The 110,150-nt window shown below is 39.2% G+C and overlaps 1 protein-coding gene and 1 non-coding gene across 2 annotated transcripts; both read right to left on the bottom strand.

Moving 5' to 3' along the window:
- Window positions 1-31,487: 31,487 nt before the first annotated feature.
- Window positions 31,488-100,303, bottom strand: LOC138437828 (alpha-1-macroglobulin-like). Its single transcript, XM_070292368.1, has 37 exons — window positions 99,964-100,303; window positions 86,335-86,507; window positions 83,732-83,912; window positions 82,186-82,339; window positions 81,986-82,038; window positions 80,831-80,851; window positions 80,203-80,371; window positions 77,080-77,164; window positions 74,150-74,273; window positions 70,415-70,529; window positions 68,048-68,157; window positions 67,189-67,350; window positions 66,466-66,693; window positions 62,429-62,492; window positions 57,510-57,652; window positions 56,813-56,962; window positions 53,794-53,958; window positions 52,115-52,211; window positions 50,179-50,371; window positions 49,554-49,782; window positions 48,622-48,748; window positions 48,301-48,422; window positions 47,662-47,713; window positions 42,486-42,569; window positions 41,773-41,949; window positions 41,394-41,481; window positions 40,438-40,594; window positions 39,981-40,055; window positions 39,063-39,240; window positions 37,767-37,990; window positions 36,128-36,346; window positions 35,827-35,957; window positions 35,139-35,229; window positions 33,863-33,931; window positions 33,138-33,240; window positions 32,297-32,338; window positions 31,488-31,668 (listed from the first exon to the last, which is right to left on the bottom strand). The coding sequence occupies exons 2-37, from the start codon at window positions 86,415-86,417 to the stop codon at window positions 31,664-31,666; spliced, it is 4,470 nt and encodes a 1,489-aa protein (XP_070148469.1). The 5' UTR covers window positions 86,418-86,507; window positions 99,964-100,303; the 3' UTR covers window positions 31,488-31,663.
- LOC138438426 (U6 spliceosomal RNA) lies at window positions 94,512-94,615 on the bottom strand. Its single transcript, XR_011256362.1, has one exon. It is a non-coding gene; the product is annotated as a U6 spliceosomal RNA (small nuclear RNA).
- Window positions 100,304-110,150: the final 9,847 nt, after the last annotated feature.

Raw genomic sequence — 110,150 nt, 5'->3', positions numbered from 1 at the left:
ATTCATTCATCCAATTGATTGATTGTTTTATAAGTTTTATTGAGCCCAGTTGGTCTAGGATCATACAAAATCATGGAGATGGAATGATCAAATATGTAGAAACAGATTGCACATTCTTAGGGTATGAAATCAGGCAAATAAACAAGCAATAAAAATACAGTAGCCAGATATTATTATTGGAGAAGTTCAGGTGCTCTGGGAGCACAGGATTGGGGCACACAATTTAAACTTGGGTCTTGGAAAGGAAATCAAAGGGAAAGAAAAAAGCAAATTAAGCATCGACCCACACTTGTGGGTGGTTAGCCAGGGGAAAGAGGAGATGCAAAGTGCATTTGAAACACGTAAGGAATGACATAAACAAAGACACAGGAGGCAATAACCATCATGACACATTCATGATAAACATCATGACAGTAAAATGAAAAATTTTTGGAATGGAGAAAATGCTTGTCCACTTAGAAAAGTAGTGAAGTGAGCTCGCTTCAGATAAAAAAAGAAACCTGCTGGTAGTACTAGGGTACTTGGGGAGTAATCAGTGAAATGAATTTCCTAAATTTATTACTTGGAAAGATCACACTCACTGAAATTTGGGAGAGTGATGGGAAGGAGGCAATCCAGAAAGCAGGGTGGGTGTTGGCACAATTATATGGGTGAGAAATGATGGTATTTGAGCTAGGGTTGGGGCTTCCCAAGTGGCTAGTGGTAAAGAACCACCTGTCAAGGCTGGAGACATAAGAGATGTGGATGTGATCCCTGGACTGGGAAGATCCCTGGAGAAGGGTATGACAACCCACTCCAGTATTCTTGCCTGGAGAATCCCCATGGACCAAGGAGCCGGGTGGGCTACAGTCCATGGGGGTCACAAAAAGTTGGACACAATTGAAGTGACTTATGCATGTATGCATGTGTTTATAATGATATTGGATAGAGGTTGACAGATTTATATCATATCTAAGAGGTAAAATTACAGTACACAGTGAACACATGAATGTGATGGGTAAAGGAAAATGTGCCTTCCAATTTTCCTGGCTATTCACTGAATGACTTGTGTTGCTTTTAAGTGATTGAGTGAAACACAGGACATAGGTTGAGAACAGAACGAGAACAGAGGGGTGAGAGTTGGGAAGATAAAGAGTCTAATTTTAGAAAGTGTTGTGCTTTAAGTAATAACATTTGTAGGAAGTTTTACATGAGCTTTTGAACTGTGGTGTTGGAGAAGACTCTTGGGAGTCCCTTGAACAGCAAGGAGATCCAACTAATCCATTCTAAAGGAAATCAGTCCTGAATATTCATTGGAATGACTGATGCTGAAGCTGAAACTCCAATACTTTGGTCGCCTGATGCGAAGAACTGACTCATTTGAAAAGACCCTGATGCTGGGAAAGATTGAAGGCGGGAGGAGAAGGGGATGACAAAGGATGAGATGGTTTGATGGCATCACTGACTTAATGGACATGAGTTTGAGTAAACTCTGGGAGTTGGTGATGGACAGGGAGGCTTGGTGTGCTGCAGTCCATGGGGTTGTAAAGTGTCAGACGTGACTGAGTGGCTGAACTGAACTGAACTGAACTGAATGGTTTAGCGGTTTTCCCTACTTTCTTCAATTTCAGTCTGAATTTGGCAATAAGGAGTTCATGATCTGAGCCAGTCAGCTCCTGGTCTTGTTTTTGTTGACTGTTTAGAGCTTCTCCATCTTTGGCTGCAAAGAATATAATCTATCTGATTTCGGTGTTGACCGTCTGGTCATGTCCATGTGTAGTCTTCTCTTGTGTTGCTGGAAGATGGTGTTTGCTATGACCAATGCATTTCCTTGGCAAAACTCTATTAGTCTTTGCCTTGTTTCATCCCATATTCCAGCTGTGTTCCCTCCCTGCTATTTACCTAGGGCCAAAGACAACTCTTTCTTTTTTGGGGGTGTTAGTTCTAAAAGGTCTTGTGGGTCTTCATAGAACCATTCAACTTCAGCTTCTTCAGCGTTACTGGTTGGGGCATAGACTTGGATTACTGTGATATTGAATGGTTTGCCTTGGAAACGAACAGAGATCATTCTGTCAGTTTTGAGATTTCATCCAAGTACTGCATTTTGGACTCTTTTGTTGTCCATGATGGCTACTCCATTTCTTCTGAGGGATTCCTGCCCACAGTAGTAGATGTAATGGTCATCCGAGTGAAATTCACCCATTCCAGTCCATTTTAGTTCGCTGATTCCTAGAATGTTGACATTCACTCTTGCCATCTCTTGTTTGACCAATTCCAATTTGCCTTGATTCATGGACCTGACATTCTAGGTTCCTATGCAATATTGCTCTTTACAGCATCGGACCTTGCTTCTATCACCAGTCACATCCACAGCTGGGTATTGTTTTTGGTTTGGCTCCACCCCTTCATTCTTTCTGGAGTTATTTCTCCACTGATCTCCAGTAGCATATTGGGCACCTACTGACCTGGGGAGTTCCTCTTTCAGTATCCTATCAGTTTGCCTTTTCCTACTGTCCATGGGGTTCTCAAGGCAAGAATACTGAAGTGGTTTGCCATTCCCTTCTCCAGTGGACCACATTCTGTCAGACCTCTCCACCATGACTTACCCATCTTGGGTTGCCCTGCGGGCATGGCTTAGTTTCATTCTTTCTCCTTAACCATCTTCAAACTATGGGTAGCTGTTTGATCTAGTCTGGCCAGTGACATTTAAATGGAAAACTTTTGGGCAGGACTTGTAGAAAACTTTTGGTTTCTTAACATAAAGAAAACGTTTCAGGAGACACAGCAATGAAATGTTTTTATTTATTCTTTCTGCATGGAAATTGAAGGTAATACTTAAAGTTTCAATGGCCATCTTGAGTTGACAAAGCAACGAACAGGATGATCAAGGTCTGTATGCTAAGCAGGTACAAACGATAGAAAGGGCTTTGGTCTCTGTCAGTATTATTGGGTAATTGTGTCAAAGTTGGAATGTCAACCTATGGACTTCTTCCCTATTTGTTCAGCAATTGCTAGTTGCTTTTCTGTTATTTATTGCCAGAGGAATCCCTAGCTGATTCACAGACAGATGCAAAATGCATTTTAAATATATAGAGAATATTAGAACTTAAAGTAACATTGCAACAGTGGGGAGAGTGTGAAAAATGTAGATTTTAAGTGTATTGGACATGACAATTACTAGTTTAATATTGATGAATGTACTAAGAGAAAAATTACAGTACTCCTTTTTTACCTTGTTTGATGCACTATTGATATAAAAGACACAATTATTTAATATATTGCTTAAAGGAAAAGCTCTTCCAATTAAATTATTATGATATGAAACAATGTGTATGTTGCAATCACTGAATGCCAGAAATAGCTAATATTTGTAGGTACTATATGTTAGGCATTGTGTTAAGCACTTCATTTCATTTATTTTGTTCAAAAATGCATAAACTAGTTATGGACTTTTCCATTTTGGAGATGATAAATAGAGAATGACTCTAGGTTTCTCACTGGGGCTCTTGTGGGTGATCTTGCTAATAAGAGACAGGAAATTGTCAGGTAGAATCTTAGGTATGTTGGCTTTGAGGCTTTCTTGTGAAATTCAGGGAACCTGGGGATAAATTTCAGAAGTGAAGGAAAAAAAAAGAGATTGATTAATTGGCTCCTTCATCCATTCAGTTAATATTTAAGCTTACTATGAACCAGGCTCTGTATTAAGTACTGGGGATATTGTGAAGCAAAGCAGTCAAGTGGAGAAGATGGATATTATTTAGTCAGTCCACATATATTCTAATGCATATTTTATACCAGACACTGTCCTGTGGTTAACAAAAACCATATGTTTCTGCTATTGAGGAGTTTACATTCCTTTGCATCAAAATTAAGAAGGTGACTGGTGAAACGCATGTGACCATGCCAGCAGATCCACTTTCAATTCACGACTGCAGCCTTAGGTGCAAACACAGCCTCTATGCACTGCTGCTGCATTGCTCAAGTGATTTTATTTTCTCACTCTCCCAGGTCATCATTTCTATAAACAATGCCCTTTCTTTTCTGTCTACTGATGACATTGCTTCTTACTTCACTGAAAGAATAGAAATGATCACAAGCAAAATTCTGATCATCTGTCTCCAATTTTGAAATTGTCAGCTTGTCTGCATCTGCACCCATGGACTCTGTATTCTCTTGTGTTGCACTGGATAAACTTGTGTGCATCTAAATGCAAACCACCATTAATTTTTTTTTTTTAGTGTAACTTACTCTTTTCGCATACTCAAAAACTTTTATACTAAATTGACTCTCTGTGCCTTAATCACTCAGTCATGTCCAACTCTTTGCAACCCCATGGACTGTGGCCTGCTAGGCTCTTCTCTCTGTGGGATTCTCCAGGTGAGAATACTGGATTGGGTTGCCATGCCCTCCTCCAGGGGATCTTCCCAACCCAGGGATAGGACCCAGGTCTCCCACATTGTAGGCGGATTCTTTACTGTCTGAGCTACCAGGGAAGCCCTTAGCTCTCTCTACTACACCATAAAAATCTCTCCTCTCAACCTCATTATTCTCATCAGCATATAAATATATATTTCACCTATGAAAAAAACAAAATCTTTGACTATACATATCCATCTATCAATCCCCCCCCCCCATTTTTTGGTTTCTTTTCCCACAAATCTCCTATCAATATTTGTCCAAACTTACTACTTCCGCTTCTTCTTCTCTCATTATTTCATTAAAAACCCACTCCTAACAGGCTTTATCTCCATCTGTCAGTCACCAGAGATCTCCATGTTGCCAATTTCAGTGGTTAATTCTCAGTTCTCATTTTATTATGTCTTTCAGAAGCAATTGACTTAGCTGCTCACTCTGTTCTTGAAATTCTTCTGGAAGCCATTTCTTCACTTGAATTTCAACTCCCTGCCCTTCTCTGATTCTGTCAATCATTTTCAGAATCCTTTATTATTTGTTTTCCTGACACTTAAACATTGCCGTGTCTCAAAGTCCAGTCTTCTAACTTCATCTCTTTTCAAGACATATTGTCTCTAAAGGGTCGCTTTTTGTCCTAGGGTTTTAAATGTTAATTTAGAGAGTATTTAAACTCTCATTCTCAAACAATTTCTCATTGCAAAGTATCTATTCCTGATTTCTCCCTTCTGATTGAGAATTGTATTTATAACTGTTTTCTCTGACTCTCTACTGAAGTCTTACCGGCACCTCAAATTCAACACAGGGTTAAGCATCTGATTCCTCTTCCCTTCCTGGGACTTTTCCTCTAAGTGGTATCTCCATTAAACCAACTGCTTAGGCCAAAAATATGTGGATTCATCCTTGATTTCTTTCTTTCTGCTATTTCCAGTGTTAAGTTTAACAACAATCAGAATATATCTTTAGTATGCTGATGTTATTTCATCTACCGCCATCTAGTCTAAATCACCATCATCCTTTGTCAGTCCCAGTGCAAGACTAGTTTAACTTGTCTTCTTGATTCTCCCACTGTTCTCTGACAATCCACTGTCTCACACAAAAGTCAGAATAAATCCTTTAAAGGAAAAATCTATTTATGTCACCCCCGGGAAACTCCTCTAACAGCTCCTCATGATCCCGAATCCAGATTTTTTACCAAAGCCTAGAAGATGTCCAGGACTTGGTGATTCCCTCCCATGGTCTGATCTCATTTTTATGGCTTCACCCATCCTGTTCACTCTGCTGAAGTCACACTGCTCTCTTTCCTGTTCCTAGAATACACAAAGTCTGTTTTTGCTTTAGGACCATGTACTCCGTTTGCTTTTCTTGGGGCACTTAGGATATTCATATGGCTTTCTCGTCTACTTCATTCATGTCTCTGCTTAACCTCACAAAGACCTTTCTTGACCATTCTACCAGAATAGCAGTCCTCCACATATTGTCCTCTGTTTCCTTATGCTTTTTTTATTGTTCCTAGCACATTTCATTTGGGGAAGGCCATGGCACCCCACTCCAGTACTCTTGCCTGGAAAATTCCATGGGCGGAGGAGCCTGGTAGGCTGCAGTCCATGGGATCGTTACAGGTTGGACACGACTGAGCGACTTCACTTTCACTTTTCACTTTCATGCATTGGAGAAGGAAATGGCAACCTACTCCAGTGTTCTTGCCTGGAGAATCCCAGGGAAGGGGAAGCCTGATGGGCTGCCGTCTATGGGGTCGCACAGAGTCGGACACGACTGAAGTGACTTAGCAGTAGCAGTAGTAACAGCGTATTTCATTACACACATATATGTGACCATATGACATTACATAAAAATATAAATGACCCCTGGTGGCTCAGATGGTAAAGAATCTGCCTGCAAAGCAGGAGACTCAGGTTCGATCCCTGGGTTGGGGTGATCCCCTGGAGAAGAGAATGGCAACCCACTCCAGTATTCTTGCCTGGAGAATCCCATGGACAGTATGGACAGAAGAGCCTGGTGAGCTACAGTCTATAGGGTTGCAAAGAGTTGGACACAACTGAGCAACTAACACAGAGTGTACATATGACAAAATGTATTACATGTAACCATATGATAATGTACATACAATTTATACAGTATCAGCTCAGTTCAGTTCAGTCGCTCAGTCATGTCCGACTCTTTGCGACCCCATGAATCACAGCACGCCAGGCCTCACTGTCCATCACCAACTCCCAGAGTTCACCCAGACTCGCTTCCATTGAGTCAGTGATGCCATCCAGCCATCTCATCCTCTGTCGTCCCCTTCTCCTCCTGCCCCCAATGCCTCCCAGCATCAAAGTCTTTTCCAATAAGTCAACTCTTCTCATGAGGTGGCCAAAGTACTGGAGTTTCAGCTTTAGCATCATTCCTTCCAAAGAAATCCCAGAGTTGATCTCCTTCAGAATGGACTGGCTGCATCTCCTTGCAGTCCCTTGGACTTGCAGTCCCTCTCAAGAGTCTTCTCCAACACCACAGTTCAAAAGCATCAATTCTTCGGTGCTCAGCCTTCTTCACGGTCCAGCTCTCACATCCATACATGACCACTGGAAAACCCATAGCCTTGACTAGACAGACCTTAGTCTGCAAAGAAATGTCTCTGCTTTTGAACACGCTATCTAGGTTGGTCATAACTTTTCTTCCAAGGAGTAAGCGTCTTTTAATTTCATGGCTGCAATCACCATCTGCAGTGATTTTGGAGCCCCCCAAAATAAAGTCTGACACTGTTTCCACTGTTTCTCCATCTATTTCCCATGGAGTGATGGGACTGGATGCCATGATCTTCGTTTTCTGAATGTTGAGCTTTAAGCCAACTTTTTCACTCTATACACATATTAATGCCCAGAACAGTACCCATTTGTTCATATTAGGTGCTCAATAAATAACTGTTGAACGAACAAATGACTAAAGTTAATATGTAAACGAATACTATGTTGGCAAATATTGGCCTTTATTTTCAGCTTTCAAATGTGATTCCAGTGTGTTCATAGAGTTGTCTTCCCCAGTACTGTTATTTACAAAATTGATAACCATTCTTTTTTTTAAAAAAAAATTATTTTTATTTATTTATTATTTTTTGCTGTGCTGGGTGTTGGTTGCAGCGCAGTCTCTTTGCTGCTGGGAAGGGTTTTCTCTAGTTGTGGGGAGTGGGGGCTGCTCCTAGTTGCAGCTCGTGGGCTTAGTTGCTCCGTGACACGTGGAATGTTCCTGGATCAGGGATCAAACCCATGTCTCCTGCATTGGCAGGTGGATTCTCAACCACTGAACCACAGGCAAGTCCCTGATAAGCACTCCTTTTGTGACAGTACATGAAGAGTTGAAAAGGCTAAATATTAAAGACTTAATGTGTTCTCAGTTCAATTCAGTTCAGTTCAGTCACTCAGTCGTGTCCGACTCTGCGACCCCATGAATCACAGCATGCCAGGCCTCCCTGTCCATCACCAACTCCCAGAGTTCACTCAAACTCATGTCCATCGAGTTAGTGATGCCATCCAGCCATCTCATCCTCTGTTGTCCCCTTCTCCTCCTGCTCCCAATCCCTCCCAGCATCAGAGTCTTTTCCAATGAGTCAACTCTTCGCATGAGGTAGCCATAGTACTGGAGTTTCAGCTTTAGCATCAGTCCTTCCAAAGAACACCCAGGGCTGATCTCCTTTAGAATGGACTGGTTGGATCTCTTTGCAGTCCAAGGGACTCTCAAGAGTCTTCTCCAACACCACACTTCAAAAGTATCAATTCTTCGGCGCTCAATTTTCTTCACAGTCCAACACTCACATCCATACATGACCACTGGAAAAACCATAGCCTTGACTAGACTTTGATGAGACATTACTTTAAAGTAATGTCTCTGCTTTTGAATATGCTATCTAGGTTGGTCATAACTTTCCTTCCAAGGATTAAGCATCTTTTAGTTTCATGGTTGCAATCACAATTTGCAGTGATTTTGGAACCCCCCCCCCCAAAATAAAGTCTGTTACTGTTTCCACTGTTTCCTCATGTATTTGCCGTGAAGAGATGGGACCAGATGCCATGATCTTTATTTTCTGAATGTTGAGCTTTAAGACAACTTTCACGTTCATCAAGAGGCTTTTTAGTTTCTCTTCACTTTCTGCCATAAGGGTGGTGTCATCTGCATATTTGAGGTTATTGATATTTCTCCCGGCCATCTTGATTCCAGCTTGTGCTTCTTCCAGTCCAGCGTTTCTCATGATGTACTCTGCATAGAAGTTAAATAAGCACGGTGACAATATACAGCCCTGACATACTCCTTTTCCTATTTGGAACCAGTCTGTTGTTTCATGTCCAGTTTTAACTGTTGCTTCCTGACCTGCATATAGGTTTCTCAAGAGGCAGGTCAGTTTCCAAGTTAAAATGTATTTATTAACATTCTAGGTATAGTAATTTGACTGTGAATTAAGCTATGAATTTACTCAGGACTATGCAACTCACATTTCTCTATTTTTAAAAATGTATTTATTTATTTAATTGGCTGTGCTGTTAGTTGTGACATGTGGGATTCAGTTCCCTAACCTGGGATCTAGACCAGACCCCCTGCATTGGGAGTCGTAGCCACTGGGCCACCAAAGAAGTCCCTCCCTATTTTTCATAAAGGCACTTTCTACACTCCTCTGCCTTTGTCAGTGGTGTTGCCCAGTGCCATCACTGTCACTGCTCCTGTTGCCTCCAGGATCATGGGTATCTTGCTGCTCCAGTGTCCGTGGCAGCACCACCTGGGGCACCAGGATGACAGGTGCCTGTGCCACGTCCAAGGCCTCCTGGGGCGTAGGCTTTGGTGCTGTGTGCTGTGTGTGTGGGGAATCCAGAATCATGAGTGTCTCTACCATGACCAGAGTTGTTGAGTCATGGATGCTGCTACTGTGTGTCTGTGTGTGTGTGTCAAAGGTGGAGTTACAGGTACCTCTGTGGCTGGAGGGATAGGATCTCAGGCCCCGCTGCCATGCTGTTCAGCTCCCTGTGGCCACGGGCACGTCTGCACCCAGAAGGTCAGTGTCACATGCACTTTTCCTGATGCTGCCAGCTTGTGTGGGGCTGCGGGCTCAGCCACCAAGTCTGGTGATCCAGAATCGCAGGCATGGCTTCCAGTGTTCTCCTGGCTTTGCCTCCTCTATGTGCCCAGGCCACCCACCTTTAACATACGGATGTGTGAAATCCTCTGATGTCCTGGTGTGTTGGATGGAGGCACCTTTGCTGAGTTGCAGATGTTTTTCTGGTGGTAGACTGAAGGGGAGCAATAAAGAGAGCATCTCAACTGCCATGATGCTGATGTCACACCACAAAGATTATTCTTGCAGTGGTGGGAGACAATGGTGCTTCAGATTAGGATTTAGAAGGAGATACGGAGAGCATATTTAGCTAAGTGATGATAATGCCGTTGCCAAGACAGTTCATACGTGAGGAGAGGAAAAGTGAGGAGGCAGCAAGAGTTTGACGTGGTTGTAAGACATCCAGGTAGAGATGTCCAGAAGGCATGTGCATCTTCAGATGGGATATCCCAGGGTGGTGCTGTGTTCTTATTGTAACCCTGTCAGGTAGCACATGGTTCAGTATTTTCCATTTGGGGCAATGTTAAATCCAATCACTTGATTAAGGTGTTATGTGCCATACTTGTGAGTTTATGTTTTGCCTTGTAACTAATATTTTATGGGGATACTATTAGACTATATAAATGTCCTGCTGTGTGCCTAGTCGCTCAGTCATGTCCGACTCTTTGCCACCTACCTACCTACTTCTCAGGGACAGAGAAGCCTGGCAGGCTACAGTCCATTGGGTCACCAATATCTGGACACAACTGAGCAACTAACACACACATACCTACTTCTTATCAAAATTTCAATGTGTTTGTTTGTTTCTGCCAGTATAGTCATGTTTTCCTCCTATGTATAATGGGTTATAATCTATTATTTCATTATTTATTTTGATGCTCAAATAGTCTCAGATTTGACCAGTAAATATCCATTTAAGCTGACTTCTGGGTCCTATTGGCATGCCTTCATTAATCTTGGGAAACTACTTATCTTCTGACCCAAGATATTTCAGGCTCATATTATAATTTTCCTTTACTATGTTTTTTTTTTCTTTTAGTGAATGACATTAGAAATCAAGAATTGGTATGTAGGTATGCCCTTTGTTTTTATGGTGTCCCTACTCTTAGACTTTCTTAGCAAAAGAGCTAGGGAGTTATGCATGTTTAAACATACATACACATGTAGATAAATTGATACATGCTCTGTTAGGCTTCTGATGCCCCACACGTAGACTAACCCTCCATAAAGACACCCACCTCATCTTGCTCCAACTCTAATACCACAGGAGTGATATTTATTCTTTCTCAATCTGTGTAATTTTAATTTCCTTTTATTGTCTTATTGAATTAGCCAGAACTTCTAATATGCTATTGAGCCAGGCTACTTTCTTTGTGAACATTCTTCTAATCCTTTTAGGAGTTGTACACCGCACTATCTACTATCTTAACTCTCTTCAACACAGTGTGACATCTGTCTTATCTATCTCTATCTAGTGGTGTTGGGCTGACTTATTCAGAAAACAATGGAAGAGGCAGAGACATGATTTTCATTGGCCAATCCAATACTTCTTTTGGATGTATAATGGTTTGCTACATTTTTCAAATTTACTCTAGGAACCAGGGCTGCTTATAAAATAAACACAATTAAGGAAAAATAAACAGACAAATCTAGACAGATAAATAGGATTATCTTGCTAAAATGCTGTTTATTCTGTGAGGAAATTAAGTCTAATTCCTTCAGGGGTTGCTTAATTAGTATTATATCTAGTTAAAATAAATAGAGAAGTCTGTAGCTTGTCTTCTCATTTTCTTGATAGAGTCTTTCACGGAGCAAATTTTTAATCATAATGAAGTTTAGCTTATCAATTATTTCTTTCATGGATAATGCCTTTGCTTTGTATAGAAAAAGGTCATCACTATAACTAATGTCACTTAGATTTTCTCCTGTGTTGTCTTCTAGGATTTTGAAGTTTTGTATTTTACATTTAGGTCTATGATGCATTTTGAGTTAATTTTTTTTTGAAAAGTGTGTAGATTCCTTCATTTTCTTTCTTTCTTTTTTTTTTTTGCATGTGGATGTCCAGTTGTTCTAGCAGCATATGTATTTATTTTGTTAAGTTTATACCTAATTATTTCATTTTGGTGGGATTGTTAATGTAAATGGTATTGTGCTTTTAAATTCTAAATTTTACTTGTTCATTTCTGGTATATAGGAAAGCAATTGAGTTTTTATATTAACTTTGTATCCTGCAACCTTATTATTACTGCTGTATGTAGTGATCTGAAAGAAATAATAATAAAAAAACTCCCATGACTAATATCACAGGAGTGATATTTATTCTTTCTCAATCTGTATAATTTTAATTTCCTTTTATTATCTTATTGCATTAGTTAGAACTTCTAATATGATACTGGAAAGAAGTGGTAAGAGAGAATATGCTTTCTTTGTTCCTATTAGTAGGAAAATTTTAATTTTGCACCAGTAAGTGTGATATAAGTTGTAAGTTTCTAGTACTTTTTTTTTTAAAAATCATGTTGAGGAAGTTCTCCTCTGTTTCTGCTTTGCTGAGTGGTTTTGTTTTTTAGGGCTTCCCTGATAGCTCAGTTGGTAAAGAATCTGCCTGGAATGCAGGAGACCTTGGTTTGATTCCTGGGTCAGGAAGGTCTAGAGAAGGGATGTTCTTGGGCTTCCCTTGTGTCTCAGCTGGTAAAAACTCTTCCTGCAATGCAGGAGACATGGGTTCAGTCCCTGGGTTGGGAAGATCCCTTGGAGAAGGGAAAGGCTGCCCATTCCAGTATTCTAGTCTAGAGAATTCCATGGAGAGTCCATGGGGTTGCAAACAGTTGGACACAATTGAGCTACTTTAATTTTTTTTTTTTTAATCATGAATGGGTGTTGGATTTTGTTAACTGCTTTTTTTCTGTATCTACTGATACCATGTAATATCAATTTCTTCTTTAGCCTATTGATGTAATGGGTTACATTAATTGATTTTCAAATATTGAACCAGATTTGGATAACTGCGATAAATCCTACTTGGTCATTGTGCATAATTCTTTTATACACTGTTGGATATGATTTACTATTTTTTTAAAAAAGATTTTTGCACTTATGCCCATGAGAAATATTGTTCTGTAGTTTTATTTTATTGTATTGCCGTGGTACAGTTTTAGTATTATGTTAATGCTGGGCTTATAAATTGAGTTAGAAAATATTTTCTTGTCTATCTTTTGAAAGAGACTGAAGAGAATTGGTATAACTCTTTCCTTAGATGTTTGATAAAGTCACCTATCTGGGCCTGATGGTTTCTGTTTTGCAAGGTTATTAATTATTGATTCAATTTCTTCAATAGATGTAGGTCAGTTTGAATTGTCTATTTCTTCTTGCAGGAGTGTTGGCAAAAGTGGCCTTTCAAGAAGTTAGTCCATTTCATTTAGATTATTAAATTTGTGGGCAAGGCATTGTTCATAGTATTCCTTTGTTATCCTTTTACTGTCCTTATGATCCAGCAATTCCATTCCTGAGTATTTATCCATAGAAAACAAAACTACTAATTTGAAAAGATATATGCTCCCCTATGTTCATTGCAGTATTATATACAATAGCCCAGATATGGAAGCAACCCAAGTGTCCATTGACAGGTGACTGATAAAGAAAATGTGACATACAAATACAAAGGAATATTACTCAGCCATAATAAAGAATGAAATATTACTATTTGCAACAGCATGGATGGACCTGGGGGATATTATGCTAAGCGGAATGTGTCAGACAGAGAAAGACAAATGCCCTATAATTTCACTTACATGTGGAATTTAAAAAAGGAGAGAAGTGAACAAACATAAGAAAACTGAAACAAACTCATAGAGCAAACAAGTGGTTGCTAGGGGAGGGGAGTAGGGGGAATTAGTGAAGCAAGTGTGGGAGATTAAGAGGCACAAACTTCTAGTGAGAAAGAAATGAATCTTGTGGATGCAATGTACAACATTTATGGGGAATATAGTCAATAATATTGTAATAGTTTTTTATGGTGACAGATGGCAAGTAGACTTATTGTGGTGATCATTTTGTATAGAAATATCAAATCACCATGTTGTGTGTCTGGAATTAACATAGTGTTGTATGTCAATTGCACTTCAATCAAAAAAAAGAAATATAACATTGCTTTACTTTCTTTGTGCGTGTGTGCTAAGTTGCTTCAGTTGTGTTTGACCCTTTGCTACCCTGCAGATCCTAGCCCACCAGGTTTCTTTGTCTGGGATTCTCCTGGCAAGAATACTGGAGTGGGCTGCCGTGCTCTCCTCCAAGGGATTTTCCTGACCCAGGGATCAAACCTGTGTCTCTTCAGTCTCCTATGTTGGCTGGCAGGCTCTTTACCACTAGTGCCACTTGGGAATTGAATTAAATCTGACTCTGCTTTCATTCTTCTAAAATTCTAGTGAGACTTAATCTTCATTTTTATTAGAGCCTTCCCCACACTGGGGTTTGTAAAACAAAATATTTGGGATGCTGCTTTTGTCTTTGCATGAAACTGGTTACTCCTCATATGACCATGCCATTGTCCAGCCCTTCAGCCATTTTGAAGCCTGGCTACTTGGCTGCTTCTATGCTCTATCCGGACACGGGAATATTTCCTGAGACTGAGAGCTCTGTAGTCCAGCATGTGCCTCACACAGCTACTTAGCTTAGAAGTCCTATCTATTACCCTGAGTGCAATGATGGAGGTGACACAGTGCCCACTATCCTGGGTCCCATAAGCTCCACTCATGTCCTGGTTTTGATTTCTTCCTGCCAGTGGGGCTTTTCTCTCTCTCTTTTATAAAAAAAAACCTTATGATTTTGTATTGGGATATAGCCAATTAACAATGCTGTGATAGTTTCAGGTAAACAGAAAAGGGATTCAGTCACACATATACATATATCCATTCTCCTACAAACTCCCTTCCCATCCTGGCTGCAGTGGGGCTTCTCTTTAATGTCTCTGCAAAAGACTTCTTTTTCTTCTTCCTCAGGAGCACCTCTGGGGACTTGCTCAAGTGCCAGGGCTTTTGCATAGCATCTTTAAGCAACCTCTGCTTCTAACCTTGAAAATTCTTAAGGCAAAAGGCCACAAGGACTTGGCTACACTTTTAAATAGGGAAGGGAAAAAAATACCATAGGACAAGAATCAGCACAGATTACAATCGTTTCAAATCCTTTTCAGTCATGAAACCAAAATAATCTTTAATATTTCAGTAAATTATTCTTCCATATTAGGAAGGGAAATAGGCTGGGAAAACAGAGGTATTTTGCTTACTTTGGGAAAAGAATGTGAACTTGTGTAGTTTCAGTTAAGATTTGTCCATGTAACTGTTCGGGGGAAAAAAAAAGATAAAGGAAAGGGGAAAAGCAGGCTGATCTTGTTATTATTTGAGAAATTCATGTTTTCATATATATAGTTCCATAACCTCATATTATTGAACAAAAACTAATTTAGAGACTTCTGCTGATCTGTGTGATTTTCTTATACAATAGTAAATAAAATGACTCTTTTTCCAATTTCTTCTTTGGTTCTTGTTTGGAAGTGCTGTTACTGTCCCACACACATATCTTTCCTGCTTCTGCAAGCAAACATATGGTTCTGGAAATCTGGAATTTTAACCCCAGGATTCAATAAAGAGCACTAGTATTGAAACTTAACTGTTCCGCCCCACCTCCCTCCCCTCACCACCTGGGGAGTAGTGATACGTTGGGAGAATGTGACTGTCTTTGCTTCCTGTTTCTACCATTTCTACCATTCCCTATGAAAAAATGCATGAACAATATTTCACCTTATGAGAGAGGGATCAAAATGCATAGTAATAAGTGGTATTAAACACATCCTTTGAGGAAAAAGACCAGTACACAGCTTCTTTTCTCTTTGCAAAATATGAAGATGAAATTTAAAAAGTGGTCTGGATTAGGAAGAGAATTCTTAGACTTCTAATTGCCCTAACCTCCTATCCTGTCTCTTGTTGGCCTATGTATTCTCTATGATTGAGAAATCCGTTGTTTCGAACAAAATTCTTCCTTACATTCTAATTCAGATCTTTTGGATCATTTTCAAAGATTTCTTTCAAGTTTCCCATTGTGAAATTCTGTGTCTTGTGATTATGGTCTACAATAAGGCCAAGGAGAGCAGTTTCTCATGCTGCTTCTGGCTTATTCTCTGGAACAGTTTAGAAAACAAATGAGATGTATAGAAACATCTCTGAGATGTGTAAAATACCATGCAAATATAAAATTATATCAATATTTTATTTTCCTACCAAAAAGAAAGAGAAAGAGAAGACCCCACATAAAAATAAAAAACGAATGGACAAAATTCCTTCATAAGTATATTGTGTAGGTTAAGAATTCTGTGACCAAAAGAACTGCAATGGAAACAAAACTGAGTTTCTGAATCACGTGAAACTTCTCTCCTTTCCTTTGCTTAATGCCTCATTTAAAGAATGCTGAAAACAGAGATGGGCTTCCCTGGTGGCTCAGCGGTAAAAAATCCAACTGCAATGTAGGAGCCACAGGACACTCAGGTTTGATCCCTGGGTCAGGAAGATCCCTTGGAGGAGGGCATGGCAAACCACTCCAGTATTCTTGCCTGGAGAATCCCATGGACAGAGGAGCCTGGTGGGCTACAGTCCAAAGGGTCGAAAAGAGTCAGACATAATTGAAGTGACTTAGCATGCATGCATGAAAATAGAAACAGTAGGGCTGAAAAGGAGGCACAACCAGCTCAGGTTGATAGATGATTCTTGCAAATTAAATACAATTAATGAGGAATTATACATACATAAGGATGAAACAGCAGGGGGCGTGGCAGCCCAGAACACTGAGATGTAGACATTGAAGCCATTATTTTGGAGGGAAATAGATTCTAATCATGGTTTTCTCTTTCTGGTGCCCAGATCCCATTTTGAAGCTATCCAGGAGCCCACCAACAGTTGCTTCATTAGAAGAAAAGATCTCTTATCTAAAAAATCCCAATGGATTTAGGAGCTCTGTGTCAGCAACTTGGGTCAAAGAGTAAAACTTCAAATAAAAGATGCTCTAAGTACTCTTATCACTTAGGAAATTCCAAGGGGATTTTTAGGAGTGCTATGCCAGGAACCAGGGGCAGACAGATAGACACATAGGCAGACAGACACACATATATAAAATGTCATCTATTTTAATGGAGTTTTTAAAATCTGAATTTTAGAATCAGCATCTCTGATCCTAATGGTCTTTGAGCTAAGATTACATAAAATGTAAATAAATTTAGGTAGTATTGACATTTGACATTTTCATGATGCTGACTTTTAACCTATCCAAAAACATAGGATGCTTTATTAACATTTGTTCAAGTCCTTTTTTTGTGTTCTTCATTACTATTTAAAATTTTTCCTTATATATATTTTACCCATTTCTTTCACATTTATTCCTGGGTATCATGAGAAAAATCAAACCCAAAATAAAAATCAAAGTACAGAATCAATGTACTTTGGGATAAAAATAAAGTCAAAGTTTTGACTGTAGCATCTGACATTAAGGTTCAGAACTAAATAAAGTTATGCCTAGCAGTTACTTTTGAATAGAAAAAAAAAATTCTGACAAATTTAAGGGTATTCCTCTGTATTTGCTAGACAATAAGAATTCTAATAATCTAGTTTACAGGAGCCCTGTAGGTGACCTAAGGTAGAGATGAGCCTTTTGGAGAGGTTTTTGGGTATTGGTTTTGTCTCGTGGAATAAATCTCATTAAAACTGATATGAAACCATGACATTTAAAAGGAGAACTGTACTAACAGAAGCATTTCCAGATGGGACTTCAAAGGACAGAAATGGTTCAAAGGGAAAAGATTTCAGAGCCCTCAAATATCTACAGACTGGAAGAAGATTGAGAGCATATCTCAGCTGAAAACATATGCCTTTTCTCATGGGAGATAAAGGATGAATTAGAGTGTAGAGTGGATTCCAGAGCCACAGAGAACCACTCTGAGGAAGCAAGACTGAACCCTAATCAGAGAACTGGTGACAACTGCCTGGTCAGATTTCAGAGTGGCTATGGACCATGAGCTGGAGTGGCCTCCTGTGCTCCACCTTTTTGAATAGAAGTATCTGTCACAGTTGTCCTGGGATTGCCCCCAGCAGAGTGGTGGTAGATAACTTTTCTGTTTAGTTCACAGATATTCAGAATGCGAACTACACTAAAGGAACTGAAATTGAACAGGTGACCCCAAGGAGTCTCATCTATACTTGGACCTAATTTAGATGCTGGATTTCAAGCCTGAGGCTGATGTCTTCATATGACAAGACATCAAGTGTTGGAGGGGAACATGGATGAGTGTTATTTTTTTTTTTTTTTAACATGGAAGTGAGATGCAAATCAGTGAGGGGCTTATGGAAGATTATGAAAGCTTAGTGGTTAGAGATTGTTTATTAATAAACCATGCCTTTCAGTATTCTAAGGCTTATGTGGTTCCCTCTCCTTGCCCTATGCCTTGCTTTCGAAAAAGGGTAGTGATGGAAGTGGTACTATGTGACTTCCAAAGCTAGACACTAAGAGGCTCTTCAGGTTCTGTCCCACTCCCTAGAATGCTTATGTTAATACTTGGGACACAGTCTCTTGGAATCTTGCTCCAAATCCTGAGCCATTTGGAGAGGACATGTGTCAACACTCTGGGCAGCATTTCTAGATGAGCCACCAGGTGATGGCCAGCATGAACTGCATGCCATCTGAGGAGTCATCTTGGATACCCAGTCCAGTTGAATCTTCAGAGGACCAAAGCCCTAGCCAACATCTGACTTCAACTGCAAGAGAGAACCAAAGCAAATAATGCCTTGTTGGGTGAACCTGGTCAAACCATAAAACCATGAGAGAAAAATGATAAAGTATTGTTTTAATTCATTACACTCTAGGTAGATAACTGGAACACATAGCCACATAGACACACACACACACACACACACACACACACACACACACACACCATTTGTAGCAGAGACTGGCTAGTTCTGCACTGAGTTTCTTTCCTTTTCCTCCTGAATACACAGAAAGACTGTCTCATCATGCCACTGAGTTCTGGCTAATGGAGCATAAGTAAATGTGATGTATGTCATATCCAGGTCTGCTGTATTAAAACTTCCTGTGGGCACCTTTATATCACTGTTTGACGGATAAGTATTTGGAAGTGACACACACAAAAATGACAAAGTTAGGTTATTGTGCTTTGTCACTGAGTTTTTGGGTTTGCTGTTTTAGCAGCTAATGTAAAATTAACTAAATACACAGCTGTAACAAACTGGCAGTATTTTATTTTGCATTTTGCTTCTATGTCCATACATGAGATTGACATTTAATTTTCTTTTTTGTGTGATTCTTATGATATTAAACTTAAAATAATTTATATAGGTATTCTTTTTCTGCTCTCTAAATATTGTTTTTAGGATTGAGATTATCATTTCCTTGAAAGTGTGATGAAATTTTTCTATAAAATATTGTTATGCTATCTTTTGTAAGTGAAGGATTATTTTTTACTCCTAATTCACTTTCATTTCTGGTTTATTCAATTTTTAAAAATATTCTATCCTCTGTTTTGATAATTTGTATAATTTTTATTCTTCTAGAACATTATATTTTTCATCGAGGCTTTCAAAATTTACCAGTTGTATGTTTTATTAATCTTTAGAATACAGACTTTTGTTTTCTTGATTCTATCATTTTGTTGACTTTCATTTTATTAACTTCTGTTCTTCACAATTCGCTGTCAACACTGTTTATATATTGCTTTTTTCCCCATTTTTCTAGCTCATTTCATTCATATAACAATCTTTCTTGATTTTTTAATTCATAGAATGTTTAGGTGTTATAAAATGTACTTCCACATGTACTAGATATTTAAACAAATAAATCAGGTATTTTGACATAAAATGGTTTAATTCTTGTTCAGTTCTAAATGTTTTGTAACTTTCATTGTTACTTCCTTTTAATTTTAAAGTTTTTATGATGGAGCATTTCAAACATGCATAAAATTAGACAAAATAATAAATGAATCCAATATATCCACAATATTATTATTATTTTCATAATATGTTTTTAATAGGCTTTTATCCTGCTCTCCTGACATATGTTCCACTTAGAAAAATAGTAGTCTTTAAAAGTAGTGGTAGTAGTTATAGTCTTAAAAAAAGCATCATTTGAACAGAAATGCTAAAGTTAACCTCAAAAATAACCCTAATGCTTGGTTACCAGTCACCCACGACCACACTGAAAATCTTTCTGGTTTGTAATTTATCTGCAAAGCATCTTTTATACGTAAAGTGAGAAATCACCAATCCTGTGTAAATTTTAATCTGGAATATTTTTTGTAAATATATAAAACTTTCCATGTATATATGTACACATATTATTTATTTGTTCATCTAACTGTTCTAAATCTACTAAAAGTCTACATCCACAATACTGTATTAATGTAATGAACTACTAGACTCTTAATACCCAGTTCTAACATCCAAGAACATCTATGTGCACTCTTGCCTTAGCTATACCATATCCACATTCCATCTACATTCACCTTCTAACCACCTCACCCTTCCCATTATCATTTTGAAGCAAAACGCTAAAATATTTCAGCATATATTTCCAGAAGGAAAGGATTATTTTTAAACAAAAACATGCTACATTATCATACATAAACATTTAACAAAATTTTTTAATATCATCTATATTTAAATATTCAGCCAGTACAAATTTATAATTCCTTGTTAAAATGTCATGTTTTTTAATTGGAGTAAATGGCTGTACAGTGTTGCATTAGTTTTTATTGTACAACAACGTGAATCAGCCAAATGTATACATATAATCCCTCCTTCTTGAGCCTCCCTCCCACGCCCCCATCCCACCCGTCCAGGTCATCACAGATGTCATGATGTTTTAAAAGGTGTCTTTGAAATCATTATCAAAATTAGGCCTATACATTGTGATTGATTAATTGATTGATATACCTTTTAAATCTTTCTAATTTTATAGGTGGTCTCTGCTTCTCATTCTGAGACAATTTATTTGTTGGAGAAATCAAATTGTCAGTTTTCCACAGTATGAATTTTGCAAATTATATGCTTGTGATATAATTTAATACGTTCCTTACCTTCTGTGTACATATAATCTGCAATATGAGTTTAATTACTCCCAACTGTACATTTTAAATATTTTTATAGTCCATACCTTTCACCTGAAAGAATGATTCTGTGAGGGTAAGGCCTGAGGTTTGTCATGCTTCCTAATGACTGCTTATTGTGTTTATGACTATTATTGACTCCATGAAAAACACGACTTCAAGAATGTAGAATAAGTGAAAGAAAAAATATATTACTTTCTTATAATTTTAAGGTATCTTAAGGAATGGAAGGGTAGCAATTACTAGGAAAGGCAAAGCCTTGTTATAGTCTTACTACTTTCTTGTAACTTTTAGGTATCTTAAGGAATGAAAGGGTAGCAATTACTAGGAAAGGCAAAGCAGAGATATAAGGGAGAGACTGAAATAAAAAACAGACTATTGAGCAAGAGATGTTGGGTGAGACTTACGGTTCCACAGAATCTGAGGTGCTGGTAGAAAACTGAGTGAGGAGAAGTAGCAGGAGACAAGAGTGAAGAAGTCTGCCTTCCCCCATCGTGAGGGGCAAACCACAGGCACTGTATCGTGCCCAGCTCCTGCTCTCAGCCTGGTCCTTGAGACCTTTCAAATTTAGCAGACTTTATATGCTATTTGCAAACAAGCTCCACCTAGTGCCTCCAAATGGAGTTCATGGTTGGACACAGATTCCCTGAAAGAGTTGATGCTCTCAGCGATTGCTTCATTAGTCTCAAGGCTAAACTCTGTCTGACAGGCTCTGAGTCATTTCCAGACAATAAAAATTTATGTTCCAGTAAGAATTAACCTTCTTTAACTTTGACAGCAAAGCTCCTGAGGAGGAACTTTCAACCCATCCTTCTTCAACTCCTTCAAAATTCTTGCAAGTAGCTGTCAAAAAGAGCTACCTCTGAGGGTCAAGGGATGTGTCATTATGCCAGTAACTCATTCAATGACTTTAGGGGGACTTCTTGACAGAGGATTGAATAAGCAGCTCTGGAGAAAGTAATTCAAAAGAAATGCCCGTGCTTGACTAAAATTGCAGGTGTTCTCCCTGTCTTCTCTATCCCCCTCACTTCATCATGACCCACCCATCTAGCACTCTCTCCTAGCCTTCCTCAAGCTGCAGCCAAGCCCTGCTCCCAACATACTTCCCCTGTATCACTAACACTGTGGATCCACCCCACACTCAACATTCTCCTACAGACTTGCTAAGGCTGGGCAGTAGACACAGTTCACACAGGACACCTCTTGATCACCTGGTGCTGGTGGCCACAGGGACTAACCTCCCTGGGCCCCACAGGTCTGTAATGATTGGAAAGATAGTTCTGGGCAGGCTGTCACACCCAGGACATTACACAGGCAGCAGAAAAAAATTACCCATAGTCTGCCTGTGAAAAAGACATTTACTTATCCTGGAACTTCAGCCTTAGGGATAGGCTTCAGCACTGCTGCTCTTCTAGAGGCTGCAGACGCACTTGTAGGGAATATAGGGAGGAAGATGCAGTCTTTGCACCCTCCCGTTGTTGCATCGTCCCCTGACCTTGCCATGGCTTTCTGGGATCTTCCAGCAATGAGCTTATACACTCAGAGGAAAGCTTAGTTCTGGCAACTGTTGCCCAGAAACACTCCCGGATCTCCTGGTCTGGAGGTCAGCAGGGATTGCAGACCCACAGGACTATTTATGTACTTTAACAGCTGTTGCTGGAGGATCTGGCTTTCAATCTGTCTGAAACTAGGCACTAACTCTGGGAGCAAGCTTTCTGGAACACTGACAGGTCTTAAAACACCCTCAACAACTGGGATCCATCAAGAATAAATCAGGCTGCTTAACACATTGATTTGAAACAACCAAGAGCTAGGGTGAGGATAAATGATAAGCTTCATCTCATACACAGGACACTCTTTCAATGGGAAAGTGGGCTGTTTTATTTAGCATGCAGACTCAAACAGAGAGAGTCAAGCAAAATGAGGAAAATGGGGGAAGATGCTTCGAATGAACAAAACGAAACTTCAGAAAAAAAATCTTAGCAAAATGGGGATACTTATGGCTGATTCATGTTGATGTATGACAAAAATCACCACAATATTGTAAAGTAATTATCTTCTGATTAAAATAAATAAATTGAAAAAATGGAGATACATAAATTATCTGAAAAAAAAAGTTCAAAAGAATAGTTGAAAAATGCTCACTGAACTTGAGGAAGAATGGATGAACACAGTGAGAGCTTGAGCAAAGATAAATAAGAAAGTGCTGAACAGAAGTCATAGAGCTGAAGAATATAATAACTGAACTGAAAATAGGCTCGAGGGGTTCAACGGAAGATGAAGTGGAGCAGAAGACAGGATTAGTGACCTGAAAGAGCAGTGGAACGCATCCAAATAGAGCAGCAAAGAGAAAAAAGAATGTTGAAAGAGTGGAGGCAGGTAAAGAGTTCCTGTGGGACAACATCAAGCAGAATAACATTCACATTAAAGGAGTCCCAAAAGGAGAAGACAGAGAGAAAGAGCCTGAAAATTTGAGAAATAATGGCTGAAAACGTCCCTAAGAAAGGGGAAGAAATAGATACTCAGGCACAGGAAGCACTAAGAGTTCCTTATGAGAGGAACCAAAGAGATCTCTACCAAGGCATGTTATAATTAAAATTAAAAGTTCAAGAGAGAATCTTAAAAACAGCAAGAGAGAAAAAAACAAAAAGACCTTGTTACATACAAGGGAACTTCCACTGGACTATCAGCTGAGTTTTCAGCAGAAACTCTGCAGGTCAGAAGGGAGTAGCAAGATATATTTAAAGTTGTGAAGGAAAAAACTTCTCACTAAGAATCTCTACCCAGCAAGGCCACCATTTAGAACTGAAGGAAAGAGAAAAAGTTTTCCACAGAAGCAAAAGCTAAAGGAGTTTATCACCACAAAACCTGCTTTACAGGAAATGTTAAAGGGACTTCTTTAAGCTGAAAACATACTAATAACTTGAAAACGTATGTAAGTAAAAATCTAACTGGTAAAGCCAAGTAAATAGTAAAGATAGTGGTTAACTGCAGCTTATTTGTACTAGTGGCTCAAGACAGGTTTTCTATGACATTTTTAACTTTAAAAGCAAATATACTTCATGAAAAAGAATGCTTTGCCTAGGATCAAGCAGAATAAGAATTACTAGGATTGAATGAACAAGGAGGGAAATTAAAATGTGGATATTTATTTAGAATATGATAGGTCTTTATCCCCCTGGAGGAGGAAACAGCAACCCACTCCAATATTCTTGCCTGAAAAATTCCATGGGCAGAGGAGCCTGGCAGGCTACAGTCCAAGAGCATTGCAAAGAGTTAGACACAAGTGAGCAACTCAACACACACACACACAAACATACACACAGAGGTATTTTTTAAATGTATTTTTAACAAATATGGGGAAAAGTTCTTCCTCTTTCTTTAAAAAAAAAAGCTTTATTTATTTATTTTTGTCTGTGCTCTGTGGGCTTCTCTTTAGTTTCAGTGAGGGGGGGCTACTCCTCCAGATGAGGTGCTCAGACTTCTCTTGGTGCAGAGCACAGGCTCTCAGGCATGTAGGCTTCAGTAGTTGTGGCTCCAGGGTTTTAGAACACAGGCTCAGTAGTTGTGGCACACAGGCTTAGCTGTTCCTCTGGATGTGGGATCTTCCCGGACCAGGAACTGCTGAACCTGCGTCTCCTGCATTGGCAGGCGGATTCTTTACCCCTGAGCCACCAGGGAAGCCTTTTCTCTTTTTGCTCTATATCTAGCACCTAATTTAGTAGATTCTGTTTCTGTATGTAGATGGAGACAAAGCATTTAAAAATGGTATCTAATTTGCACTAACTCTCTTAAAATTCAGAACAAAAACTTACTTTTTCAAGTAAAAATATGTCCATAATTTTCATGGCAACATAGTTAATTGCATTAGTTTAATAAGAATATGTCTTTTTAAAAAATCTAGACATAATTTGGACAGATTGATTGTGTAATTAAGGCCTACAAGAAAAATAATTTTTGAAAATAATTCTTATTTAATCAGTCATGACAAGCTCACAATAGAGAAGTATGGGTGGAGTCAATATTTACAAAGTCCTCAAAGGAAACTGACATGGTGTATGACATATAGGGTACCAGCCTCGTACATAAAGATAATTGTTTCCTGGCAGGCCAAAGATCTTGGGAATTTGGGTGGGGGAGGCTTCTAGAGGAGAGGAATTCCTCTGACTTTGTAGTTACTGCAGGTAATAATACAAGTTTTCAGTTCAGTCGTTCAGTCGTGTCCAGCTCTTTGTGACCCAGTGGACTGCAGCATGCCAGGCTTCCCTGTCCATCAGCAACTTCTGGAGCTTGTGCAAACTCATGTCCATAGAGTCAGTGATGCCATCCAACCATCTCATTCTCCGTTGTTCCCTTCTCCTCCTGCCTTCAATCTTTCCCAGCAGAAGAGACTTTTCCAGTGAGTCAGTTCTGCACATCAGGTGGCCAAAGTAATGGAGCTTCCATTTCAGCATCAGTCCTTCCAATGAAAATTCAGTACTGATTTCCTTTAGGATTGACTGTTTTGATCTCCTTGCAGTCCAAGGTATTCTTGAGAGTCTTCTCCAACACCACAGTTCAAGAGCATTAATTCTTCGGTGCTCAGCTTTATTTATGGTCCAACTCTCACACCCATATATGACTATTAGAAAAACCATAGCTTTGACTAGACGGACCTTTGTCGACAAAGTAATGTCTCTACTTTTTAATATGCTTTTAATCTGTTTTTAAATACAGTCATAGCTTTTCTTTCTTCCAAGGAGCGAGAGTCTTTTAATTTCCTGGCTGCAGTCACCATCTGCAGTGATTTTAGAGCCCAAGAAAATAAACTCTGTCACTGTTTTCAAGTTTTAGGGGTTCTTAAAAGTTTAAACCAAAACACTAATTTGAAAAGATATATCCACCCTAATTGTTCACTTCAGCATTATTTACAATAGCTAAATTATGGATTCGAGCTAAATGTCCATTGATAGATAAATGGCTAAAGAATGGCATATTACTTGGCTAAAAGAAAAAATAAAATCTTGCCATTTTGACAACATGAGTGAACTTAGATGTATTATGCTAAGTGAAATAAATCAGACAGAGAAAGACAAACACGGTATGATCTTACATGTGTGTGTTTGCTGTTCAGTCATGTCTGACTTTTAGTGACCCCACGGACTTAAGCCTATGAGGCTCCTCTGTCCATGGGTATTCTCCTGGCAGAAGTACTGGAGTGGGTTGCCAGTTCCTTCTCCAGGGTATCTTCCTGACCCAGGAATCAAACCCAGGTCTCCCACATTGCAGGCAGATTCTTTATTGTCTGAGACACCAGGGCCAATCCAACTTCTATAAGGAATCTAAAAACTCATAAATACAGAGGGCCAAACTGGTGGCTGCCAGAGGAAGGGTGGTTGGGGGGTGGGCTGAAACAGGTGAAGGAGGTTAAGAGATACAAAACTGGTTATAAAATAAATGTCATGAGGATGTAATACATAGCATAAGGAATGTAGTCAATAATACTGTAATAATTTTGTATGGTAACAGACAGTTATGAGACTTACTGTGGTGATCATTTTATAATATATTTAAATGCCAAATCATTATGATGTATACCTGAAACTAACATAATATTGCACATCAATTATACTTCAATTAGAAAAGGAAGACCTTCAGCAATAGTTCTGCTTTGTATTCAGTTCAGTTCAGTGGCTCAGTCGTGTCCAATTCTTTGCGACCCCATGAATTGCAGCACGCCAGGCCTCTCTGTCCATCACCATCTCCCAGAGTTCACTCAGACTCACGTCCATCGAGTCCATGATGCCATCCAGCCATCTCATCCTCTGTCGTCCCCTTCTCCTCCTGCCCCCAATCCCTCCCAGCATCAGAGTCTTTTCCAATGAGTCAACTCTTCACATGAGGTGGCCAAAGTACTGGAGCTTCAGCTTTAGTATCATTCCTTCCAAAGAAATCCCAGGGCTGATCTCCTTCACTATGGACTGCTTGGATTTCCTTGCAGTCCAAGGGACTCTCAAGAGTCTTCTCCAACACCACAGTTCAAAAGAATCAATTCTTCAGCACTCAGCCTTCTTCACAGTCCAACTCTCACATCCATACATGACCACAGGAAAAACCATAGCCTTGACTAGACGAACTTAGTCGGCAAAGTAGTCTCTGCTTTTGAATGTATCTAGGTTGGTCATAACTTTTCTTCCAAGGAGCAAGTGTCTTTTAATTTCATGGCTTCAGTCACTATCTACAGTGATTCTGCAGCCCCCCCAAAATAAAATCTGACACTGTTTCCACTGTTTCCCCATCTATTTCTCATGATGTGATGGGACCGGATGCCATGATCTTCGTTTTCTGAATGTTGAGCTTTAAGCCAACTTTTTTGCTCTCCTCTTTCACTTTCATCAAGGGGCTTTTTAGCTCCTCTTCACTTTCTGCCATAAGGGTGGTGTCATCTGCATATCTGAGGTTATTGATATTTCTCCTGGCAATCTTGATTCCAGCTTGTGTTTCTTCCAGTCCAGCGTTTCTCATAATGTACTCTGCATAGGAGCTAAATAAGCAGGGTGACAATGTACAGCCTTGACATACTCCTTTTCCTCTTCGGAAACAGTCTGTTGTTCCATGTCCAGTTCTAACTGTTGCTTCCTGACCTGCATGCAGTTTGCTCAGGAGGCAGGTCAGGTGGTCTGGTAGTCCCATCTCTTTCAGAATTTTCCACAGTTTATTGTGATCCACACAGTCAAAGGCTTTGGCATAGTCAATAAAGCAGAAATCGATGTTTTTCTGGAACTCTCTTGCTTTTTCCATGATCCAGTGGATGTTGGCAATTTGATCTCTGGTTCCTCTGCCTTTTCTAAAACCAGCTTGAACATCAGGGAGTTCACAGTTCACGTATTGCTGAAGCCTGGCTTGGAGAATTTTGAGCATTACTTTACTAGCAGGTGAGATGAGTGCAATTGTGCAGTAGTTTGAGCATTCTTTTGTATTGCCTTTCCTTGGAATTGAAATGAAAACTGACCTTTTCCAGTCCTGTGGCCACTGCCGAGTTTTCCAAATTTGCTGGCATATTGAGTGCAGCACTTTCACAGCATCATCTTTCAGGATTTGAAACAGCTCAACTGGAATTCCATCACCTCCACTAGCAACACAGCCTTGTCTAACTCAATGAAACCAAGCGATGCCTGCAGGGCAACCCAAGGTGGGCGGGTCATGGTGGAGAGGTCTCACAGAATGTGGTCCACTGGAGAAGGGAATGGCAAGCCACTTCAGTATTCTTGCCTTGAGAACCCCATGAACAGTGTGAAAAGACAGAATGATAGGATAACAAAAGAGGAACTCCTCAGGTCATTAGGTGCCCAATATGCTACTGGAAATCAGTGGAGAAATAACTCCAGAAAGAATGAAGGGATGGAGCCAAAGCAAAAACAATACCCAGCTGTGGATATGACTGGTGATAGAAGCAAGGTCCGATGCTGTAAAGAGCAATATTGCATAGGAACCTGGAATGTCAGGTCCATGAATCAAGGCAAATTGGAAGTGGTCAAACAAGAGATGGCCAGGGTGAACATCGACATTCTAGGAATCAGTGAACTAAAATGGACTGGAATGGGTGAATTTAACTCAGATGACCATTATATCTACTACTGTGGGCAGGAATCCCTCAGAAGAAATGGAGTAGCCATCATGGTCAACAAAAGAGTTCAAAATGCAGTACTTGGATGCAATCTTAAAAACGACAGAATGATCTCTTAGTCTCCAAGGCAAACCATTCAATATCACAGTTATCCACGTCTATGCCCCAACCAGTAACGCTGAAGAAACTGAAGTTGAACGGTTTTATGAAGACCTACAAGACCTTTTAGAACTAACACCCCAAAAAGATGTCCTTCTCATTATAGGGGACTGGAATGCAAAAGTAGGAAGTCAAGAAGCACCTGGAATAACAGGCAAATTTGGCCTTGGAATGCGGAATGAAGCAGGGCAAAAACTAATACAGTTTTGCCAAGAAAATGCACTGGTCATAGCAAACACCCTCTTCCAACAACACAAGAGAAGACTCTAGACATGGACATCACCAGATGGTCAACACTGAAATCAGATTGATTATATACTTTGCAGCCCAAGATGGAGAAGCTCTATACAGTCAACAAAAACAAGACCAGGAGCTGACTGTGGCTCAGATCATGAACTCCTTATTAACAAATTCAGACTCAAATTGAAGAAAGTAAGGAAAACCGCTAGACCATTCAGGTATGACCTAAACCAAATCCCTTATGTTTATACAGTGGAAGTGAGAAATAGATTTAAGGGCCTAGATCTGATAGATAGAGTGCCTGATGAACTATGGAATGAGGTTCGTGACATTGTACAGGAGACAGGGATCAAGACCATCCCCATGGAAAAGAAATGCTTTGTATTAAATACTGATAAACATTCTTTCAAAGGCTGTACTAGAGCAGATTAAAATCTATAAATCAGTCTTTTTACCCACATTTGCATTGAAGTCTAGCAATATTCATGACTCATAGATTTATTAATTTATATCATGAATTTTTTTATTTTCTGGAGTGGATTGCCATTTCCTCTTCCATGGGATTTTCCTTATCCAGGGATCAAACCCATGTCTCCTTCGTCTCCTGCATTAGCAGATGAATTCTTATCACAGTCACCTGGGAAGCTGGCAAATTTTGCCTGAAGTCCTAATAAATAACCCAAATTCCTTCTTCTTATTTCTCTGACTTTGGAAAAGTATGAAAATCTGTTTTATGTGTTTGTGAAACAGTAAGCAATTCAAGTCAGATTTGAGTGAAAATGATCTTTCTGGCTCATTTTCTCTACTGGTATGTGCTAAAACCTTTGCATTATTCCATTTCTCCTCTGTCTCTCTGCTTGAGGGAATATGCTCACTCAGCACTGACCCATTTTTTTTCACTGTCTACTATATTCCCAGAACTGTGTTGGGTGAACAGGCGGCAAACATGATTAAAATACAGGTCTGGCTTTCAAAGAGCTCTGACTACACAGAAGATGGGGAAAAAACAATTTTTTAAGGTGTGGAATTGTACAAGTCAAAAGAGAGATATTTGTGCTAAACCATCAGAAGCATGAAAAGAGAACAGTTCTGCACAAATGACTCTATCAGTAATCAGAAAGATCAGAAAAAGAACTTTCTTTCTTTATCCTACCATGGCCTAGAAGATGGACTACCTATTATACAACTCTGAAATAATTCTCTTTTAAAAACCTTTCATAAAAAATGACAATTATTGTTCTAGTCTTCACTTCTTTTGTAATTTTATTTTTGCCCTTATCTTTTAATTTGTCTATTTGTATACATTTTATTGGGTTTCTCAGATGGTGCTGGTGGTAAAGAACCCGCCTGCCAATGCAACAGACATAGAGATGAGGGTTCGATCCCTGGGTCGAGAAGATCCCCTGATGGAGGGCATGGTAACCTACTGCAGTATTCTTGTCTGGGAAATCCCATGGACAGAGGAACCTGGCAGGCTGGAGTCCGCAGGGTGGCAAAGAGTCAGATATGACTGAGGGAACTTAAGCACACATGCATGCATGCATTTTATTATTCTTTCAACTTATTTTTTCTATTTATGCCCATGAAATTAATCTTTAATTTTCATTTTATAGTTCAGTACAAATTCAGAAATTAAGTCCGAATTAGAATTCACTTCTTTTTGAGTTGAATAAATGAAGATAAAATGTATCTGACTAAGGAAGGCTAAATATTGTAAAAAAAAAAAAATTGACATTCATAATCATTATACATTTATTTGTATTCCGTGAATCTCCAGACAATACCCAATGTGACTATAGGGATAATTCACATCATAAAAAATTTCAAAAATTTCAAAATTTTCAAAATTTAACCTGGAATAAATGATAAGCTTAGTATTGCAAAGAAAAGGTGAGAACTGACCAGCTGAATAATTACAACATTTCATTTAGCCACAGTAATTCAAATATTTTAGTATGTATGAAAGAATAAACTGGTTAATCAGTGAAGTAGAATAAATCATTTAGAAACAAATCTTAAAATAAAGGAGTCATTTCTTATTTGCAGGGAAATCTTGAATTGGTTAATAAATGATAATGGGACTATTGAAGGCTACATAAGTGAGAAAAAAAGTCAATTTAGATATCAACTCATATAGCACACAATAGACAACAAAATGACTTGAGATGGAATTAAATGTAAAAATTCAAACCAGGACTTTTGCTTCCACACATGCAGGATTTCTTCAGCACAAAGTTCTCTCTAATGCAATCCCTTTATAAGTCGCACCCCTTTTCCCATTTCCCTAGCACCTATAACCACTGGAAACCACTCACTTATCTTCCATTTCTATGGTTTTGTCATTTCAAGAATGTTTTATGAAAGGAGTCATACAGTATGACCTTTTGAGATTGTATTTCTTTTCACTCAGTGTAAAGTTTTTGAGATCCATCCAAGTAGCTGTTTGTATCAGTGCTTTGTCTGTTTTTATTAGTGAGTAGTATTCCATAGTATGGATGTACCACAGCTAGTCTGATGGACATTTTGGTTGTTTCCAATATTTAGAAATATTGTTTTCTTTCCCCTATCTTCTGGGAAAGCAGATTTTGGAATTTAATTTTTAATTGTCTGCAGATTTTTTGTGTGTGTCCCTCTTTGTGTAGTTTTTCTGTATTTTTAAAAACACTATAGGGACTTCCCTGTGGTCCAGTGGTTAACATACTGTGCTTCCACTGCATGGGGCAAGGGTTAGATCCCTGGTTGGGGAACGAAGATCCTGCATGCCATGTGGAGTGGCAAAAAAACAAAACAAAACAAAACACTGTGGAGAATAGATACATAAGAAAGAACACATAATATTGATAGAAAGAGTTATAAATGTCGTAAATTTATTCAACATACAAATTTAGCATACTTCCAATTCCTGTCCCTTCTTTCTCCCACTGGCCTCTCTTCTGATAACTCTTTGTTCTTTGTTTCTGGAGCAGTTCATCTGATGAGGTCCACAAGTTACCATCGTCAATCATTTCCATGTTCAGACTAAACAGTAAAGAAAAGATAGAAATATTAGGAAAATTTTGTGATCTAATAAAGGAATAATTTTTCATATTTTAGTGATAAATATTTGAACTTAGTATGCTTATTTATTTTTATTGATAAGGCTGTTCTCAGTTTTTCCATGTTTTAAAGTAGAGTGGAAAGTCTCATAGCAAGTATTGTATTGTCAAAGATGAACCCTGTCAATTAGCCAAAAGGAACATCTTAGAGATCACGTCTCTTGTGCAGTATTGTATGGACAATTTTAGAGTGAAAAGTTGCCTGACTTTAACTTGTGTAAGTTTAGAAACATCTCAGAAAGGCCATGGGTGATAAATATATCACCACTGAGCACAGAGATATAAAATAAATATTAAATGATTTAGCTTTTATATGTGGCAAATTCCTGGATTCATCCTCAAACAAGTCAACCTAGATACATGTAATTATATTTTACTTGCATTTTTTCCTACTGTGAAAGTCTATAATACATCTGAGATAGTTCAATTCATAAATGATTCACCAAGGAGTTTTATAATATGGTAAGGGAATGATCAAGAAGCAGCTTTACTCAAACAGCAAATGTTTATTTTCTTTTCATTGGCATCAGATTTTACTGTCTATACTTTACCAGCACTGCAGGGAACACTGTACTCTTCGATGGTGAATTCCTCTGAAATGCAAAAAGAATGAGACAGCGATGACAGACATGCAGTAATAGGCACATGAGTAGTTAACTGTAAATAAACTGCATAAGCTATGAAAGAAACTATAAGGCATAGCTATAGAGCCAATAAAAGGGCTTCTTTTGTACTAAGCCACTTGGGATTGTTTGGTGGGAAGTAACAGAAAGTTGGGCCTGGATACAAAGCTCACAAATGGATAACTGTCTTTCTGTAGGACACTGTATAGCCCCTTTTCACAATTATGTTTTTCTTATTGGAGTTGTACCTTCTGTTCTAAACCTTTTCTTTTCTAAGAAAGAGTTAAGTTGGAACACCACCAGCATGCTAAGATGGTGTAAGTTTCTAGTTCAAAGTCATGAGCAAATCAAAGAATTTCCTGATATATTACACAGTTTCCCAAAATTCGTGATTCTCCAAGGCCCAGGTGAAAAATAGATCAAATTTTGGGTCTCATAGCACACATTAGTACTGGGAAGTGTTTGCTTTTTTTTTTTTTTTTAAGTTATTGCTGCTCTTCTTTCCTGTCTAGAATAATTCAGTGTAGAACAAACAACTTCATAGGAGAATTTAGAAAGAACTGATCCCCTTATTGCTTTATGATCAGTTTATAAGAATGACTCTAATACTTGTCTGGGGACAAGTATTATGAATAAGATTATCCTGTGATTATAAACTCACTCTTTCTTCCAGTGAGAGATTGTGGAGTTTTCTTTCAGTTATGGTGACACTATCCTAGGTTAGTCATCTTTTTCCTTCCAAGGCTTGGCATGTCTGACTCTCACTCACCTGTCTCATAGTAATCATATGCCTTTACAGTAGCTGGTTTTAAATTCTTTACTGTGATGTCTTGTTCCACTGAGAAGGAGAAACTCACGGTATGATGGGTTAGCTGGAGAGACAGGAAAACTGAATTGGAATCAAAGATTAACTTTGTCTCTCTTTAAGATATTATCAAACCCTGTACTTATGCTATTCTCTGTGCCAAAACCTATGGAAAGAACGAGATGGCTTCAGACTTGCATAATACATTCAAGGACAGATAAAAGAAGGGCAAGAAGACAATTCTACAGACATTTAAATGTAGTAAATCAAGCCTGTTGACTTGGCCAGGATTAATTTTCCTCTATAGCTATTTCCTCCCCTTTCATAAATGAAATACCAGGGAGTTTTATAATATGGGCTTCCCTGGAGGCTCAGATGGTAAAGAATCTGCCTACAATGTGGGAGACCCGGCTTCAATCCCTGGGTCAGGAAGATTCCTCTGGAGAAGAGAATGGCAATGCACTCCAGTATTCTTGCCTGGAGAATTTCTTGGATGGACAGAAGAGCCTGGTGAGCTGTAGTCTGTGGGGCTGTAAAGAGTTGAACACGACTGAGTGACTAACACTTACACCAGAGACTTATGCAACATGGTAAGCTGTGTATGTGAAGTACACTCTTTGGAACCTGGGTTGGCTTGTTAGAACCTCTAGTGGCTCTCCTGGATCTAGCAGAGTCACAGAGAATCTTACCTCTTCAAAATAAATCAGGACATGGTTGGTGTTCACTTCAGTCCTCTGAATCTGAGCCATTTCCTGGAGCTGTAGACGCAGAGGATAAACCAAAGGGTATGAGATGAGGGACTCTCAGGCTGAGATAGTCTTCAGATATTTATGTTCTAAATGGCTTCTCAGAGACATCACACTCTAATTTGATCTCCTCAAGAATAATAGCAATAGTAATAAAAATAACATTGACTAAACACCCTTCCTATCTATTATCTACATATAGAGACAGGGAGTTATCTTCTAACTATATTTTAAAAAAGGCAGGGAGGAGGATAAAAGACATTTCTCCCCATCTTTTGAGTCTAGCATAATTTTGATACCAGAAACCAGTAGGAATAATGTAAGAAACAAAAGGTATAGCCCAATGTCAGTCATTGGGATGACGTCAGTCACTGGGAGAAGGGGACGACAGAGGATGAGATGGTTGGATGGCATCACTGACTCAATGGATATGAGTTTGGGTAAACTCCGGGAGTTGGTGATGGACAGGGAGGCCTGGCATGCTGCTGTTCATGGGGTCATGAAGCATCGGACATGATTGAATGACTGAACTGAACTGAGTGTCAGTCATGATATTTAAAAAAAAAACACACAACCATCTATAAGCAAACAGAATTCAGAAATTTATTTTAAAACATAAACACAACGACCAGGTCCAGTTAGTCCTAAGAATGTAAAGTTGCTTCAGAATTTAAAAGACCAATGTGATTTATTATACTAATTAAAAATAAAATCACTGTCATCTAAAATACAGAAAAAGATTTGAACTAAAGCACAGCACTCATTTGCTACAAGAACTTTTGTAAATTATAATTGGAAACTTCCTTGAACCAATAAGAAAATGATCCAAAACCCTAAAGCAAACATTTGCTCAATGATGAAGAGATAAAAACTTTCTCTTCTATGTCAGGGAAAAGTTCAGAAAAAAAATTTTAAAATGGAGAATATACGTACATACATTCATATGATGTAGTCTCCCTTTTCCTTTTTATGCGTAATGGAAAGATAATTTAATGCACTATGCATTCCTACAGGTCTCAAGGTTAAACATTATTAACCATGTTTATGATTTGTATCTTATAGTTGAGACCATATAACTAGGATGCCCACTGTTCAAATAATGGAAACACACACTAGAGACACAAGTTTGAGAGACCTCTTGAAGAACTGAATCAAAAAAATAAAATTTACAGCATTTATTTGCCATGACTTTGCCATCTGTAAGGGATTTAGGGCTTACCTTTCTCACGGATGATTTCACAGGTATGAAGCCTGATACCATCTTCACATCAACAATGACCATGTTGGAGCTGGGTCGTTCCCCAGTGTAACTATGAAGTCAAGGTGTATGGACAAGGCAGTCAAACAAAATCCTTTGGATTTCATTCAAGACAGAAGTCTCTCCTCTTTTATTTCTAGTGCTTCCTATCCCTGGCTACCATTCAACTTCACCATCTACTCTATTTGCTTCTGCTATAGTTGTCTGGGGCTTCTCAGGTGGCACTAGTGGTAAAGAATCTGCCAGCCAATGCAGGAGATGCACGTTTGATCCCTGGATGGGAACAAGAACCTCTCTTGGGTAGGAAGGAATTGGCAACCCACTCCAGTATTCTTGCCTGGAATACTCTATGGACAGAGGAGCCTGGTGGGTTACAATCCATGGAGTTGCAATAGAGTGGGACATGACTGAACAACTGAGCATGTAGTTGTTTAGAAAACTGATAAGAAGTCATACTCTGCAGATATAGTGACATCATATTCTCACCATCAAAGGCTTTTTGGTTAAGAGTGAAGAAAATTTCCTTTTGAATAAATATTGCAAGAATTTCTTATTCATTGTGTATGACCCTGGACAGTGAAGATCCTCTGCACCAGAAAATCAGTTTCACCATATTCTACAAAAGGTCAGGTAGCAATTTACAATTTACCTAATGTTGATGTGAATCTGGACTTTCCTGTGAGTGCTGACTCCATCACAATTCTTGGGGAGAGTTTCAACTTTCAGAGTAAAGGGAGCTTTTCTTTCTTTCTTGGGCAGGATATTATATCTCAAGGATGTCTAAAATAAATGGGAAAAAAAAAGCCTTTATTTTTACATTCAATCTATTGCTTCTAGGTAATTTATATTTCCCCTTGGTACACGTTTCTTTCTCTGTTTTGAAGTTCAGATCTACTTCTTGAGACTTGATCTACCATTTGTGACACTTCTGGAACCCTGGCAAGTCTCACCTGGACATACACGCATCCCGACCCTGACACAGCTGTGCTGTACTTCCCCGGGATCTCTGGCAAAGCCACCTCCTGCAGCAGTAGACGTTTGGCTTCATCTACTCGGAATTCTTCAGAGAAGGTCTCCTCAGACTTCACGGTGACAGTAGCTGCTTTCTCCCCTTTAGTGAAAGTTGCTGCCCCATATTTGGAAAGTGCCTGGAGAGCCACCACTGTATCCTGAAAAGAGATGGGTGCAGAAATTATAGGAGAGGAAGGTGGTCAAATCATACTGGATATAAACCATATCCATGCTGCTCTCAGAGTTACCTAGTCATAAACACTGTTCATTCACTGAATTTCAAGTCTGTTCAGAGCTCGTTATTCATCTTGAACTATTCATTCATCTTGAACTATTCCATGTACATCGTGTGTGTTAGTCACTCCATCATGTCCTACCCAGCGATCCCATGGACTGTAGCCCACCAGGCTCCTCTGTTCATGGAATTCTCCAGGCAAGAATACTGGAGTGGATAGCTATTCCCTTCTCCAGGGGATCTCCCCAACTCAGGGATTGAATCCAGGTCTCCCACATTGCAGGCAGATTCTTTACCATTTGAGCCATCTGGAAATCCTTAGGTACTTTGGGGAAATGCAGTTTCCTCATTCAAGTAGTTTACAATGTACATATGGGACTTAGACTTTAATAGTTGACATAGAGTAGAACACTTTTCAATAATCTACACATTTCTGTGTATTTCTATAAGCTTTACAGGTGGCAGAGTGGTAAAGAATCTGCCTACCAATGCAGGAGATGCAAGAGACTTGGGTTTGATCCCTGGGTCAGAAAGATCCCTGAAGGAGGAAATGGCAACCTACTCCAGTATTCTTGCCTGGAGAATCCCAAAGACAGAGGAGTTTCACAGGCTATAGTCCATGGGGTCACAAAGAGTCAGACATGACTGAGCATGGACACATGTAATATATACATTTCTATAACAATATTTGTTTGGAAAATTCAGAAAAAGAAGGAGTTGGAGCTAGTATACATAATAAGAGAAGGCTGTGAAGAAGATGAGAAATAAGATCATCTCTGAATAGTGAGAAAGATTTATGCAAACAGAAAAGAGGCATCAGGCAGTAACAGGGAAGGACGTATTGGAAGTTAAGACCTGGAGAAGAGTGAAACAATTCCAGGAAAAGCGAAGAGATCAGCCTTATTAGACAAGATTATTCATGTTTACTGAGGAGAGGAAATATTTTGGGCAAATTAATTTTAGTCTTTGGATGAAAAATGCCACAAATCATGTGGGATCTTAGTTCCCACACCAACCAGGGATGGAACCTGAGCCCCCTGCAGTGGAAGCACAGAGTCTGGACCACCAGGAAAGACTCTAAAGGAAGTAATCTTATGAAAACATTGCTTTAGGAAGATCGGTTACTTTATAGAAAAGGATCCACTAAGAAGAGAAAATATGAGAGATTGTATAGAGGACAGAGAAATAATCCAAGTATAAAATAATGAGGCTGAAACCTTTTTGGTGATGCAAGAGTAAAATATAAATTAGAAACACTATTCACTTACTCAACTCTTAGAATATGGTTGTGTCTACATAGGTATTAGAACATTAATTTTTCTTCCTAGAGTCTCTTCACAGACCTGAGTGGAGGAGAAGCCCCCGCTGGGGTTCTGTTGCTTGGTGAGCCATTTTACAATCTGTGTAGCCACAGACAGATCTTCTGAAGATGGGGCAGGCTGGGCAGTAAGATGGGCAAGGAGGGAGTAAGATGTCATCTCCACGTCAACAGAAGGAGCCCGGGGTGGACTGTAGAGTTCATTAACTTCTTGAGGCTTCCTAGGACGTTGCCAGTGGATTGAGTCCTCTTAGAAATAAAAAAGGATATCATCTTCAGCTTAGAGAACATTTTCAAAAATCTAAATCTTTAATGATCCCTGTAATTACAGCTCACCCATTGAATGGACATACGTGAAATGAAGTGAAAGCCTCTCGGTCGTGTCTGATTTTTTGCGACCCTATGGACTATATAGTCCATTGAATTCTCCAGGCCAGAATACTGGAGTTGGTAGCCTTTCCTTTCTCCAGGGGATTTTCCCAACCCCAGGGATTGAACCCAGGTCTCCCGCATTGCAGGCAGATTCTTTACCAGCTGAGCCTCCAGGGAAGCCCAAGAATACTAGAGTGGGTAGTCTTTCCTTTTCTCTAGTGGATCTTCCCAGCCCAAGAATTGAACCAGGGTCTCCTGCATTGCAGGCAGATTCTTTACCAACTGAGCTATCAGGGAAGCCCAGACATACATGAAGTGAAAGTATTAAGTAATCACCAATCAAGCTAATCTTTGCCAAGAAAGTACATTGAGGTTCCAGTAAATCACCTTATGTCTTTGTGTTTATTACATCCTTGTGTGATATTAGAAACTGGACTGTTTCGAGGCCTATAATGTATGAATTGATAAAATCATCCATGTTACCTAGAGATGTTAGGTCAGTAATAATTAATCTTTTTATAATAATAAAAATGGATCTAATATAATATAAGCATGATGTGAAAGTGAAAAGTGAAAGTCATTCAGTGGTTTCCAACTCTTTGCAACCCCATGGACTCTGATTATATACAGTTCATGGAATTCTCCAGTGAGAACACTGGAGTGGGTAGCTGTTCCCTTCTCCAGTGGATCTTCCCAAACCAGGGATAGAACCCAAGTCTCCTGCATTGCAGGCAGATACAAGCTGAGCCACCAGGGAAGCCCAAGAATACTGGAGTGGGTAGCCTATCCCTTCTCCAGGGGATCTTCCTGACCCAGGAATCAAACCAGGATCTCCTGTGATGCAGGCGGATTCTTTACCGGCTGAGCTACCAGGGAAAGCCTAAAATAGATATGAATAAGATAGGCTCTCTCCCTTTGATCACTGGTGACTTTGGAAGTCAATTCTTACCTTCTCTTACAGCTTCTTTGTCTAGGGACTCAAGCAGTTCCTTTCTCTTGGCTTGGTCTCCTGCTAGTGCGAAGGCATAGGCCAATAACGCCTTGGTATAGACAAGACTTCCTTGGGCCTCTGAGACAGATTGCCAGGCCCTTTCCAGGCAGAATAGAGCATTGCGGACAACTTGGTGCTATAAAGAAGATAAAGACCCTGCTTCTGTTTTCCCTTGTTCCAGCCATTTACTTATTTATTTATTTTGGGGAGGGGGGCGCGGGGAGGGTATAGCTGCTTTACAACATTGTGTTAGTTTCTGCTGTACAGCAAAGTGAATCGGCTCTACGTATACATATATCCCCTCCCTTTTCGACTGCCTTCCCATTCAGGTCACCACAGCGCACTGAGTAGAGTTCCCTGTGCTATACAGCAGGTTCCCATTAGGTATCTATTTTACACATAGTAGTTGTGTATACGTCAGTCCACATCTCCCAGCTCATCCCACCTCCACGTTTCCCCTTTGGTATCCATATGTTCTCATTCTCCACATCAATCTTGTTCCTGCCTTGCAAAGAGATTCATCTGTACCACTTTTCTAGATTCCACATATATGCATTAATATACGAAATGTATTTTTCTTTTTCTGACTTACTGAAAATGAAGGAAGATCCTAAGCTAGCTGAACCAGGCTAATGAGTTGTCCCCTGGCTAGCCACAGATTAAATGCCCCAGTGTGCTTGCACAACACCACAGTTCTGACCAGAGGATAATTTCCTTTGCAGCTTCCCAAGGGATCTACTGTCCTTTATGCTCCAGTGAAATATACTAATATTAAATAATGTGAAAATTATAACTCATTTTCCTCAGAGATTCATAGCTCTACGAGTTTCATCCTTACATTAGAGGAAGGTACAGGGTGGGAGTGGCGGTACATACGGTGACAAGCAGTGGCATCTCCAGCAGAGCGATGGTAATATAGGCAGAGAGCGTTACCTCGTCATCGACCCCACCCTGTAGGATCAGAGGCAGAGACACTCAAACACTCCAAAGCCATCACCCAGAGGCAGCTAACTCTAATTTCCCCCTTGGTTATCTTCACCAGAATGTATCTTTTCTAGGGCAATATTATTGTTTCCTCCGCTTCCTCTTTCACCCCCAAATTCTTAAATCTGTCCCAAATCACTTTCCCTCATTTTTAGTGACATAGTGGAGTTTTTTGGACATGCTATTTTCTTAACCATAGGAAACACCTAATTTATTGTTAGGTTTCAAAAGCTTTTGCTTCTGCTGTCCTTCTCAAAGTTATGTCACCATGACTTGAGGAATCCATAGGAGCATCACAACTCATACATTTCACTCTTCTCAGGGACCAGAACAAATTTAAAGGCATCACCTTAATAGCATTGTTTAGCAATGATCCAGAGCGCTGGAAACAGCCATTTTCCTTCTGCTTCCGTGAAAGCCAGGTAAGGGAGTCTGTGATGTGTGAGTCCTCTACAAAGATGTGTGATTGGGCTTGAGAAAAAGACTTGAGCACAAATGCAGTAAGCCTGTTCAGCAAAGAAGAGAAGGAGACCTGAGGATCATCTCCTTTTTAAAGGTCACTGTGTTTCATTGCCTCCAGAGAGCTTTGCAGTTCCGTGGAGAAAATTGGTGGGGAGATGACCCTTGAATACTGAATATACTCTTATTTGTCCAACAAACTTCTGAATCTATTTAAAAATCTCTCAACTTTATTGGTTTCTCCAGAGTTGATACTTTTTTTTCCTCATAAAAAGTTTGTTGGAGACTCCAAGCCTTCCTACCACCCAAATTGCCATTTTCTGAATGATTTTACTACATCACAGTGTCTTTCTGTTCTTCGCCTCCTCTCCTTCCTGAATGCACAATATAGAAATTTCTTCCTCTCTCATTTCACATTGTGACACCTTATGCCTTATATTTCTGCTTGAGGGGACCCTAATTTTACTATTATCTATTGTACTATCCGCCTGCAATGTAGGAGACACAGGTTCTATCCTTGGGCCTGGAAGATCCCCTGGAGAAGGAAATGGAAACCCACTCCAGTATTCTTGCCTGGGAAATCCCATGGACAGAGAAGCCAGGTGGGCTACAGTCCATGGGGTCCCAAAAGAGTCAGACATGGCTTAGCGACTAAACAACTGTACTATCAGAACAGTGAGCTTTCATACATGAAATGGTGAGATCTTCCGCTAGCAATGATATGAATGTGGGTTTTTAAAGGATAACAAATTTCTACACAATAAATCCAGGTATCAGATAAGAGCTATTTCCAGTTATCTGAAATATCTTGGATCTACAGAGAGCATATGGAAATAATTATCTTACCAAGTGTTTCCCTGACTTCTACCATCACGATCCCCAAAGGTGCTGTAAGAACCATCACTGTGCTTATAGTTCAACTGTCTTTGGTAACCTTAAGAAGAAGAATGTTTGCATAGATTTAGGAAATAGCAGAGACACTGGAGAAGGAATCAGGCTTTTCCTTGAAACTCATTGAGGAATCACAGGGAAGCTACTATTTTGCTACAAAGTCTCCAAGATTTGAAGATGCCATTTAATTCTCTGGTTGTATTGTGAGACATCTTGTTGGATGTCACAGCAAAGGTAATTACTAAATTTTAATCGAAGGGACGTGGATTTGAGTTCAATGGAGGAGATATTTAGGAAATCAACTAACGTTTTTCCTTTGGGGGTAATCTCTCACCACTGATGAGGTAGCTGATGGCTTTGGACTTGATCTTCTCAGTGAGCTGTCCTGTCTCATTTAGATAGTTCAGAACATAGATGTTAGGGGTGAAAAGGACCATATTCTGTTCTCCACAACCATAGGGCATCCGGAGAAGATTCTGAAGATTTTGCATTGCAGAGCCTAGTATATCACCTGAGGAATGAAATACAGAAAAAATTTTAGGGGAACTCAGCTGATTGATATTAGGGTAGGAAACTAGATGACTAGCTAAGTGAGAAGTCAAATCATGTATAAAGGGAAGGACCAGAAAGCATAAGAGGTGAAGAAAAACAAGAATAGAAAGAGAAATGTTGGAACAATAAAGTAGATGTTCAAAGATGGGAAAAATAGGAAAAAACAAAAATGGAAGGATATACCTTTCTGATGAGTCACACATCTGGTAAAAAACGATTAGTTTCATCTCTAGTAGAAAGCATCACTATCTAGCCAATATCTTGAAGGTGAGAGCACAAAGAGATGACTCTCTTTGCTCTTTAGAGTATATCAAGGTTTAAGATGTAGCATAGCATCGATTCAGCCCCTCTTTCCCACTAATACACAGTATGGTCCTGATGCTTTCTCTCAGTCCAATGCCTAGACACAGGGACTTCATTAGGAAGGGATGATGAGACGCCATGCACTAGAGTTAAAAGGATGGACAGATGCTTCTTTTGGGATGGGAGACTCACCCAAAACTGAATATGTCGCCCTGGCAGAACCTTCAACCACATTTGAAGGAAGTTTTAATGACAACATTTCAGATCCTCCAGTTTCTAATGAAACAAGACAAATACACAGAAGGGAGGGAAAAATGAGAGAAATGTTCTAGTTCTATCTGCATTTTTTCCCATCTCTATGATCAAGATCCAACAACATCATGTTTTTCTTAGTTATTATTTCATTTCTTTGATGTAATCCAAGTTTCTGCTAGAGCCACAATTCATCTCACAGTGAAGTTCATATTAATCTTATATATTTGTGCTAAATCTCTATAGATCTCTGTATAAGCATATACCTTATGTTATACTTATTTCCTTCTCTTTCTTGTTTATGTTAACTTATACTATAGCTAGTGGTTGTAAAAAAATCATATTTACTCCATAAATATGTATGAAGTGTGTGCTATGTACCAGATTTTGTATTAAGTGCAATGATACAGCAATTTTTGGAAGACATTTCCTGACATCATAATAAGTTCATTTTGATGGGAGTAATAAAAAACAAATTTTTAGTATGCTGGATACTGATAAGTTCTATACAAAAAATAAAGCAGTGTTTATATGGGTGAGCTAGTGAGGCAAGGTAAACCAAGAAGTACAGGGTGTGGGGAGAAATTTGTCATCTAAATACTCATTGATTAAAAAATCAGGTACCTCCCTGTTGTTTCAGTGGCTAAGACTCCATGCTCTCAATTCAGGGAGCCTTGGTTCAATCCCTGGTCAGGGAAATAGATTCACATGCCCCAACTAAGATCTGGTATAGCCAAAATCAGAAAGGAACCAGGAATGTTAGGTCCGTGAATTAAGGTAAATTAGAAGTGGTCAAACAAGAGATGACAAGAGTGAACATTGACATTTTAAGAATCAGTGAATTAATATGGACTGGAGTGGGCAAATTTAATTCAGATGACCATTGTATCTACTACTGTGGGCAAGAATCCCTTAGAAGAAATGGAGTAGCCTTCATAGTCAACAAGAGTCCAAAATGCAGTACTTGGGTGCAACCTCAAAAATAACAGAATGATCTCTGTTCATTTCCAAGGGAAGTCATTCAATATTACAGTAATCCAAGTCTATGCCCCAACCAGTAATGCTGAGGAAGCTGAAGTTGAATGGTTCTCTGAAGACCTACCAGATCTTTTAGGACTAACACTCAATAAAGATGTCTTTTTCATCATAGGGGACTGGAATGCAAAAGTAGGAAGTCAAGAGATACCTGGAGTAACAGGCAAATTTGGCCTTGGAGTACAAAAGAAGCACGGCAAAGGCTAACAGAGTTTTGCCAAGAAATCACACTGGTCATAAAAAATACCCTTTTCCAATAACACAAGAGAAGACTCTACATGGACATCACCAGATGGTCATTACCGAAATCAGATTGTTATATTCTTTGTAGCCAAAGATGAAGAAGCTCTATATAGTCAGCAAAATAAGACCTGGAGCTGACTGTGGCTCAGATCATGACTCTTTATTGTACAATTCAGACTTAAATTCAAGAAAGTAGGGAAAGCCACTAGACCATTCAGGTATGAATTAAATTCTTTACAATTATATAGTGGAATTGACAAATAAATTGCAGAGGTCAGATCTGATAGACAGAGTGCCTGAAGAACTGTGGACTGAGGTTTTAGACATTGTACAGGAGACAGGGAGCAAGACCATCCCCAAGAAAAAGAAATGCAAAAAGGCAAGATGGCTGTCTGAGGAGGCCTTACAAATAGCTGAGAAAAGAAGCAAAAGATAAAGGAGAAAAGGAAAGCTATACCCATTTGAATGCAGAGTTCCAAATAATAGCAAGGAGAGATAAGAAAGACTTCCTCAGTGATCAATGCAAAGAAATAGAGGAAAACAACAGAATGGGAAAGACTGGAGATCTTTTCAAGAAAATTAGAGATACCAAGGGAACATTTCATGCAAAGATGGGCTCAATAAGGACAGAAATGGTATGAAACTAACAGAAGCAGAAGATATTAAGAAGAGGTGGCAAGAAAACACAGAAGAACTGTACAAAAAAGATCTTCATGACCCAGATAACTGCAATGGTGTGATCACTCACCTAGAGCCAGACATCCTGGAATGAAGTCAAGTGGGCCTTAGAAAGCATCACTGTGAACAAAGCTAGTAGAGGTGATGCAATTCCAGTTGAGCTATTTCAAATTGTAAAAGATGATGCTGTGAAACTGCTGCACTCAATATGCCAGCAAATTTAGAAAACTCAGCGGTGGCCACAGGATTGGAAAAGGTCAGTTTTCACTCCAATCCCAAAGAAAGGCAGTGCCAATGAATGTTCAAACTACCACACAGTTGCACTCATCTCACACAGTAGGAAAGTAATGCTCAAAATTCTGCAAGGCAGGCTTCAACAGTACATGAACCATGAACTTCCAGATGCTCAAGCTGGATGTAGAAAAGGGAGAGAAACCAGAGATCAAATTGCCAACATCAATTCTATCATTGAAAAAGCAAGAGAATACCAGAAAAAATCTACTTCTGCTTTATTAATTATGCCACAATCTTTGACTGTGAAGATCACAACAAACTATTGAAAATTCTGAAACAGATGGGAATACCAGACCACCTGACCTGCCTCTTGAGAAATCTCTATGCAGGTCAAGAGGCAACAGTTAGAACTGGACATGGAAGAACAGACTGGTTCCAAATTGGGAAAGGAGTATATCAAGGCTGTATATTGTCACCCTGCTTATATGCAGAGTACATCATGCAAAATGCTGGGCTGGATGAAACACTACTTGGAATCACGATTGCCGGGAGAACTATCAATAACCTCAGATACACAGATGACACCACCCTTATGGCAAAAAGTGAAGAAGAACTAAAGAGACTCTTGATGAAAGTGAAAGGGGAGAGTGAAAAAGCTGGCTTAAAACTCAACATTCAAAAAACAAAGATCATGGCATCTGGTCCTGTGACTTCATGGCAAATAGATGGGCAAACAATGGAGACAGTGAGACACTTTATATTTTTGGGCTCCAGAATCACTGCAGATGGTGACTACAGCTCTGAAATTAAAAGGTGCTTGCTCTTTGGAAGAAAAACTAAGACCAATCTAGACAGCATAGTAAAAAGCAGAGACATTACTTTGCCAATAAAAGTCTGTCTAGTCAAAGCTATAGTTTTTTCAGTAGTCATGTATGGATGTGAGAGTTGGACCATAAAGAAAGCTGAGCGCCGAAGAATTGATGGTTTGGAACTTTGGTGTTGGAGAAAACTCTTGAGAGTCCCTTGGACTGCAAGGAGATCCAACCAGTCCATCCTAAAGGAAATCAGTCCTGAATATTCATTGGAAGGATTGATGCTGAAGCTGAAACTCCAATACTTTGGCCAACTGATGCAAAGAACTGACTTGTTCAAAAAGACCCTGATGCTAAGAATGATTAAAGGTGGGAGGAGAAGGGGATGACAGAGGATGAGATGGTTGGATGGCATCACCGACTCAATGGACATGAGTTTGAGCAAACTCTGGGAGTTGGTGATGGACAGGGAAGCCTGGTGTGCTGCAGTCCATGGGGTCACAAAGAGTCAGACATGACTGAGTGATTGAACTGAACTGAATAGCCAAAATAAGTAAATATATAAATAGTTAAAAAAAATCATAAGTGATGAAGACTAAATCAGGGAGTAAAATTTGTAGATATCTAGGGGAAGAGACTTGCTGGAATACGGAGCAAAACATGAAAAGACATCAAAGATGAGAGCATGCTGGTTGTGTTCCAAGATCAGATTAGGAGACCAGTGTGATTAGATTAGGAGGAGCAGGGTGAGTGGAGGACAAGGTAAGAAGGTATGAAGTCACAACGGTAGAAAGGTTTTGTAGGTGAGGTTGGAGACATGCTCTAACTTTGAGGGACATGGGAGACTCTTGGAAGATTCTGAACAGAGGAGGGGCATGGTGTGAAATATGCTTTAATGATTCTCTTGCTATGGAAGAACAAGGGGTGATGACCAGGAGACCAGTTAGGAGGTGGCTGAGATGATCCAAGAGAGAAAGGTCTAGAGCAGGAGTGGACATGATGAGAAGTGGGAAAATTATGAATAATATTTAAAGGTAGAACCAACTAGATTTGGAATTGATTGGGTATGGAGTAAAAGAGAAAGAATATAATTAAAGGACAACTCCAAAATTTTTATCTCCAGCAAGCAGAAGAATAGGATTTCCATCACTGCAGCAGCGTCTGAGATGAAGAAAACTGTAGGAGAAGCAGTGAGTCCTGCAGGGGTTCAGTTTTGAGCAAGCTAGTTTTGAGAGACCTCTTAGACCTCCAAGCCTGCAAGTGGAGATGATAAGTGAACAGTTGAATATATGAGTCTCAGTTTAGGAAAGAGGTATGGACAGAAGATATATACATTTTGTGGTCTCTGGTACAAAGTTATTAAAGTTCTGTGACTAGCTGAGATTATCAGGGGCTACTTAAATAGACAAGAGAGGCCATCTGTACACTAACCATTGTTCTCAAGATGGTTTTTGATAGTGCAGAGTTGAACATTTTTATTTTTTTATTTTTATTTATTTTTATTTTTTTTTAGTTTTTTATTTTTTAAATTTTAAAATCTTTAATTCTTACATGCGTTCCCAAACATGAACCCCCCTCCCACCTCCCTCCCCACAACATCTCTCTGGGTTATCCCCATGCATTTTAATAGTCATTTTCTAAATGACTGTATGAATGTTTAGATGGTAATTTTAAGGGTTCAATAAAGATTGTTTTTCTCTATATATGTTAATGACCTAAAATTCTTCAAATAATTTGTTTAAACAAAAACATGAATACACTTAAACTATTAACTGAATAACCAATAATACTAGTGCCACAAAGATATTTCAATATTTGGAAAATTGTGTAGGAAGAAGTTTGGGAAGCAAGGTGTATTGGAAAGAATCCTGTCCGATAGTCATCAGCTTTAGTCCTCATTATTGGCCAAGAAATTTTAAGTGAATCTCTTTAACTTTTCGATGCCCTCATCAGGAAAAGCTTGTTCTCCATCAAATGTCCTTCGATTTGCACATGGGATAGTATACTTCTTTCCTTTTTTTTCCACCAGAGAAAACGTGCCTCCAAGGGCATTTCACATCATATACTTTGGCAAGTGGCTTAACATAAAAATTTTATCTATTTCTGACACTTACCTGATGCACAGAGAAGTGTGTTGAAAGTTTCTTCTCTTTCTATTCCTTCAGGCTTTGTATAGAAAGAAGAAAATTAAGAAGAAAAGTTATGTGTATATATATATATATATAGAATCTAGAAAAATGGTACTGATGAACCTATTTACAGGGAAGGAATAGAGAACAAACTTGTGGATACAGGGAGGAAGGAGAGGGTGGGGTGAATTGAGAGAGTAGTATTGACATATATATACTACTGTGTGTGAAATAGATAACTAGTGAGAAGCTGCTGTAAGCATAGGGAGCTCAGCTCAGTGCTCTGTAATGACTTAGAGGGATGGGATTTGGGAGGTGAGTGGAAGGGAGGATTCAGAAGGAGGGGATACATGTATACATGTAGCTGATTCACATTGTTGTACAGTAGAAGCTAATACAACATTGTAAAGCAATTATTCTCCAATTAAAAAATGAATTAAAAAAAAGAGAAGTGATAGTGCATCAGAGAAGAAGCAATTACTTTAGAAGAGAAAATGTTAGTGAAAGCTTGAGTTGTGAACATATTCATATTCATGGGAATGAAATGTCACTGCCACATACATGTTAGATAATGCGATTTCCATAATAGAGCTTCTGAGACTCAGAGAAATTAGACCTTCATACCTCAACAAGTAAAGGCTTGATAACGGTGTCCTTCTGTCCAAGTTCTGGGAAGTGAGGCACCTCACTGCCACATAGTTCCTGAGACCGCAGGGCTTCTGCAGTAGCTGTGAAATTCACCTCTCCTGGGGAATAAAATTCGTAAGGAGTTAAACAGTGATCCTATATTGAATGGTTTCTTCTTTTTAAGCCTCTCCAATATATATAATTGTTTTCCTTCCATTGATCAGTCAAAGGAGGAGAGAAACACATGCATCTGAGTGGAAGTGGAAAGCAATCAGCACAACAAAGGAAGTAGGATTCCTGAACACCGTTATCACTCACCCAGTGACTTTGGGGTCACAGCCCAGGACATGGTTTTCTGCTTGTTTCCACAGACACAGTGAGATTCTTCATTCTTCTCTACTGGGATGGCCAAGAAGGCAGAAGAGGCCTCCAGCTGTATGCTCACCTGTCCCCCGTTCCCATCCACAAGTTGGAGAAAGAATACAGGCAAAAGGTCAGTAATCGGGTGTCAGGGTGGGGGGAGGGAAAGACGCTTAAAGGGACAATGCACACTAATGAGAGGCTTTGAGAAGCTGTTCAGACAAGGTAAATCCTGTCAAGTATTTTGTAGTTTAGATGTTTGCCATAAGGACATTGAAAAACTGATGGGAATCAAGATAAATACTCAGGATTTAGGCTTGTGCCAACACAAGGAAGAAATACTTTTCTTTTGTTAGAGTGAAAAAATAATCAGGTGGGTAATAATCAGGTGGTAATAGCTGAATTCAGGAATACACAAATAAAATAGAGTCCTGGATGACTATAACCTTACCACCTTGGATCTGTTGGGAGCTTTGTTCTTAGCACTTGAAAGTGGAAGTGTTATTCACTCAGTTGTGTCCGACTCTTTGCCACTCCCTGGACTGTAGCCCGCTAGGCTCCTCTGTCCTTGGGGATTCTCCAGGCGAGAATACTGGAGTGGGTTGACATTACCTTCTCCAAGGGATCTTCCCAACCCAGGGACTGAACCCAGGTCTCCCACACTGCAGGCAGATTCTTTACTATCTGAGTCACCAGGGAAGCCCAGATGGTTGTAACCTTACCACCTTGGACCTGTTGGGGAGCTTTGTTCTTAGCACCTATTCCAGTCCAAAATTAGGCCACATCGTATTCAGTTATGATTTACTAGGAGATGACCTGGAGGAGATTTAGGAAATGAATGGTGTGTTCCTTCCTCCTTCCTTCACTTACATCCAGACAAGTGCCCTTACCCGCATGCAATGGGACAGATAGTTGAACACAGTGGCTTTGAGTGTGAAGGCTTCTCCCCGAACCACAGAATAGGGAAGAGTGAGTTCCAGGAAGAAGGGCTGGAAGGCTGTGAGAGAGACGGTGGGCGAGAGTCCAAGCCCTGCTGCTCCAGACAAGCAGAGGGCGCTGGCTTTCCAGTCCGTGACGGTGTCAGGGACCTTGATTGCCAACTCACGTTTGCCCCACATACTAGAGATGGGAAAAAAGAAGACGAGAGTCAATGAATTCCTTTTCTTAAAAGCATGGACCACAGCTGACTCTAGAGCATGACACTTTAGAAACCCAGTGTGATAAATGCTAAACTTGATATAAAGTTTGGTGCTCCTAGAGAGGTCTCTGAAATTTTTTTTTTCTTTTTTTTTTTTCTTTTTAGGGTCAAGGGTGGCTTTCTATTAAGTATCTCAGGAACAAATTAGAAAAACAAAATTGCTTTGTTTAGCTATGAGATAAATGAACTACGAATCTACACATCTATCAGAAAAGAGTCGGGCAAAACAGAAAGGACTGGCCCTACAATTACACCGGAATCATAGAAGAGGATTCAAATCCTCCTACGAACTCAGTTCCAAGCAGCACACAACTTACTCGAGTGGCATCAACTCCCAGATCCAGGTCTCAGGGAAATACTTTCGGATTGTTTCTTTCACTTTCATAGCTGAAGAGTCTTCTCTCATATCCAATGGATAAACTAACCCTGGACCTACACCTGCTAGTCCAACTTCGGGGCCTGGTGGACCTGGTGGGCCTGGTTGACCTAGTGCCCCTGGTGCACCTGGAGCTGTGGAGAGACAACACGAGGGCCTAATGTAAGCCTGAGTTTTATCATCAAGTTCTCAGAGCCGCCTTATGTATCAAGTAGAATAAGGCCATACACTCAGGGAATGTCTTTGATTAGAACAATTTACCCTACCACCTTCTTACTTTGTTTTCTCATCTGTTTGTCTTATTGGAAGGTTAATCCTGCTGCTTCATCAAATAGTTTAGAGGCAAATGTATTTTTCTCTAGAAATGAAAACAAATGTAACTCTCCCTAAGCTGATTTTTCAACTGGTGAAAGGAAGAATAAAGAGTAGTTTAACCACCCCCACCACTCCCATACTGCTCAGATGGTAAAGAATCTGCATGCAATGTGGGAGACCTGAGTTTGATCCCTGGGTCGGGAAGACCCCCTGGAGGAGGGCATGGCAACCCACTCCAGTAGTCTTGCCTGGAGAATCCCCATGGACAGAGAAGCCTGGCAGGCTGCAGTCTATGGGGTTGCAAAGAGTCAGACATGACTAAGTGACTAAGAACAGCACAGCACATACTGCTTATGGGCTTCCCAGGTGTCACTAGTGGTAAAGAACCTGCCTGCCAATGTAGGAGACGTAAGAGACATGAGTTCAATCTCTGGGTCAGGAAGATCAAGTGGAGGTGGGCATGGCAACCCACTCCAATATTCAAGAATCCCAAGGACGGAGGAGCCTGGCAGGCTACAGTTAACAGGCTCACAAAGAGTTGGACGTGACTGAAGTGACGTAGCTCAGCACACAGCCCAGGAGGAAACAGGATTCGTAGGCATCTCAGCATGCCTAGAGAAATGTCTCTGTTAGCAGCAGAAGAGAAAACAGAATCTTTTTGATTTTCCTCTTTTCTATGTATACTTGAGATACACAAGGAGACTAACAGTATATCTGCCAAAAGTTGAATTATTCTATTCTATTATTTAACTTGTCAGAATCACTGATTTCCATGAAAGAACGACAGAGGCAAATAATATCCATATAATCGTTCACATTTCTCAGATCCCTTGCAGATAGGGCACCATGATCTGTGCCACTTCCACAGCTGGCTGTAAAGTCATGTGCATATCTACTCCTTCTTCTTCAAGATAGTAACCTTGAAAGGCTTGCTGGAGATAGAGTCACAAGAGGAAAGCTGAATGAATCTCCTTGACAATGATTGGTCATGTTCTGACCAATGGAGGTGTTTTGAACAGCCCCTGGGCTCACAAGCAGTTTTTGTGAGAGCATTAAAATTAACTGTTAGGTGCTTAGACTGTGACTTCACTTTCACTTTTCACTTTCATGCATTGGAAAAGGAAATGGCAACCCACTCCAGTGTTCTTGCCTGGAGAATTCCAGGGACAGAGGAGCCTAGTGGGCTGCCATCTATGGGGTTGCACAGAGTTGGACACAACTGAAGCGACTTAGCAGCAGCAGCAGCTTAGACTCTGAGATGTGGGGGTTTGTTTGCTAAGGCGGTATAATTTATCTTATCTTGACTAATTCAGATACTGAAGGCACAGTAGATAAAGAGGATTTAAAGTACCACGACTGTATTTTATTTTGATTAGAGAGAGACAGAGAAATCATAATGCTTCATTTTTTCCCTAGAGAAAAAAGTTATTTGAGGAAATTTTACTGAGAAATTGCTGCAGAGTCATAACATTCAGTACCTAAAAAATGTTTTTTTTATCACAACCCAGCAAAACATTACTTTTCTTCTATTATTTTAGTGGATAAATAACTTTCACCCTTACCATATGCATAGTTCATAGACATTCCTGGATATGGAAGCGGCTGGCAAAAATACGGCTTGTGGATTTTTGAGTTGGTAAAAATATTTAATCCTGCAGACTGGAAGAAAAATAATTATTAAAGCATATCGGCAATCCAGTCTAGAGACTGGGATATTTTCTTACATCTGTATTATACCCTTAGTATTATACATAGAACTCAGGATTATCGTGAAAATTCCACCCAATGGAGAAGAGAGGTATTTTATAAAAATGAAAATGGGGTCACAGAGAGTCCAGATCATCCAATTAATGAATGGGAGTTGGGATTAGAATCTACTTCTGATTCCTATTTCTGAATTTTGTCTCCTGTATGCTTGGAGCCCCTTTAATTATCTTTTGCCTCCAAGAAACTGAGTGTTTTAGCTTTGGATGTTTTTCTTCCCTTCCTCCCCCTGCCTTAAACCACACATTAACTTTGTTGCAGAGAATAGTTTTTTGTTTCTTTTCATTTGAAATTGTAGGGTTGCATATTGGAGGTTTTTCTTCATAGTCATTACACTTTGCTTTGTTTTTGTTTTATTGGGAAATATGCCTTTGCCTGAATATCTGTGTTCAGCTCATCCCTTTTGTGATTTATCCTTTCGTTTTTTTTTTCTTTTTCAGTTTTAAGTATACTGAAACTCTGCATGCAAAACACCCATGCAGACATCCACAGTAGCTTGATTCCTTGATTCCTGTTACAGACTTCCTCCTTCTTCAATATTAGTCACAGTTAAATACTACTTGCTGTCCTCTAGAGTGCTAGGGAAGCTGTGGGACTCTGAAGCACAGTTGTCAGTGGTGGCTGTGGTATGGAACAGGGAGAAAGAAGTCAGAAAGAAACATTTAACAGTTAATAAAGAGCCTTCTTTTTCTCCCTCCATCACCAACTGATTCTGGAGGCTTCAGAAAAGGGAGGTTTAAACTGCTCTCAGCTAAGCTGCAGACCTCCACAGCAGTACGACACATGGCTTCCTCAAGGTATAGAGAGTGTTTTCAGTCCTTTTTGGTGGAGCTAAGATTTAATCTCACAACTTGGATAAACTTCCCTTTCATAACTCTGCCTAACTGCAGTTAAAGATACACATTTGCTCCAGGGTACCTAAGGCATGCTAATGCTTCCACTGCAAGTTTTATAAATTCTTCTGTATGAACAGCTACTTTCAATTCACCTGAAATTTTACTGCACTGAAACTGTTGGCTGCAGTATTTTACTCTATGTATTCAGTCATTTGCGGAGTCATTTATTGTGAAATGCCTGTTGCAGTGGTTGCCGACAGAGTATTCACTTTTCTTTTTAAGGATGTCAGAGGCTCTGTGGGAAATGTTTGCTTTGTTTTTCTCAAATATTGGAATCTCTGAGAATCACTGAGAGGATATATGACGGTGACAACTAGCTTTGGGATCAACTTGGTTAAAGTTGTGGGCCCTAAAAGTATACCCCTTGCTCTTAAAGTGTCAGAGAAATTCATGACTGACTGTCTGTGTGTGTACAAAGTTCTCCATGCTTCTGACATTTCAATATTTTTCTGTTAATCATAGCTTTGTTTTTTGGTGGTTGAGAGGAAGATCAGATTCTGGAGCTTAGAAATCCGTTTCTTCTCCATCTTGATGATGATGCAGAGATCAATTTAGGTTGTGTTTTTAAGAAGAGGAATTACCTCAAAGATACTGTAAACATCATCATCACTGATGAGCTGCCTTGGAGCGTAAATGATTCCATTGTGAGTTATGTCTTCCGCATTGATGCATTTTTCCCCATCTTCATTCATGTGGTCTCCATATCCCATGCTAAAGGTTCTCTTTACTGGTAGCAAATTATACACCTGCAAAGTAGAACAAAGGAAAAACTGTTATGTATTTTATAAAGTGAGATAATGTTCAATCTGGAGTTTAAGAGATCTTGGTGTTTATTTAATACTCCCATAGCAACATTATAAAACATGACACAGAAATCATGGAGTGATATCAAAGGTTATGGATCCCAATCCTTTTGTTGTACAAAAGAAAATAATGTATAAAGAAATCAAATTCATTGATGGAAGACTCAGAGGTCATTTAGCCTAAAACTCAAGTCTCTTTGTCTCCAGCCCAAATGCCTCCTTTTTTTTTTTTTAATTATCTTTTGAATTTTATTTATATTTATTGGTGTATAATTGCTTTGCAATGTGGTGTTAGCTTCTGCTGTACAACAAAGTGAATCAGCTATATGTATACATGTATCCCCTCCCTCTTGGAACATCCTCCCGCTTCACGTCTCATCCCACCCCTCCAGGTCATCGCAGAGCACCAAGCTGAGCACCAAGCTGAGCACCAAGCTGAGCACCAAGCTGAGCTTCCTCTGCTTTACAGCAGGTTCCTGCTAACCATCTATTTTACGCATGGTAGTGTATATATGTCAGTCCTAATTTCCCAGTTCGCCCCACTCTCCCCTTCCCCACCCTGTGCCTATATGTCATTCTCTCTGCCTGTGTCTCTATTCCTGCCCTGGAAATAAGTTCATCAGTACCATTTTTCTAGACTCCACATATATGCATCAATACATTTGTTTTTCTTTTTCTGACATACTGCACTCTGTTTGACAGACCCTAGGTCCAACTTTTAAAAGAAAGCACAGAGAAGCATTATGAAAGAATAGAAGTCATTCATATCCATCACCTAGAAACAACCTCTGTAAATACTTAATTTGTTTCCTTTTCCCACTTTATGTGATTATATCCTTACCAGGTTTTTTTTCCCCCCCAGTCTACTGCTGTAGGACCAAGTTTAACTCAGGAGGAAACTAGATGCAAAGTTAACCCAGAAATAAATTCATTCTAGTTCAGTTTTTGCCTTGTGCATGCACGCTGAGTTGCTTCAGTTGTGTCCGATTCTTTATGACCCTATGGACTGTAGCTCACCAGGCTCCTCTGTCCATGGGATTCTCCAGGCAAGAATACTGGAGTGGGTTGCTATGCCCTCCTCCAGGGGATCTTCCCATTCCAGGGATAGAACCCGCATCTCTTATGTCTTCTACACTGGCAGGCAGGTTCTTTACCACTAGTACCACCTGGGAAGCCCCATCATAAGGCCATCTGCTCAGTCGTACAGTATTCAGGCTGCTAAAGACACACTGACTCCATGCGGACCTGTTGTCATCTCTTATCTAAGCTACTACCATAGCCTCCTATTTCCATGCTTTCGTTCTTGCTCCCACACTCAGAACAGCAAACAGGATCTTCATAACTAGGTAAATCTAAATCGTCGCTCTCCTGCTTTAAACTCTTCACTGATATATCATTGCCTTTGCTGTCAATTCAATTCCTAGGTCGGGAGGATTCCCTGGAGAAGGAAATGGCAACCCACACCAGTTCTCTTGCTTGGAAAATCCCATGGGCGGAGGATCCTGGTAGGCTACAGTCCATGGGATCACAAAAGAGTCAGACATGACTGAAAGACTTCACTTTCACTTTTCACTTTGCTGTCAATGCCTAATTCCACTCCAAGTTCACGGTCCTCCTTATGATCTTCCTGACTTTCATTCCACCAACTGCCTCTACCATCCTTTTCTCTCACCACTTTATGGGAGGTCATTACCGTTTCCTTTGGAAACACTCTGTTGTTCTGGCCTCAGGACTTCCATGCTGCTTTCATTCTTTACATTCCCTGCCCCTGCCCCTGTTATTTGACAATCTAAGAAGAGATCCCGATCACTACATTAAAACTTGCTCAACTGTTTTCTTCATCTCAACATCCTGTTTATTCCTTAAATGATACTTACTGACACTTAGAACTACTATTTGTTAATGTGTTTTTGTTGCTTGCTTGCTTAACACATGAGACTATGAATCTAAAATGCTCAAAGACCACATCTATTTTTCACCACTAGAACTCTTATTCTCAGAGCACTATCTTGTAGTCAAAATGCAGTGGATATTTGTTAAATGAATAAATGGACAGTGAAGACTGTAAAACTGAACTCTTTTACAAGTTTTTCATGATAAGAAACGTCTTTTTTTTTCAAGCTGTGCTGCGCAGCATATGGGATCTTAATTCCCCAAGCAGGGATCTGAGATCCCTGCGGTAGAAGCAGAGTCTGATCCATTGGACCACCAGGGAAGTCCCAAGAAACATGTTTAAAAGTTTGATTGAAATCTCTTTTGTCCATACTTAAAACAAGTAAGTGCCTGGACTTTGGAGAATATTTAAAAATTTGACATTTCACATACTATCTGGAACTGTGGTGTGTTAGACATGGCATTGAATAAAATTTGGTTCAAATTCTAACCTTTAAAATATATTTTTTGGTGCATTGTTTCTATAGTTCCTTAATCTAACTCTGTTGTGTTTTCCTATTCCATAAAATGAAGGTAATAATGCCCTCCTTAAGGAATTATTCATTTCTTTACTCATTAAAAATGTGTTGAGCATCTTTTACACGTGAGGACTGTGCGAGGCACAGGTGGGCAAGATTGCTCAGTCTTTGATACATCGTAGCAGACAATGAAGTGAGATGATCTGTGGAAAGCATCTTGTGCAATGTCTTTTTCAGAAACTAGTAGAATTCAAACTCTTATGTGACTTAGTGCACTATTCCTGACACTCTAAAGAACTTGTCCTTTGCAGGTATAACTTCCAGCTTCCAGAAATGGTCATATCATGTGTGTATTTTCTGATATCCGAGACTGAGATGGGACTCACTGACTGAGGTGAGAGCTCAGCTTCAGGCTTCATTAGCAGGACACTCTTGTCCACGGCTCGGAGGCCACAGAGAGAGTAAGGAGCGGCTGTGATCTTCAGGCTGGTGTTTGAGGCTGGAAGGCCTTGGGCTGAGGAGAAGCTCAGATTTACCTGTAAGGAGGATATAATTATAGCAATGAATTTTCCAATTGTTACAATCTTAAAACACTCTTCTACCCCAGGCTTCCCAGGTGGTGCTAGTAATCAAGAATCCACCTGCAATGCAGGTAAGAGATGCAGGTTTGATCCCTGGACCAGAAAGATCCCCTGGAGGAGGGCATGGCAACCCACTCCAGTATTCATGCCTGGAGAATCCCATAGACAGAGGAGCCTGGTGGGCTATGGTCCATAGGGTCACAAAGAGTTGGACTGAGTGAAGCAATTTAGCACACAGCACACACCCCAGGGAAGTCCCTAGAATATATTTTGAATTCCTCATGAATTTTCAGATAAAACAAGAGACTTGCAAGAAATCGTGCTAATGGCCACCTGCTTTGAACTACTCAGCTTTTGTTATCATTCTCTGCTATTAGAGATCCTTTGGCAGAAAGTTTTAGAAGCACCACCTGACCGTCTTTTAATGAACATAAGTTCCTTATTTTCCATGTTTCAAAAAGAGGAGATGAAGAAAAGGACTGGGCTTAAACAAAACACCCACCTTATTGGCAAAACAGTTTTCAATGTCGAGCGTCTCAGTATCTGCGACAACTTCTCCATTAGGTAAAATGGTATAAACAAGTAACTGGGCTATAGGAGCAATGTTTGATTTCACTCGAAAGGAGAAGGAAAATACCCCTTTTACTGCAAAGTAAAGAAAGTTCAAGATAATAGATTAGGAGGAGGGAAGAGCTTCAGTTTTAGGAAGAGGAGCCTCTCAAATTATTTGACTTATTTACATGTGGAGTGTACTAAAGTTACAAAAAAGACTTGCCTTTATGCCATTGCGCTTGCAGTGAAAGTGAAAGTGTTAGTCTCTCAGTCATGTCTGACTCTATGTGACTCCATGGATTGTAGCCCTCCAGGCTCCTCTGTCCATGGAATTCTTCAGGCAAGAATACTGGAGTGGGTTGCCATTCCCTTTTCCAAGGGATTTTCCCCACCTAGGGATCAAACCTGGATCTCCTGCATTGCAGGCAGATTCTATGCCGTAGTATTCAGTAAACATATGCTGAACTACTGATACTATTTTCCTTAAAGATGTAGATTACATTGTTAATTTCCTCTACTTAAGAAGGAAAGAACATTCAGTAAGTCTCTATTTTTAAATTAAAAAAAAGACATTAAGAAGTCAAGAGAGAAGAACTTCTAGACATCTTTACTGATCTCTATGATACAGTCAGCACAAGTGTTGTCATACGAATGTGCTTAGTTGCTCAGTCATGTCCAGGGAAGCCTGTCATATGCATGAGGGCAAGTCAAAGAATGCAACACAGTCTTTATCTTCAGGCCATTTACAATAGAGCAGAGATATAGGTACACATGGGTTTCCCTGGTAGTTCAGCTGGTAAAGAATAGGCCTGCAATGCAGGAGACCCTGGTTCAATCCATGGGTCGGGAAGATCTCCTGGAGAAGGGATAGGTTACCCACTCCAGTATTCTTGGGCGTCCCTAGTGGCTCAGCTGGTAAAGAATCCGCCTGCAATGTGGGAGACCTGGGTTCAATCCCTGAGTTGGGAAGACACCCTGGAGGAGGGCATGGCAACCCACTCCAGTATCCTTGCCTGGAGAATCTCCATGGACAGAGGAACCTGGCAGGCTACAGTCCCTGGGACTGAAAAGAGTCGGACATGACTGAGTGACTAAGCAAAAGCACAGGTACACATAATCATGTACAAAATATAGTATGCGTCTGATTTTTATAATGCATCTATCTCAGTTGTTTTCTGTGTGAATTACATAGTGTTTAATTCACGCACCTTTAATCTTGTTCTGTCTGATCTTTGTAGCATACATTTATTTTAAAGCTGTTGTCTTATACATCTATAGAATATTTGAGGGCAACTTGTGGGGAAATACACAAAACAGCAGGGTTAAAATAAATGTGAACTAGTGTCTGGTTCATATTTTTGTATGGCAGAAACCAATATACCATTGGAAAGCAAATATCCTCCAATTAAAAATAAATTTAGAAAATGAATTAGTAAAAAAAAATTGAAGTAATAAAACTAAAACCATATGAAATTAAATTTCTGAAGCAGGGCTAAACATAGACAGGAATTAATTATTAAGATGCCATAATGAACGATTAAACACTAGAGTGCTTAAATTTAACAGCTTCCCAGAAATCCAAGACAAGTGGAAAAACAACCATTTACATAGCTATCATCAAAATAAAGTATGCTTTATCTTATGGAGACACTTCCTTCTCCCCATTTCACCTCTCAAGATACTTAACATACTATGTAGGATTTAAATTCTATTAGTGAAAGATAGTTCCAGAAAAACATCTATTTCTGCTTTATTGACTATGCCAAAGCCTTTGACTGTGTGGATCACAATAAACTGTGGAAAATTCTGAAAGAGATGGGGATACCAGACCACCTAACGTGCCTCTCGAGAAATCTGTATGCAGGCCAGGAAGCAACAGTTAGAAATGGACATGGAACAACAGACTGGTTCCAAATAGGAAAAGGAGTACGTCAAGGCTGTATATTGTCACCCTGCTTATTACACTTCTATGCAGAGTACATCATGAGAATCGCTGGACTGGAAGAAACACAAGCTGGAATGAAGATTGCTGGGAGAAATATCAATAACCTCAGATATGCAGATGACACCACCCTTATGGCAGAAAGTGAAGAGGAGCTAAAAAGCCTCTTGATGAAAGTGAAAGAGGAGAGTGAAAAAGCTGGCTTAAGTCTCCACATTTAGAAAATGAAGATCATGGCATCCAGTCCCATCACTTCACGGGAAATAGATGGGGAAACAGTGGAAACAGTGTCAGACTTTTTTTTTCAGGGCTCCAAAATCACTGCAGATGGTGACTGCAGCCATGAAATTAAAAGACGCTTACTCCTTAGAAGAAAAGTTATGACCAACCTAGATAGCATATTCAAAAGCAGAGACATTACTTTGCCGACTAAGGTCCATCTAGTCAAGGCTATGGTTTTTCCTGTGGTCATGTATGGATGTGAGAGTTGGACTGTGAAGAAGGCTGAGCACTGAAGAATTGATGCTTTTGAACTGTGGTGTTGGAGAAGACTCTTGAGAGTCCCTTGGACTGCAAGGAGATGCAACCAGTCCATTCTGAAGGAGATCAGCCCTGGGATTTGTTTGGAAGGAATAATGCTAAAGCTGAAACTCCAGTACTTTGGCCACCTCATGCGAACAGTTGACTCATTGAGGATGAGATGGCTGGATGGCATCACCGACTTGATGGACATGAGTCTGAGTGAACTCTGGGAGACACAACTGAGGGACTGAACTGAACTGAACTGAACTGAAAGTCTCTCAGTCGTGTCCGACTCTCTGTGACCCCATGGACTATACAGTTTATGAAATTCTCCAGGCCAGAATACTGAAAGGGTAGCTTTTCTCTTCTCTAGGGGATTTTCCCAATCCAGGGATCAAACGTAGGTCTCCTGCATTGCAGGCAGATTCTTTACCAGCTGAGTGACAAGGGAAGCAGGAACTAATTTTGAAGAAATTTCCTCATGAGGAAATTTGGCTTTTGATATGCTATTGGGAACAAACTTACCTGCTCTTGAAAAACCAAGATAATGTTCAGTCCCATAAAAATCCATGATAAATGGAAAATTAGAGGGACTGTTCCATATTTGAGTACCTGAATTCAATTTTTTTAAGCAATAAAAAAATTTAGTAAGAGAGTTTTTATCTAGAAAAGAGATTTTATGGACCTAAGGAGAATCTAAGGTGAGCAGGGTTTAGAGTGGTATGTCTTTATTATGGCCTTGGTCGTCTCATGCTGCTGGAAAAATGGATAGACTAGAAAAAAAAGCTTTCACTTAGTGATAGAGTTAGTAGAAATTTAATAACAGATGAATTTGAAATTCAAAGAATTACAAGATTTTAAGCACAATCTAAAAGTCATGATTAATTATAAAGGTCTTTTTATTCCAGCTTTTTATGATTATTTCAACAAAGGTGGTGAATAAATAGAGTTAGGAGATTAAATAAAAATCAATCTTCATTTGGAAAATTCTGAAGAATGTTGAAGTGCAATGCTGGCTTTATGTTTTGTTGAACTGCTTAAATAAAAAGAGATAAAAAGAGAAATAGAGTGAAAAGAGACCCTTCTTGGCACAGTAGTTTATCTTAAGCAAGTTGAGACTTTTTTTTTTTTTCACTAGCAATTTTTCTACTTTACAAAATAAAGAAATAGTACTTAATTCTAAGTTCTTCCATTAGAATTTTTAGTAAAGAATGGGATTTATTCAAACATATAAGCAGAAGAGTGCACAAAAAATATAGCATCTTGAGGGCAATGATCATGTTTTATTAATGTTTTTATGCAAAGCTCCTATTATGAGCTATATCAAGATAGGAAGATAGACTCTCTTGAAGTATAGTTTTGATGGGGAAACTTTTTTTCCAAAAAATTTAAGTTGTAAATCATAAAGAAATTTCTTAATCTTCATTTACTAATTAGTTAAAAAATATGTATTGCATACTCACTGTGTGTCAGGTACTAATGTGAGAAATGGTGTGTCAAAAATAAAAGACAAATATGTTCTAATCTTTATAATACATATTCTTCATTTTTCTTGAAAATATTCACTCACCTTGGGTGAATGGACTTTTTGATCTTTCCAAATATGCTTTTTTTTTAAAAAATAAAAATTGTTTTGGTAAACTGACAGCCTATAATTCAAATGAACAGGAAAAAAGGGACGCTACTTATGAGATTTAGCCTGGGGATATGTAACAAAGAGACTAAACAGACGTCTCTTTGGTAATAGAGCATTCCTTGAAAAGTTAATTAACAGATATCAATGGATATTTATGATTCAAGAAAATCCAGAAGGAAAGTATGATCTAAAAGAGAGAGGCAGGAATACAAGTGAGAGACTTGAAGATGGTGTCTTGCTAGCACTTAAGATAGAAGAAGCCATAAATTTAGGAATGCAGGAGGTCTTTAGAAGCTGCAAAAGGTGAGGAAACAGGTAATCCTCTGGAGTTCCAGAAGGAATTTAATTCTGCTGACACCTTGATGTTAGCCCAGTAAGATTCCTTTCTACAGAACTACAAGAAAGTAAATTTGTGTGGTTTTTAGCCAGCAAGCTTCCTACAGAGGCAATAAGAAACTAATACAAAATCATACAGAGTAAAATATTTCTTTGGTGATTATTTTCATTTTTCAGTTATTTTCTGCATTAAAAAATTTAATAATAAAATGAATATATTTTACTTTACAGACAAAATTTAAAATATAGAAACATTATAAAAAGGATTTTAAAAAGTACTAAAATGAACCTAGTATTCTTATTTTTAAAATCAGCTTCCCCATCTTTGATTGATGGAAGAAAGTTGGTAGCCATTTGCTCTGATGTAAGAAATAGCTAAAGTGTTTAGAGCAATTTAAGAGAAAAAAAAATAGGAAATCCTGAAAATACTTACACTCTCCTTGTTTAATGGATAACACATGGGTTCCTGATTGAGCAATGCTTCCTCTTGCTTTGATCTGAAGACAGAGGGAAACATGTTTAGTATCATTTTAAAGGGTAGTTTTTAAACTTACATATTTATAATATACAAATAACATATTTATAATTCACAAATAACAAGAATCTCACTATTTCAACCCAAAAGTTACTTTTGTTTACTAAATTTCTCTTCCAATATTTTCCAATATGTGTAGTTTAAGTAATAAACTTCACACAATATACTTTAAATAACAAACATGTAATTTTACAATGTTTTAGAATTTTCTTACTATTTACTACTTATCTTAGATATTAATATTTTAAATTTACATATTCTTTCAACATATATTTTAAGCATCTATTATATGCAAAGCAATATATAGTGAAAGGGAGGTATAAAATATAATGTAAGTATTATCTATTGCTGCCTTTATTTTAAAAAACTGCAAAAAATTAAAAGCATTTACACTCTCCATGTGTCTGGTACTGAACTAAATAATTTTAAGATTTTTCTTTAATTCTGGCAATAACGATGTTGCTGTTGTTTCATTGCTCAGTTGTGTCTGACTATTTGCAATCCCATGGACTGCAGCTCACCAGGCTTCCCTGTCCTTCACCATCTCACAGAGTTTGCTCAAACTCATGTCCATTAAGTCGATGATGCCATCCAACCATCTCATCCTCTGTTACCCTCTTCTCCTTCTGCCCTCAATCTTTCCCAGCATCAAGATTTTTTCCAATGAGTCAGCTCTTTGCATCCGGTGGCCAAAGTATAGGAGCCTCAGCTTCAGCATCAGTCTTTCCAATCAATATTCAGGGTTGATTTCCTTTAGGACTGACCAGTTTGATCTCCATGCTGTCGAAGGGACTTTCAAGAGTCTTCTCTATCACCACAGCTTGAAGGCATCAATTCTTTGGCTCTTAGCCTTCTTTATGGTCCGCCTCTCTAATCCGTACATGACTATTGGAAAAACCAGAGCTTTGACTATATGCACCTTTGTAGGTAAAGTGATGTCTCTGCTTTTTAATACACTGTCTAGGTTTGTCATAGCTTTTCTTCCAGGAGCAAGCATCTTTTAATTTCATGGCTGCAGTCACCATCTGCAGTGACGTTGGAGTCTAAGAAAATAAAGCTTGTCATTGTTTCCATTATTTCCCCATCTATTTGCCATGAAGTGATGGGACTGGATGCCATGATTTTAGTTTTTTGAATGTTGAGTTTTAAGCCAGCTTTTTCACTCTCCTTTTTAACCTTCATCAGGAGGCTCTTTAGTTCCTCTTTGCTTTCTTCCATTAGGGTGGTGTCATCTGCATATCTGAGGTTGTTGATATTTCTCTCAGCAATCTTGCTTCCAGCTTGTACTTCATCCATACTGGCACTTCACATGATGCACTCTGCATAGAAGTTAAATGGGCAGGGTGACAATATACGGCCTTGACATATTCTTTTCCCAAATTTGAACCAGTCCATTGTTTCATGTCTGGTTCTAACTGTTGCTTCTTGACCTGCATACAGGTTTCTCAGGAGGCAGATAAGCTGATCTTGTATTCCCATCTCTTTCAGAATTTTCCACAGTTTGTTGTGGAAAACTGTGTCAAAGACTTCAGTGTAGTCAATGAAGCATAAGTATTCAAGAAAATTAAATACACCAAGGTAGCATTTCATGCAAAGATGGGCACAATAAAGGAAAGAAATGGTGTGAATCTAATAGAAGCAGAAGATGTTAAGAAGAGTTGGCAAGAATATACAGAAAGTGAAGTCGCTCAGTTGTGTCTGACTCTTTGCAACCCCATGGACTATAGCATACAAGGCTCTGCTGTCCATGGGATTTTCCAGGCAAGGGTATTGGAGTGGGTTGGCATTTCCTTTTCCAGAGGATCTTCCCGACCCAGGGATCGAACCCCGGTCTGCCACATTGCAGGCAGATGTTTTACCATCTGAGCCACCAAGAAAGCCTCTAGAATATACCAAAGAACTGTATAAAAAAGGGCTTCAGTTCAGTCCAGTTCAGTCACTCAGTCATGTCTGACTCTTTGCAACTCCATGAACCGCAGCATGCCATGCCTCCCTGTCCATCACTAACTTCCAGAGTTTACCCAAACTCATGTCCATTGAGTTGGTGATGCTATCCAACCATCTCATCCTCTGTTGTCCCCTTCTCCTCCTGCCTGACCCTAACCACGATGGTGTAATCACTCACCTAGAATCAGACAACCTGGGGTGTGAAGTCAAGCAGAACTTAGGATGTGTTACTATGAACAAAGCTAGTGGAGGTGATGAAATTCCAGCTGAGCTATTTCAAATCCAAAAGATGATGCTGTGAAAGTGCTACACTCAATATGCCAGCAAATTTGGAAAACTCAGCAGTGGCCACAGGACTGGAAAATGTCAGTTTTCATTTCAATCCCAAAGAAAGGCAATGCCAAGAATATTCAAACTACACCGCACAGTTGTACTCAGTACACATGCTAGCAAGGTTATTCTCAAAATCCTCCAAGCAAGGCTTCAACAGTATGTGAACAGAGAACTTCCAGATGTTCAAGCTGGATTTAGAAAAGGAACCAGAGGAACCAGAGGAACCAGACATCAAATTGCCAACATCCACTGGATCATTGAAAAAACAACAAAATACCAGAAATAATCTACTTCTGTTTTATTGACTCTTTGCTTTAAAGCCTCTGATTGTGTGGATCACAACAATAACTCTATGAGATGATTGACATTATTCTTTACAGATGAGATTAAGTAAATTACCTGAGGTCACATAACTAGGAAGCAATAAAACTAGGATTCTAACTTACTGTCAATTATTTTACTTTTTTTAGAATTACAAAAATACTATATATATTATATGTTCCTATACAGAATTTTCTAACACATAAGTTTTTTTTGTTCAAAAGTCTTACTTGGGTAATTACCAGCTTTGAATATTTCTAGTTTTTGGATGTAAATAGGTATACTGACCCCAAAAGTATCATACCAACTTATAATATGCCTGTCAATGTACTTTTGCCTATAGTCACACACAAATTCTTGAACTCATAAATTATTTAGAACTTTTATAGGAGTAAAAGTCTACTGTTTTATTTTTAAAATTTTCACTTCTCCAATTAATGTAAAATTCAACGTTTTTCCTAAAGATTGTTTATACATTTTATTTCCTATTGACTGTTTTGATTTTTATCTTTTGTCTATTGATCTACTGAGTTCTAAGATAAAACATTCTTTCTGACTAATATGTCGCCTAAGTGTTTTCCTCTTCTGTTCAATAATTTTCCAATGGATCTCAGAAAAAAATGAAAAAAACTTAAACTTTCAGGGGCGACTAGAACATGAATGAAAAATTAAAGCATTAATTTGCTAGGAAGCAACTTTTTTTCACTCATAAACACAGAAACAAATTATATTGATATAAAAGTCATTACAGCAAGGAGATCCAACCAGTCCATTCTGAAGGAGATCAACCCTGGGATTTCTTTGGAGGGAATGATGCTGAAGCTGAAACTCCAGTACTTTGGCCACCTCATGCAAAGTGTTGACTCATTGGAAAAGAATCTGATGCTGGGAGGGATTGGGGGCAGGAGGAGAAGGGGACGACAGAGGATGAGATGGCTGGATGGGATCACTGACTTGATGGACGTGAGTCTGAGTGAACTCTGGGAGCTGGTGATGGACAGGGAGGCCTGGCATGCTGCAATTTATGGGGTGGCAAAGTGTCGGACATGACTGAGTGACTGAACTGAACTGAACTGACTGATTTAGATACAAATTCTATCTTTTTAGTTGGAACTTCCCTGGTGGCTCAGTAGAAAAGAATCTACTTGCAGTGCAGGAGACCTGGGTTCGATCCTGAGCTGGGAAGATCCCCTGGAGAAGGACATGGCAACCCATTCCATTATTCTTACCTGGGAAATCCCAGTTGCAGAGAGTCAGACATGACTTAGCAACTAAATAGCAATCTTTATAGGGTTTATATAATTAGGAAGAGCTACAGTGGCTTTTAGTCTTACCAAATAATAAAAGGTTAATTCCGTTTCATCTGTCAGAATCTGTCGATTCAGGATGTAGTGCACCCGAATCTCCTGTGTTTGCCCACAGGTCACAGTACCAGCCACAGGTTCAAGCTGAATGTAACTCTTGCTTGGGGAGAAAATATGTCTTGCAGTGTGCATTGCTGGTATGTGAGATTCTTCAACCCATCTGCTATCAAAACAGTAGTTATTCTGTTTGTAAGTGACCTAATGGATAGAATAAAGGTCTTAAGTAAGTTATTTTTATTAACATTATATATATATGTATATATATATATATAAAGTCACTCTGTCATTTGCTGAAGATTTTTCAAGACCCATGCTTACTTGATTTCATTATAGGCTGCCTTCCAAAATAAAGAGTAACCTATAAACAACTTTCCCTTAAGTTTATTTAAAGTTAAACTGTATGAATTTAGTCACATTCACTCATAATCAAGATCAATAACTTTTTCTTAATATCCTTATGGTTGTACATTGCATAAGGACATTAGAATATTTCACACAAAATGAAAATAGTGGTTTACCAAAGAAACAATTAAAATCGAGTTTGTAATAAAGCTATAAAAATGTTGGATTTTCAAGGGACTGTCAAGATGGTTTAATAAATGTCTCCTGAAACTAGATCATGTCATAAAGTCTAAAGTGAAAGCTTTCTGACAGAATTTTTTATTTCTTATTTTGTATTATGTTTCCACTTACCCCAACTGAAATGAAAGAAGATGTGAAGTTACTGGTATCAATGGAAATGTTCACCAAACCATGCTCATTTGTAGTAAATCTGGCACTGTACTGAAACATATCCACATTGACCACTACAGTCTCATTGGGGATTGGCTGATCCTTCTCATCAACTAGAAGAACCTAGAAGTAGGAAAGAGAAATACGAAAGTGAAAGCTGATTTCAGGTGTTATATAGCAATAACATTTTCCACTCTATTGTGTTCACTTCTTGACACCTTGGCCATTGTCATCTAATGAAGATCTTAGCATATAAAAGTAAGATTTGTTTTCTGGACTCTAAAATATTTTGCTTTTTGACATTTCTGTTTAGATAACTTATGAGCGTTTAATCGAGAACTGCCAACAGTAGATTCACGGTGTTACCTTCCCCAGCTTTCTTCATCTTTGTTGTTCTGTATCTCATTATAAGGCTTCTTTTTGTTTTTGTTGTCACTGTTTAGTTGCTCAGTTGTGTCCGACCTTTTGCGACCCCGTGGACTGTAACCTGCTAGGCTCCTCTGTCCATGGGATCTCCTGCAGTGGGTTACCATTTCCTTCTCCAGGGAATTTTCCCGACTTAGGGATCAAACCTAGGTTTCCTGCTTGGCAGGTAGAGTCTTTACTGCTGAGCCACCATGAAGCCCTATATAAGGCGTTTGCCTTTTAAGTTTTTATAATTTCTTTACTCACTCTAAATAAATGTTTGTTTTTATAATAAATTTTGCTTTTGTATAACAAAAGAATTTTGATTCATTTAAAAGATAAGTTTTGATATAAAAATTGGTTTTCCTAGAAGTCACATGCCCACAAATATGGTTATATTGAAAAGAAACTTTACCTGCCCAAAGAAAGGAAGCCCACGTCTGTAATGTGAATCCACTTTAGTAAATTTCAGTTTGCTTAAGGTGTTTGTGATTTCACTTGATCCATGTCCGGTTAGTTCCAACCCTGAAGGATAATTCAGAAAAGTTGAACTGTTCTATATGTTCTGTTCACCTCACCTCCTATCCCATCCCAGCTTCACTCCATTATTAAAAAAAAATCCATATATTCTTATTCTTTCATTGACATCTATAATTCCTCAATTCTCTCGTTTCACAAATATCCTGCTTGTTCCATCCATGTTCTTGAGGAGATTTTTTCATCATTTCCTCAGAGATCTTGTTCTGATTTGCTCCTCTCCAGCAACCATCTGGGAACAACTTGATTCTTCACACTGGCCTAAAAATATTCTTAAATTTCTGTCAGAAACCCCTTCCCCAGCAAAAGCCTTCTTTCCAGCACATGGTGAAAAGTATAGCCAATATCCAGGGCTTTTTCATTCAGTGAAGTGTGATCTGTATTTTACCTCCATTATCTAAAGTCTTCCTCTATCAAAAGAAACTACTTTTTCATTCCCCCCAACTCTAACCCTATGTGTGCTCAATCACCTAGTCATACAGAGTGGGTTGCCATTTCCTTCTCTAACCCTGTGTCTTCTAGTTTTATTCTGCCTATTTATCTAATCTTCTGACTGTAGGTGTTTCAGTTTTTCAGCCCCTCCTTGTCCATCTCTAGCCTCAACTTAGCAATGATAATTAACTTACTTTCAGAACACTTGCTTTTTCTCTTAGGATGATCTGAATACAATAAGAATGGTTTCAGATTTACATTTCGGATCCTGATTTTGCTCAGACTTTTCTTTTGAAATTGTCCATCGAGTGAATCAACTGACATTTTGATATTCTGAGGTATGATGAATTGTCTTAGACAAATCCTTATCACCATAATTCTTTCTCATCTTTTCCTTATCTTAGTTAATGATATTTTCATTTCCCAGACCTCCAAAATTGTAGTCTTTGGGGTCATTTTGGACAGTATTCTGATTTAACACATTGTAACATATTTTTCATCTAGCCTGTCCTTTTCACGCCTGCTAAAATTAAATTTTTTTTTCCTGTTCTTATATTTTTTAAACTGAAATGACAATAAAAAAATAAAAGTGACTATTCAAATCAAACTTTAACTTTACAAATATAAAAATATAACCAAAGCCCTCTTTTGCATTGTATAATTATAATATATGCCATGTTCTTTTCTCTGAGTAGTCTAAGTACTGTATATTCTATATAAAACTACTAAATGGCAATTGGAAAATATTTAATAGCTTGAGGTGAAAAAACTAAAGTTTTACTCAAATGTTTTAAATCTCATTTAGGATTGACATCCCTTTGAAGAAAAGTGAAATTTGTGTTTTTTTCTATGTGATGAAAACATGATTTTTAAAAAGTGGATAATATTCAAAACAGCATTATGATAATTCTGGGTATGGACTCATACTTTTAATAGCATTAACAGATTTTTTTTTTTTTTTTACTTTTTATCATTGCCTTCCCTTGTAATTAGCATTGTATGGTTCACTTGCTATTTTTTTTTTTATATTTAAGGGTTCTGTTAAGTTAGCATTTTATTCGGAATTAACAATTATTTTATTTATATGAATTTTTTTGGAATTAACTTAAAAATAGTTTATTAGGTCATTCTCCTTAAATATAGCTGAAGATATCTAATTCTTTCATAAGAAAGTCTAACCTCTCTAGTATACAATTTACTTTTCTAAACACCTTTATAACAAACCTACTTTTAAAGATTCCTTTGGGACTGAAGACATTTTTTTTATGCTTATTATGCTTTTCTGGTGCATTACTGTTTCTAAATACAATCCATTCTATTCAAATCTGCTCAAGTGCTATTTTTTAGAAGTTTTTTTTTGGTCTATATTAGAATAAACTATCTCTCTTCACACTTATTGTGCCCTTATTTATTAGCTTCCTGTGAAAACTTTATGGTGTGGGCCAAGTCACTTCAGTCGTGTCTGACTCCTTGCAACCCTATGGACCATAGCCTGCCAAGTTCCTCTGTTGATGGGATTCTCCAAGCAAGAGTGCTGGAGTGGGTTGCTATTCCCTCCTCCAGGGGATCTGGCAGGCGGTTTCTTTATCACTAGCGCTACCTGGGAAGCCTCCAGATTTTATTATGGTCATATATAATACATAGATACATATATACATAGCCATTTATATGTATAATTTCTTTTTAGATTCCTAATTCCTTGAGGGCAGAGACCATATCACTAACACAGTCCCCAGAAACTAGAAAGTATTGAATGGATTGAATATTTGATAAATGTTCAGCAAATTAATACACATTTAATAATAATACAAACCTGTTCCCTCCTCTCTGACCTTGGCTTCCACTTCTAATGTGTTCTCATATCCTTTTTGTTTCAGCTGAAGTGATTTAGCATTTACTAGTTGTGTGAAACAACCTTCATCGTCTGTCTGAAAAGAAAGGAAGAGAAGTCCTGGGTTCTCTGGTTTGTGATTTTAAAAAGTCAGTTTTCAACCAATGACGATTTTGTGTTGGCCATAGAAGGAAATTTTACAAATGTTTTGTTCACCTTTTGGGTGCTTATCTTTTCCCCCAGGTGATACAAAATTTGTTCACTAATCATTGCATCAAATCACTGCAAACCTTTGCTTTCTCCCCTCACTTCTGAAAGCCTATCCCATTTCTGTCATATTAAACTTTCCTTCCTATGTGGCGCTAGTGATAAAGAACCTGCCTGCCAATGCAGGAGACACAGGAGATGCATGTTCGATTTCTGGATTAGTAAGATCCCCTGGAGGAGGTCATGGTAACCGACTCCAATATTCTTGCCCGGGAAAGCTCTTGGACAGAGGAGCCTGGTGGGCTATCGTCCATAGAGTCAGAAAGAGTTGGACATGACTAATGCAATGTATAACCAACCTAGACAGCATATTAAAAAGCAGAGACATTACTTTGCCAACAAAGGTTTGTCTAGTCAACGCTATGGTTTTTCCTGTGGTCGTGTACGGATGTGAGAGTTGGACTGTGAAGAAAGCTCAGTGCTGAAGAATTGATGCTTTTGAACTGGGGTGTTGTAGAAGACTCTTGAGAGTCCCTTGGACTGCAAGGAGATCCAACCAATCCGTTCTGAAGGAGATCAGCCCTAGGATTTCTATGGAGGGAATGATGCTGAAGCTGAAACTCCAGTACTTTGGCCACCTGATGCGAAGAGTTGACTCATTGGAAAAGACTCTGATGCTGAGAGGGATTGGGGGCAGGAGGAGAAGGGGACGACTGAGGATGAGATGGCTGGATGGCATCACTGACTCAATGGACATGAGTCTGAGTGAACTCCGGGAGTTGGTGATGGACAGGGAGACCTGGCGTGCTGTGATTCATAGGGTGGCAAAGAGTTGGATATGACTGAGTGACTGAACTGAACTGAACTGAATACAACATAGCTAGTGTTTCCCAACATTCCATGGTATTTTGTAATTTTATCTCTTTGTGTACATTGTTCCTTAAATATCTTTTCTTGCTTCCACTCTCATTGTGGCCAACAGTTACAGCTCTTCTAAACACAACTCAGACATAACACGTTCTAAGCCTTTGACTGTGTGGATCACAATAAACTGTGGAAAATTCTTAAAGAGATGGGGATACCAGACCATCTAACCTGCCTCTTGAGAAATCTGTATGCGGGTCAGGAAGCAACAGTTAGAACTGGACATGGAACAACAGACTGGTTCCAAATGGGAAAAGGAGTATGTCAAGGCTGTATATTGTCACCCTGCTTATTTAACTTCTATGCAGAGTACATCATGAGAAACGCTGGACTGGAAGAAACACAAACTGGAATCAAGATTGCTGGGAGAAATATCAATAACCTCACATATGCAGATGACACCACCCTTATGGCAGAAAGTGAAGAGGAGCTAAAAAGCCTCTTGATGAAAGTGAAAGAGGAGAGCGAAAAAGTTGGCTTAAAGCTCAACATTCAGAAAACGAAGATCATGGCATCTGGTCCCATCACTTCATGGGAAATAGATGGGGAAACAGAGGAAACAGTGTCAGACTTTATTTTTGGGGGGCTCCAAAATCACTGCAGATGGTGACTGCAGCCATGAAATTAAAAGACGCTTACTCCTTAGAAGAAAAGTTATGACCAACCTAGATAGTATATTCAAAAGCAGAAACATTACTTGCCGACTAAGGTCCGTCTAGTCAAGGCTATGGTTTTTCTTGTGGTCATGTATGGATGTGAGAGTTGGACTGTGAAGAAGGCTGAGCACTGAAGAATTGATGCTTTTGAACTGTGGTGTTGGAGAAGGCTCTTGAGAGTCCCTTGGACTACAAGGAGATCCACCCAGTCCATTCTGAAGGAGATCAGCCCTGGGATTTCTTTGGAGGGAATGATGCTAAAGCTGAAACTCCAGTACTTTGGCCACCTCATGTGAAGAGTTGACTCATTGGAAAAGACTCTGATGCTGGGAGGGATTTGGGGCAGGAGGAGAAGGGGACAACCGAGGATGAGATGGCTGGATGGCATCACTGACTCGATGGACGTAAGTCTGAGTGAACTCCAGGAGTTGGTGATGGACAGGGAGGCCTGGTGTGCTGCAATTCATGGGGTCACAAAGCGTCGGGCACGACTGAGTGACTGAACTGAACTGAAGAAGCCTCTGTAATGATCTCGACCTAAATATTGACTGTAGTTGTTCAGTGGCTCAGTTGTGTCTGACTCTTTTACCACCCCATAGACTATAGATCACTGGTCTTCTCTGTCCATGGGATTCTCCAGGCAAGAATACCGGGTTGCCATTTCCTTCTCCAGGGGATCTTCCTGACCCAAGATCGAACCCACATCTCCTGCATTGCAGGAAGATTCTTTACTGCTGAGTCATCAGGGAAGCCTAAATATTGACTAGGAATTGTTAACTGTGTTTTCTTGATATCTAGGACATTAATGAAAGCACATATATTTATTGACTAGATGATTCATTATAGAAATTAGATTTCTAAACTAAACACTAGGTTCCATATTATAATAAAGTTTTGTTTTCATTTTTTACTTGTTTGCATGATATTTATTGCATAGTAAAATTTAGTCATGCTTAATTTGGGCTTGCAATGCAGGATACCAAGATTTGATCCCCGGGTTCAGAAGATTCCCTGGAGAAGGGAATGGTTACCCATTCCAATATTCTTGCCTGTAAATATTTATTGAACAATAAATATTTATTGCACAACTTTAATCAATTTAATTTACTTATATACAGATGCCATGGCTCTTTTGAAAATGAAAATGAATCTTAGTCTCCCTGATTTGATAAAGATTTTGACAGCTATATTTCTCTCATGATTATCTTGCTTATTAGTATTCATCTTGACCTTCATCATCATGTTTACCACCTTAGCCTTTCATTCTGCAACTTAGATACCTTGCTTTTCCACACCTGACAATGTCTGTTCACAGTGCCTCACCTTGACCTTTTTTGTACTCTTCCTCTGAAATCAGTAATTCATACATTTCATTTCTTTTTTTTTTTTTTTACATTTCATTTCTTAATACAGCATGTCCTGCTGCTGTTTCCTTTACATCTCTGATGTAATCGAGGACTCTCATCCATCTTTTCACTTGGTCCCCCTCTCTTCAACCTGATGCTGATCTCATAGACTCCCACATGCAGGTTAGATTCCATAGTGTCATTTGATTCTCCCACAGGCCCGGTTCTTAACATTTGCCATATTTTTCTTCTGTTTTCTGTTTGATTAAAGTCAACTTTGGAGACTTCCACATCCTTTTATGCCCAGAAACCTGGCATTTTGATTGCTATCAAAAGGAAATTGCAAAACTGGCCAAATAAATACTATCATAAATCCATGAGCCCTATGTTCAAGTGGGTTCTGATTATTGCCAGGCAATCTTAAAATATTTCCCTATTCCACAGTTTTCCTAGGTGACTAATTCAAACACTGCTCTCTTATTACATTGTATTATGTTGCGTTGTATTGTGTTCTTTATTGTATTATCAGTCACAAGAAAACAAGATCTGGTGTTAGTGTCCTGGGGAGAGTGGTTTCCATATACCTGTTGACTGAATTCTTCACAGATGCTTTTTGGATATTTTCCATAGCAGGGAGAAATGTACTGCAAATATTTTCTGCATACATTAATCGTCACCAGACCACAGACAGGCTTTCCATATGTGTATCTGTAACAATAAAGTGGTCATACAAAAAGATATTTAACATAAATTACTCACATTTCCTATACATGATTTGATCATTCATCTTACTCATCTACAGCAATTGCATTTCCTTTCACAGCATTAGCACTTTAGAAATACTTATTCTGAAACAGTCTTATCTATACCTCTAAAAGAAAATACTTATGAGTACTGAATTATTTTTGAAACACCTCCAAATGGAAAAGTAACAATGTGGTTTTTCTCAGATCTTACCTTCCTCTCAGTTGAGGTTTGACTATAAAACTGCCTATTTCCTTTTTTCTCTGCTGTCATATTATCTAGGTTATGATTCTAGCTTTGTCAGTACCTCCAAAGTTGTTTTAGGGAAAAAAATTAGAGAAACATAGAGAGTGTATTGCTTTTGTTTGTTTGCTGGTTTTATTTTTTAAGATTTTTGTTGTTGTTGTGGACTTAAAAATCTTTCCCGAATTTGTTATAATATTGCTTCTTTTTATGTTTGCTTTTTTGGCAGCAAAATGTGGGATCTTATCTCCCTAACCAGGGATTGAATCTGCACCCCCTGCCTTGGAAGGCAAATTTTTAGCCAATTTTTAGCCATTTGGACCATCAAGGAAGTCCCAAAAGTGTATTTCTAAGTCCTCCCTAACTTATATATGTTTTAAGAGGATAAGTGAGGAATTAAATGGGAAAGCACTAGCTACAGAAGAAAAATATCACAAATGAACTGTATCATGATAGTTGGATTCTGCCAAATCTGATGGAAGGATGTGATGTATGGCCTGAATATTTATGTCACCCTGAAATTCATGTTGAAATTCTAAATCCCAAAGGATGATAGTTAAGGAGGTGAGGGTTTTGGGAGCAGGGTAAAGTTCTCATGAATGGGGGAGTGCCTTCATAAAAGAGGTTCCAGAGAGATCTCTTGTCCCCCCTTCCATGTGAGGACACAAGAAGATGCTCTGAACCAGAAAGAAGACCTTCAACAGAATGTGACCATGCAGGCACCTTGATCTTGGATTTCCCAGCCTCTGGGACTGTGAACAGGAGGAGAAGGGGCAGACAGAAGACGAGGTGGTTGGATGGCATCACTGACTTAGTGGACACGAGTTCGAGCAAGCTCTGGGAGATGGTGAAGAATGGGGAAGCCTGGTGTCTGCAGTCCATGGGGTCGCAAAGAGTTGGACACGACTGAGTAACAGGACAACAATAGAACTGTGAACAATACAGTTCTGTTGTTAATAAGCTCCTCAGTCTGTGGTATTTTGTTATGATACCCTGAACAGACTAAGGCGTGATGTGAAGCTGAACTCAGTCTATTGTTTCTTAAAGTATGCTTTCTGGACCACCTCCATGGACATTCCCTGAGACATGCAGTGAGATTCAGAGTACCAAATCCTTCTTCAGATTTAGAGGTGGGGACAAGGAATCTACATTTGAAATAAGCACCTCCATAGCTTCTCATGCATGCTTAAGTTTGAGACCCTGTCCAAACTGTGAAGTAGGCGAAGTTTGGTCTCAGAAACCCCAAGCTTCCCCTTTTTAGTGTCTCCTCCCCTTCAAATTTCTATAAGTGCTGATAAAGTAATACATTATTTACTAAATTTAGTCATTTTGTTGAATCTTCTCTTTAAATCTGAAGCAAAAGGCTTTTTCCCTGATGAAAAAATGTAAAGCATCAAAGCTGGTGAGAAGGAAAACACATGGTTTTTTATGTTGTTTTTAAAAGCAAGCAGTAAATCCAACCTCCTTGATGTAACTGGAGGGGACTTTATTGCCCAAAGGCAATCAGAGAAGAAATAAATAGCATACATTTTATTTCTTTTTAAAAATTTCATTTTATTAAACCAGAGTATAGTTGTTTTACAATATTGTGTTAGTTTCTGCTGTATAACAAAGTGAGTCAGCTATACATATATCCCCTCTGTTTTGGATTTCCTTACCATTTAGGTTACCACAGAGCAGTGAGTAGAGTTTCCTGCACTATCTCGTATGTTCTCATTTGTTATCTATTTTACGCATAGTATCAGTAGTGTATACATGTCAATTCCGATCTCCCAATTCATCCCACACCCCTTTCCCCTTTTGGTGTCCCTACATTTGTTCTCTATGTCTGTATCTCTATTTCTACTTTGCAAAAGAGTTAAATGCATGTATTTTTAATTCTATATTAATATATCCAGCATTTAAGATAGAGGGTCTGCTTAACTTCTTTCTAGCTTCCCAGAGTTAAAAAAATTAGGGACAATACAAAATTGGAGATAATAAGATATGGAATAACATGGAAGCTATGGGCTCCAGAATTAGATGGTTTGGGTTCACTTTAGTCCAGTGTCTGGGACATAGAAATGCTTCATGCAGCTATATGTATTTTTTTGTTACTTGCCGAGGCAATATAGAATTATGCAGAAAGGTTCAGGGTCTGGAGCCAGACTGTTGGATTTAAATTCCAATCTGCCATTTATTGTCTGTAGGAACTTGAAAAAATTAGTTTATTCTTTATATGTTATAGTTCCCTCATTTGTAAAATCAGAATTATTATCCTCATCTCACAAGGTTAGTATAAGAACAAAAATGCAAATAAGTGCAAGGCGCTTTGAACATTGCCTGGCACATTTTAAATGCTCAGTTAATAATTTTACTAACAGTAGTAAACATATTGCATGCTATCACCCCTGCTCCTTGGTCTAAGCTCAGACAAGTTGGAGAGACTCGTTCCTTCTTTAATTAAAATAGTTGGAAGGTCAGTAATCATTATGTGCAATACAAACAGGGTAGGGAAATAGAAATGAGATGATAAAATGTAACTCACAAGCTGCAGACAGAAACCTCAAATTCATCCTCTAGGAAACTAATCTTCTTGGGCATTTTCACTTGGACCTCAAATTTGGGCAAAACTGTTATCAATAAAAGAAAAAAAAAACACAAATGTGAGAGCAGGCAGAAAGTCTTGCAAGAGTATTAGTAATGATTCTATTACAGAATCTTGTAACAAAGAGTCACCTGAAGTGATTTCAATTACAATAAGGAGCAGCAGGTCACTACTGGCAAAAAAGAGATGCCATTCATACCCATGGGCAGTTAGCACCATGATAACTTAGGCTGATATTATAGTTCCTAGACTCTCCTCAGAATTTGTCCAAGATTTCAAAGGTGGGAGGGAAACAGCTGCATTAGTCTCTGAAGGTCACCATGATTAGACCTGGTCACAGGTACAGAGGGGCCAGAAACTTTCAGTTTGTCCTTATTTTTTACCCTGTCTGCTCTAGCTCTTCTTCCCAACTTCTAACCCTGCTGACTCACAGAGACCCTGGGCCCACTATCAGACACCTGGTTATAGAAATACCAAAGTGGGAGGAGGGAGAGCTAACATCCTCCCATTGATTCTTCTACCAGTTTCCCTCAGTGGTCCACTCTGGAATCTGAATGTGCTCTTGAAAGTTCTGATCTGTACATCCTCACCCTTGCTTCAGGAGGCCTGGTTAGTAATTTCCTCAGATCCATCAGCTCCTCCTGAGGCACTCTGACTTTTCCAGCCTCTCCCACACAGTTGTATTTAAGGTTAGTTGTTCCTACAATTAATCCCTGTTCCATAATTCTCATGGCAGTTCTGGTGAGACAGGAGAATCCTGTTTTTGTGATAAGTCTCCTATTCATGGCAAACAGATGGAGAAAAAGTGGAAATAGTGGCAGATTTTATATTCTTGGGCTTCACAATCACTTCAGATGGTAACTGTAGCCATGAAATTAAAAGCTGCTCGCTCCTTGGAAGAAAAGCTATGAAAAACCTAGACAGTGTATTAAAAAGCAGAGACATCACTTTGCTGACAAAGGCCTATATAGTCAAAGCTATGGTATTTCCAGTAGTCATGTATGAGTTTGCGAGTTGGACCATAAAGAAGGCTGAGCGCCAAAGCATTGATGCTTTTGAGCTGTAGTATTAGAGAAGACTCCTGAGAGTCCCTTGGACAGCAAGGAGATTAAACCAGTCAGTCCTAAAAGAAATCAACCCTGAATATTCATTGGAAGGACTGATGCTGAAGCTGAAACTGCAATGCTTTGTCTACCCGATGTGTAGAGCTGACTCATTGGAAAAGGCTGTGATGCTAGGAAAGATTGAGGACAGGAGGATAAGAGCAGGCATAGGATGAGATAGTTGGATGGCATGACTGACTCAATGGACATGAGTCTGAGTGAGCTCCAGGAGATAGTGAAGGACAGGGAAGCATGGCATGCTGCAGTCCATTGGGTTACAAAGAGTCAGACATGACTTAGCAGTAGAACAACAACTCCTTATCCACAGCATGATATATTTAACTTACCTTAGAAATTCTACATAATTGATAACTAATAAGATGGTTTCAATGTCTGAGAACTATTATTAGCGTAAATTACATGTAGGTTACAGACAGCAAGGATGTAATCCCAGAAAATACACCCTGTTATAAGATATAGATCAAGAGATGCATGTAGATGACACAATATATTGGTTAACAATTTATGTTTGAATAGGGTCAGTTGGAACTATTAAAATCTCTTATGCTTCTTGGCTCCATGATTTTTGGTAAATTTTTAACTTCTCTCAGTTCATTTCAGTTCAGTCGCTTAGTCGTGTCCGACTGTTTGCAACCCCATGAATTGCAGCACACCAGGCCTCCCTGTTCATCACCATTTCCCAGAGTTCACTCAGACCTACGTTCATTGAGTCTGTGATGCCATCCATCCATCTCATTCTCTGTCGTCCCCTTCTCCTCCTGCCCCCAATCCCTCCCAGCATCGAAGTCTTTTCCAATGAGTCTACTCTTCTCATGAGGTGGCCACAGTACTGGAGTTTCAGCTTTAGCATCATTCCCTCCAAAGAAATCCCAGGGCTGATCTCCTTCAGAATGGACTGGTTGCATCTCCTTGTAGTCCAAGGGACTCTCAAGAGTCTTCTCCAACACCACAGTTCAAAAGCATCAATTCTTTGGCGCTCAGCCTTCTTCACAGTCCAACTCTCACATCCATACATGACCACAGGGAAAACCATAGCCTTGACTAGACGGACTTTAGTTGGCAAAGTAATGTCTCTGCTTTTGAATATGCTATCTAGGTTGGTCATAACTTTTCTTCTAAGGAGTAAGCGTCTTTTAATTTCATGGCTGCAGTCACCATCTGCAGTGATTTTGGAGCCCCCCAAAATAAAGTCTGACACTGTTTCCCCATCTACTTCTGCTTTATTGACTATGCCAAAGCCTTTGACTGTGTGGATCACAGTAAACTGTGGAAAATTCTGAAAGAGATGAGAATACCAGACCACCTAACCTGCCTCTTGAGAAATCTGTATGCAGATCAGGAAGCAACAGTTAGAACTGGACATGGAACAACAGACTGGTTTCAAATAGGAAAAGGAGTATGTCAAGGCTGTATATTGTCACCCTGCTTATTTAACTTCTATGCAGAGTACATCATGAGAAACACTGGACTGGAAGAAACACAAGCTGGAATCAAAATTGCTGGGAGAAATATCAATAACCTCACATATGCAGATGACACCACCCTTATGGCAGAAAGTGAAGAGGAACTAAAAAGCTTCTTGATGAAAGTGAAAGAGGAGAGCAAAAAAGTTGGCTTAAAGCTCAGCATTCAGAAAATGAAGATCATGGCATCCAGTCCCATCACTTCATGGGAAATAGATGGGGAAACAGTAGAAACTTCTCTAGTATCAATATACTCATTTGCAAAATAGAGATGGTATAGTATCTGCCTGAGAGGGCTATTGTAAGGATTTAATGAGATAGTGCATGAAATGTTTGGCAAATATTTAGATAAATAAAAATTCTTGCTACTTTTTGATTGTTATATGCTAGGTTTTTGCTTGTCACTACATAGAAAAATGATCCGATCTTGTGTTCTTTAATGTCATAAATGTGTTTGACATGTGTGGAATTCTTACCATATTCATCCACTTCAAAAGAGTGCTCTATTTTTTTCTGAGACTCCTTCAGCAGTACCACCTTGTAGGGACCCAGTGCGGGCTCCACTGAGAGTGGGAAAGACAGCTGACTGAGTCCCCCTTGCAATTTGAAACTGGGCCATTGGAAAATCCGGTTCCTTTTGGGGTTCTATAGGTAAAAGCATCACAAGTATATTGAAGTAATTGAAATATATAGTTTTGAGTAGAAGGACAGCTTTTCAGGGAGGATGACATGGGAAGCAGGCTAATTAGCTGGTTGGTAAATTGGCACCAAAGGTATTAGCAAAGGTTTCTAAGAATTCTAGACTGAGAAAAGGGCAACTTGCCCAGCTGAGATAAGACAGGTGATAGTTTCTCTTTTTGTGATTATGCATACCCATCTCGGTCAGAAATATTGGAAGACCCACTACATTGCATCATCTCAGAGTATTTTTGTTCTTTCATTGACATCTTATCCACTCTCCCCAGGATTTATGAGAGACAGGGAAAACAGTATTTATTTAGTTCTGAAGAAGTGCCAGTGGGGAAGGAGAAAGTGGAAAGAAGAAAGTTAATATAACTCACAGTGAGTCCTCATCCCAAGAGAGAGACACAAGATATTACCTACCTCAATATAAACCATCGGGAACTGAAAAGAAAACAAATAGCGTGAGTGTGAGACAGAGTATAAAAAGACAAAACTGTGACACCAGCATTAAAACAGTATTTGGACCAGAAGGAAGTGAGCCTATTCAGTTCTTGTCTGGATGAGGAAATGTGGCCCTGTTTGAGTCATTACACTTCATATGTTTGGTCTGGGACATAGTCTGTGAAGAAATCATGGGGGCTTCCCTATGGCTCAGTGGTAAAGAATCCACCTGCCAGTGAAGACGACAGTTTCTATCCCTTATTTGGGAAGATCCCACATGCTATGAGGCAACAAAACCTGTGTGCACCAACTATTGAGTTTGTGCTCTAGAGCCTGGGAACCATAACTACCAAGCCCATGGACCTTAGAACCTGTGCTCTGCAACAAGAGAAGCCACCACAATGAGACGCCTGCGCCCTGTGGCTGCAGAGTAGCCCCCATTCTCCACAACCAGAGAAAAGTCTGAGCAGCAACAAAGACCCAGCACAGCCAAAAATGGATAATTTATTTTTTTAAAGAGAAGGAAAAAATCATTCTTAAAAAAAGGAACAAACAGAAAAGAAATAATGATTTCCTTTTATGAAATAATGTAACCTAGACTTGTGTAAAAAGATACAAATAATGAGTTTCATTTTGTAGTTGACTTATCTGTGAAAAATTCTCCATTTCTCTTAAGAGAGATATCAAATGTACTTATTTTCTTTTGTCCATTTAGAATAATTGAGTCTTTAAGGGAGATAATTTCAACTGAATATTTAATTAACTTTAAGAATGTAGTTGATGAACTTATCTCCCTTATCCTCCAATAGCCATATGCTTTGGAGAACTTTCTGTGGTAGATTTAAGTATCTCATATTGGTCTCAGGTTCTCCAAAGAACAGGTTTTTACCTTTTGGATTTTTTTTTTTTCCTCCCAGTCTTACTGCTGGGAAAGATGGAAGGCAAAGGAGAAGAGGGCAACAGAGTAGGAGATGGTTAGATAGCATCACTTACTTAATGGACATAAACTTGAGCAAACTCTGGGAGTTAGTGCAGGACAGGGAAGCTGGTGTGAGGCAGTTCACGGGGTTGCAAAGAGTCAGACACAACTTGGCGACTGAACAACAACAAAATAGCCATTGTTATGAGACTCACAGTTTCATTCAAAGGGTGAAAGTTGACATCCACAGAGACAATGCGGAAGTTCACTGAAACACAGAGATTTTTCTCATGAAAGCCTCCAGTGGAAATTCAGGGTGGTAACACAAATAACAATGTGCCAGGATTTCCAAAATGTAATAGAGAACTACACCTCCAACCCTTCAGATTGCATTTGCTTGTTTGGTTCCTTATACCTGTTTGTCCTGGCTTGTAGATGGGTTTGTCTGTCTGGACAAAGACTAGGCTTTCTGCTTCTGTAATGTACATCCGCTTCCTCTTTATGAAGTTCTGGGTTGGCCCTTGCACCTGTACAGTTATGAATGCTGAGGGAAAAGATGATGCTGGAATCTGTAAAACAGAAATGAGCTGAAGAATCTGCCCAGATCCACTTCTGAATGTCTCAGCTTTTGTGACTTTCTCATTTCTCTGGTTAGTCCCATGGGAATTAGTAAGAGCTAGGCTTCCTTGGTGGTTCAGATGGTAAAGAATCCACTTGCAATGCAAGAGACTCAGGTTCGACCCCTGGGTCAGGAAGATCCCCTGGAGAAGGGAATGGCTACCCACTCTAAGATTCTTGCCTGGAGAATTCCATGGACAGAGGAGCCTGGTGGGCTATAGACCACAGGGTCACAAAGAGTCAGCTGGACATGACTGAGAAAGAGATACTTTCGCTTTCATTTTTTCAGGGTCAAATGGAATGTCCCCTGCTTTATAGATTAATATGAGTGTGTACTTTGGCCACCTCATGTGAACAGTTGACTCATTGGAAAAGACTTTGATGCTGGGAGGGACTGGGGCCAGGAGAAGAAGGGGACGACAGAGGATGAGTTGGCTGGATGGCATCACTGACTCAATGGACATGAGTCTGAGTGAACTCCGGGAATTGGTGAAGGACAGGGAGGCCTGGTGTGCCGTGATTCATGGGGTCGCAAAGAGTTGGACACAACTGAGCAACCGAACTGAACTGAACTGATGAGTGTGTAACATGAAGGCAGCAATTTATTGAATTGATTAAAGGAGAAATGTCATTGCAATAAAAATGAAATAATTCTTCAACTAGTCATTACAATGAAGGAAATAAGTTCTCATTTTTACAGTAATATGGTAGTATTAAAATAATTTTTAAAATTTATTTCTAGTAGTCAAAAGTAGCACTGTATATTATCATTGGTAGTGAGCTGGTATGATAACTATTTAATACTTTAAGTTAATAAAAGGTTACAAGGACAGTACATTAAACATCAACCATCTGGGAGATCTTAGATAAGTCACTAAACTTTATGAATCTGTGTTTATATCTATAAAGGCATGAACATGATTTACCTTCAAAGTTTGCTTTAAGAACAAACAAAATCATTCTTGTAACCATTGTTATCTTTTGTATATTGTACCAGTTCTGTTTGTAAATATTATGAAAGTATATTCAGTAGAACTTTTATCTTTTGACTTGTTTGAAATTCACTCTGTACTCCTCATTTTACTTTTTTGTATTTTATTTTTTATTGGAGTATAATTGCTTGATGATGTTGTGTTAGTTTCTGCTGGGCAACAAAGTTAATCAACTATATATATACATATATCCCCTCCCTCTTGAACCTCCTTCCCACCCCTATCCCACCCATTAAGGTCATCACAGAGCACCAAACTGAGGGTTTTTAATTGTTGAGGGTCAGAACCCAAGGCATCAACTAATGTGCTCTCTCTGTAGTGATTTCCCTTCCCCCAAGGAGGAATGCTGACCGTGAAGGAGCTGCAGTAGAAGGAATTTTTTGTCTCCAGGTCTGTGAGGAGATTCCTGCCCTGTATCCCATCTTCCAGAGTTACTGTCAGCGCCACTGTCTCATTCAGGTGATTCAGCAGGACACAGACCTTCTCAGGAACACCAGCGTACAGCTGTGATGGGACCAGCACCAGGTACTGTCTGTGGAGAAGAGGGGTCTGGGTCAGCCATAGAGGGGTTATTGTGGTTGTTTTCTAGATAATCTTTGCTATCTTCATCAGTCACAGAACCAAGTTAGATTTCAGCAGGAGTGGCAAGGAGTATATTCTTCAAAGGCCAATCCAGAGACCTTAGAAACTCAGAACCCCACTACCAAGTTAAACACCCATACATTTCTCCAGTATTGTGGAAATAGTCACCATTACAACATTAGCAAACCTATTCGTAAGCTACAGATAAGCACTCCATGAGTTGTTATACATTTTGGATAGAGGCAATTTTCTAAATTAGAAATTTTCAATGAACCAGGAAAATGTGATCACACACACACACACACACACGAATATTATTCAACCTTAAAAAAAAATAAGGAAATCCTGCCCTTTGTGAAAACATAGATGGCCCTTGAGGGCACAGTGCTAGGTGAAATAAACCAGAGAAAGACAGTTATGCCTGGTATCACTTACATGTGGAATCTTTTTTTAATTTTAAGTCAAACTTGGAAACCTAGAGTAGAAAAGAGCTTTCCAGTGGCCGGGAGGTAGAGGGAAATAGGAATAGGTTGGTAAAAGGGCATAAACTTTCATTTATGAGGTAATAAGAGCTGAAGATATAATATCTAACATGGTGACTATGGCTGATAACACTGTATTACATAACTGAAATTTGCTCAGAGATCAGAAATTAAATGTTCTTACCTCTCCCTCAAAAGTAGATAGCTGAGAGACAGATGTGCTAGATAAATCATTAGATTAATCTATGTGATAGATTAGTTAGGTCAATGGGAAAAATCTTTTCACAATATATATGTGTGTTGTACACTTTAATATCTTACAACTTTAATTCTCAGCTATATGTCAACAGTCCTCTCAAAACACTTTTATTAACAAACAATATTATTAATCAATTAATTATTATTGAAACCAGTAAGAGAATCTGTCTGTGTGTGGTCTTGGGTTTCGTATGATGGTATCACAAGTCACTTTGTTTCCTGGGAAACATTAAAGAGATAACAATTCATGGAGAGGAACTGAATCTATTTTCAATACAGTTTCAGGAGCAACTTTAGCTCTTCTTTTTCTTCCACTCTCTGCAGATAGAAGACAAACTAGGCTAATCATCAGACGTATTACCATTGTACACCCAGAAGAAAATATCAGTCCTCTGTTGCTGTTTATCTATCATTTAGAAAAGCCCAAACATACTGTACTTTGTGATGTTCTGGTGGCTCATGCTTGCCGATCTATCTGAAGTGTCCTGGTCTAGCTGGAAAACTTCTATTTGCTTCATAAGACTCATCTCAAAAACAAATTCCTTCTGTAGAATTTGGTGATGCCCCTCCCTTTATATAAGTTCCCATGAAGAGTTAGGTATTATTTGTCAGTATTCCCACAGAGGGCTTCCCTAGTGACTCAGGAGATGGGGGTTTGTTCCCTAATCCAGGAAGATCCCCTGGAGGAGGAGATGGCAACCCACTTCAGTATTCTTTCCTGGAAATCCCCCTGGACAGAGGACGTTGGCGGGCTACAGTCCATGGGGTCGCAGAGTTGGATACAACTTAGCAACTGAGCAACAACAGTTCCCACAGAATCCTGGTTCTGTTTTTGCATTTTATTTCATTCTCTGTGCACCATCTCTCTTGCTCTCTTTTATGCTATGAGGTACTGAGGTCACAGCCCACATTTTGTGGATTTGTATGTTCTCAAAGTATAATGCTAGCCTTTAAAGATTTGATGAAGGATTGAGTGACTTGACTCCATCCTTGGGCTTCCCTGGTGGCTCAGACAGTAAAGCGTCTGCCTGTAATGCGGGAGACCCAGGTTCAATTCCTGGGTCGGGAAGACCCCCTGGAGAAGGAAATGGCAATCCACTCCAGCACTCTTGCCTGGAAAATCCCATGGATGGAGGAGCCTGATAGGCTACAATCCATGGGGTCGCAAAGAGTCAGACACGACTGAGCGACTTCACTTTCACTTTGAGTGACTTGACACATCCTGGCTTGTCTTTAGGTCTCATCCATCTTGGGAACCCACGACTTGGAGGAGACACAGATATTATGTCACTTTGCAATGGCAAAGACAAGACACCAGCCTTTTTCATTAGCCAGTAAAGAATTTATCTCCTTTTTTTGGTAGGAATTATATAGTTTTGTTTGGTGAATATTGTAGAATTCCATCATCTTGGCAGGTGAATGTTTCACAAATATTTCACAAGAGACACCTTGTGTCTTTGAGTTTTCTAGAACTGGGAGTATACCTTTTACCACCTGTGGTAATCATTTTTCAATGCTTTTCAACAGCAGATAATTTCATAGAGAATTAGGAAATAAAAAGACAGACATCAAGAAATGGATAACAGAATGGAAGAGAGGAGGGCAATAGAATTTTCTGGAAATGTTGCTTACGGTTTGGAGGTAGCTGAAGCATCTCTGGGAAGGAGCAAGAAAAGCAGAATCAAGACTGGATTAGGCAGTTGATGTCCCCTCATGGTGTAGAGAGGAACAGGAAAGAATGGGAGTCTGAGTCCTTAATTCCTTGAACTCTGTCCTTGTTCCAGAATCCCTGGTTTTTATTTTACCTGATGGTAGTGAAAGTAAATGGCCAACCATTTATTTTTGTAACATATTAACTACTTCCAGTATAAAAAAATCAATTGCAGATCACTTCCATCCACTTGCTCAAATTTTCAAAGGGCATGAAAAATAGCATGTTGAGACTATACTAGTTGTTGTTGTTAATCAGCAACTTTAAACATCTTAAAGAAAATAAATCAAAATAAATGATATGATTTGATGAAATTAAGAACTACTTATGTAAATACATAACACAGATCTTTTCCTGGAAGTCCAGGGAACAGCACACATTCCCTGAGCATTAACCAATAGAGTTCATTAACAAAACAAAGGAAAATTTATCCCAGAATTTTAAACAAAATAAATATAAAGATAATCTCTCCATTGTTTGAAAGCTTAGTTTTCACTTTTTATAGCTATCTTTATATTTATTTAGAAAGAAAATGAACCCATGTAATACATTATTATAGTTTCTTAGTTCATTTAACATCTAGAATATAAAGCCAATTAATTTTATCTTCTAAGAAAATAAGCTTTAGAATCTTTAAAAAGATGGTACAAATGAACTCATTTGCAAAACAGAAATAGAGTCACAGATGTAGAAAACAAATTTACCAAGGGGGATGGCACAAGGAGAGGGGGAAGGGATAAACTGGGAGATTGGGATTGACATACACACTACTATATGTAAAATAGGTACTAATTAGAACCTACTGTGTAGCACAGGGAACTCTACTCAGTAGTCTGCAATGATCCATATGGGGAAAAAAATTTAAAAAAGAGTGGATATATGTATATGTAAAATTGATTCACTTTTGCTGTAAACAGAAACTAATACAACATTATGAATCAACTATACTCCAATAAAGATTAATTTAAAAAATATAATTCCAGTGATGATAATAAACTATGATTGATATAATGCTAGGTTAAATAAACTGTAATAATACATTGTATGAGGCCTTGGTACCTGGCAAATGCTTGCCGAATGAAGATAAAACTCTACAGCTTCATTTGGTTTCTTTTCTCATTAGAAACTATGCTCTTTCCATTTCCATCCTGCATTCCTACACTGCCATAAATAAATATCTTCATTCGCTGCCAGCTTAATATGGAATAAAGTAAACTTACAATAGATAATAAATGATTTTTAGGAAGGCTCCAAGTAACTTTTCATAGGCATAATTATACTTTTTTGGATATATACCAATCCCTTACTTTGGCCAAATGTCTAACGACTAAGTATAAAAATCCACATTTTGATGAAGCAAAATCACCATTACAGTTTAAATTTCTAGAGTAGAAGAATAAATCTGTAGTATTATATAACTTTATTGTTGTGATTTTTAATTGAAAATGATAGTAGATACATTTAACATATTTATCATAGAGCATAAACAGTATGTTCTCCATATTCTCTGCTAATGCTTATATTACATATTTTTGTGGTCTTCAATCTTTTCCCTCCTTATATTCCCAAAAGAATTTTATTAAGCATGTAACCTTTCACACATGCTTAGCTTCTAAAGCTTCTCATTATGAGTAAGATAACAAAAAATAGAAATACTGATATTTTAAAAATAAAGTGAAATACCACTTTGAAAATGTATTCAGTGAAATGTAAATATTGCAGTCATTTATTGCCTACCATTATCCATTTAAAACAACATGATCTATTCTTTTAAAAGTTGGAAATTTTGGTATCATTCTTGTTTCTACTCAATCTTGTATTTCCATCCTTATTTCCCACATAATTTTACCTTATTTTGTGCTTCAATATATTTTATTTTTTAAAAGTTTTTTTTGATGTGGATCATTTTTAAAGTCTTTATTGAATTTTTTATAATATTACTTCTGTTTTATACATTATTCTGGCCTCAAGATGTGTGGGATCTTAGCTCCCTGACCCAGGATTGAACCTGTACCCCCTGCATTAAAAGGTGAAGTCTTAACCACTGGACGACTGGGGAAGTACTGCTTCAATATATTTTAAAGATCACTCTATCATACATTTCTGAAACTAAAGATAATCAAAACTATAAAAGACATTCTTGTACCTATCCAGTTCTGAGTAGTAATAGATTTTTCTAGATCAAGCTATCATTATAAGTATGGTAAATATATTCTTTATCAAAACTATATATAGCTAGTATAAGTTCAATAATATTAAACACAAGAAAAATTTTGTTTGAAAGTCATTTCTAAATGACATTAATTGTATACTCCATCCATCTGGGTCCTCCAATCAGATCATGTGTCTTTGGATGAATATGACTTACTGTTAGATTGACATACATCTCACCTATCCTCTTGCTATGTTTTCTATTCTCCTATGTTCTACTCTGCTATATTTCTATTCTAGAACATTCCTATTCAACTTATTCTATTGATGCAAGCACCAAGAAGTCTTGTTCACATAAAGAGAGATAGAGGTCTTCCTTGGTAGTCTGCTGGCTAAGATTCCACGCTTTCAATACAGAGGGCCCAGGTTCCATCCCCGATCAGGGAACTAAGATCCCACATGCTGCAACTAAGATCCAGTGCAACCAAATAAAATAAATATTTTTCTAAAATAGGAAAAAAGCACAAGAAGTTCTGTTATAACATCATCATTTGAATATTTAGTTATCTAAGTTATAAGCCAAAGGTCACATTGTAATCATCATTGAAAAAGAATTTTAATTACCTGTGCTGTGCTGTGCTTAGTTGCTTCAGTTGTGTCCAACTCTTTTTGACTCCATGGACTGCAGCCCGCTAGGCTCCTCTGTCCATGGGATTCTCCAGGCAAGAATACTGGAGCTTAATTACCTATCAGCTGATGAATCAAGTATGACTTCCTTAATGCTATTGAAAGCACACCACTGGAAACTAGGTCAATTGCAAAAGGATTTGGAACTCAGTTATTGCTCATTCTCATTCTCATTGTCTAGAAACATTGTAAAAAAGGCACTTATAAATGGTTACTAATTGCTATAGTTCGACTTAGCATCACCTGATATGCTCAATAACTTTGGCAAAAGTGAAATATTATTAATTTAAATATACTTTTATCAATATAAAACCTCAAAGTGCTTTTTATTATTGTCAAAACTATGACTTGCATAATTATATTTCTAGAAAGTGCCTACAAATAATCTGATTTTCAAAGCTAGGCCTCATTGTCAAGATAAGCAGTCAAGTTAGATTTATGACTGATAGGAAAAATATTATTTCATTTTTAATTCGAATAAACTCACAAATGTACATTTGTATGACAATTATCCCACTTCTGAATTCTAAGATAAGTTAAAATCCCATTTCTGAATTCTAAGATCAAGAGTTTTGCTGGGTACCTGTTTCCTGGATTCAGTGTTTCTTTCTATGCTCTCTCCTTTGTTCTTATGCAACTCTCAGGGGCAATATAAACACTGACAAGAGTTGAGGAAGAAAAAGGTGAGGTTTAAAAATGAAAACTTTTATTATTTTTACCTCCTACCACTATAATAAATGAGTATGGAAAATTTCAAAATGAGTCAAAAGTACCCATTTTAAATGCCATACATTTTTAATACCAGAAAAGATAGTTGGATGTATGAGGGCTTATGAGCTACAATGAGTTCATGATTCCTTGATTTAAGAGACTGTGCAAATATCAATATTTTGGATTTGTTTTTGTAAAAGACAAACAAATTTTTCACTCTAAAATATATCTAAAACACATATTATAAGTAAATATCATAATATTAAAATAAATCCACAGGTCATGTCTTGATTGAATTATCAACATTTTGGTAGAAGTTTTATGTAATTATTACCTACGAAGATCATAAATTTATTGGTCATGCACAATTTCAGGGGTTTCAAAATAATGTTGAAATACATTGAGGCCAAAACCGAACCTTATGGCAGATTCTATCTACCCAAATGTCAAAGTCAAAGATCAATGTTATAGTATTCCAACTTTTAATAGTAGGTAGCCATTTAACTCACATGAATGAAAATAGAGTAATGAAATTCCAGTCATCAGTTTAATAGACACAGTAAATATTTGTTGAGTGAAAGAATAAATAAAATAAGTTGGTAAACTTTCTTGGCTAAAGTATTGTCCTATAAGCAGGAAAAGCATTTGGAAAGAAAGAATCTGAATATACAATATGGGAATATTCTAACTGACCTCAAAGCAGGATGAGAAAGTACTTAAGAGAATAGACTCAATTGTCAAACTCATTGGAAAGAATCCCAGGTTCCTCACTGTTACCCCTTGGACAAATTACTTAACCTCTCAGGGCTTCAGTTTATCTATAAGGTTGCTTAAGAGTAGCTCCCCAAGGATTAGATTTAATTTAACATACTTAAAAGTACTTAGAAAGTGTCTGGCATAGAGTGAAAGCTATATAAATGTTTGTTATTATTATTAATAGTAAAACTGTCTTTCCAGGTTTTTTTAAATCTTAGAAACTCTTTTTTCTTTTGTGCAGAGAACAATCTGTTTTACATAACTGATATGTAAGATTCATAGTTTTGAACACCAAGTGTAATTGACTCATCCAAGAAATTCCCACACAAAGAGTAAAATTGCACACAGCTACCCAGTCACTCACTAAGGGCTTCCCAGGTGGCACTAGTGGTAAAGAACCTGCCTCTCAGGGAAATGGGGATTTGATCTCTGTGTTGGGAAGATCTCCTGGAGAAGGGCATGACAATCCATGCCAATATTCTTGCCTGGAGAATCCCATGGACAAAGGAGCCTGGCAGGCTATATAGTCCATGGTGTCGCAGAGAGTTGGATCTGATTGACCTGGCATTTCCTTTAATCATTCACTAAAGCAAAAATTAATATTTGTAAAACTACAGATGAACTGCAATGTTTGATAACTGAAGACACATGCTATATATTGCCTTGGTAGAATCTATCTTACACATCCACCAAAATAGGAAGGCCTTATCACAACATAAAAGCTTTGATTACTTACTGTTAGGTGAAAAGGAAAAAAAGCTAACTTTTTTTTTTTCAGTTGAAGACAACAGTTTGTTTTCTGTGTATTATGAAATGATTATGACAATAGATTAAGGTAACATTCCTCTTCTGATATAGAGACAATAAAAAATAATGAAAAAGGAAAACACATTTTCATTGTGATGAGAACTCTTTAAGATTTGTTGTCTTAATGTTTCTATATATCATACATCACTGTGTTAGCTCTAGTCATCTTGTTGTACATTACACCCCCAGTACTCATTTGTTTAGAATCTAAAAAAGCTAACTTTTGACTATAATAATAGCATTAAATTTTGACATAAACTAGGAAGAGAGGCGAACACATAGATGTGAAAAAAGTTAACACTGTAATTGCTGATGATTCTCATGCTAATTGTATGGCAAACAGATTTTTTAAAATCTCAAAGTTATTTTAAAAAAATTCTATGAAAGACATTATAACCTTTGGACATATTTCTAAACTGCTACTTCCAATGAAAAATATGTTTACAGAACATTGAGCAACTGTGAGTGGGTGAGAATGGAGATGTCCTTGTCACTTAGTGTACACTGGGGGAGGTGCTGTTAGAATCACTGACATAAGCAGAATGAAATCAAAACTCACATTAAAAGAAATGGGACATTCAGAGCAATATTTTTTAAAACTGTATTTTTAATTGGAGGGAAATTGCTTTACCAAATTGTGTTGGTTTCCATACAACAATGAGATTCAGCCATAATTGCACGTATTTTCCCTCCTTCTTGAGCCTCCCTCCTCTCTCCCTATCCCATCCCCTCTAGATCATCACAGTGGGCCAGGCCGGGCTCCCTGTTATACAGCAACTTCTGACCAGCTATCCATTTTACACATGGTAATGTACATATGTCAAGGCTACCGTCTCCATTCATCCTACTTGCTCCTTCCTCCACTGTATCCACAAGTCCCTTCTCTATGTCTGCATCTCCATTCCCTCCCTGTAGAGAGGTTCATCAATATAATTTTTCTAGATTCCATGTATATGAGTTAACATATGATATTTGTTTTTCTCTTTCTGACTTATTGTATTCTTATACTTTGTTTTTAAAAGCAATAGGACCCTGGGAAAACCATGACTATTTGAAGCATTATATCTGAGACGCTAATGACCAACTTTTTTGAAAACTGAATATCCTCAATTGTGTCACACTCATTCATCTTTTTTGCTACTTAAAAACCACTTCCCAGTATCGTAAGTCCTCTGCTAGAAAATATATGGGATGAGAGAAAAAAAAAAAAAACACCTCATTTTAATTAAATTTTGATGTTTCTGGGTTGTTGGAAGTAGTAGCAGGCTTTTCAATCTCTGCCTTCTTTAGCTGTTCTTAGTGAGAATTCCAGAAATCTTCCAATTTTGTCCCTAGTCTTATTTCTTGAAATATTTCCTATTAGGAAAGAAATTATTAGTTAATAATGTCAGTTGCTAAGGCTGATCTTGAGACTCCCTTGGACTGTAAGGAGATCCAACCAGTCCATTCTGAAGGAGATCAGTCATGGGTGTTCTTTGGAAGGAATGATGCTAAAGCTGAAACTCCAGTACTTTGGCTACCTCATGCAAAGAGTTGACTCATTGGAAAAGACTCTGATGCTGGGACGGATTGGGGGCAGGAGGAGAAGGGGACGACAGAGGATGAGATGGCTGGATGGCATCACCAACTCGATGGACGTGAGTCTGAGTGAATTCCGGGAGTTGGTGATGGACAGGGAGGCCTGGCATGCTGCGATTCATGGGGTGGCAAAGAGTCGGATACAACTGAGCGACTAAATTGAACTGAAATTAACTGAAGGCTGATCTTCAGGCTGTTTTACAGAAAACAGCTCTTCAGTTCCATAGCTCAGACTTTCCTGTAACTTTTCTCTTCACTTGAACTTATTTCCCTCCCTGCTGTAAATAAGTCTATCCAACTCTCATCTTAAGGCGTGATTTTGAATTAATTCCACCTCTGTGCTTTCTCATGTGCCATTCATCTCATCAGAAATGTCTTCTTTTGAGACATTTCTGTAGTAACCTGTGCCTAAGAACTGCTTCTTGACCATGGAGATGAGATTTCTCAGCTTAATTCCATGCCATGCTGATCATTCTATTACCGGGCAATTCTCTACTCACTAGGGTTCTCTTACTAGTTCTTGATACACTTTATTGCTGTTTTACTTACAGTTCAGTTGTTAGCTTATACATTTATATAAACTGTCAGTGATTTTAAAATTTGATTATTATTAAAATCACCTAAGAGTCCCTTGGACTGTAAGGAGATCAACCAATCAATTCTGAGATCAGCCCTGGGATTTCTTTGGAAGGAATGATGCTAAAGCTGAAACTCCAGTACTTTGGCCACCTCATGTGAAGACTTGACTCATTGGAAAAGACTCTGATGCTGGGAGGAATTTGGGGCAGGAGGAGAAGGGGACGACAGAAGATGAGATGGCTGGATGGCATCACTGACTCGATGGACATGAGTCTGAGTGAACTCCGGGAGTTGGTGATGGACAGGAGGCCTGGCATGCTGTGATTCATAGGGTGGCAAAGAATCGGACTCGACTGAGCGACTGAACTGAACTGAAGCAGCTCTTTAAAAATACAGTTCCCAAGGTTCCCTACTCCATACTTACTGAAACTAAATATTTAACCTTTATGTTGCATAACGGATAAGGCAATGGCACCCCACTCCCGTACTCTTGCCTGGAAAGTCCCATGGATGGAGGAGCCTGGTAGGCTACAGTCCATGGGGTCGCTAAGAGTTGGACACGACTGAACGACTTCACTTTTACTTTTCACTTTCATGCATTGGAGAAGGAAATGGCAACCAACTTCAGTATTCTTGCCTGGAGAATCCCAGGGGTGGGGGAGCCTGGTGGGCTGCCGTCTATGGGGTTGCACAGAGTTGGACACGACTGAAGGGACTTAGCAGCAGCAGCAGCATGCTGCATAATCTATGTTTTCAAGTTCCCTTTTTTAGTATGATTGACATGAAGAATGCCATATATTTAATGTATAGAAAAGAAGCATATATCTGTAAAAAAATGAAATGCTTCATGAATTTGTGTATTCTCCTTATCTAGGGGTCATGCTAATCTCTGTATTGTTCTAATTTTAGTATGAGTGAGTCAAAGTTGCTCAGTCGTGTCCAACTCTTTGCAACCCCATGGACAGTAGCCTGTCAGGCTCCTCTGTCCATGTGATTCTCCAGGCAAGATACTGGAGTGGGTTGCCCATTCCTTTCTTCAGGGGATCTTCCTTCCAGGGATCGAACCTGGGTCTCTCACATCGCAGGCAGATTCTTTACTGTCTGAGCCACCAGGGAAGACCCAAATCTGGGCTTTAGAGGGGCACACCCGGATTTTAGTGTACATGCTGCTGAAGTGAGCACTTTAATCTATATTTTTATTTTATATTTTAAGCAAACTCTCTAATGGATTTTAATATGACTGATTTGGTAAGCATGTATTGGTGGTGGTGGTTTAGTCACTGAGTTGTATCTGACTCTTGCGACCCCATGGACTGTGGCCCTCCAGGCTCCTCTGTCCACGGAATTCTCCAGGCAAGAATACTGGAGTAGGTTGCCATTTCTTTCACCAGGGGTTCTTCCCAACCCAGGGATCAGATCCAGGTCTCCCACATTGCAGGTAAATTCCTTACCAACTGAGCCACCAGGGAAGCCCCAAACATGTATTGAGTACCATCAATTTAGATACCCTATAAATGATAGTAGCTGAGCATAATGAAACTTAGATATGCTCAGTTTCTGCCCAGGCTTGTAGATGGATACCTGTCTGCACAAGGACCATGTATTCTCCGGGCCTGATTGCTACTGATCTTTCCTTCTGGTTGAGAGTTGCTCTTTTAGCAAAGAATGTAATGAAAGCTGGCCTGGTCTGGAGAACCTAGGGAGCAAATAAATACGAGATAGCTGTTTTATCAAAAAATCCCTCCCTGGGGAGAAGGGTGCTTTGGGGTGACAGCAAATGGGTGTAGATTTTTGGAGGGGATAATGAAAATATTCCTGTAGTGATGGCTACAAAACTCTGGATATACTAAAAGTCACTGACTTATACTCTAAATGGATGAATTTTCTAGTGTGTAAACTATATCTTGATAAAGCTGTTAAAAAAAATTCCTCCTACTAACTAGGTGTTGGCATCACTCAAAATTTTAATTCATCACTTGTCATTCCTTTCCTGGAAAAGTCAATCTTGTTTATTTCTCTCATTTTGTCACTTTCCTATATCATTTAAATTCTTTTTCTTCCCCTTTCTTAAAATTTTCCTTCTCTGTATGGGAATGTTCCCTTTTATTTATCTTATTCCATGTGACAAATTTCTATCCTCATTCCCTTGTCAGCACTTATGACTGTACTCACATCATCCTAAACTGAGGACTATGTTATTTCTTTAAAAATTAGAATACATTTACATACACTGTAAAATAGCCTGATATCTCTCCATAGAAAGTCAGTTATATGGGTACCTTTTGTGAACCTGCAATATTCTTATCTCCACCAACTAGAATGAAATATTTAATTCAAAGCTAATGCATTTGAAGAAATCCTGTCCAGTTACATTTTCTTCAAATATTTTGGTCTGGATCTCACTATAGTTGAGAGAGACAGTCAAGAAAACAGATTGTGTTTTGTAGATTGAAAAGCTACGCATAAGCTTTATCTAAAGAGCTTTCTTATAGAATGGAGGGATGAACAGAGCATACTGCTTACAAAATTTAAGCCAGAGCATTAAAATTGAAAGCATCAAAGCAATATTTAGCTACTTAGCAATCATTTTGATAACTGAAGGATTTTGGAGTTTAAGAAAATTGCAATACATCAAAAGACTGAATCTGAGGAATTAATGTAACAGAAAGATGCTGGCCTATGAATTAAATTTTGTAGGCCCAACAAAGGAAACCTCAATAAGAGAGAAGCAATTAATTAAAGTAATTAGTTCTATAAAGGCTAGCAATGTCAGTATCTTCATTACAATGATTTGCCCCCAAACAGATACAACAAATTTCATTTCAAATTTTCCCACTCTTAGTCCAGCTTCTTTCCTCAGCTTCCCACTAATGCCTCTTCTTTAATATGGATACAACAGTGTTAGAGCTCTTAATTACATTCTGGATATTTACTAGGCAAATATGATGGTGCCATTTAAATTTGGAATTTATTGTATGAATTAATGGGCTTCCCAGGTAGTGCAGTGGTAAAGAATCCACCTGCCAATGCAGGAGATGTAAGAGACTTGGGTTCAACCCCTGGGTCAGGAAGATCCCCTGGAGGAGGAAGTGGCAACCCACTCCGGATAATTCCATGAACAGAGGAACCTGACAGAGTACAGTCCATGGGGTCTCAAAGAGTGGGAGATGACTAACTATACATTTCCTCTAATCATTCACTAAAGCAAAAAAATGATATTCATGATCCTTTCTTTCTCTTGTTGTATTTTTACCCACCCCTTTCTACAAGGACAACCTCATATTGTGTGTTTCTTTACTGCAAAGGTTTTGGCCAAATCTAAAGAAAATTGTCTGTGTCATTTGACCAAGACTGTATCTTTATGCCTTTAATTAATATGTCTCTACATCACAAATGGAAAACAATGTCATAGTGGTGATCACTTACCTTATCCCTTATGAAAAGCAACAACAAAAAATCTACTTTTCTCCATGCTTCTCCTCCTTTACTGATTCCATGGAGATTCTTTGTCCCTTGTCATAACACTCACTTCAAGATATGACCCTAAAACAATCACTTAATATTTGAAGAACTTTCAAATAGTCAGTTATATACTTACACTTAGAACATCTTTGTTAATCAAAATGTAGAACATAAATTTACTAGAAATGGGCATATCTGGAAGTCAAATGTTTTCTGAGACTTTATTAACATGATACAACTTGGAAGCTTAAATCTAATATCAACAACAAGCAGTCTAACATGAGGAATTTAAAAAACACAAATTGATTGTTATACATGTTGAAATTTGCTGAGTGAGAGAAGCAACTTGTATAACACTTCTTTTTACTAAGGTGAATTGAATTTATATTTTCAAACAAATGTAATCTGATTTATCTGATTAGGAGGAGACAAACATAAATGTTTGAATACATATCCCTCTGATAAATATACCTATATATGTGCTGTGCTTAGTTGCTCAGTCATGTTCAATGCTTTGTGACCTCAGGACTATAGCCTGTCAGGCTCCTCTGTTGATAGACTTCTCCAGGCAAGAATGCTGGAGTGAGTTGCCATGCCCTTCTCCAGGGGAATCTTCCCAACCCAGAGATAGAACTCAGGTCTCCCGCATTGCAGTCAGATTCTTTACCATCTGAGCCACCAGGGAAGCCCATATATATATACACTTTAAGTTCGTTAAGTAAACTCATCCATATGAGAATTCTCTAGATTGTCAGTTAGCAGCTAAAATTTGTTGTACCTATCCTTAGAATTTTTTATCTAGTTCTCATGTTTGGAATTTATATATTTGAAGTTAATACTCATACTTTAATACATAAAGCTCTTTATATCCAGATAAATTTGTCTATGATGAAAAAGTGATTGAAAATTATATAGGTAATATATACTCTTAAAAAGTAATTAGGTAGCACATACTGGTGAAAAGTAAAAGTAAGAAAGAGAAAAAATAAATTATTTCCAGTCTTGTGAAAATACATCCCAAATTCCAAAGTCAAATTTGGAATTATAAGTTATATCCTTATCCTCTTTCAGGCTTTACTTTCTTTAAGGTATGGTTCCTTGGGAAGTAGTCATAATTCATTGTTAAATTAATTTTTAAACTTTTAATTTTATATTGGGGTATAGCCAATTAACAATTTTGTGATAGTTTCAAGTAAAGAGTGAAGGGGCTCAGCCATACATAGACATGTAACTATTCTCCCCCAAACTCCCCTCCCATCCAGGCTGCCACATAATATTGAGCAGAGTTTCATGTGCTAAACAGTAGTTCCTTAATTATTCATTTAAAATATAACAGTGTGTACATGTTCATCCCAATCTCCCTAACAATCTCTTCTTCCCACCCTTCCTTCCCTGAAACACAATTTTTAATATTAAGAAAGTAGAAAACTTCTGTAAAGAACCCTAACCCTTTCACAATCTTTGATGATAATCACTTTGATGATAGTGACATTGCTTTGCACAATATTCAGTGTTATGCAATTATTTTCTGTCAGATAAAGGCTTAGGGCAAAGGGAAAATGTTCCAGGAATCTATCAAGACTAGTGTCATGAATGAGAACTTGTTCCTTCCTCAGAACATGTTCTTGATGAGAATTCTACCCACAACCCCATAGGCAGTCATGTCCTGCAGCAGATGGTAAGCAAGGCGCCTCTGTCTTCTCCCCTCAAACCCTTCTTTGTGTGAACGCTCACAGGATTATGCACCTGGGGTGGGGCTGAGGGGGAGCAAGCTCACAGTGTTCTCTTTGGAATTACCATTACCTCAAATAATAAGGTTTCTGTCAACTTGTTTTGGTTTTGACAAATCATAAAATTTTCCAGACTCTTTTTGCCTTGAGAGGTGGACTTTCTTTTAGGCAGAGTGAGTCTGGGAACCAATGGATCCTGCTAGGAAATGGGTGCAGCCAGTGCAGCCCCTTTGCATCCAATGGCTAAGACTCCAAGAGACCAAAGCAGGGGGCACAGGTTTGATCCCTGGTTGGGGAACTAGATTCAACATGCAGCAACTAAGACCTAGGGCAGCCAAATATTTTAAAAAGGAAAGCTTTCCCTCAAAAATAATAAAAAAATTTTTTTTGTTGTTGTCAAAAAGAAACTACATTTACTCACCCAGTGCTTTAAATATCATTATATTAAGAATGGGGTTTATATGTAGAATTTTCTTTCCTTTTGCTGGGTGGAAACTCACAACCTGCATTTGGATTCTGCTTCTGTGACTTAGAGACAAATAGTCTCTGATGAGTAACTGAAATACCCGGTGCTTCTCTTTCTTTGCCTATGAATGGGAATAATTATAACAACAATGATTTATAAGGTTATTGTGGGAATTAGGTGGCACTGGAGTGGCGAGCGGTGTCTGTGTGGCTTGGAGCGGCAAGCGGCAGAGAGGAGATACCCCACTTCCAAGATCAGAAAAGCCCCAGCAAGATGGTAGGAGGGGTGAATTCGCTTTTAGAATCAAACCCCGGTTCCACCAGAGATGCTCAGAGGGCTCAAACAAACCTTGTGTGCACCAGGACCCAGGGACCACACAGAGACAGAGACAGAACTGTGTTTGAGCATCTCTGGTGGAGGTACAGGTAGGCAGTGGTCTGCCTCCGGGACAGGGGCTCTGGGTGTGGGTATGGCATAAACCCTCTTGGAGGAGGTTGCCGTTAACCCTACTATAGAGCTGCCAGAACTTACATGGGACTGGGAAATAGACTCTTGCAGGGCACAACAGAGCCTTGTGCACCTGGACCCAGGAGAAAGGAACAGTGACCCCACGGGAGACTTGCCTGTGGGTGTCCGGGAGTCTCCGTTGAAGGCGTGGGTCGGTGATGGCCTGCTGCAGGGTTGAGGGCATGGAGTGTAGCAGTACATGCCTGGATTCTTTTGAGACAGGTCACCACATTCTTCATTACCTCTATCATAGTATGAGTGAGTGAGTGACTGAAGTCGCTCAGTCGTGTCAGACTCTTTGCGACCCCATGGACTGTAGCCTACTAGGCTCCTATGTCCATAGGATTTTCCAGGCAAGAGTACTGGAGTGGATTGCCATTTCCTTCTCCAGGGGATCTTCCCAACCCAGGGATCAAACCCGGGTCTCCCACATTGTAGACAGACATTTTACCATCTGAGCCACCAGGGAAGTCCCAAGTAAATAGCAGGGAGGGAACACAGCTCCACCCATAAAGAGAAAATTGGATTAAAGATTTACTGAGCATGGCCCCGCCCATCAGAACAAGACCTAGTTTCCTCCTCAGTCAGTCTATCCCATCAGGAAGCTTTCATAAGCCTCTTATCCTTCTCCATCAGAGGACTGCTGCTGCTGCTAAGTCATTTAAGTCATGCCCTACTCTTAGCGACCCCATGGACAGCAGCATACCAGGCTCCTCTGTCCATGGGATTTTCCAGGCACGGGTGCTGGAGTGAAATGCCATTGCCCTCTCTGCCATCAGAGGGCAGATAACTGAAAATCACCATCACAGAAAACTAACCAATCTAATCACACGGACCACAGCCTTGTCTAACTCAATGAAACTGTAGGTCATGCCGTGTAGGGCCACCGAAGACGGACGGGTCATGGTGGAGAGTTCAGAAAAAATGTGGTTCACTGGAGAAGGGAATGGAAAACCACTTCAGTATTCCTGCCTTCAGAACCCCATGAACAGTATGAAAAGGAAAAAGATAGGACACTGAAAGATGAACTCCCCAGGTTGGTAGGTGCCCAATATGCTACTGGAGATCAGTGGAGAAATAACTCCAGAAAGAATGAAGAGATGGAACCATAGCAAAAACAACACCCAGCTGTGGATGTGACTGGTGATAGAAGCAAGGTCCAATCCTATAAAGAGCAATATTGCATAGGAACCTGAAATGGTACATACATCAGCTCAGTCCAGTTGCTCAGTCGTGTCCGACTCTTTGCAATCCCATGAATTGCAGCACGCCAGGCCTCCCTGTCCATCACCAACTCCCAGAGTTCACTCAGACTTAAGTCCATCGAGTCAGTGATGCCGTCCAGCCATCTCATCCTCTGTCATCCCCTTCTCCTCCTGCCCCCAATCCCTCCCAGCATCAGAGTCTTTTCCAATGAGTCAACTCTTCACATGAGGTGGCCAAAGTACTGGAGTTTCAGCTTTAGCATCATTCCTTCCAAAGAAATCCCAGGGCTGATCTCCTTCAGAATGGACTGGTTGGATCTCCTTGCAGTCCAAGGGACTCTCAAGAGTCTTCTCCAACACCACAGCTCAAAAGCATCAATTCTTTGCTGCTCAGCTTTCTTCATAGTCCAACTCTCACATTCATACATGACCACAGGAAAAACCATAGCCTTGCCTAGACAGACCTTAGTTGGCAAAGTAATGTCTCTGCTTTTGAATATGCTATCTAGGTTGGTCATAACTTTTCTTCCAAGGAGTAGGCGTCTTTTAATTACATGGCTGAAGTCACCATCTGCAGTGATTTTGGAGCCCCCAAAAATAAAGTCTGACACTGTTTCTACTGTTTCCCCATCTATTTCCCATGAAGTGATGGGACCGGATGCCATGATCTTCGTTTTCTGAATGTTGAGCTTTAAGCCAACTTTTTCACTCTCCTCATTCTCTTTCATCAAGAGGCTTTTTAGTTCCTCTTCACTTTCTGCCATAAGGGTGGTGTCATCTGCATATCTGAGGTTATTGATATTTCTCCCAGCAGTCTTGATTCCAGCTTGGGCTTCTTCCGGCCCAATGTTTCTCATGATGTACTCTGCATATAAGTTAAATAAGCAGGGTGACAATATACAGCCTTGACGTATTCCTTTTCCTATTTGGAACCAGTCTGTTCCATGTCCAGTTCTAACTGCAGTACTTGGATGCAATCTCAAAAACGACAGAATGATCTCTGTTCGTTTCCAAGGCAAACCATTCAATATCACAGTAATCCAAGTCAATGCCCCAACCAGTAATGCTGAAGAAGCTGAAATTGAATGGTTCTATGAAGACCTACAAGACCTTTTAGAACTAACACCCAAAAAAGATGTCCTTTTCATTATAGGGGACTGGAATGCAAAAGTAGGAAGTCAAGAAACACCTGGAGTAACAGGCAAATTTGGCCTTGGAGTACAGAATGCAGCAGGGCAAAGGCTAATAGTTTTGCCAAGAGAATGCACTGTTCATAGCAAACACCCTCTTCCAACAACACAAGAGAAAACTCTACACATGGACATCACCAGATGGTCAACACGGAAATCAGATTGATTATATTATTTGCAGCCAAAGATAGAAAAGCTCTCTACAGTCAGCAAAAACAAGACAGGAGCTGACTGTGGCTCAGATAATGAAATCCTTATAGCCAAACAGAGATTTAAAAAGGAGAAAGTGGGGAAAACCACTAGACCATTCAGGTATAACCTAAATCAAATCCCTTATGAATATACAGTAGAAGAGATAAATAGATTTAAGGGACTAGATCTCATAGAGAGAGTGCCTCATAAACTATGGATGGAAGTTCATGACATTGTACAGGAGAGAGGGATAAAGACCATCCCCATGGAAAAGAAATGCAAAAAGCAAAATGGCTGTCTGAGGAGGCCTTACAAATAGCTGTGAAAAGAAGAGAAATGAAAAGCAAAGGAGAAAAGGAAAGATATAAGCATCTGAATGGAGAGTTCCGAAGAAGAGCAAGGAGAGATAAGACAGCCTTCCTCAGCAATCAATGCAAAGAAATAGAGGCAAACAACAGAATGGGAAAGACTAGAGATCTTTTCAAGAAAATTAGAGACACCAAGGGAACATTTCATGCAAAGATGGGCTCAATAAAGGACAAAAATTGTATGGACCTAATCCCTCCCAGCATCAGAGTCTTTTCCAATGAGTCAACTTTTCACATGAGGTGGCCAAAGTACTGGAGTTTCAGCTATAGCATCATTCCTTCCAAAGAAATCCCAGGGCTGATCTCCTTCAGAATGGACTGGTTGGATCTCCTTGCAGTCCAAGGGACTCTCAAGAGTCTTCTCCAACACCACAGTTCAAAAGCATCAATTCTTCGGTGCTCAGCATTCTTCACAGTCCAACTCTCACATTCATACATGACCACAGGAAAAACCATAGCCTTGACTAGATGGACCTTAGTTGGCAAAATAATGTCTCTGCTTTTGAATATGGAGAAGGGGATGACAGAGGATGAAATGGCTGGATGGCATCACTAACTCAATGGACGTGAGTCTGAGTGAACTCCGGGAGTTGGTGATGGACAGGGAGGCCTGGCGTGCTGCAATCCATGGGGTCGCAAAGAGTCGGACATGACACAGAGACTGAACTGAACAGAACTGAACAGAAGCAGAAGCCATTTAGAAGAGGTGGAAAGAGTACACAGAAGAACTGTACAGAGAAGAGCTTCACACCCAGAAAATCACCATGGTGTGATCACTCATCTAGAGCCAGACATCCTGGAATGTGAAGTCAAGTAGGCCTTAGAAAGCATCACTACGAACAAAGCTAGTGGAGGTGATGGAATTCCAGTGGAGCTAATTCAAATCTTGAGAGATGATGCTGTGAAAGTGCTGCACTCAATATGCCAGCACATTTGGAAAACTCAGCAGTGGCCACAGGACTGGAAAAGGTCAGTTTTCATTCCAATCCCAAAGAAAGACAATGCCAAAGAATGCTCAAACTACCCCACAATTGCACTCTTCTCACATGCTAGTAAAATAATGCTCAAAATTCTCCAAGCCAGGCTTCAGTAATATGTGAACTGTGAACTTTCCAATGTTCAAGCTGGTTTTAGAAAAGGCAGAGGATCCAGAGATCAAACTGTCAACATCCGCTGGATCATAGAAAAGAGCAAGAGAGTTCCAAAAAGCCATCTATTTCTGCTTTATTGATCATGCCATAGCCTTTGACTCTGTGGATCACAATAAACTGTGAAAAATTCTGAAACAGATGGGAATGCTAAACTATCTGACTTGCCTCTTGAGAAATCTGTATGCAGGTCAGGAAGCAATAGTTAGAACTGGACATGGAAGAACAGACTGGTTCCAAATAGGAAAAGGAGTACATCAAGGCTGTATATTGTCACCCTGCTATTTAACTTATAGGCAGAGTACATCATGAGAAACGCTGGGCTGGAAGAAGCACAAGCTGGAATGAAGATTGCTGGGAGAAATATCAATAACCTCAGATATGCAGATGACACCACCCTTATGGCAGAAAGAGAAGAGGAACTAAAAAGCCTCTTGATGAAAGTGAAAGAGGAGAGTGAAAATGTCTGCTTAAACCTCAACATTCAGAACACTAAGATCATGGCATCTGGTTCATCACTTCATGGGACATAGATGGGGAAACAGTAGAAACAGTGTCAGACTTTATTTTTTGGGGCTCTGCGCCAAAATCACTGCAGATAGTGACTGCAGCCATGAATTAAAAGATGCTTACTCCTTGGAAAGAAAGTTATGACCAACCTAGATAGCATATTCAAAAGCAGAGACATTACTTTGCCAACAATGGTCCATCTAGTAAAGGCTATGGTTTTTCCAGTGGTAATGTATGGATATGAGTGTTGGACTGTGAAGATAGCTGTCAGTCAGTCAGTTCAGTCGCTCAGTCGTGTCTGACTCTTTGCGACCCCATGAATCACAGCATGCCAGGCCTCCCTGTTCATCACTATCTCCTGGAGTTCACTCAGACTCCTGTCCATCGGGTCCGTGATGCCATCCAGCCATCTCATCCTTGGTCGTCCCATTCTCCTACTGCCCCCAATCCTTCCCAGCATCAGAGTCTTTTCCAATGAGTCAACTCTTCAGATGAGGTGGCCAAAGTACTGGAGTTTCAGCTTTAGCATCATTCCCTCCAAAGAAATCCCATGGTTGATCTCCTTCAGAATGGACTGGTTGGATCTCCTTGCAGTCCAAGGGACTCTCAAGAGTCTTCTCCAACACCACAGTTCAAAAGCATCAATTCTTCGGTGCTCAGCCTTCATCACAGTCCAACTCTCACATCCATACATGACCACTGGAGAAACCATAGCCTTGACTAGATGGACCTTAGTTGGCAAAGTAATGTATCTGCTTTTGAATATGCTATCTAGGTTGGTCATAACTTTTCTTCCAAGGAGTAAGCGTCTTTTAATTTCATGGCTGCAATCACCATCTGTAGTGATTTTGGAGCCCCCCCAAAATAAAGTCTGACACTGTTTCCACTGTTTCCCCATCTATTTCCCATGAAGTGATGGGACCGGATGCCATGATCTTCGTTTTCTGAATGTTGAGCTTTAAGTCAACTTTTTCACTCTCCTCTTTCACTTTCATCAAGAGGCTTTTTAGTTCCTCTTCACTTTCTGCCATAAGGGTGGTGTCATCGGCATATCTGAGGTTATTGATATTTCTCCTGGCAATCTTCATTCCAGCTTGTGTTTCTTCCAGCCCAGGATTTTTCATGATGTACTCTGCATAGAAGTTAAATAAGCAGGGTGACAATATACAGCCTTGATGTACACCTTTTCCTATTTGGAACCAGTCTGTTGTTCCATGTCCAGTTCTAACTGTTGCTTCCTGACCTGCATACAGATTTCTCAAGAGGCAGGTTAGGTGGTTGGTATTCCCATCTCTTTCAGAATTTTCCAGAATTTATTGTGATCCACACATCAAAGTCTTTGGCATAGTCAATAAAGTAGAAACAGATATTTTTCTGGAACTCTCTTGCTTGTTCCATGATCCAGCGGATGTTGGCAATTTGATCTCTGGTTCCTCTGCCTTTTTAAAACCAGCTTGAACATCAGGGAGTTCACGGTTCATGTATTGCTGAAGCCTGGCTTGGAGAATTTTGAGCATTATTTTACTAGCATGTGAGAAGAGTGCAATTGTGCGGTAGTTTGAGCATTCTTTGGCATTGCCTTTCTTTGGGATTGGAATGAAAACTGACCTTTTCCAGTCCTGTGGCCACTGGTGAGCTTTCCAAATGTGCTGGTTTATTGAGTAAAGCACTTTCACAGCATCATCTTTCACGATTTGAAATAGCTCAAGTGGAATTCCATCACCTCCACTAGCTTTGTTCGTAGTGATGCTTTCTAAGGCCCACTTGACTTCACATTCCAGGATGTCTGGCTCTAGATGAGTGATCACACCATAGTGATTATCCAGGTCATGAAGATCTTTTCTGTACAGTTCTTCTGTGTATTCTTGCCACCTCTTCTTAATATCTTCTGCTTCTGTTAGGTCCACACCATTTCTGTCCTTTATCGAGCTCATTTTTGCATGAAATGTTCCCTTGGCATCTCCAATTTTCTTGAAGAGATCTCTAGTCTTTCCCATTCTGTTGTTTTCCTCTATTTCTTTGCATTGATGACTGAAGAAGGCTTTCTTATCTCTTCTTGCTTGCTTGAAGAAAGCTGAGCACCAAAGAACTGATGCTTTTGAACTGTGGTGTTGGAGAAGACTCTTGAGAGTCCCTTGGACTGCAAGTAGATCCAACTTGTCCATTCTAATGGTAATCATTCCTGGGTGTTCATTGGAAGGACTGATGCTGAAACTGAAACTCCAATACTTTGGCCACCTTATGTGAAGAGTTGACTCATTGGAAAAGACCCTGATGCTGGGAGGGATTGGGAGCAGAAGAAGGGAACGATGGAGGATGAGATGGCTGGGTGTCATCTTCGACTCCATGGACATGTGTTTGAGTGAACTCCGGGAGTTGGTGATGGACAGGGATTCCTGGCATGCTGTGATTCATGGGGTCGCAAATAGTTGGACCCGACTGAGCGACTGAACTGAACTGAATTGAACTGAGAGATCTCTTCAAGAAAATTAGAGATACCAAGGGAGTATTTCATGCAAAGATGGGCTCATTAAAGGACAGTAATGATATGGGCCTAACAGAAGCAGAAGATATTAAGAAGAGGTTGCAAGAATACTCAGAAGAACTGTACAAGAAAGATCTTCATGAGCTGGATAATCACCATGGTGTGATCAGTCACCTATCCAGACTTCCTGCAATGTGAAGTTAAGTGGGCCTTAGGAAGCATCACTATGAACAAAGCCTGTGGAGGTGATGGCATTTCAGTTGAGCTATTTCAAATACTTAAAAGAATGATGCTGTTAAAGTGCCACATTCAATATGCCAGCAAATTTGAAAAACTCAGCAGTGGTCACAGGACTTTAAAAGGTCAGTTTTCATTCCAATCCCTAAGAAAGGCAATGCCAAAGAATGCTCAAACTACCATGTAATTTCATTCATCTCACATGCTAACAAAGTAATGCTCAAATATTTTCAAGCCAGCCTTCATCAATATGTGAACTGTGAACTTCCAGATGTTCAAGCTAGTTTTAGAAAAGGCAGAGAAACAAGAGATAAAATTGCTAACATCCACTGGATCATCAAAAAAGCAAGAGAGTTCCAGAAAAACATCTATTTCTACTTTATTGACTATGCCAAAGCCTTTGACTCTGTGCATCATAATAAAGTGTGGAAAATTCTGAAGAAGGTGGGAATACCAGACCACCTTACCTGCCTCTTGAGAAATATGTATGCAGGTTAGGAAGAAACAGTTAGAACTGGACATGGTACAAGAAACTGGTTCCAAATAGGAAAGGTAGTATGTCAAGGCTGTATATTGTCACCCTGCTTATTTAACTTATATGCAGAAAACATGATGAGAAATGCTGGGCTGGATGAAACACTAATTGGAATCAGTATTCCTTGGAGAACTATCAACAACCTGAGATATGCAGAGGACATCACCGTTATGGCAGAAAGTTAAGAAGAACTAAAGAGCCTCCAATGAAAGTGAAAGAGGAGAGTGAAAAAGCTGGCTTAAACCTCAACATTCAGAAAACCAAGATAACGGCATCCGGTTCATCACTTCATGGGAAATAGATTGGGACACAGTGGAAACAGTGGCAGACTTTATTTTGGGGGGCTCCCAAATCAGTGCAGATGATGAATGCAGCCATGAAATAAAAAGATGCTCACTCCTTGGAAGAAAAGTTATGACCAATCTAGACAGTATATTAAGAAGCAGACATTACTTTGTCAACAAAGGTCCTTCTAGTCAAGGCTATGGTTTTTCCATTAGTCATGTATGGATTTGAGATTTGGATTAAAAAGAAAGCTGATCACCAAAGAATTGATGCTTTTGAACTGTGGTGTTGGAGAAGATTCTTGAGAGTCCCTTGGACTGCAAGGAGATCCAGCCAGTCCCTCCTAAAGGAAATAACTCCTAAATATTCATTGGAAGGACTGACATTGAAGCTGAAATTCCAATACTTTGGCCACCTGATGCGAAGAACTTGCTCATCACTGACTGAATGGAAATTAGTTTGAGCAAACTCAGGGAGTTGGTGTTGGACAGGGAGGCCTGGCATGCTGCAGTCCATGGTGTTGCAAAGAGTCAGGCATGACTGAGTGACTGAACTGAACCGAACTGTGGGAATTACATTGTTGTTGTTCTGTTGCTAAGTTGTGTCCACCTCTTTGCGATCCCATGAACTACAGCTCGCCAGGCTTCCCTGTCCATCACCAACTCCCTGAGTTTGCTCAAACTCATGTTCATTGAGTCAAGTGATGCCATCCAACCATCTCATCCTCTGTCAACCCCTTCTCCTCTTGCCCTCCATCTTTGCTACTATCAGAATCTTTCCCAATGAGTCAATTAGTATACTTAAAGTGATCAGCACAGTGCCTGACATGTAGAAAACATCGGATAGGTCCCTTTTAAGACTAAATTTTACACACACACACACACACACACACACACACACACACACACACCCCTTCAAAGTCCTACTCATGGAGACTATTACTGTGAGCATTGGGTGTTTCATGTCAGCCAGGCACCTATACGGACCCCTCTAAATGATTTTCCTGGGATTAGTAATCAGAAAGAACTTTAAAAAGGAGGCATCACAGGTTCTCTATGAAGATAAGACAGGAAAACAGAGGCAAAGAACTAGGGAAAAAAATGAATGATATGGAACTTTATCAGTGGCAAGTGAAAGAATGTCTTACTAGCAGAGATTTAAAAATACCAAACATTTATTATCTCATTTGGCACAAATTCTGAGGAACGTGGAAGCAGCATTAATTCAGCAGCTTACCGATGCCATCAAGAAGTTTCTTCCATTGTTTCTGCTTTACTTCGTAGGTATATCAGTGTTATTTGCCTTTTTGGCCACAGTTTGGCTATTAAAGTACCAAAAATGTGCATGGGGATGACCCAGAAAGATGTCATGGGGAGGGAGGTGGGAGGGGGGTTCATGTTTGGGAATGCATGTAAGAATTAAAGATTTTAAAATTAAAAAAATAAAAAACTAAAAAAAAAAAATTACAAAAAAAAAAAGTACCAAAAATGGTTTCTTCCCAACAATAACACAATCTGGGGAAGAAAGGAGTCAGTAAAAAACAAAATTTTCTGCTTCAGAATCTCTCTCTTTCTTTTCCTTTCTCTTTCTCTCTCTGTCTGCTTCTTTCTCTCTTCTCTACCAGAGAGCAAAATCACTCTGGTTGCTGTATCAGGAGACATCCCTGTATAGGTCCTTAGTCAGATCCAATTTCAATTTCTCATTGTTAGGTCAAAGTATAGTAATTGGAGGTGTGTTCCTTAGAAATTCTACTTCATGGCTGAAGTACTCGTAACTGCTGGGAATCTGGGTGGCTGTTAGTTCTTGGATGAATTCACACTGAGAATTTCCCTGAATATCAGAAAGACTTTTTACACAACTCCCCTCTTCTTCCTCCTCTTCCTTAGAGGCATCTCTGTATTCAGTAATGGTTGCTGTGGTGGTATAAATACAGTCCATGGGGTCACGAAGAGTCAACCCCATGGACTGAGCACATGATACTTACATGGAAAGTTAATTGCGATCATAAAGTGAAGTGAAAGTGAAGTTGCTCAGTCACGCCCCACTCTCTGCGACCCCGTGGACTGTAGCCCACCAGGCTCCTCCGTCCATGGGATTCTCCGGGCAAGAATACTGGAGTGGGTTGCCATTTCCTTCTCCAGGAATTGC

Source organism: Ovis canadensis, chromosome 3, assembly GCF_042477335.2.
Source record: "Ovis canadensis isolate MfBH-ARS-UI-01 breed Bighorn chromosome 3, ARS-UI_OviCan_v2, whole genome shotgun sequence".
Classification (NCBI taxonomy): domain Eukaryota; kingdom Metazoa; phylum Chordata; class Mammalia; order Artiodactyla; family Bovidae; genus Ovis; species Ovis canadensis.
This window is presented reverse-complemented; position numbering and strand designations above follow the sequence as displayed.

What these genes read in the sequence shown, in the direction of transcription:
- LOC138437828 (XM_070292368.1), bottom strand. Translation starts at nt 86,417, where the DNA reads ATGAGGGGACATCAACTGCCTAATCCAGTCTTGATTCTGCTTTTCTTG. An exon ending in CTGAGCTCTCACCTCAGTCA is followed by an intron (nt 53,959 to 56,812) that starts GTGAGTCCCATC and finishes TCTACTTTGCAG; the next exon opens with GTGTATAATTTGCTACCAGT. An exon ending in CAGATTCACATCAACATTAG is followed by an intron (nt 35,230 to 35,826) that starts GTAAATTGTAAA and finishes TTGACTTCATAG; the next exon opens with TTACACTGGGGAACGACCCA.